The sequence below is a fragment of the Panthera onca genome, chromosome B1 (genome assembly GCF_046562875.1).
Source record: "Panthera onca isolate mPanOnc1 chromosome B1, mPanOnc1 haplotype 2, whole genome shotgun sequence".
In the NCBI taxonomy this organism is placed as follows: Eukaryota; Metazoa; Chordata; class Mammalia; order Carnivora; family Felidae; genus Panthera; species Panthera onca.
Genome location: NC_138342.1, coordinates 159830714 through 159974334, shown reverse-complemented (window position 1 = coordinate 159974334; position 143621 = coordinate 159830714). Strand labels below are relative to the sequence as shown.

The window sequence follows — 143621 nt, the reverse complement described above, 5'->3', positions numbered from 1 at the left end:
GTAGACAATATCACCCACACGGCGACGAAGATGGGGAGCAGGGATCCACAGACGGAGACAGGCTGGAGGTGACCTAGAGTCAAATGGCTGTCCCCAACGCAGGGCTCTAGGAATGTGGGCTACACTGTTCTTTTACAATTTTTAAAAATTTAAAATTGGTTCATTTTAATAGGTGATGCACATCCAAGTGGTTTAAAAGTTAAAAGGTATAAAGAAATATGTGTAGAGAAGGAAAATTACTGCTTTCCCAGGCCCCTAAGCACTCTGTTCTTTGTCCCAGTGATGCCGGTGATAAATAATATAAATAAATAAAATAATTTTAAATTAAAAAAAATAAACAAAACAGTGATGATGATAAAAATAGCTAATCCTCATTTGGGCTCGCCTTGTGCCCAGCCTTGTTGTATTTATATTAGTTCATTTAATTCATATACATATAGATTAACTCCGATTCACATATTCCTATTCATATACATAACATGTTAATTTATTTAATCCTCAAAACAATGGCTTCTAGAGTAAGTACATTATTATCACTACTTCTCAGAACATGTGACATATGATGAAACACTTTTACTCTTTATTTTCCATTTGAAACGTTTATTTACATCTTCCCAACGTTTAAGGAAAGGCGCCTAAGACGACAATGATAATCAGGGAGAGTAGGGGGTCACAGTGATTTGGGGAGACCTCACTAAGAGGGCCGGGAAGGATGGGGAAGGGTGATGAAGAATATAGCTTGTACTGTCCAGCATCTACAGAATACTTCACAAAAGAGTGCCCCCCCCCCACCACAACCAAGCAGCATGAGGTAGGGATTATTACCTTAATTTTTATTATTTTTTAAAAATTTTATTCATTTTATTTATTTTTTTTGAGAGAGATGCAAGTAGGCGAGGGGCAGAGAGAGAGAGACAGAGGGAGAGAGGGAAAAGTGGGGCTCACCCGATACGGGACTCGAGCTCACCTGATGAGGGGCTCAAACTCACGAACTGTGAGATCATGATCTGAGCTGAAGTCGGATGCTTAACCAACTGAGCCACCCAGGCGCCCCATTACCTTCATTTTTTATAGAGGAGGATAGCAGAACTATTAAGAGCTAAGTGAGATTCGCCCCAAATCTCACAACAAGTCCCAAGCTGGCTCTTAACCCCGTCAAGGGCTGCTGACCCTTAGCCTAGCACTTTTGCCGTTGCAAAATGATGGGATAGGGGACAAGCACGAGCAAATGTGAATGATGGAGGCAGTGTGGAGACCACAGTGCTGATCAGAAATTCAGGGGAAGGGAGAGTGGGAGAGAGACAGGTGGGGCAGGTGGGCCCCGTGGGGCTTTTCTTTAGCTTTAACTTTCTAGAAAGAGAAGGTCAGAGTAGAGATGCTCTGGTCTCTTGTCCTTGGGGAGTAGGGATTCTCCAAATCACAGCCCAAGAGGGACCCTAGCAGAAGTACAAGTAGAACTTCTATATACTCTTCTCAGATGGGCCTTGAAAGACTTTGGACTCCTTTTGCAGGGACAGAGAAATGGTTTTCCTTTGTAAAGGATACAGTTGCAGGGACATACTGGGTTAGCACTGGATAGCAGCGTGGTTAGATCTAATGACCCAATCCCAGGGACAAATGGGGTGGCCCAAGATGCATGCACAGTGATTTCACATCAAAGTCTTCATTTCTGTAGATGGTTATTAAAATCTGTGACCTGTCCTTCTCTTCTTTGGGAAAAAAAAAAGCCAACAACAACATTTCCTGAGACTTGCTCAGTAATTGTCTCTTGAATGGATTAATGAGATGTGGCTGGAAAGGCAGGGGGCAACTTGTGCAAGGTCTCAAAGGCCATGGTAAAGTTTTAGCTTTTGTCTGAAGGGTGATAAGGGAAGCCAATCTATACCCCTGTACCGTAGGTGACGCCACTGCAGCCATGGTGGGGCCGGACACTTGGGTTCTCTGGCTTGGGGTTTGGCCGGATGTATATGATACAAGGACATTGGATAAAGCCAAGACATGCCAGCTAAGCATGTTGGCAAGAGAGGGTGAAGTGATAGCCATGGGATCTGGGCTAGAAAGAGAAGAAAGTGAAGACAGAAGAAGGCTAATGGGAGAAAGTAGAGTGGATGTGGATTATGATGATGACCTTTGTGGGGTCAAAAAGCCAGAGGCTTTGGGAGGGATCGGGGAGAGGGTGGTCAGGAGGATGGTCTGTGAATTAATGACTCCAGGGATGTTGAGCTGGGAAGGAGTGGCTACAGAGGAGTGGGTGTAAAGGTCACTGCAGTGGAGTCAGGGAACAGAGGGGCAGATTGGGGAATGGGTCATCCAACCAGAGATGGAAGTCACTATGGATGGGTGGAGAGACACTGGAATTGGGGCCCGAGATTTCATGGGAGGGAGCATAGGATGTGAAGGACTGCAGGACAGTGGTTGACAAGGACAAAGAGGCAAGGAGATACAGGTGCTGGCTCTGGTGGGAGGCACAGAGATGCATCAGGTCCAGTTCTTATGCCCAGGGGGAATGCCGCCTAGTCAGGGGTCACCTGTCTGCCTCATCGGGGGTCACCTGGATAGTCACGGCAGGTTCCAGCCAGACAAGCCGTTTGCAGGTTAAAGAGCACTGCTACATCCATTATGGCAGCAACAGCCACCAGTCAGTGAAGGCTTGCTCTGTGCCAGATGCTTTAAATGTCTGTCTGTAATCCATGCAACAGTCTTGCTGTGTAAATGAAGGTAAGGGGCAGGGGTCTGGGAGTCCTACCGAGCTGGGTTTGAAGTCTCCATGTTGCCGCTCACAGGCTGTGTGACCTTGGGCAAGTCTCTTCACCCCTCATCCGTAAAATGGGGCCAACACCCTCATCAGAGTTGGGATGAGGATTGAGTGGGCTTATTTATGCAAAGCCCTGGGCCCAGATCTGCGTGACTAGGTGCTAGCTGTCATGAATACTGTATAACTGAGGCAACTGAAGCTCAGAGAGGGTAAGTGATTTGCCCAATGTCACACATCTAAGAAGTGGCAGCATTGAATCAAACCCAAACTCCAAAAAATACTTTGAGGGTGAAAGCACCCTGTCGTCAACTTCTCAGAAAGATGTACCACATTTACCCAGAGCAAGACTCTGGGTTTGAACCCTGGGGGTCTGCTTCCCTCCTCACCACCCAGCTCCCGCAGGAGGTCTTTAGTTTGACACTAAGACTCTTGGCCCAGAAACACACTGCCTGTCACACGATCCCTGGTGAAACCGAAGCTCAGAGGAGGTCACTGACTTGTCCTGGGTCACCTGCTAGTAAGTGGTGGCATTGGAGCCTAGGTCTGAGCGATGTTCGCTCCACTGTCATATCTTTCCTGGCTTCTAAGGGAAAAGGGTGGGGTGTGGACCCTGAAATGGTTCCAAGGTGCCTTTGCAAACAAGTGCAGGGGACTCACTTATTCAAAGCTTTGGACTGATTATTAGTTTTAACTTCACAGGTCCAGAGAGTTCAGAGCAGGGCCCCTTAGAGGAGTGGGAAGGGCACCTGGGCCCCGGCAGCCATGGGCTCCGGCACCAGCTCTGCTCCCTATGAGTTGTGTGGTCCTGTACCAGTCACATCTCTTGATTTCCAAATCTGTAAAATGGGAATGATAATCGCCTCGAGTATCTCATAGGATCATAGTGAGGCTCAAATTAGATGACGTAAGGAAAAGCGCTTTGAAGATGAAAGCACCCTGTCATCAAGTTCTCAGGAAGATGTACCACATCTACATGGAGCGAGACTCCGGGTTCGATCCCAGGGGTCTGTCCGCCTCCCTCCTCATCACGCCGCGCGCCCGGCTCAGGCGGGCAGTGGTGGCGGCTGAGCCCCCTTTCCTCGCTGTCCAGCTGGGCACCACCTCCCCCTCCAGCCCCTTGGTCCCCAGCTATGAGGTTGTTTGTCAGGGGCTCAGCCAGGTGGGGGCACAGAAGCTCTGACTCACTGGGCCAGTGGTGAGTGATAGAGCTTTGTCAGACTCTGCCCGGAGACCAGAGCCTTCTCGCTGGAGCTGGTGGAGCAAAGGGAAGTGCTTGCTGGGTCCTTGGGGGCAGGAACACCTGTACTTTCCTGTCCCCTTCACAAGAGTCTGGCCCCGGTTCTCGGGGAGTTGACAGGCATCTCATCTTGCTTCCATTGAGGTGTGTCTTTTCTGGTATACACTGTTCCCCCTGCTCTTTCCTCTGTCTTCTGTTGAGGAGCTGGACACCGACGACAGCCATGGAAATGGAAGGGGGCAGGTGGAGGAAGGAAGCTGAACTCCTTTGAGCACCTACTATGTGCCAGTTCCAGACAAAATTTCACCAGTTCCAGCAAAATCGTGAGGGGGAATCATTGTCTTGGAATCTGAAAACATTCAAGGGAATGGAAAGAGAGGGGAAACCAGAAACCATCTAGTCTATTCTCCTCTTACTGATAAGGAAGGACTTGCCCAAGGTCCCCAAGCTTTGTAACGTTTCTTCTTTCTAGGAAGGCAGCGGTCCTATAACGATCCTCCTTTGTAGATGAAAGTGTTTGATGATACACCTGCCTCACTTGGGATGACTGTGTCCTTCCTCACTGGGAAGGTTGGGGAACCTTCCAGCGAAGGGGGGACTTTGCCTGGTCTTACAGGATAAATTGTGTCCCCCACAGATTCATATGTGGAAATCCTAACCCTTGGCACCTCAGCATGTGACTGTATTTGGAGATAGGGTCTTTAATGAGGTCATTGAAATGAGGTCATTAGGGCGGGCCCCAATCCAATATGATGGGTGTCCTTTTTTTTTTTTAATTTAAATTTTATTTTTAAAATTTACATCCAGATTAGTGAGCATATAGTGCAACAATGATTTCAGGAGTAGATTCCTTACTGCCCTGTACCCATTTAGCCCTTCCCCCCTCCCACAACTCCTCCAGTAACCCTCTGTTTGTTCTCCATATTGAAGAGTCTCATGTTTTGTCCCCCTCCCTGTTTTTATATTATTTTTGCTTCCCTTCCCTTGTGTTCATCTGTTATGTGTCTTAAAGTCCTCATGTGAGTGATGTCATGTGATTTTTGTCTTTCTCTGACTGACTAATTTCACTTAGCATAATACCCTCCAGTTCCATCCATGTAGTTGCAAATGGCAAGATTTCATTCTTTTTGATTGCCGAGTAATACTCCATTGTATATATATACCACATCTTCTTTGTCCATTCACCCATAGATGGACATTTGGGTTCTTTCCATACTTTGGCTATTGTTGATAGTGCTGCTATAAACATGGGGGTGCATGTGTCCCTTCAAAACAGAACACCTGTATCCCGTGGATAAATACCTAGTAGTGCAAATACTGGGTCATAGGGTAGTTCTATTTTTAATTTTTTGAGGAACCTCCAGACTGTTTTCCAGAGTGGCTGCACCAGTTTGCATTTGATGCGTGTCCTTCTAAGAAGAGGAAATTTGGTCACAGATGGGCACACAGGGACCATGTGAAGACACAGAGAGAAGACACCATCTACGAGCCGAGGATAGAGGCCTTGCAAGAAACAACTGTGCCAACACTTTGGTCCTGAACTTGTAGCCTCCAGACCTCTGAGACAACACCTTCTCATTGTGAGAGCCCCCCAGACTATGGTGCATTGTTATGGCCGCCCTGGCCAACAGATATCCCCGGGCTCTTCTACAGTCAGTGGGCTCAGGAGTGGCTCCAGTCAGGAAGACCTACCTGAGGTCAGGTAGGGGGTGAAAAACTCCCAGGCAGGCCCCGAGGGAGCAGTTTTCAGGTAACAGAAGGGCCAGCATGGCTTCTCAACTCCCTGCCATAAGAGCCATCCATGGGCCATCCAATGTGTCAATGGGACCTGGAATGAGTGAGACAGACTTAGTACCAAGAAACCTGGGCTCTATAGATGCCCAGTCCTTCCCGTTGTGGGATCTTATGTGAATTCCTTCACTTCTCTGAGTCTTAGTTTCTTCATCTGTGGCATGGAGAGAATAATTACTTCACAGGCTGTGGTGCTGATCACACGAGAAAACGTGTAGCGTTTTGCCCGAGTTAGTGATGCTGATGAAGGTGATGTTGCTTTCTCTCCCCTCGGGGGGTGTTGGTGCTTCTCAGTGAGGAGAAATCTCCAGCCCAGTCGCGTCTCAGGTGGACAGAAAAGCACCTGTGCATCTGTGTCCATTTCTCCGAGTCTTAATCTTTCTAAATGATAAATGCAATAATGCATTTTGTAGAAAAATTAGAAAGTGCTTTTGTTTTCTACCATTTCCACCATTGTCAACGCTGAATGTGTATACCCTCCCAGCTTCCTTGTGTGTTTGCTTTTTTTCACAAAAATGAAATCCTAGGCACCTGGGTGGCTCAGTCGGTGAAGCATCCGGCTTTAGCTCAGGTCATGATCTCACTGATTGTGGGTTCGAGCTCCGCGTTGTGCTCTGTGCTGATAGCCTGCTTCGGATTCTGTGTCTCCCTCTCTTTCTGCCCCTCCTCTGCTTGTGCTCTCCCTCTTTCTCTCTCTCTCTCAAAAATAAATAAACATTAAAAAAATTTAAAAAAAATGAAGTCCTGTTGTACATAATGTCTTATAACCTATTTTGAAAATAACATTTCACAAGCATCTTTCCGTATTGACTCGGATTCATCTCCGTCATCATGTTTTAGTCAGGACTGCTATCCAACAGGCAGCTCTCAAACCCCTAAATGTGTAGAAGGGGAGCTGTTCCGTGGGAAATAACTTCTCTCTGCCCAGGGTATGTTTTCAGGTGTGTGGACCCCTGGGTCTCCACGGAGGCAGGTGAGGTTTGGAGAGCACAGACATTGGAGTCCATAGGGCAGGAGATCAGCCGCAGCTCTGCCCTGTGCAAGCTGTAAACAGGGAAGGAAAGGGCCCTGGGCCAGCTGCTCCCCATTTCCGGCCTCCATAAAGGATTAATGGCATGGTGTAAATGAAAGAGCTTTGTAAACTGGCAGCGATTATTAATACAAACTCACGGATGAACAAAGGCTATTTTGTTGCTTTTGCAGGAGAAAATCCAATGTCTCGAGAGTCATAAAACACCATGAAAGAATGAGTCTGGCCTGTAGGAAGGAAGAGAGCTTGAGAAGGAAAGATCATCTTTTAGTTTTGAGAAATGATTTGGACTTTGAGAACAGACTTCTTGGTAAATGAAGAGGTGGGGAAGCTCGATTTGGAAGTAGAGAAAAAAATGATCCATTTGAAGGAAGTCAGAAACAAGGGTTCCCAACAAACAGTTAATAGTGATGGTGATGAGGATGATGAGGGCTGACACACAGAGCATATATTGTGTGTCAGACACTGCTGAGATCCTCTGAACACCCCAAGGAAATAAATACTACCATCATTCCCATTTTATAGATGAGGACACAGAGGCACAGAAAGATTAAGTTACTCGCCCGAGGTCACACAGCTGGTGAAGGGGGGCGGAGCCAGCATCTGAGCCCAAGGCCAAGGCCAAAGAAACATAGAGTGTTTCTTTAGACTGAACCCACCTGGGACCAGGTAGGCAGGGCTGCAGAGTGAGAACACTCTAGACAGATGGAATTGAAGACGTGAACGTTTCATCTATTTGTCGTTGTCTATTTGGAAGACAACTTGCTGTGAGTCGTTTCGTGAGTGTTCGAGGAGACCAGCTGGAAGGCATTTGGGTCTGTGACAGCCTGGGAAGTGGAGGGTAAGGAAATAAGGGAGGTGCCTGTCTTCATTATTTCTTCAAGGGCCCCAGGGAGGTGACCAGTGGGAGGGAGTTGTCCGCTGGGTTGCTGAGCCATGACATTCTTGACCACCGGCCTCCACCATGAGGAACTAGGATTGGTGAGAACTTCCCTGTGGTTTAAGATGGCTCCTAGGTCGGGGACCTCCTGTGGGTGTACCTTTGGTTGGTGTCTCTAGGGTGCCCTAGGATTTATAGACTTTTCTTTCTCCTGCTCTCCTGCCTATGCTGTTTCCCTCTCAAGCATGAGCTGGTGAGGCAGCCCAGAAGATGTGGGTGGAAGGGATTTAGAGTCACCTCTCCATGGGGATGATGGAGGACCCCCAGGAGTTGCCCTGAGACCCTGGAGAAGTTTGGAGAAAATCCTGCATTCCTTCCTTTGCAGTATCAACAGGGAACGGAGCAGCCATTGTTGGGGGGCTGGTCATTCTGTTTCTGCTGCTGTCGGAAGCCACCCTCAGAGGCTGACAAGTGAAGGGTGCACTCCTGCTGGTAGTGGTCAGGCAAGACTGGCCAGAGTGTGCATGCTTATCCGAATCAGCTGGGTAGGCTAGGCAAAAGCAGGGTCCTGAAGCCCTCCCTGCAGCCTCTGATCACCTTTATAACGCTCCTATAATGGCGCTGCTGCCCTGGGGTCACCGTGCCTCGCCTAGGAGGTCAGCAGCAGGATAGAATGTGCTGGAAGCTGGGGGGAGGCCCCAGCATTGGGAAACCAGCAGAGTGCCTGAGTGGTTGTGAGGAGTGAATTTGTAGACTTAGTCCATAATGTGCCATGTGATGTGACGGGTGCCAGGGGCCGAGTTCACCACCCCACGCTCCATGCTGGCACTCAGAGCGCTCAACGTGCCGTTCAGGAGTTGGCGAGGAAGTGGATAGGTTACCATCCCGAGTGCTAAGTGACTGCTGGAGACCAAGGAGGGTGCTGGGTGCATCCTCACAGACAGTGAATCCCTGTGCAGAAAGCTCTACCCCTTTCCACTGGGATCTCCTTTCAGGGAACTGTCCCTTCCCTGTGTGTTTGACAACCTAGTTTTTAAACCAACAAGTGTATCACGAACATCTGTCGCCATTTTTTTTAGTTAAGACTCCATCGTGACGGGCAGTTCTCAAGATCCCTAAATGTGTGAGAAAGGAAGGGTTCACTAGGGAATGATTTCTTGTCTCTCTGTGCTCCTGTGTGTGTGCACATGCGGGCACGCCCACGCGTGCACACACACACTTCTAAAACTTACGTACTCTATGGCTCCACGTATATTGTTTAAAAGGATTTAGTTTGGAAAATTTCAAACATACACACAATTAGAGAGGAAAGCAGAGTGAATCCCTCTGCCGTACTCATCCCCCAGCATCTACAACTAACAACATTTTGCCAAATTTTGTTTCCTCCTTCTCCCCCAGGTGTTGTCAAAAACCTGTCACGATTCCCTGCGTGTCGTCAGTGCTTTAGAGAGCATCATCTCGCCCCGTCCTTACAAAGCAGTCCTGCTGAGTTAAGCAGAATGGTTATCAGTATCTTCATTTCAGGGAGAGAAGAGCAAGGCTCAGAGAAGTTAAAGAAGTTTTCCAAGGTCCCACGGCTCGTGAGTGGCTAGACAGCCAGACAACCCAGGCCTCCTGATGCTTGTTCCCTCTTACCCAATCATTCCAAGTGCATTTGAGGATGCAGACAGGGAAGGGTGGGGTAGCTCAGTTGCGGGGGGGATCCCTGGGACTCTTAGCCTACAAGGTTGCCTGTCTAAGGCCTCCTTTTTAACCTTGTTGCTGTCTCACTCTGCTGGTTTGAGGGGCTGGGGCGGGAGGGGGGCAAATTAAGCTCTCTCAGGTTTTTCATCGGTGTCTTCCTTGGATCATGGCTGCAGGATGTTTATAAAACTCTGAATCAATTTGAGGCGCAGAGATTTTCAATCAGGGAGGCAGATTGTGCTGATAGGGTCAAAAGGCCTGTCGCCAGCGAGGATCATAGCATCTGACGTATTAATTTGAGCTGTCAGAACCAATATGTGTGACAGAGGCTTGGAGGCCCAGGTCCTATTTCTGAAAAAAGAGTGGGAAAAGGGAAAAAAAAAACGGGGGAGAAATACCGCACCCCCCCACGTCCAACTAACATTTCACAGGTTCCTGTCAAATCAGCCCCACCAGCACGTGACCAGTGTGCCCTCCATTCCTGGGGGGGCAGAGAAAGCGGGAGGACCGGAGCCTTCTCTGCAGGGGATGCCAGATGCATCCCAGCGACTAGGGCCCTGTTGCCCCGTGGGTAAACTTTACACAAACACCCACTCTCTGCCTCTTGCTTTGCCCCTCCATACCATTTGAGTCCCAAAGCTCCCTTGCTGGCAGAGGAGGCCTCCCTGGGCCTTGGCAGGAAGTATGTTTGTTACTGAGAACCTTTGATATCTGGCATGGGAACCGTCTAGGGCTGGAGCTGGGCTTCTGGCAGGAAATCACCATGGATCCTGCCTGTCCCGAGGGTCACACACAGCACACCTCATGCCCGGTACCCTTCCCACCTCTTTCCAGTTCTCCACATCCCCCTCAAACCTCACGCTCCCGACCCTCAATTCCTTTCAGACTGCTTTGGACAACCCCACCGTTCCCTCAAGACCCTATACCTTCCCTTACTGGGATCTGGTTGCTGATGCTCTTAAGTCAACCTGCATGAACGCATGGTCTGTGAGGGTCATGGGCACGGTGGGTACACACCGTGTTCCCAGGGACTCCATCTTGTCAGCTTCCACGTGTCAGGCAGGGGGGACCCGGAAAAGCCCAGTACTGTCCACGCTTCTTACACCAAGTAATCATGAAGATATGGGAACATATAATATTGCACCCCAGACATAGAAGCTTCGTTTCTAGGAGCCCCTGGGTGCTGCTGGTTTGTGACTGGGTTGGTGATCTATGTGACGGAAAGGAAGAGCTATTTTTCATCCAACGGAAACAATTCATACTTATAAAATTAGGCACAGCAGAGATCCAGCACTCTCGAGAGGTGGACAATATCCTTATAGTAACACATGAGCAAACGTGCACAGGGGTCGGAGTAACTTGCAGGTTGCTGAAGTCCCCCTGGGGCCCTGGGAAGAGGCAAGAGGGAGATTCAGATTTTTGCTTGTGCGATTCCAAGGCTCATGCTTCCCTGGGGCCCGTCTCTGTACTGCGGGCTAGGGGATAGAGGGTGATGGAAGGTGAAAAGAAGGGATGGAAGAAGAAGGGGATTTTCTGGGCAGTGGTGGATGGCTTCCTCTGGGACACAGAAGCTGACCCTATCGCTCCTTCATAGCCTGGCTGCCCCTCTCATAGTCCACTTGTTGGATGGCCATGTCTTTCCTCCAGCCACTCTCTGCCCCATCCCCAAACCAGTGGAGAACCTGGTTTAACAAAAATCTTTTAGATATTTATTTATTTTTGAGAGAGAGACACTGGGTGCGAGCAGGGGAGGGTCAGAGAGAGAGGGACACAGAGAATCTGAAGCAGGCTCCAGGCTCTGAGCTGTCAGCACAGAGCCCGACACGGGGCTCAAACTCACTGCGAGATCATGACCTGAGCTGAAGTCGGACGCTCAACCGACTGAGCCACCCAGGTGCCCCGAGAACCTGGTTTTAAATACTCAAGGTTTTGGGATGCCTGGGTGGCTCAGCTGGTTAAGCGTCTGGTCCTTGGTTTTAGCTCAGGTCATGATTTCACAGTTCCTGCGATCGAGCCCCTCATCGGGCTCTGGGCTGACAGTGTGGAACTTCGTTGGGATACTCTCTCTCCCTCTCTCTCTCTCTCTCTGCCCCTCCCTTGCTTGCCCTGTCTCCATTTATCTCAAAATAAATAAACACACATTTTTAATAAAAAAAAAAATACAACATTTTCTTCCTCACAACATTTTGTGCTGTGCAAAGGATACAGAACTTTGAGGAAAAAAAGCCCCTAAGAAGTCTTGCTTGAGTTGTGTGCAAGAACTATGGAAGGCCTTGCTCTGATGGGGGCTGAAGGTTTGAAGGGAAGGAGAGTGGGGAGCAGGGCTTGGCAGCCCCCCACTCCTCCCCATCCCCTCCCCGAGGCAAGGTCTGTCTGCTTGGCTGGAAGGTCTAGCAGAGATGGGGCATAGTTTCTTTGTCTTCTTATCTTCTCTGGATCAGGATTTTTCTCCACCCACAATGTTCAAATCAAAACAAATCATGGAAGGGGGGGGTGAGGGGAGGGGGGAGGCAGGGAGGCTTCGGAGTTTTAGCCAACGGAAACGAGGTTACTCATTGAGATGATAAAAATCGTCTAAAATAGACCATTGGGTGGTCGTACATATCTGTGAAGATTTGCTAAAAACCATCGAATTTTATATTGTAGGTGGGTGAAATGTATGGCACATGAATTACACCTCAATACAGATGTTAAAATGAGGGGAAAAACAGAATACTCTCTTCATACCGGGGCCTGGCCTTGGAGGGGCCAAGGAAACTCTCCTGGGGTCCAACAGTCCCGAAGCCCTTCGGTTAGCTTCATGACCGCTCTCTTACTGAGCATGTACTGCAGGGCTGGCTCTGGGCTAAAGTGAGTATTTGACACTGAGGAGCTCACTTGATCTCCAGAACAATCCAATAAAATATTAACCATTCACACTCACACAATAGCTGACACTTTAAGTGAGAACTAACTATGTGCCGGCCATGTTCTAAGGACATTACATCTACCCACCAACTTAGTCCTCATGCCCGTTCCAGTATCCTTAGATAGATACTAGATACTAGATACTAGAACCCTAGATCAGGCATCACCTACTCCATTTCTCTGAGCCCCATAATAAGAAAACTAAAAGAAAGATGTAAAATTTAAAGAACAATAAAACATTTCCCCCTGACTGTTAAATTCCTTTCCCTCTCCCTCCCTCCAAACAAACAATCCTCCCAAGCCCAAGGCGGGCACCTCCTGGTCCAGGAAGGAGGGGAAGAGGCCAGAACATCACACAAGAGGTGCAGGTGACACTTCTGGTGGGAGGGTGCGGTAGGCAGAATTCCAAAATGGCCCCTATGACCTTTGCGTCCTGGTGCTACTGTCTTGACTTTGTTACCGGTCACGGCAACGGAGATTTTGCGGATGTGGTTGAGGTTCCTAATCAGATGACCTTAAAATTGGGAGATTCTCCGGTGTTGGGCTTTAACGGTAGAGAATTTTCTCCAAGTGGTGGTAAAAGAAGACGTCAAAGGGATTGAGGCGTGAGAGGAAGCTGAGGCCAGAGGGGACCTCTGTTGATGATTTTTTTAATCTTGTTATTCATTCTGCATTTTTGCTTGTCATTCTTCTAGAAAGGAGTGCTTTCCCTCAACACTATTCGGTTAGCTTCACGTAGAGTTTATACAGGAAAGGCGGTGCAAATGTTTGATTCTTTCCCCTTATTTATCAAGTTTCAAGGAAATTTTATACACCATGGTACCAATCAAAGTGCCGAAGTCCCGGGAATGGATAGATCACGGAAGGCTAGAGCCAAACTTTGAACCCTAACTTCTGATGGTCTGGCTGGTGGGCTTAACTACGGCATCTGATCGCCTCCCAGAAAAGAAGGACAATGGTCTTGGGATAATGTTAAGTTAATCAGGCAAAACATAGGGGCTCCTGTGTGGCTCAGTTGGTTAGGCGTCTGACTTCGGCTCAGGTCATGATCTCACAGTTCATGAGGTTGAGCCCCACATTGGGCTCTCTGCTGTCAGCACGGATTCTGCTTCAGATCTTCTGTCCACCCCTCTCTCTGCCCCTCCCCTCTCTTAAGAATAAACAAACGTTAAAAAAAATCAGGCACAATATAAAAACATATCTCTATGAATCCATTTGTAAAGGCATAGAGAAAGGTGGAGGAAAACATACCACGATTTTTATAGCAGTTGCCCCTGAGAAGATTAAAAACAAGAAACATCCAGAATACCTGGATTCTTCTGTTTCTGGTCCTTCCTTACAGGCTGCTAAGAACCTATAGGAGATACTGCATTTCTCTTGTGTGACCAAGCAGCACACGTTTCCTGTTTGTAGAAGTCCTTGCTGTCTTTGTCCCTGAATGCTGGCAAGGGTCATGTGGGGGAGCTTGGAAGCATCTTTCTCTAAGGAGTGAGGGGACGTAGCACCATCCCTCCCTTCAAGGTTTCCTTTACACTGTCTGTGGCGAATCCTACGATGTGGTTTGGGGGAAGGGTGCCTGCTGTGGAGTCAGATTATTTAGGCTCATGTCTGTGCTTAGTCACTTCCTAGCTGTGTGATCGTGGACAAGTTGCTTAACCTCTTTGTGCCTCAGTGTGTTCCCCTCTGAAGCGGGCAGAGTCGCAGTACTGACCTCACAGGGTTTCAGAGGATTAAATGAGCTAATGCAAGGAGGACGCTGGGCTTTATAAATACTCACCACATTCTCATTATTCTTGTGCAGGCGGGCTGGAAGAATCACTGGCTCTGGATGGTTGTGCAGTTACGAGAATGTAAGGGGGGGACCTCTTCCCCAGGTGCTTGTGGAGATTATAGCCAAGCCCAGGCACTGCCTCCTTGACACACATTTTTTCCTTCATCCAATTTACCTTGGCACAAAAGGATAATTCATCGGTATGTCCACATCCTGGTCCTCGGCATAAATCTTCCCTACTTGCACATGTGGTGACAGCTCCCCAGGTCTCCTGGACTTTCTTCCCTGAGTTTCCCATTAATGCCGTCTACACGAAGAAAGGCCTGGTGTGCCTGCCTTTCCCCGAAGCCATCCTTCTTTGCACAAGAGCGCGTGAGGGTGAGGGGTGGGGGCCTGAAGAAGAGGGAGGTGGGAGAAAGACCATCGTGGACAGGACGTGACCTTGGGGTCCAGGGTTGGGGGCTTTAACAGCAGCCTGGCCTAGAAACGCCCAGGCCGGCCATCTCCCAGCAAGGCTCGCTCTGGACCGGCACTGCTCTGCCAGGCAATCAAGGGAAGGCAGGTGGAACAGGAAACCGGTTTGGGCTCTGGTGGGTGGGAGGGGTTGGGGAGGAGGGGAATGGTTATTTGTGAGGCCAGGTCTTGGTTTGATTTTCTCCTCAAGTACCACGTTTTCTTTCCCTTCTGCCAAACAAGCGCATGCCGCTTGGTGATCGCCAGCCATTCCGGGCTCTAGTGATGCATCTGATGGCCTTGCGTAAACAACTCGCTCCTTTGGGTCCTGCTGAAGCCCAGATCCTTAGCGGGGATCCCCAGGAGTGAGGACAACCATTCTATTTCTTTCCCAAATGTGTGGACTTTGGGTCAGAAGCCTCTGTAGAAAGGACAAGAAGAGAACAGAGTTCTTCATTTTGGGGCACTGCTCAAGGTGTATCAGGAATGTAAATGAAGTTTTCTTGTTCACTCCATTCGTTCATTGGAAGCATATTTATTGATTCTTTTATATAGTGCTTTTGAACCCTTTTTTTTTTTAAACGGCAGAACCCCTGCCTCTTTAATAAAATCTTTGTGAAACCCAATATATAAGGGTCTGAACTGCAATTCAGAGAGATTCCGTGATTTGCCTGAGGGATCTGAGCTAGTTAATGGGGAGGCTGGGTGGTATCCAGACATTCTCATTTCTAACCCCTGGGTCAAATATGCCCTGGTTATTTGGGGCATTTATGGAGAAGTACAGGCAGTCTTGAACTTACAAATGAGTTCTGTTCCGAAAGTTCATCTGCAAGTCAGTTGTCTGGTACTTGGAATGTATTTTCCTATAGAAACAGAGGTACGGGTGGTGGCTAGGTTCCCAGACCAGCCCACAAAAGCCCATTTAATCCACAGTGTGTTGGAATTCTAGAACTAATGGTTCTCTATCAGGAGCTTTGTGCTCCTAACAGTACTCCTTGAGTACTTACTGCCGACGGGACAGCGAGACCTCACCTATGGGGAATGTGGCTGTCTATCGGTCCCACCCGTGGCGAACGCAGTGCAGAACTAGCAAGGGGACAAAAATGGCCTGTGCATATTTAGAATAGACACAGTCAATTTTCCTTGCCCCAAGAGAACATGCTCTGGTTTATTTTGTTTTCTACCATCTCCCCAGCCATATAGTGGCCCCTAGTAATTGCTGGAGAAATCCTGTTAAATGAATAAATGCACTAAAGTTTCATAGGTTTCTCAAAAAACAGACCCTTAGTCCCTCGCTTGGAATCTAGTCAGCATTATTTAACACACAGTTCCAGCAAGCCTGGTTATGTTGTTTCCCAGGCCACTGTATTCAGAAATAGCAAGGTAAAGACTGATCTAGAAGCATCTCACCAACAGCAGTAGGAGGTGACCACCACCAAGGGTGGAGGAGAAAAGCTATCAAAAGCTGATACATGAACTCCAAAAGCATAACAATCTGGGTCATTTAGCTCAGGAACCCTGGGAGTCATTACTGTATGATAAGCCTTAATGAATGCTCTATAATTTATCATCCCTATTTAAGGATGTAGGATAGTGTGTGTGCAAACTATAGAAAGCTGAATAGAAAAGGTATGTTTCTTAAAGCAATAGACTCCTCTGTTATCTGGAAAACCATTCTAGATTATAGAGTGAGGATCCTTTCAGTTCTGAGTGCTTGCACGTTCTAGTTTATAAGATTAGAAAATGTTGGATATTATGCTTCAGTTACTGTAGTGGCTATTTGGGGCTTTAGCGGCTCTCTTGATCTTTTCTTACTGCACATATAAGCGTATAACAAATGAGGAAATTTTGCCTTCAAAGCAAAAAAAGAAACTACAAGTGACACGTTAGCCACTGTGGACAGCAGCACATCACACGTGGCCCAGTGGGGCCTTTTGGGAGCCAGACAGGGAAGAAAATGCAGGCAGTGATGGTTACCTCCACAGAGTGGACACCTTTGGGGGGGTTTGGCATGAAGACAGAGCGTGGGCTTCAGAGTAAGACAGACCTGCCCTCAACCGTGGGCTGCTCACTCACCAGCAGTGTTAGCTTGGACAGGTCATTAACCACTCTGAGCCCTAGTTTTCTCTGCCTCCGAAAGGTAAGGCCTTCTTTACAGAGTTGTGAGGTTCAACTTAAAGCGTATTTAAAGCCCCTAGTGTGGTGTTGTTATATAAAAGATACTCAACAGGGGCGCCTGGGTGGCTCAGTTGGTTAAGCATCTGACTTTGGCTCAGGTCACGATCCCACTGTTCGTGAGTTCGAGCCCCACGTTGGGCTCTGGGCTGACAGCTCAGAGCCTGGAGCTGCTTTGGATTCTGTGTCTCCCTCTCTCTCTGCCCCTCTCTTCTGTCCCTCCCTGCTTGCACTCTGTCTCTCTGTCTCTCTCTCTCAAAAATAAATTAAAAAAAATTAAAAAAAAAAGATATTCAACAAATATAATTGCCTTTCTATTTCCAGGGGATGCCCTCTTCTCCCTTCTGTTGTTGGGTTTGAGTGTTGAATGGTGTGTGTGTGTGTGTGTGTGTGAATGTATGTGAGTGTGTGTAAATGGGTGAATGTGTGTGCGTAAAAAGTGTGTGTGAATGTGTGTGTGTGTGCGTCTATGTGTCTATGAGTGTGCCTTGCTCACTCAACGACTCTTCTGTCCACCATTTTTTCTCATTTCCTGCCCTGCCCCATGTCTGGGTGGACCACTGGGCAGATGGGTTTCATCTAAGAGTGCTTTGCAAATTTTTGGTAAATATTTGGTCACTTGGTTTAGGTTGTAATTTGAGGCTGAGGACCAGTAATATATAGCATCATTTCCAAGGAGAAACGTGCTTAGCAGGGAAAGATGAAAGAGAAACATGCCCTCTGTTTTCTCCACCCTCTTTCCAGTGACCATTGTATCCATGTGGACAATGGCTGCAGGAGTGGAGATGGTCGGTGACCAGACCTCTCCTTGCCCAGCTGTCATACACTGTTGCTTTGGGGGTACAGGGCAAACTTTTTTTTTTTTTTTTTTTGAGAAAGAGAGAGAGAGAGAGGGAGGGGGAGAGAGAGAATCTTTTTTTTTTTTTTTTTTTTTTTTTTTTTAGTTTATTTGTTTTGAGAGAGAGAGAGAGAGAGAGAGAGGAAGAGAGAGAGAGAATCCCAAGCAGGCTCTGCACTGTCAGCGCAAAGCCTGACATGGGGCTTGAACCCACGAACCATGAGATCATGATCTGAGCTGAAATCGAGAGCCGGATGCTTAACTGACTGAACCCCAGGCCAAATTGTTATATAGCGTTTTCATAAATGCTCATAGTCATGCTAGCATGGTAGCTATGGTGAAATGTTACTGTGAAGTGCCCAGATCCCCCCCGGGGACAAAAGCATTGATTTCCCCAGCTGCTGGAAGGGTTGCTGCTGACGGTACTTGGGTTTGTCCCTCTCCACTCACTGCCCTGCAATGAAGGGAGTGGCCTCCTCCTGAGGCTGTGTCCCCTCTGCATGGTCAGCCCACACCCGATGACTGGGCCATGTGGTAGATAATGATCTGGTTCTCTTGTCTCAAGGTGGGACGTCTCTGAAGGCCATCCCAGCTCCAGAGCTCTTTGCGGGATGGGCTAAGGCCTCTGATGCCGTATTGCAACTGAACTTCAATGTCTGTGCCATCTTGCTTCCTTCACACCCTCTCAAGGACACTTCAGTAAATCACCTGCAGGCAAATCTCTACCTCAAAGTCTGGTTCCGGAGGAGACAGACCTACAGACTCACGATGCTTGGTATGGGCAGAGGTGCAGGGAGGCACATGTTAAAATGGGATCTGGAAGTTGGATCATCCGCCGGCCGGCTGGCAACAAGGACCCCCTCTCTGGTAGTAGGGGATGTGCTGAGTGAACTGGCACATGTGAACTGGCACATCGTAGTGGTTCGATTGTTAAGCCTGTCACTGGTGGTGAGATGAGATGGGATACTGATGGAAAGGAAGGTTCTGGCAGGTATAGTATCTCAGGTCTTTGAGAGGTTTGGGGGTAGCAGTGATTATAAGGACTAGGGAAATAGTTCCTGGGCGCTGTTGATGCGTTGGAGAAAGACAATGAAGGCTGAGGATAATTAATCACCGACTTAACACCACCGACCTCCTTGGAAGCATAAGAAGAGATTCTAGAGGGGAGAAAAGGTGGATTAGGGCTAGGACTCTATGATAAGGACAGCAGAGCTCCAGAGAAGGCTGGATTCTCACACCCAGCAAGTCTGTCATGGCCAAACCAGGATCCTGAGATTTGGGATGGGAACATCGGAGTTGACGCACTAAAAAAATATTGAATCCTCAGATTCACCCTGACCCCTCCGGGCCTGCGGGAGCAGCCCACTCTTTCCTGTTCAAGGCTAACACTTCTCCCCAGCTTGAAGACAGTGCAGAGGCCTTGGCCTTGCGACACCTCACGTGCCCCTCAGGATTCAGCCATCCCTCCCTTCCTGGCCACCAGCCTAACAACCCAGGGTAAGTCGCAACATCATCTGGTCAGAAAAGCGCTGGGCCTGCGAAGGGAGGAAACAGCCTAGACGCCAAAGGAGCTAACCTAACCAGTGGGTACTTTCAGGGGTTGGGCGAGTGTGTCTGGAGCCGCCTTCTCAGGTGTTGGACCAAGAGTGGCATGAGGGAATGAAAGAGTTTTGCTGGTGTTTGATGTTTGTTTTTGTTTTTTGCTATGGGGCACACTCCTCTTGTTCAGGATTTTACCATATGACAAGGACCTTGGAAGACAGTGCCAGCATGCTGCTAGGAAGACCCCTGGAAGCTTGGAGAAAGTGAAGGCTCACACTCAGCGAAGCAGAAATTCCAGAACAGCCATGGTAGACAGTGGACAGATGGATGGAAAGCCCTAAAGAAGTGAGCCTGCTGGAGTAGATTTACTGTGTGAGGCTAGAAAACCCACCACTGACTGTTCTCTAAGAAGGTCAGAGGACTCTCCCCAAGCCAACCCTCATTTATGAAGGTGATATGGACTATATCCTCATCATCAGTGTTGTTGAGAAACGCAGGGGTGGCTGTCCTCTGTAGGCTAGGGGTGACAATGGGAGATCCTGTTACAGAATTTCACTCCCTTGTAGCAAAGGGGATGGTAGGATTCCCAACTAAGAAAGCCAACTGGCATCACTTAATCATCAGAAGCAAGGTAGGCACAATTATTATAAGTAGTGAGGACAGAGTGGTAGCCAGAAGGGCCTGGTCTGCAGAGAATGATGAACATAGTTAATGGAACATAGTCTCCAGGGGCAACATAGATGGGCAGCTAACATGGATATTGCTGGATCCATACAACCAAAAGAAATTAAGGATGAAAGCTCAGGAAGCTGAGGGCAGTTGCCCCTAATGAAAAGTATTCCTTGCCTAGTTTCTGGACCTGAGTCAGTATGTAGACCGGGGACCCATCAACTGAAGGGGAGGTCAGGTCTCCAGAAGAAAGGGCCCTGTATTGTCACAGCAAATACATAATGGCAATAACTTCTTCAGTCTTTCCCCAAAGGTACATATGACCATTTACCTGGGTACTCATTCACAGGGGAGAAGGGAATATCCAGGCTTATCAAGGACTTTTGGACACAGGATCTGTGTTAAAATTGACACCCAGGAAGCTGAAGCATCAGTATGGTCCCTTTGGCTATGGGTAGTTCACAGTGGGTCCACTGGGGCCTCAGATTCACCCAATGGTCATTTCCTTGATTCCTGAAGGTGTCACTGGAATAGACTCAATAGTTAGCAGAACCACTACACTGGTTCCTTAACATGTGGGGTAAGAGATACTGGAATAGGAATGACCAAGTGGCCCCTGAATCTTCCCTCACCTCCTGGCCAAATAGTAAATAAAAACCAATAATGCATCCTGAAAGGAAGAAATGTCATAAATTAGTGTCATTCTTAAAGACCTAGAGACTGCACGGGTGGTTGTCTCCATCATATCCTCATTTAACCCACCAGTTTGGCCTCTACAAAACCCAGGTGGGTCCTAGTGGGTGATAGTGAACTCTTGCAAACCCAAGCAAGACAGAGTTCCAATTGCAATTATTTTGCCAGAAGTGGTATTTGTGCAAGACAGATTAGAATGGCCTCGGGTACAGGGTATGTAGTCATTGATTCGATGAATGCATTTTTTCCATACCTATCAGGGAAGAAGAAAGCAGTTTACATTCACACAAGATGGACAATAGTATACGTTTATGTCTTGGCTCAGGGCTACGTGAACTCTTCTGCCCTCTGTCATAATAAAGTCTAAAGGGACTTGTGCCATCTGAACATTCCCTAGTTATATTAACACTCACTATTTTGATAATCTTACTGGGGATTAACAAGAAGTGGCAAATATATTGGGAGCATTGGTAAGACACATACATTATAGCCAGTGGGAGATAAATCCTGCAAATATTTAAGAGCCCACCATATGTGAGAAACTCCTTGGGGTCTAGTGGTCTGGCGCATGCTAGGATGTTCTCTTTAAAATAACGGATGGATTAGGGGCACCTGGGTGGCTCAGTCAGTTAAGCGTCCGACTTCAGCTCAGGTCATATCTCACAGTTTGTGAGTTCAAGCCCCGCATCAGGCTCTGTGCTGACAGCTCGGAGCCTGGGGCCTGCTTCGGATTCTGTGTCTCCCTGTCTCTCTGCCTCTCCCCAACTCACACTCTGTCTCTCTGTCTCTCAAGAATAAATAAAACATTAAAAAATAAAATAAAATAAAATAAAATAAAATAAAATAAAATAAAATAAAATAATGGGTTATTGCATATCTCATTCCCTACCCTTGAGACCTAGTAAGCCTCTCTGGGTTTTGGAGGCAGTATGTTTCCTACTTGGGAATATAGCTCTGATCCATTTACCTAATGACCTAGAAGCTTTCAGCTTTCAGTAGAGCCCAGACATGAGATGACTCTGCATAAGGTCCAAGGTGCAAAGATCCCTGTTTTCTGGGCTGTATGACCTGGTAGACTTGATGATGTTAGAGGTATTTATGAAGGGAACAGTTGTCATTCTCTTCATAGGAGGGTCACAATACAGACCTCCAGGGTTCTAGGTCAAGACCATGCCATCTTTACCATTAAAAAAACAGCTTTTGGCATGCTACTGGTAGAGACAGAGCCTGGCCATCAGGAGTCGGGTTCTGGCAGACCCTCCAAGGCAAAGGTCGGAGAGGCCAACAGCAATCCAAAATGACATGGCAGTAGGACGTCAGCACGTGGGCATGGGCAGTGCTGAAGGACACAAACAAGCTGCTTGAGCAGGTGGCTCAAACTCTCATGTCTGCTATCATTGTACTGGTGACCTTCCCTCTGCTCGCACTTGTGGCCACAAGGAAGCAGAGGGTTCCCTTATGACCAATTGACAGGGGAGGAAAAAACTGAGCTTGGCTCATGGATGGGTTAACCTGGTAGGTGTGTGGAAGCCAAACCTGGATGGCAACTGAATTACAGTGCCACTCAGGACAAGACCTGAAAGACGGCAGCCAAGAGCAACCCTCCCAGTGAGCCGGCCTCTGGGCAGACCACCTGGTGACTCACTCTGTGTGGAAAGAGGAGTGGCCTGACGCAAGAATAGGTAATGACTCTTGGGACGTGGTGAATGGCTTGGCTAGTTGGTCACGCACCTGGAAGGAGACATATTAGAGACGAGGGACAAGCAGGTCTGGGGGAGACCTGTGGGGGCAGACCTACGGAAGCAGGCATGAAGTGTGATCTTTGTATCACCTATTAAAGCCCGTTAGCGAGTGTCCATCTTGGTTAACCGCTTAACCAGGTTGACAGAATCACTCAGCCTGTTGGTCTTTTCTTAGCTCCCTCTCTTGACCTCATTTTCCATGCTAGCATGACGGGGGCATAAACCGAGTAGCCAGAGTGGCAGAGACGGAGGCCATGTGTGGCCCAACAGCATGGATTGCCACTCGCTAAGGCTGAACCTCCTACTTCTGCTGCTGAATGTCTACACTGACAGCAAAGGAGTCCCTGTCCCTCCCCTTGGTGGCAAGTTGATTATATTGGATTTCTTCTACCTGAAAGGGGCAGTGATTCAACCTAACAGGCATTGACATATATTCTGGGCATGAGTTTGGTCTTTTTGCCCATGTGATGTCACCTAATATGAGTATCTGAGGCCTTGCAGAGTCTGGTTCGCTAATATGGTATCCTGTGCAATATGGCATTGGGCCTAGGGACCCGCTTACAGTAAGAGAGGGGTGGCAGTGGCCGTGTGACCATGATACCAACTGGTCCTCTTATATGTCCTACAATCCAGAAATTGTTGGTCTGATAAAGAAATGGAAAAAACCTTCTGAGGGCATAGCTGAGGTGCCAATGGAGACGATACCTTATGGAGACAAGGTACATTCTCTAGGATGCAGTATGTACCCTAAATTAATGAGATTATGTGGTGCATGTCTCCTACAGGTAGAATATATTGGGCCAGAAACTGAGGTGACACAGAAGGCACCCTGTTTTGGGGAATCTTACTGACCCGTTTGGGGAACCTGCTTCCCATCCTCACAACTTCAGGCTATGTGGGGCTCAAGGTGGTGCTCTTTGGAGAAGGCTTCAACCAAGAAACAAAGCAAAAGTCTCACTGAGCCCCACTGATGGCTACTGCCTGGTCACTTCCTACTCCTTGTATCAAGAGGCAAGAAGGCCAGGATGGAAGTCGCCACCCTGTCAGGTGCAGGGGACCCTGATCACCAGCAGGGGCAAGGTTGCTGATACATCAGGAGGGCAGGGCAGGACACGACTGTCACTTCGTACATCTCATGGTCTTTTCCTATCCAGTTTTGATGGTAAATGGACAAGTATAGCAGTCATGTCCTGAGAAGGGCATGCTGGCTAGGGGCTTAGATTTCTCCTTCAAAGATGAAGGTTGGGTCGCCCTGATAAATAAGTTCCTAAACCATGAGAGTACCAGTGGGGGTGGGGGGGGGGTGTGAGTGATTCTGTGAATGGGTTGCAGCAGAGGGAGATGATGAATATCAGTTGCAGCCGAAGACCGCATGGAGTGGTAGGAGCTCCAGTTTGGTCTCCCTGGGAAAGGAGACCAATCAGAACCCTGGAGACGTGAACTTGTACCAAGAAAGTGAAACCTGGTGGCACAATGAGCGGACTGTGGTGGATGCTATGGTATGCCTTCTGGCTGAGGAATGCTCTCCCTTCACTGCCGATGGCTCACAACTGTTGTCTCAGTCTCCAGAGATTGCCGTGTGCGGCAGCTTTCGCCCAAGGTCACACCTTTTCCTCAACGGTAGCTTGCATCCAATCAATGACTGCTTGAGGCAGGGTTACAAAGTGTGGACTTCTGACTTTAAGGCAGGACATCGCCAAGGGCCATCCCAGCTTCGGAGCTCCTGTGGCTTTGGCTCAGGCCTCTGCTGTGACTGCATTATAGTTCAAGTCTTCCCTCTGCCCCCATCCTGCCTCCCTCGCTCCATGATCGGTGTCCGTCTCGAGAGCACTCTTCAGTAAACCTTGCACACGGTTCTCAGTCTCAGACATTTCCTGGAGAACCCAGTCTATGGCAGGGATGTCTATAAACTGATTTTTCACTGGGAATGGGTCTAGCTGTGTTAAGACCAACAGCAGACCAACTGCTGTAGCAAACAATGTCAGAATCTTGGTGGCTCACCACAAATGAAAATCCTGATGAGTGTCTTTGTCACTAGTGACAATTCTGATGAGACTGCTTCTGGTTATTTGGCTCACCTGAGTCCCTGAAATGGTTGGCAACAGCTTCACTGCCTGGCGTCTGTCTACTGTCTCTGTGGAGGGGTCTCTGCCCAAGGAGCACGTGGGAGCCTTAACCACACGGGACACACTGGACACGATGCAGCCCCTTTGCTCACGTTCCGTTGGTGAGTCCCATGAACTGACCTGGGAGGGAGTAGGTGCGGGAATTGAAAACTGGAAGGAAGGCCCCTCCCCAGAAACAATGCCACACGGTGTCAGAGGGGGCACGAACATTCAGTCGTTGTCTCCACCACACCTCCTAAGCAAAGTTGTGACACACGGGAGGTCTGTCTTGACTTCACTCAGCCTCCCAGTTCTGTGACCCTCCCCTTCTAGACACTGGCCTCTGACTGCTCTTTGAAGACTTGCTCTCTGAGAGCAGTGAAATTGACTACCTAAATCATTAGCTGATAAGCAGATAATCGGCTTACTACCCAGCCCTTCCCTGGAGTTTCAATTCTCTCCCTTCCAACTTCAGCAGGCTCTTCCACAACCCTACCCTTTTGCCCATGCAGTGACTCCTGCCTGGAGCACCATCACCCCCTGCCTGGAGCATTGCCATCCCTAGCTGTGAATGGGTGGGTCCTCTCTTTCTTTAAGAGCCAGAGTAGAAGTCACCTTCTCAGTGTTCCGGACCCCTTGGGCATATCTGGATTACCATTCATCACACTGTAAAGTGCTGTTTGCCTATGAGTCTTCTTCTCTGGGGCCAACGTGGTGTTTATTCGTGAGCGTGTAAATGCTGCGAGAATAGCCTTCCCATGGGGTCAGGGATTCTTCTCCACTGCTCTGTCCCCTCCCGGGGCCTAGGACAGTGCCCACACCACGGTCAGCATTTGGTGAATGAAGGATCCTTTATAACCTTTCTGCCCTGCCACATCGCCCGACATGTAGCAGGCACTCTGTTGTTGGAGGACAGTGCTTATGAGGTCAGAAGCACCGGCAACCTTAAGCAATCCTTGCTCGCCGTGCAGTTTCAGGCAGTGTATTGGAGGGATAGTTGTGAATCTGAGAAGTCCTTCTAGGTCTTGCTCAAATTATTCTACCTGGACATGCACAAGCATGTGCGCATGCACTCCTTTATTCCCGGCCCTCCCTCCGAATCCTTTTGGAGGATGGTGGCCCAAGAAAACTAGTTCTTGTAAAACTGGTTCTTGTCAAACCATTTCCTTATTTTTCTACCCAAAGAGGATAAAACCCTGGGGAGTGGAGCGGTAGGAATCCCTGCCTCCACCTTGCCCACCCCCCACCCCAGCCGCGGGCGGTGGGTTGGGGGGGCACCTCCAGGGCTGGCTCATCATCAGACGCAATTGTTCCCACAAAGGCACAGAACTTGAGACTTAAATTGGATTTGCCTGTGGCTTTGTGCTCTTCGAGTCCTCCCTCCTTTGTTTTTGATTTATCGTTTTAATCAGTGGTAGTCAATCATTCCCTCTCCGTCTTGCTCACCATAAACACAACCCCTTGCCAAAAAAATTATGAGTGTATTAAATGATTTTATTACAGTAAACTGCAGATTGTACAGTGTAAACACAGGTGCTGCTCAAACTCTACACCCTCCAGTTCTGTCCAGACCAGCATGGGTGCCACGGAAAGACGAAGCTCCCTAAGAGTCAGAGGACAGGAGGTCATTTGGTTCAACCTTTCACCACTGAGATAAAGAAATGCGGGTCTGGGAGGGGAAGCCTTGGTCTCAGGTCATACTGATGGCCCACTGGCGGAGCTGGGATCAGACCTGGAGTCCTCTGATGTCTAAAATCCCTTCCACGACACCTCAGCTCTCTCCTCTCTTCTCCCACGTTCATTGTAGGCACACGTCAAGAGGGTACAAATGCTGGTGGAGGGAATGGAGAATTTGAATGTTGTCATTTGTCCCGGGCTGTGTATACACCAGGGATCTTTCTCTCCTGTGGTAGGTTGGGGTAAATGTGGGACACGGGACAAAAGGCAGGTAGGTCTCCCTGCATCCCATCTTGGCATGGGAGTGGTGGGGACTTCCCATTCTCTAAGGCTGGCTGCCTCGGGCATTGTTCTGGGGACAGGAAGCAGACACAACAAAAGGAGGCTTTTCCTGGGACGAGGCCTTGGGAGGGCTGCCCCGCCCAGCGGCTGCTGCTTGGTGAGGAGGACAACGTTTTCCTGTAATGGCCTGACCACCTTGGAAGGTTTCCAAAGTGCCTCACCCAAGAACCTACGGAGCCTTGGAGTGGAGTTTCTTTCGGTTCAGGCTTAGAGTAAGAAGAATAAGAAACGCTTTGGGGCTAATTTCACCAAGGGAGTTACCCCAAATATCTTTCATCACTGACCATGAAACAGGCATTGTCCAAACAGGTGATTTATCAGGTGGATGGGACACTCTTAGGGGAGTAGATCCTGAAGATAGACTACTTGGAACAATCCGTTAACAATGACACTTCCCACGGGGACATTTCTGAGCCTTTGAGAATCACCACGGATATACCCACACGCACACATATGCAATGTACGTATGACACGTATTCATATACAGTTTAGTCTGCACATTGGCCGTTTTCCCGCCTTCCTGTTTGTTTGCTGGTTTTGGCACATCTGGGCCTCTGTAGTAAACAGACCCAATATTTACCAAGCAGCTCCAAAGGTTACGTTTGCTTCTAAAAGTTTTTATTCCTGGTTCATTTGGGTAAGTTTCAGCTCGCAAGAGAAGCTGTTTTCACTGAGCCTGGGCTGCTGGAGAGAGGCAGGAACACAGGCCCATCTGTTGGAGATTGGAACAGAAATAGCCCCCTTTAAAAATAAATCTCCGCTTTTAACTCCGTAGATAAAAATATCTGAATAAAGGACAATTCTTAATCTCCACCTTCTCCCCTGCTTGACTCAAGTGTTTCTAAGTGGAGTTTTTTTTTTTTTTTTTTTTTTTCCCTCTCCTTCTCCTTTTACAGGTTTCATTTTGGCTTTGATTCTAGCGAGTTTACTGACAGATTACTTCATTTTAACTATATGGCTTTTCTGTCTAGTGGGAGGCATATTTCTAAGTATCATATTTATCAAAAGAGCTCTGCAAAACAAGGGCCAGAATTACTCTTTTGATGGTTCCCCCTCTAACTACAACCACAATAAATTTTGTGAGAAAGAATGCTCAACTGGGGACCTTTTATGTTAAAGCCGAGAACCGGGGTTCAGACATTGTCACTTTCAAACCTCCACCAGTTGGGCCGATTCCCCGCCCCCCCTTCCTCCGCCCTCCCCGGGCAAAAAATCTCACATCTGGTCTCACTTGCAAGGCTGGTCCTGGGCTCCCAGGGGTTCCATATTTTCCCCCCTATAACTTTAAATCAGAGGAGCATTTCAGTAAATCACAGGGAACACTTATTTATTGGACATAGTTTTGGGTCTCTTAAAGCATGGAAAATAAATTTAATGGAGCGTTCGGAGCATTTCTCCAATCTTTTGAGGGATTACTTGGGGAATTTGTCAACTGCGCCAAGCCCAGCAGCCTGATCCAGAGAGATGGGGAGGAAATGATGGGAGAATCTTCTCAGAGGGCCCAGGTGGATCCTCAATCAGCCCCAGAAAGATTAATCTAAGGGGCCCGGTTACCAGCAAGGTTGATTGGCAGCACTGCCGTTTATTTAATAAACTATCATTTCAGCTGGAGGGTGACTTTAATCTGAATTACATTTTGTTTTTGTCATCCACTCTTGCCAAGTAATTTATGGAATACCATAGCGTGCTTCCTTGCCTCAAATGGCAGAGCAGGTCTGGGAGACCTGTGGCAACCGTGAGGGGCACAGAGAACAGTCCAGAGTGGGAAGGTGGAGAGAGGTAAGGACCCCCAGCTCGCCTGCCGCGTGCCCTGGGGTGTGGTGGGTGTCATTTGGGGCTGTGGGGATCATGTTTGGAGACGGCCTGGCCTGAGGAAAACGTAAAGGTGTTGATTGCTCATAATCAAGGGATGTGGAATTTGAATTTCCTAGGACAGATCAGAGCTGATGGGTGGGTCTCCACGGGCAATGAGGTCCGTCTGCCGGGCTGGGTGGGCAAGTTTTGTTCCTGGTGCCCTTGAGTAGGAAATGAGGGTAGTTGGGGCTGGCCCTTCTTCTCTGAGGGAAGCCTGTCAGGAAAAGGTTTCTTAGGCTTTAGAAACCTGGGGCACTGATGTTCAGAGTAGTGTCAGGGATTCTTTAGGACAGGAAGATGGAAGGCTGGTTGCTGATGTAACCTTCAGGAAGATGTGCTTCCCCTTCAGATGGAAGCTGCTGGAAGAACAAAGGTCTGTTCATGAGGGCAGACAGGCTTTGTGTTCGGAGGCAGAGTAACAATGACGTTATTGTGGTCATTATTAGTATTACTGCAACAGCACCCACGCCCTCCCCCGGAAGTGTTTTGGTTCTTACCTTCTGACTTGTCTTTGTCTCAGGCTCCGTTAAGAAGGAAGCGGGCTGATTTTCTTGTTTTTTTTAGGCGAACACGGGTAAACTGAGGTACAGGCTTGGAATGCAAAAAGGAACAAAGGTTGGTGGAGATGCTCCGGCAACAGGGGTGCAGCAGGGCGACAGGGACACAGGAGAAGTCCCTTTCCAGCTTTCACGATGCCCCCAGGATCCCCAGGGGCTGCAGAAAATTCTGCGCCAGTTGTCGATTTTCTAGGAGTTTCTCTGATATCCTGGAGAGGGTTTTGCTCTAATTTCCCATCATCAGATATGAGCTGTTAGTATTCTGAGATAGTCTGCCTCTTCTTTGCTTCTTTATTCTTTGCTTTTTTAGCCTATGCCCAGGACCTCCTGAATAGCCATGGGCCAGGCGCCGGGAGCTGGGGAGCTCCCAGGGACCACGGAGGTGGTGGCTTTAGGAATGAAGAGGGTCGCTGGGGAGGCAGGATGACCTGCCTCCCACCCATGGCAGAGTAGGGTGGGTCCCTACTCTCTCCAGACTCAAAGTATAGCACAAATTGGGATCTCTGTCCGTTGGGTTAATTCAGCTGGGTTGTTAGGTGTGGGTATGAAGGTTAGAAAATTACATGAGTAGGGCTTCGCTGCTCAGCAAGAGCCCTTAGGCTTACCCTGACCTTCATGAGACCTCTCACCAGTGTCATGTGCACGGTCTTCCTGACTGCCTAAGGTCTCTCACCGGCTGGTGTCAGCCAGGTTTGCAGGCTTGATTCCTACCTATCCTTCTCCCCCACCCCTTTCCTCCAGCTCCATCTCTAAACTCTGGCCCCCGTATGGTCCCAGGAACACACGGGACTCAGATTCCCCTTCTCCCTTTTGCTTTGGTGGCCCTTCTCTCCCTGTCCATCCGTTCAGTTCTATGTACGCTCTGGGGACGAGATCAAGTTTTGTTTTCTCCTAGAACATGTCCCTGGCCACTTTGCTTCCTCTGACTGGCTTCCCCCACTGCTCTCTATAGCATCAACTTAAATACTGTTCGGAATTGTCCTTATTGACTCGCTGTTTCTCTGGACTGTCCCATCTCCTCGCTGGTAAACGAGGGACTTGGATGGGTGACCGCTAAGGTCCTTTTGTGGTTCTGACATCCTGGGATACTATGTGTGTCTCATCTCATCATCTGGACTGTAAACTTCTCAGAAGCAGGGATAATATCTTTTCTTCGCATTGACCAGTCCACTGCTGGGCTCTGAGTGGGTATTCCATAAGAACTTTTGTTGACCTGACCTTTTTGTGAACTTTCTCTGACAGGAAATGGAAGGTACGAGGAGGGGCTTAGGTGCCCTGGAAACCTGGTCTTGCAGTCTGGCCTGAAGTTAGATTGTTCTGCAGTCTGTGGATGTGGTGAAAATTGCCATGGACATCTCAACTCTCAATGTACTCTGTGACAGGGAGTTGACATAGGGGAGCTTTGCCCATTTTTTTTTAATGTTTACTTTTTATTTTTGAGAGAGAGAGAGAGATACAGTGCGAGTAGGGGAGGGGCAGAGAGAGAGAGAGAGAGGGAGACACAAAATCCCAAGCAGGCTCCAGGCTCTGAGCTGTCAGCACAGAGCCCGACGCGGGGCTCGAACCCACAAACTGTGAGATCATGACCTCAACGTATACGGTTTGTGGTAAAGTAGAAAATAGTGCTCAGCTCGGCTCACACTTTGGTTTGGCCACTTCACTACCCTCGGGACTCTGGCAAGTCACGTGGCCTCTGTCACTTGTGTTGGTTTACCTCAGAAATGACAATTGTGATACCTGCCCTGTCTCTCGGAGGGTTTTTATGGGAATAAGAAGATGAGTCATGTGAAGATGAACTGTCAAACATGAGGCTAATAGAGGGAGGTGTGAAGTGTGGTTACGTAACATTTCCACATCAAAAGTCACAAAAAGTGAAACATGAAAAGAGAGTATCAAAAGGCTCTCTCTTTCCCTCGTTTGCTGTTGGACAAAGAACCACTTCTCTTCTCTGGATAATCCTCTGTAGAGACCCCCCCCCCCCCCACCTTGCCAAATAAAATAAAATGAAATAAAATAAGATAAAAAGGAATAGGGTACAAGAAAAGAAAGTCCAGGAGTAAGAGGGAACATCCTGGTATATTTTGAAAGTTGACTCTGGGAAGAGAGGAAAACATGAGCAAACAAAGCTGTCACTCACTGGCAAGCTGCTTCCTCTGGGGAATAATCTCAGTGAAGAAACACTGAAGATCTGAATGTTGCCTGGGAGCAGGAGCAGAGACCGTGGCTGTGGCTGGTAAACCAGGAGCCTCCGGGATAGAGCCCTTCCTGTCCATTCTTGGGGTATCCGCAGCTCTGAGGGGGTCATGCTGTTGGGTAAGAGTCTGCCTGACCATTTCCTCAGTGTCCCAGAAGCCCTTGTGAACGGGCACGGTTGAGTGTGCATGGTGGTGCGGGGTCTCGCGTGGCAGACATTGACTCGAATATACCCACCCGCCCTTGGGCTCTCTCTCACACTCAAGGCTCACTTCCCACTTCCCCTTTTTCCTGTCCCAGCTTCCCTTCTTTTGACATCCATCTGCCTTGCCTGTCAATTGTCACCCCATGAATCAAAGTCAGAGGACTTCCCAAAGCTGGCCACTGGGCCTCTAGCCTTCTAGAAAACTGTTTGTGTGCGAGCAGACAAAGGACCACCCGCCCCCCCCGCCTCCCCAACGCACCATCACGACTCTCCAAGACGATGATTGAGTTTTTCCCCTGTTCTGCTTGATACTTCTGCCAAAGCAAGAAAAATCCTCATTGAAGTCTAGCAGGAAATCCAATAAAAATTCTTCAAAAGATGGGCTTGACATTGAAAAACAGCAAAATTATAAAATAGGCCTTAGAAAAGAGAGAGGAGAGTTATTATATCTGGCACCAAGCAAAAGCCCCGAGACCCCGTCCAAATGAGCCATCACAGATTGAAAGTGTTTAGCTTCCCGTTGATTAAATATGGAGAAGGACCCAGGGCCTGCCAAGCCTCGGGGATCCAAAGTTTGTTTTCAGTCAGAATGTGTTTTCAGTCAATGGAAAAAATGGTCGGCCTGAGCTGGGCTATGTAACCGAGAAGCCCCAGGTTTGGGGTGAGTAATGGCTGTGAAGCAGAAAACCATGAGGGTTGTTAATCATCCCTCCCAGGCCCCTGTAATTTAACTCAGCGACTCATTCGACTTGGAAGGCTCCCCCCACTCCCTTTCTTCCTTCTCCCTCAGTTGATTTTGCTCAAGGGGGAATAGATGAGTCCTTCTGATGCTTGTCTCTGCATTTCAGTTGTTAAAACTCCTCACCCGCAAGACCTCCCTCTCCCCAGACGGGCCCCCATCTCCCGCTGCTCTGAACACCCCGGGAACAGGGACGCAGGAACCGAGAGAGGAGCTGCAGTCACATCCGTGGGGTTCTTTCAGGGAAATCTCTTTGTCCCACGAGCTTCCTGGAATGGAGGCCTGGAAAAATCTCTTCCTTCGCCATTGCCTTTCCAAGGGAGGCTGTTTCTCAGAGGTGTTTACTGACATTCTTTAAACAGGGTTATCTTGTTCCAGACTTGCAGGCGGGCTCTCCTCTGGCCCACTGCATTCCCATACAATTAAGGGTGTAGGGAGTCTGTTTTCAAATATCATTCAAGGCCCTAAGTGTGGGGCTCTGGGAGAGAATGAAAGGGAGAGAGACAGGGAGAGAGAGAGCGCGGGCCGTAGAGCCCTATAGCGTGTAGAGCTAGAACTCTGAGGTAAAGTCAAACCTTTCCTGTCAAATGCAAACGCCTATTCTATGTTTCCACTTGAAGTGTTACACCCTGTGAGTAGCCTCTGCAGTGAGGGGATGCTGGCACATTTCGGATTCTCTTTCCTCTGCTCCCCCCCTCTCACAGGAGCCAGGGCTTTCACTGGCACCAGGGGTTCATCCTCTTCACCTCTCCAGACGCCTGTGATTCATGGGTCCCACGGCGCTGAAATCTGGTTACAGTTGCAGGGGGTAGGCCCTGCCCAGCATTCTTGTGGTCTGTGCTTGTTTCAAAATGGCGGTCGGCCCCAGCCACAGCCTCATCAAAGTACAGGCGTCTTGATACCTTTCGGCTGGGCACCCACATTTGGTTACAGGAAGTCACACTGACCAAATATTTTTGTGGACTGGGCAAATAAACTAAAGAAGATGAGTAAACAAGAGGCTTTCTAATGACGACATGTGAAACGCTCAGGGGTTTAGTGGAAACGGATTCTTTTGTAAGGAGAGCAGGTCTCAGGCAGTTTGGCTGCAGAGGACATGTGTACGGGCTGCAGATGCCCCGAAAGATGAGTGAGGAAGGGACAAGGAGGAGATGGCTCCATGGGGCTAGGTTGTCCCAAATAGCAGCTAGAGGCGTTCTGGGCAGGGAAAAGAATGAAATGCTGTGGGCAGGATGTAGGGTGCGTGTGCACGCGTACCTGTGGGCTCGCATGTGCGTGCGTATCTGTGTGCTTCCTCCTTTCAAGAGGAAGGAGAAGAACTGAGTCAAAGTTAGTACTCATGGACAGCCCTCTGCTGTCATTATTATAATCCTCCTCCTCCTCCCCCTCCTTACCATGACGGTTATTTATTGAGTCATGACAACGTGCCAGCATGGTGCTGGCAGCTTCGTGTGTCATCTGAGGCAGTCCTTCCAACGACTCCTTGGGACATGCCTCATTTTCCTTCTTCACGATAGGAACCTGAGATTCAGAGTCCAGAAGAACACAAAGATTAAAAGTGGCAGAGTTGGGATTTGAACCCAGGTCTGTCTAGCTTCAGCCCTGTACCCGCAAAGGCAGTCTGGTGAGCAGGCTATGGCAGGCAGTGATTCCAGGGCCCAGACGTTTGGAGAGAGCCCAGGAGGGTCCAGATCAAACATGCCACTTCACAGGGGGAAGAAAACCAGAAGCCTCATCTGGTGGGGAGTCTGCATTTCAAAAGTTGTGGAGGCTGCTGGGGGCCTCGTGGACAAGAGCAAGCGCAGATTGGAGGTCACTGTCACCATCAATCACCACCAGCCTTTGTTGGTAGGGTTGAACGGGAAGGGGCTGGTTTAGGCACCAAGCAGAGAGGGTGAACCAACAGCATTGAGGGGACTCTGCTGGTGGCAGGAGATGGGAAAGAGCATTTACAATTTTAAGATGAATCTCCATGGTTTGGGGAATACTCTGATAAAAGACAAGGTGCTGTTTCTAGGTCCCAGAGGTGTGACGATGAACAGCATTCCCATAATGAGCTAGCTCATCCCGATGTTGAGTCACCCCTTAAAAAGACTAGATATTTTAGGGTGCCAGGGTGGCTCAGTCAGTTAAGCGCCAGACTTCGGACTTTGGCTAAGGTCACGATCTCATGGTTTGTGGGTTCGAGCCCCACATTGGGCTCTGTGCGGACAGCTCGGAGCCTGGAGCCTGCTTCAGATTCTGTGTCTCCCTCTCTCTCTCTGCCCCTTCCCCATTCACTCTTTTTCTCAAAAATAAACATTAAGAAAAAAAAAGAGACTAGATGTTTTATGTATCTATCAGTCCAGTTTTGAACGCTTCCTTGATCCACATCACCCACAGATCTGGAAGTTATCAAGAAATACATTATTATGTTTGCATTCAGAGATACTTTACAGTTGAGAAAAATATATACATGAAACATAAAGTATAATAGTAGCCAATATATACATTATCTATCTATCTATCTATCTATCTATCTATCTATCTCTCATCTATTTATCTATCATCTATCTAATGTGTCAGACACTGTTTTAAGTACGTGCGTGTGTTAGTCATGTCTAATGATGACTGGCTTAGGTGAGCGCTCCCGTGACCCCCACTTTTCATGTGAAGAAACTGAGGCACAAGGAGGCAAAGTAACTTGCCCATATGGCTAGTGAGCAGTAGAACCAGCATTCAACTCCAGGCTGTGTGGAGAAGGCAGAGAGGTGGTGATACCTTCAAGAATGGGGTGACGGGGCCCCTGGGTGGCTCAGTCGGTTCAGTGTCCAACTTTGGCTCAGGTCATGATCTTACAGTTTGTGATTCTGAGCCCTGCCTTGGGCTTGCTGCTCTCAGAGCATAGCCCGCTTTGGATCTTCTGTCTCCCCCTCTCTCTGTCCCTTCCCCGCTCATGCTCTCTCTCAAAATTAAACTTAAAAAAATTAAAAAAAAAATGGGGTGAGTCATGGCTGAGACCTGTGGCCTGTGGGAGGTCGGGGAGGGAGGGCAGGGCCGGGTGAGCCCCCAGCTCTGGGAGGGAGTGGGGGAAGTTGAACTTGGCCAAGTTGTAGGATGGGGGTCTTCATTAGCCAAGGCTGGGGCGAGACTGTTTCTGGACTCTGCTGGGGAGAGAGAGGGAGCCTGACTACAGAGTGGGGGGTTGTCAGGGACCAGTGAGTGTACAGGCTGTTGGGCAGGCAGGTTCAGAATGCCAGGCAAAGAACTTGGTCCATTCCCTCTGAGGAGGGAGGGGGGATTCCCTGGGGGATTTGGAGCCTTGAGCTGGCATAGCATAAAGAACAAAGCACCAGGACACCTGAATTCCGGGCCCGGTGCTGTCTTTAGGTGTCTTGTCCAAGGTCATTCAGCTAATTCATCTCTCTGGATTCCAGCTATCTCACTTTTTTAAATAAAAGGACTAGGCTAGATGAACCCTTCTGGCTACAAATTTTGCGGCAAAACCAAAAGACTCTAACAGGGTTTTTGAGGCGGATTTTGGGGGTGGGGCGGTAGAAGAAATTGGAGGCAGTGAAAACTTGGATTCAGAGAATGTGGAATGAGAAGGGATCTAAGAGCCCCACCTGCCCCATGTTTTACAAGTGGGGAAACAGAGGCACAGAAAGGGGAGGTGGTTTTCCTCAGCCACACAGCTCATTATTGTAGAGCTGAGGTGACAATCCAGCCTCTGATACTTAGTCTACTAACCTGCCTGTGCCTGTTCCACCTCGGGTAGGAGCTGAGGGAAGCGTGCCTCCGGTCAGGGGTGGAAAAGAGTAGCAGGGAGGCTGAGCCGGAGAGTGCTAGCCACTTGCATTTCCTGCTTGTTTTCTCAGCACTGGCTGAGTGCCTGTCCCCAAAGCTCAAGAGAGCTACTGATCTCTGGTTCCAGTCCCAGCTCTGCCATGGCAAGGCCCTGACTCTTTGGGGGTACTCTTGCACACTCCTCTGTGAAATGGCCAGGGCTGGCCCTGCTCTGGACTGTGTGCTGAGGCCATACTGTCATGAGAGCCACCGGTAGGGGAAATTGGGGTCTGAGGTGGGACCAGTGTGGAGGCAGATTCTCAGGGCCTGGGCTCCTTTTCGGCTTCTCTGGGCCCAGGGCCCTGTTCTTCAAATGTCCTGTGGTGTGGCAAAGGGGCAGGTGCTCCAGCCTGGAGCTACAGGGCCAGGTGCAGGTGGTGAGGCTGGGGAGGGCTGTGCTGAGCCGCTGACACTTGAGTGAACCTCCCTCCCAGGTTCTTATTAGCACTGCTCCATGTCAAAGGAGTCTGGTAAAAGTTAACAGGCCTCCCTGACTCCAGGAGATCAGAGGGACAACTGGGAGCTTACTGGGGTCAGGGAGAGGTCACTGAAACCTGCTTGATCGAGTAGTTGCTGGGGCTGACCCTGGGCTACAGGCCTGTCCTGTCCCTTCCCTTAATCCAGAACCCAGGGCTCCTTCCAGGGTGGCTGACCTGAGCTCCCCTTTGTCTGAAGGCCCCTCGGAAGGTGTCCTGGGCCTTCCTTGTAGGGCCCCCTCTCTGTTGGCCTGCACCTTCCCTAGGCCGGGGCTCAGTGTGTGGGGGAGAGAAAGTGATGCAGTGGAGAGAGGGTAGGACAGATCTGAGGACGAGATGCTGGGCTGAACAGGGCCTGGGCTAGGCCTAACCAGGTGTGACCCAGGTCCCTGACCCCTGGTGGCCCAGAGTGGGAGGAGGTGAGGGTTGGGGGCTGGAAGGAGGCTGCTGGCTAACATTTACCAGGACCTTTGAAGATGTAAATGCTGCCCCAGCCCCTGTTGGGATTGATGGGGTCAGAGTTCACAGGCATGGTCGTCTGCTTCTCCAAGCGGGCTGGAAATCTTGCAGACAGATGGGTTAGGGTCCCTTGTAATAGGACTTTCCCAGGGAGGGAGGGCTCATGGAAACTGCTATTTCTGGGGCTCTCCTGGATGAGGCCCACTGGCCTGAACCCTGGGGAGAGGCTGACAGAAGCTGTTTTTTTCAACTGCTCACATTTGGGTATGTTTTCCAGGGTATATTTAGTCGCACTAAGGTCCATCATTGGGAGGGAAGCTACCGTCTCCTGCCTTTCCCTGATTTGTACTTTTTATTTTGTAAATACTAGATTGCTTGAAGTTACCTGTTCACACTAGGTTCTTTTTCCTGTGCTCGTTTCTCTGCGAGCATGTCCTTCCCCACCTTCTCAGCCTGGCTAACTTCTATTTACCCTTCGGCATCACCTCCTCCAGGAAGCCTTCTGGGAACGGAATCTGCCCCACTCCTCTGTTACATAGCATTCAATGGTTCATTCTATCAATTACTATTTATGTGGTATGTACCAGGCCATGTCCTATTGGTAATGTATCAGTGCATGGAACAGACCAGGAATCATCCCTCAGGGAACTTCTATTCTGATGGTAATGATAGTGAACCATTGTATAACCTTATTTTAAATGCTTTATGTGTATTAAGAAATTTAATCCTCAGAACCTCCCTATGATTAGGTCAATTATTATCTACATTTTACATTTGAGGTTACCTAGCTGACAAGTAGCTAACTTAATTTGATTTAATCCTTACAGCAGCCCCAATGAGATAGATGTTGTTTTCCTCATTTTACAGGTGAGGAAACCAAGACAGAAAGTTAGGTAATTGGTCCAAGGTCATCTAGCCAGGAAACAGGTACCAAACAGGATGGCTCGAAGCCTGTGAAGGACCACATTGCCTCCCTGTAATAAGAGTACTCTGTGCCGGGCTGTGCATTGGTCCTTGCTAAGCACTGATCTCTTCTAGTCCTTATAACAGTCATGTGAATGAGCTGTCCCTGCTCTGAGGCTGGCGGCCAGCATGTGCTAGAGATGGGACCCTTTCCTCTGTGCCACAGGAAGATGACCAAGGGAAAGGCGACCACCCTGAAGGCACCGAGTCCCAGTCTTCTGCTCCTTGCTGGCTAGGAGGCCTTAGGGCCTTGAAGAGCGGTGGGCCTGTGGTACCTGGGGCTCCCTCCATCACAGGGAAGGCATCTGGTAACGTTGAGCCTTTGGTTCCAAGATTATTCCTCCCTGTTGAGATGTTTGAAGGGGTTAAAGGAGGTGATTGGACACAGTGAAGGTGTTCGGTGAATTTTTACCAGTTGTTGAGGAATCATTCTCTGTTCCAGAAAAACAACCAGATGCAGACGAAACTGCAGAGACTGCAAGCGTTTTGCTGTGGAAGGGGGAGGATTATAGCAGAGTGGACTTCTGTCTTCAGGCCTGGAGCAGGCGTGGGAGGTTCCTGCTCGACGTACGTTTGATTCCTTTGTTTTGATATCTGTTTTGTTTTGTTTTTTAAAGTTTATCTCTTTATTGAGAGAGAGAGAGAGAGCGAGCTGGGGAGGGGAAGAGAGAGAGGGAGAGAGTGAGAATCCCAAGCAGGCTCCACACGGTGCTGTGCCCTATGCGGGGCTCAATCCCACGACCCTGAGATCATGACCTGAGCTGAAATCAAGGGTCAGACGCTTAACCGACTGAGCCAGTCAGGTGCCCCTTGTTTTGTTTTAGTTTCTTTTTCCAATTAGGAAGAGACCATGGTCAAATCTTCTGACTCACCTGCCCATACTGTAGGGCCTAGTAGGCTGGCCAACTGGGTATATGTATGGGAAGAGGGGGAGCAAGAAATGGGCAGCTGAACAGGGACCTGGAGCCCACACCCAGGTCTCCTGGCTTCTCACTCGTGCCATCAACCTTGTTCCCTTCCAGAGCCCTGTCTCCTGCAGCAGATAGCTGCCTCAGACCCCCCCGCCCCCTCCTCCAATTTATGAATCCCTTATTTTGCTTGAGTAGAGTCAAAATGCAGGACTGCACCTAAAAGAACTAAGCTTACTTAAACCACTGGCAGGTAATTTGATAGACGAGTTGGCCAGCGCCCGCTTTGGGAATTAAGCAAAGCCTGAGCCGTGGAGACAGTGGGAAACAAGCTTGAGGGACTGGTGAGCGGGTGGCCTCATTTCACCCAGGGACAGCCCCAGCCCCAGCCCCACAGCTCAAATTGGAAGGCTTGAGTGTGCCAGGTCGACAGTTCCCATTTTTCTCTCAGCCTCTCCCTCCAAAATGCAGGACCGGCGGACCTTGCCGATGAGTCTCACCTGGGGTGGGGGTATCTGACCAAGTGTCGGGGAGGGCGTGAGGGCCAGTCTGTCCCCACCAGCCTACGTCTCATCTCCCAGAACCCACAGGGTAAGAACGCCAGCAAGGGATCTCTCGTTGGGTGAGCTCGCTTGTTTGTTGGGCAAACTCAGAGGGAAGAAGGGCCTTCCAGCAGATGGGCGTGTGGTATGCAAATAGGCGTCTCATGGGCCATGTGCAGAAAGTGACCGCCTGTGGCAAGCTGCGCCACTCTGCCGAGGGGGCCCGTTGCAAAGGGGGAAACTTGTAGATCCTCTCATCTCGATGGGGACTACTCATAGCTCTGACTTCAGATAAGCAGAACAAACAAGCCTCAGCCCAAGTGGGAACTGGTTCTGCCCCCTCTCTTTGCTTTTCTAAAGTCATCAAAGCCAAGTTCCTAAAGCCTGACTGTGTCACGGTGCTTTCTGATGGTTTCATTGTTTTGTTTATTGTGCTTATGACAGTGCTAACAGACCGCTTTCAAAGTGTGTTGATATTTCGGTTGTTTTTGAATGGCCCTTCTGTTTTTCTGCATCTGGACAGCATTACAGTCTGGCCCCAGGGACCCACTGGGTTCCTATAAAAGTGTACCAGGTCCCCTTTTGCAGAAAATATTGGCCATGGCAAGATCAGACACCCCATCTGGGCAGGAACCAACAGCAAAAACTAGAGCAGAATCATGAGACAGTATTCAGCAGCCAGGGAAGACGGGCCTGTGCTGGGTAGGGGCCAACGAGCACTGCCAGCTGTCCCGTGGGTGTTCTTTCTGTCCACGTTCACAGTGTCATCTTCCCGCTGGAGGACTTTGCCTAGCAGAGGGCACAGGGCGATGCCACTAAATGCCGGTGGTCATCGGTGGGTTCCCACTCTCTTTGTCTTCTCCCAGGTTGTCTGGTCAGTCATCAGCATTAGTGTCCAAATAGGGGGCTCCTGGGGACCAGACGGAAAACAAGAGCTGGAAGAAGGGGACCAGCATGGAGTCCAGGGGAAAACCAGAAGGAGCAGGGTTACTGGAGGGCAGGGCAAACATAGCTTACGCTGCTTCTCTTCATAGCTCTTGGGGGATCTTTCGCTACATTGTCCACAAGGGCTGAAGTGGGGAAAAGGTGGAAGAGTCCTCCTAAGCCTCGTCCTCAGCGTTTAGGCCTTTCCCTTTCGACTTCTCTGCCTGCCGCACGCCCTCCCTGCCACTTCTACAACCAGCTTCCTCCGGTGGGAGGGAGGCTTGGGGTACCGACCCGTGCAGAGGAAGTGAGTCACACAGGCGATCTCACTATGTAAGTTGAGTACAGGCTCTAATTCATTTCTTCAGGGTCTTCTCTGCTTTCTTCTTCCAGGATGGCTGAGATTTTCTTTAGCCCACGTACCCGACCAGCTTGTAAATGGTTCCCTCTCGTTTGGCTTCAGGAGTGGCAGGGCCCCTTTCTGCCTGACCTCCAGGTAATTCCGTGGCTCAGTGTGTGGCTCAGATTTAGCAAGCCCCTGAACTCGCTCTCTGAGTCAAATGGGACGAAGATGGAGAGGGCCGACTGTGACCTCTGGTGCCTCGGTGGTGCAGTTCCAGGGGCCCGGCAGGTCCAGAGGAGGGGAGGAGTTAGCTCTGTCAGTTACATCTCAAACCGAACCACAGGAGGCTTGTAGACTACAGTTAGTGTGTTCATGCACATCAGCTTGTTGGGGGAGGGGTCAGGGGCTGCAAAGTCTGATGGACCAGTGACGACTGGTCTCTACCCACTAAGCCTCAAAGTTCTTGACTTCTTTATGGCAATGCTCCCCAGTAGTTCCTTCTAGGTATATGCTACCATGTGAAAAATTCTTGTTTCAGCTCCCTGGCCTAATCTGGATCTTTCCCTTGAACTTTTAGCATCCGTAGAATCGCATGTGTTTACTGCATTTACTTTAGCCCAGCTGGGACACTTGATCAAACCCTCACTGGCACCATTTTATTTCTCAGGAGTTGCCTTGGCCCTTGATTCCAGCAAGGAGACAAAAGAGAGACACTGTGTCAAGGGCTGGGCACATCCCAACAGGCCGGGCTGACTGGCCTCTGAGAAGCCTTCACAAAGGCATGAGTATTCTATAAGAAGGCCACTTCCTGGTTTCCAGTGTGATTCTCTGGATAGGTGAGAAAGAACTGTGGCCTCCATCTGCCACACAGTGTGTGTGTGTGTGTGTGTGTGTGTGTGTGTGTGTGCGCGTGCGTATGTGTGAATATGCGTGTGTGAACGCTTGTCATTTTGAAAAATTTCAAACTTTATGTAGCAGTTTCTTTCTCACCAGGGTCTCTGCTTGTGTGAAACTTTAATTTTATAGCTTTGGCTGTTAATTCATCATGGGCACCACCATTAATAAATATTTATGGAGCTTTCACTGAGCACAGCATGTTGAAATAAGAACTATATATTTGACTCAGAGGAGTCGATAGCAGATGGGGGTAGATTTGGGGAGGGGTTGGAGAAATAATCACTGAGGGTTCTTCCAACCTTGGGATCTTACGACTTAATAACTAAAGCGAGAGGGTCCGCTTGACACGCGCTGGGCAGTCAGTCTGCTCAGACAAGAGAATGGGGCTACAAGAAGGTAGTCACCTTCAGAAAACCCACCCAATGCTGGTGGCACATATGTCTGGCAAGGGATTCAGGGCTGCAAAGGGATGGGATGAATCTTCTCGGCCTTTCCCATGGTGCCCTCTAAAAGTAAATATTTGCTGATTGAGTGATGGTTTGCCATTTGATTTTGGAATTTAAAAGAAACGTAGACTTTGGGGGGGAAATTTGGAGCCCATGGATTCTCTGGCAGGAAAGGACCAATTTGCTCCTGTTTTGTGGGGTGTCGGTGGCAGCTTGGTGCAAGTCTCCATTGGTGAGAACCCTGGAGTTGTGTGGGCAGAGAGCAAGTCTGGAGGGAGGGCTGCGTGCCTCTCACGGAGTTCAGTTAATCAGACCAGGAGCAGTCCGCCTGCCACAGCAGTGACTCAGGCCTCCTGGGGGGTTTTCTTCAACATTATGAAGATGAACAGGGCTCGGTGAATTCCCTTTGGACCTGGGCTTTGTGCTAATTGCCTCCATATTTATGGGAAGATGGGCCGACCACGGTGGCAGGCACTAGAGTGGAGTCCGTGGGTGCGCTCAGGAGAGTGGCCTGGGTTCTCGTGGAGTTGTGGAAAGGCGGATCTGAGCCCTGAGGGGTCAAGACACTCCTGCTGTCAGGTGGGCAAGCTATTATTATCACTATTCCCTTTGCGCAAAAGAGAAACAGAGACAGAAACCAGGAACGGTTACGTGCCTAAGGTAACACTGTCAGAACAGGGTCCACAGAGTCAAGGGCAACAGGAAATGGAGAGTCCCGATGGGCTGCCACTCAGTTCACAGATTTTCCACTGCCGTGTGGGTACGGGGAAGGCTGTCAAGCAGAGCTGAGTCTCTCTTTCTCACACAGGATGATGTTCAGTGTCTCACCAGCTGCTTTTCTCCTGTGTTAAACTGATGGGATTAGGGCTGAAGAGGGCTGATAGAGAAGCAGGGAACTAGGGAGTATTGCCTGCTTCCACATCTACTGCTACTTTAACTGTGTAGCTGCTTTACCGTTCCAGGCCTCTGTTCCCCTATCTGGAGAGTGAAGATAACAGTGATAACTAACCATCTCATAGGGTTGTTGGGGGTGTTAAATGAAATACTACATACAAGGAGATTTGCATCATGCGTGGAATACGAGTGGGTGCTTAATAACTATCAGGGGCCACTATAGGGAGGTTGTCTAGTGGTTTAAGGCACAGAATCAGAGCCTGACGATCTGAGCACCGAGAGGTTAAGTGACTTGCCAGGCCACACAGCTGCGAGGAGCACAGTTGTGGTGAGTTCCATGGTCAGTATAGGCATTCCTTGAGATCTTCCGGGTTGGGTTCCAGAGCACAACAATGAAGCAAGTATCAGGATAAAGCAAGTCAGCTGACTTCTTTGGTCTCCCAGGGCATGTAATAGTTATGTTTACCCTACAGTGTAGCCTATCAAGTGTGCAATAGCATTAGGTCTAAAAAAAAGTACATAACTTAAAAAAATTTTTTTTTCTAATGTTTATTTTTTTGGGAGAGAGACAGAGCATGAGCAGGGGAGGGGCAGAGGTGGGGGCAGGGGGAACACAGAATCTTGCCTGTCACAGATTCTGAGCTGTCAGCACAGAGTCTGACGTGGGGCTTGAGCTCACGAACCACGAGATCATGACCTGAGCCGACGTCGGCCGCTTAACCGCCTGAGCCACCCAGGCGCCCCATAAGTACGTATCTTAATTTAAAAATACTTTATTGCTAAAAAATGCTGACCATCACCCAAGCTTGCAGTGAAGGTGTCATCAGTGAACACAGATCACCATAACAACTATAACAATAACAACAGTGACAAAATTTGAAATATCGTGCGAATTACCAAAATGTGACACAAAACACAAAGTGAGCCGCAAATGCTGTTTGGGAAAACGGCGCTGAAAGATTTGTTTGAAGCAGGGTTGCCACAACCCTTCACTTTGTGAAAAATGCAGTGTCTGAGAAGTGCAGTGAAATGAGGTATGTACTCTTTCCAGACTTCTCTGTGCTAGATCCTTTGATCTGGGGGACTGGGATGGGGCTCTTCGAGCAGCAGTGCTGGTCACAGGAGCTGTGATCAGAAAATCACAGGGTTGGGGTGATCTGACTCCCTGGCTCCCCTGGACAGGGGCTACCTGGTGAAGTGCAAAGCACTGCAGGGGCTCTGGGGGACTGCTCCTCGTCGCCCTCCTGGGCCGGCTCTGGGCTAAGCCAGAGCAGCTGCCCTTGCCTACCCACAATCCAGTGGGGCCAGCTGCCTCCAGGCAGAGTGGAAGCCACGCGGTCCGGGCAGGATGGGGGTGCCCCGGCGCCCTGGGGATCTCGGTGCGGCTGTCAAGCCTCTGTTGGTGCCTGGTTCCCCCATAAAGCCATTATGTACTGGGAGAATTAATCATGCCGTTAGGTAAGCATTATGGCACTTTTATGGCAGCTTTGAAGCTAATCTGTCATTAATGCCTGCTGGATTATCATGATTTCTTGCAGTTGTGATTCATTAACTCGAGGCCTAATGGTAATTCTATTAAACATCTTCCATGACCGTTTGCCCCAACATGTCCCCACTCCATTCCATTGTGCCGCCACGGTGGCGTGACTGGCAACCTGTGTGGTCTTGGAAGAGATGGACAGGTCCCCCTGCCAGCTAGAAAGTGCCCAACCGTGCACCCACCCCCTGTCCCACCTCCGAGCACGCCTCCTCCCCATTCTAGCCGGACTTTTTAGCCCATCCTCGCCGTTCTCCCAGGGGTGGCCACGATGCCTTTCCGGAAACACCCATGGCTGCTTTCCAGAGCCCAGGCTGGGCAGACACCTGATGGCTCCACAGGTGACTGTTAGTCCCGCGGGCCCTACCTGTGGCCGACGTGGGTTTGGGGCCGAGAGAGAAACAGGGGCGCTGCTAAAGAAATCCGGCCACACGTGCCCCTTCCCCTTCTTGCTCAGAGCCAATGACACCCCCAGGGGAGGAGGCAGGCGGCCGGGACGGGAAGCAGGGGTGGCAAGCTGTTGACTGTGGGCCTGCCAGCATTAATAAAATCCCTTGGTGAGCTTTTTCAGAAAGAAATGGTTCTTTTAGGCTGGCTGTTCTCTGCAAAAGGTCAGCTTCGGGGCACGGCTTGACTGATGGGCTGTGAGTAGGCAAGAAAAAGAAAGCTGGGAGAAAGGGCTGCTGGGGGTGGGCCGACAGGAAGCCGGTGGAGGACTGGAGCACAGGCTCGTCCCAGGTGCCAGCATCTTGCCCCTCTTTCTGCACCATCAATCAAGCCCGGCTCCGATAGCTTCACAATTTGTAATGCCCCCGCCCCCTCCAACCTGCCCAAGTGCGCACCAGTGCTGACCCTTCTCGCCCCCATTCAGGCCTGTGCTGCCGCCCGGGTGATGGATGGCTTCTCCCCCCCCCCCCCCCCCCCCCCCCAGGCTCGCCTCGCCACAGCTGGGGAAACACGGGCAGGTAACAGAGGTCAAACCCGGGGCAGCCGTAGTGACCCAGTCACCCAGGCCAAGGGACTCTGTGTTCCCAGAGGCAGCAGGTGATGCCAGGGATAAAGAAATAGAACTGAGAGAGGAAGCAAGAGAAGATTCCAACTATATAAGGAAAGGGTGGGGGGGGGGGAGAGAAAAAAAACCCCAAACCAAAAAACCTCTCTGCATCCTGAGGTCTTCCAAGTCTTCTAAAAATCTCTAACATGGTGTGATGTCTTCTGTGCACAGCTACAACATTGCCTGCTCCACTCCATCTGTGTTTTCTCACGCCTGTGTGCTTTAAGAACCACTGAAATGGAAAACAAGTTAAAAAATACATAGATGTATATATAGTGAGACGGGAAAGAGAGAGGGCAGTACTCTGCAGCCCGTACTCACTTTTTTTTTTTGCACCAGTGTTTGTTGTAGGAAAAAGTGTATAAAAACAAACCCCAGACAACTGGAGTAAATATTCTCAACACATCAGCCGAGGAGAAGTCAGGATCCAAGGTTTCCATCCTTCCTCATTCTGGGCAGAGCTGGTAGGAAAAGAAAGGATCTCTGCCCGTTTTCCAGCTTCTAGGTGGTGTCCCCCGTTTCTCGTGCATGGATGAAATGGTTCTCCCGCTGGAGGCCGGCAAACTGTGCTGAAGTGTGGGCTGACCAGTTGGCCCAGTGGGGGCTGCCTTGGGAAGCTCCCTCCGAGGGCTTAGGGGCTTTCCGAACGCGGGGAGTGAAGGGTAGCCCAGACGTGGTGGGTGTATGTGCCTGTGTGCTTGTATGTGTGTGTGTATGTGTGTGTGCACACATGTGTGTGGTGCGGGAGAGGTCTGCGTCTGCTGCAAAGAGCAGCAGGTGAATTCAGTTCAGTGCGGGTGGCCTTGGGACCATCCTTGGCCGTGAGGACCAGGGACCCTGCTCTCGGACACCCCTGGAGCCCGGCCCAGACTTCCTCTTGGAACATCAGAGGCTGAGTAGGGGGTCCAGGCAAGGGAGTCTGGGGACCATGGATTTCCAAGTGACTTGAGCAGAGACAGCAGAGAGGGGTGGCTGGCAGGCCATGGAGGGGTCGGGGTTGGGGAAGCAAGGAAATGGAGGAAAGCAAAAACTGATAGGCGGTGGAAGGAGAGAGGAAGGGACAGGAAGAGCGCTGAGAGAAAGATCCAAGAGATAGATGGATCACGGGACAGGAGTCAGCAGGGAAAGAGAGAGGGAGAGGAAATTTAATGAGGGCAACTTGAAGGCCAGCTTTAACCAACAGCTGGCGGGGGGCCGGGTTTGATCTCCTTGTGAGTCAGGCGGCTTGATTAATTGTGGCCTGTGGAGGAGGACGGACACCTGGCCCTGCTGCTGAGCTCTTTGATCTCCGGGTTTCTCAGGGCCTGTGGGAGGGGAGTTGTTCGCCTGGCTGGGGGCTCCCTGAGAAGGAAGAGGGCGGCCCTGGAGAGGCTGGGAGAGTCAGGGCGGTGGGGGTGGGGGGGGGCGACGGGAAGGCGAGGGGGCAACACAAAGGCCAGGCGGGTCTGGAGCCGTGAACAAAGCCTCCGGGAGGAAGGTCAGCTGTGGGAATGGGGACCAGAGGCAGCCTTTGAAGGGGAAGTTTCACCCATAATCTCTGGGTGATTCTTTGGTGAGGGTTCCTTCACCCTCTTTCTTACACCTTTGTGTAGAGACAGCTGAACTGTCAGGGGGAACCAGGAAGAGCAGACAGCCATTTGCACAAAATTGTGTTATGTTGCTTGTGGCTATGGGGCTAGCTGGTTTAATGAAGGAGTGAGCTCTTCTAGGGGCATGAGGAGAAGGGAGGTGTAGGACTCCCTGGAACTGGCTCCATTTTATGCATGTTGGATGGAAACAGATTTGAGAAAAGAAAGCGACATATTGCCAAAAAAAAAAAAAAAAAAAAAAAACCCACCCAACCCTCCAGAAGAAGGAAAAAAGGAACTAAAACCCTAATGCCCTTAAAAAAGAAAACCAAAAAAAAAAAAAAAAAGTCATATATTATGTCTTTGGACTAAAGCCAATGGTGTTCTGCCAATTTCAAATAATAGTGTAACTTGATTAAGAAACTTTACAGGATTTAAAGTTGTTGGCTTTTCTGACTCCTCTCTGAGACTTCTCCGTAAGTCACTGTCTACACCAGGCTAATTTGTTCCCAGATTCCTTAATCTTTTGCAAGTTGGTGATGACGTTTATGACTTGGTAGCCATATTGGAAGTGTTCATGATTTCTTTTGCTCATGACTTGCTAGCAGAATTTTTGGGCGGCTTAAAACATCACCCTGAAAATGTCCTGCTCTCGAAATACTCTGTGTGTGTGTGTGTGTGTGTGTGTGTGTGTGTGTGTGCGCGCGCGCGCGTTGTGTAAGCTCTTCAAGCTTTACCTGCCCTTGCCCTCCTTTGGGGTGGGCAAACTCCTGCTCATAGCTGCCTTAAGTCTCAGACACAAGAATGGGAACAAGAATGTCTCCCTAGAGTTCAGCCTGCACATGGCACATAGGACGCCAAAGGCTCTGAAGACCAGCTGCAAAGGGAATTCTAGAAGGAAGGAGAGGGGCACCTGGGTGGCTCAGGTGGTTAAGTGTCTGACTCTTGGTTTCGGCTCAGATCACGATCTCATGGTGTGTTGAGCTCTGTGCTGACATCTCGAAGCTTGCTTGGGATTCTCTCTCTCCTTCTCTTTCTGCCCCTCTCCCACTTGTGCATACACACACACACACACACACACACACGCACTCTCTCTCAAAAAAAAAAAAAAAAAAAAAAAAGAAGTGAAGGAGGACAGTTTTTCTGGTGGGATCAGAGTTTTGACTGAATGACCTGAGTGTGGTTTGGAAGGCACTGGCCTTGCCTGTGAATGAATGTCCAGCTCTGTATTCAGTCACTAGCTCTGGACTTTGGGCCTGCCGCTTCATAGCCCTGGAACTTCAGTTTCCTCATCTATCAAATGGGATAAGAAAAAATACTTGCCTCACAGGCTTGTTGTGAGGATTAAACACATTAGTATATGTGAAAGCACCCTGTAAATGATGAAGCCTTCAATTAACAGCAGGCATTAGAATTACTGCTTACATTACAGAAGCCCGGGTCCCTTTAAACACTCGTGTTGACAGCAAGGATGTTTTAATTTCAAACAGGGTTTGCTCATGGAGGGCATTAGAAAATGAGATCCCATGTTACCTACTCTCCCTGGGGCACTATTTACTAATAAGTACGTTTTGTTCATAAATGTCCCATAAAATCTAGCTGAAATCCTTTCTCCTGCTGGCTTGGCTTTTGTGGATATGACTAGGCAGGAGCCATTGGAAACACCCTCCGGTAGTAGGGTTCTTGGTCTGTGAGCTGGGGTACCTGGCCTTTCCAGGGAGGGCATGGCCGGTTTGACCTGTCGGTCTCCGCTGTACGGTGGGTCTCTTAAATCTTGCTCTTCCCACTTTGGCCTGATTTGCTTGTTTGTGAGAAAAACACTGTATTCTTTGAGCCTGGGCTTCCTGGAGCTTCCTGGATGTTTCTCCATTGGTCGGTGGTAGTCAGGTGTAGGGATATTGCTACCATCCACGGGCTAGATGCGTGGTGCCTGGAGCTCAGGCTCTGGTTCGAACGGCGGCTCTGATGTGAGGGCCATGGGCCGTGGGACAAGCCATTACTAAAATGGGAAGGGCAGTGTTTACCCGTCGATGGTTGCAGTGAGGACAAAGAGGGCCTATATAAAACTCCTAATCAACATCTGGCACATAGCTGATGCTCACTAAATGATTATTCTTGTAGACCCGCGGTCTCAACCCTGGCTGTCCGTTGAAATGACGAAGGTTAGTTAAAATTCCAAAGCCTGGGCCCCACCTCCAGAAATTCTGATTTAATTAGTGTAGACTTAAAACCCAGGTGGTTCTAATGTGTAACCAGGGTTCAGAAATAGTGCTTTTCAAATTTAATGTTCATATAAAATACCTGGGGAATCTTAACAAAATGAAGATTCTGCATCAGTACACGTGGGGCAGCAGAACCTGTGCATTGCTGATAGGCCTGCTAATGCCTGGGTAGGGACCACACTTTGGGTGGCAAGGCTCCATCCTTTCCTGATCCTCATAGCTCAGTGCACCTGGCCATGGCCATGGATGGAGACCTGGGAAGCAGGTAGAAGTGAACACAGGAAGTGAACACCTGAGAGGCAGCTGAAGGGTGCCTTCAGAGGCTTGCTGAAGGGTGTTCCTGCCAGGTACCATTCTGGAATCTGCAGTCCTCCTCAACACACACACACACACGTGCACACACACACACACACATGTGTGCATGCACATGCCTCCTTCTGAACCCAGTCTTCAATACCCATATAAACAGCAGCCAGATGATGTTTTCCAGTGTTTTAATATCTTTTCATGTTTTCTACTTTATTCTGTGAAGACGACCAAATGAATGGAAACATTAGCCATGGAATATTAAGGGCCCAGGTCATGAGTTTTAAGTATCCATTTGTAATACCCAACTGGAAAAAGTAATCTCTAACCTGGACCTGTAAATAATAAGCTTAAGACCCTTACATGGCCGAATGAAATTCCCACAGGGGAGTATATTCCTGGGGCAGATCCCAGTGAGGCTGAGGAGGCTGAGGGTAAACGGCTACTGATGCTGGCCCAGGAAAGACGGGATGCATCGATGAGAGAGAGAACTGACCAGAACAAAGGGCTTCTGAGTAATGGGAAAGGGTCTTCCAGATAGCACTCAGTCTGGAAGATTTTTTTTCCCCCATAATGACGGGCACATATATAAACTATTGCCTTCTCCCAACAGGTGCAGATGACTGGGGTGTTTGGGGGCAGGCCCTTTTGCCAAGGACCCTGACAGAATGGGTTTTCCATGCGGTGGTATGCTAACACCATAGTTCATGAGTTTATAGAATAATAAATGGAGAAAGGAAGAACCAGAGTCGATCTATGGTTGATGAAGACCCTTCATGAAAGAATGAACTTTGTTGAACAATTGAGAGCCCTCTCCAGTTAGACTATCAGCTCAGATCCAAGAAGTGGGGAGTCTGACATGCATGTAGTGACGTGGGTCTGGGACCACCCTGCGTGGCATGCATGATCTGATCAAGAAGGGATGAATGGTTAGGACAGCTATGGAAGAAGGAAGCCTAACCTGGCCCATGTTGGAGGCTTTCACTAGTCGCCAAGGAAAAGAATTTTGCCATATGGCTGAGGTATGGTAGCTGACGCCAGAACCACATGGTAGCCACGCCTATATTTTTGGTTGGATCATTCAATTGGGCTAAGTTAACTATTCAGCAAACAGCACAGAGTGTTTCTGTGGTTCAGGTCAGGACCTTCTGTCTCAGGCCCTTTCATTGTCTTTCTAAAGCCGGGCGTTGGAGACATGTGTCAGGGCAGGAGGAACCCAGCTGCCAATCACTGTTGAGATCCTGGTGTATCGGGCAGTTAGGTGGGCAGCCCCTTTTAGTGGAAGATTCCTGCACACAGGTTGCTCTTGCCTTGAGGTGCCGCTCATTCCCAGAAATCCAGGGGATAAGCCCCAGGCAAGCTTCAGCGGGCTTGCCCAAGCACATCTACCTCCAAGAAGTCTGGGGCCTGCTTGCACGCAGAAATCGACAAGTACCGTTCTGGAAATCTTATCTTACTGCTCCTTTCCCCTCCACCAGTCCCCCTCCTCTGTCACCTCCTCTTTCCCTCCTCTGGAATCCTAGTCCCAGATGTGACTTCTCTGTTTCCTTTGGCTGGGAATTTGCCGTTTTCCCATAACCCAGTCATGGGTTGCCTGTTAGAGAAACCAAAAAACTCCAACTTTCTGGGAAGACATCTAATTAAATTCCCAAAGAGGGAAGAGGAAAGCCCCCCTCTGAAACAGACAGATAGAACCTCCGGAGACATAATCATCCCAGCAGAGAAAGTGCCCGGGCTAAGCCTGGTGAACCGGTAACGTGGTGTTCTGTTTCTTAATGTCCTCTGCGAAGAAGCTGGCCCTGGGTTTAAAATAGCCCTCTGGTAAAAGCAACTATTTAAAGAGTATTGGGGTCTGAGAAATGCAAAACAAAGTGTTGTTGATTAAAAACACATGGTTTGTTCTCGAGACGCGAGTAGCCAGCAAAATCAAATGTGACAGTGTTTTGGCTTTTTCTATCCCACAAGACATGATGGTGATTTATTAGAGTGATGTCAGCTGTGGTTAAAAAGAGTTTGCTGTGTTGTCTTAATAAAAAGAGGCTTTACCTTGGAGCTGTCAAACTCCCTCTTTCCTCTGGCTCGAGGCAGTGGCTGCTGGGCCCTTGGCCCTCATGCAGGGGCTTCACCCCAAGGGGCAAAGCTCTGCCTTCGGGAAGTTCGTGAGGTCACAGGGCACTGAGTGCTTCTTGATGGAGATGCAGGATGGCCTTGCGGGGGCTGCAGTCTGCTCTGGGTTTGTTCAGTCCGTGCAGAGTGCAGGTGTCATAGCCAACTTGGAGCTGGAGCTTGGCCTGACTTGGAGGGGAGTTGGAGGGAATCCTATGGAAGGGAAGAGACCCTTGCCCATGGCCTTCTCCAGGTACCCTGGGCAGAAGCTTAATGGTCAGCAGGGTATGTAATCTGCTGAAAACAATGAGAAATTGGGCTATTAGCTCAACACGAGGAGAATCTCCTAGCTGAAACTCTTTGGCTCTAAGGAGAGAAACACCTCAAACAAATTCAAGTATCCAGGGTATACTGAAAGGACACAATAGGTCATCTCACAGACGTCTAAGAAGGGACAGGCTATCCTGGGGGACGAGGTGGGTGGCCAGGTCTGGAGCATCTGTCTTCTTCGTGGCCTTGGCTTGCAACAGCTGTGCCCAACACCACATGACCGCATTTTTGTTCATAGACCACCGTCTTTCTCCACTTAGTCTCATTGTGTCAATTCCAGATTCCAGAGAGAGCGAATCCAGGTGGTATAACTGGAGTCAGATATCTATCTCTGGTCCAGTCGGCAGCAGCTGGGAGCCAGGGCCTGGGTGGTGGGGTTCCAGGTAGCCAGTGGAGAAGCTGGGCCAGGAGGCAATGTTAGGGGGTAGACCCAGAAAGGAGCCGTGTGTGTTACCAGGGCAGGTGAAGAAAGGAATTATAGGTAGAGAGAATTTGATAATTGTGGGAGAATTTGGGAGAATTTGATAATTGTGATTTGTGAATGCCTCTTGCTCTTTTTTTCTTTAGTTTTTATTAAAAAAAATTTTTTTTTAGGGTTTATTTATCTTTAAGAGACAGAGAGTGAGTGGGGGAGGGACAGAGAGACAGGGAGACACAGAATCCAAAGCAGACTCCAGGCTGTCAGCGCAGAACCCAATGGGGGGCTCGAACCCACGAACTGTGAGATCATGACCTGAGCCAAAGCCAGATGCTTAACCAACTGAATCACCCAGGAGCCCTCCTTGCTCTTTATTCTGTAGGAAGGATAACCACCCCAACAGGAGAATGGAATCCCAGCAGACACCTTGAACATCTTTCCCGGAGACGCACCCAGGAAGTGAGATGACATTATCATTTCCTAAATTAATATATGGATTTTTTTTCTAGCTGTAAAGAAACACATACATGACTGTAGAAGCCTTGGAAAACAGGAACACACAGGGATGGATATAAACAGCACCTGTAATCTAAGATAACGGCTGTTAACATATTGGTATATTTCCTCCTATCCTTTTTTTTTCTTTAAGTAGTAACCTGGGGCTATGTGAACGATCTGGGCTTAAGATCTATCTTTTGACTGTAATTATGTGTCGTCAGACTCTAAGACTTGAGGGTTGCTTGAAATTTATTCCCATAATTTTCCTGGAGCGCCCAGTGTTGTTTTTCCCCTGCTCCTTTACCTTTCCCTGTAGGGGGCAGCTCAAATAGAATCGATACTCTGTACTACCTACCCCCATCCCCCCCCCCCCCCCCCCCCCCCCAGCCCGTGGCTTTTGTGCAAGGCAGCCCGCGCCCCAGCCATCCCATAGCTTTTCAACTGTTTCCACTCGTGAGTCCCTTCCACCCCCCCCTTCCTCAGGGGGGTGACTTTTCTTTGAAGCCACAAATCCCATCTCCTCAGTTCTTGCTGAACACCCTTTACTGGTCCTCCTTTGCATTTAGGGTAAGATAGACAAAACTTTCCCCATGGCCCTCTGGCTTGCTTGCTCACTGTTCCCAGCTATGCGCACCTTCCCTCAGCCCTTGGACTGTCTTAGTCGTGTTCTTGCCTCAGGCCTTCACAAACGCTGCTCCTGCTTTCTGCTCTTCAGCCGGTTTTCCTGGACTCAGCTTCCAGGCTGAGGTCAACGTCGCTTTTCCAGAGAAGCCTCTTCTGACTGTGGCACCCTTAGAGTCCCTCAACATCTCCTTTACCTTTCCTTCATGGCAGACCACGGTTTGCAATTATGCGTTTATTTGTTTGGTTATTGCCTCACATCTGTCTCCTGGACAGATAGGAATGCTCCCTGAGGCAGGGCGGATCTGTTTTAGTGCATGCTATACCCTACACTTGCTGTCATCCCGAATTTGGCCACCCCGCCCCCTTGGCAGCACGTGTCATAGATTAGGTGCTAAATCAATGCTCGTTGAGCGAGTGAGTGAATCCAGCGCTTATCTGGTACCGATACATAAGCGAAGAGTGCCATGTTGTAGTATTGGATTTGGAGGTCTAGGGAGAGAAGATGGTTTTCCACAAAGCCTTGGCACGAGCGGTCTTCACATTGCCAGTCTTTTGTGAGTGCCTCGGAGCTGCCTGGCACACGGTGACTTGCTATGTGGTGAGGCCTGCGTTTGACACGTATGTGCTAAGGGGCTGGGGCGTGCGGCAGGTGCGTGAGCTGGTGAGTGAGGCGGCTGTCCGGTGAGGCAGCTACAGCTTGATGTGGCTTTGCCACGCTTACCACCCACATTCAGGTGCGTGAGCTGGTGAGTGAGGCGGCTGTCCAGTGAGGCAGCTACAGCTTGATGTGGCTTTGCCACGCTTACCACCCACATTCTGTAGGGAGAGATCATTCTAGAGCGCTTCTGACATCTGGCAGGCCTCCTGGGGTTGAACACCTCCACGGGGCAGAGCTCTCTGCCTCTGAATCAGTCTCGTAGGCTGCTCTGGCTGTTCGATAGGTCTTGCCTCAGTTAAAGATGGATGTAGCTTCCCCAGAACCTTTAACTATGGATTGCCTTCTGAGATGTTTCTCCAGAGGAGAATTCAATGGACGTTTATTGAACACCGGGATGTTGTACCAGGTAGGGATCCGGGCGCTGGCTGTAGACAGCTGAATAAGACACATGGAAAGCCAGGCTGGGGAATACCAATGCGTGCACAGCGTGCTGTCACAGCATTATCTCAGTTCATCACAACGGTCTTACGACGTGCATGTTGAAGAAATAGAGGCTTTGAGTGCGCACGACTTACCCGAAATCCCACAGTTTGGGCACAAGGGAGAGCTACGGCCCAATCTCGTCTTTTGACTCCAATCCAGCGTTCGCTTTTCCTATCCGAGGCTGAAGATATGAATGTACTTCTGCTTTGTGCCCCTAGTACGTTCGAGGGTAGCTAATGTGCTCCCCGAGTTCTCTTTCTTCCTGAGTGAACTTGATACCCGCCCCCCAAATTGGTCTTCCTGGACTCGATCACGTGGGCACATCCTTGCAGTTTGCAGAGGGTCACGGCTACAGTCGGGCCTGGTTCGTACTTGGGTGGGAGAAGGTCATTCTGCAGACCTCTTCCATATGCAGATAGGAGGGTCTCAACCTTGAAAGCTAGAGTCTGAAGAGGAATTCGGGATGGGTATCCTCCCCAGGCAACGAAACCAACTTGCTCAGCCTGGCACCTTTTTTTTTTCTAGGACATTTCGGGAGGTGCTCTCCCAGCCAGAACTATCTAGTGAAAGATGATGGATGTACAGGTTTCCGGGGCAATGTCTGACACTCGGGGCATCTTCTTAATGACATCCCTGTTGGGGCACCGTCTGACTTCAATAGTTCACGTGACAGAACGCTCATGACCACCTGAGAAATTTCATTACACCTACTGACAGATCCATTAGATTTTTGGCTCAACACAGAAGGAAAATTTCTGTCTCTTTGTAGCTTCCAGTATCGGTCTCCTTGTGGCTGGGAAGCATAAGGGCAGTGCCTCTCCCCCGTGGCAGGCTGGCGTACATGAAGTGCATGGGGAGTCCCAGCCTGAGCCCAGGCCTGGTCAGGCATGTCTGAGCAGGCCTGGTGAACTGCCAGGGTGGGCCTGTGCAAAGGGAGCCTCCTGGGAAGGAGCTCATCGCGGAGGAAGAAGGAACTAGCACAAACAGCTGGCCTGGTAACCGAGCTTTGATTGCAGCAGGGCGGGCATAATTCTGAGCATGGTCTGGTGAATGGCTCACAACTGGGTTTGGTTCGCATCTCAGGCCCCATCGGGCTTCTTCACAAAACCTGTGGAGAGCAAAGGGGCTATATGTACATATGGAAACCACGGTGTGAACTGACACGTGGTAGTCACTGGGAAACCAGCTTTGGGATTCGCCTTTAGAGTCAAACACACAATGGGGGGGAGGTGGTGCAGAGGCTCTCTCCTTTACCACGTCACGGAACCCCACCGTTCTTTGGCCTCGGGGGGCCTCTAGCCCCTGTGGGACAGCAAGACCTAACAAGAGGTGACCAGTGTCCTGGTAGAGGGTCTAGAGCAGGCCAAAGGGAACAAAATGGTCTATGGCCGGAAAATTGTGTGTGTGTCTTGTGCATACATGAGGCAACCCCTAGACATATTGGGGGTTAATTATGGAGGGGCTGATACCCTGAGTGAGCCAGTAAAAGTTAAGTCATTGTTACTAATACAAATAGGCTGTAGGCAGGGAAAGCGGGGGGGCCTGGGTCCCACCTGCCAGCTTCTCTTTTCCTGGTTGAACACCCCAATGTCCTCTGTTACTTTTCAGACCCATGGTTCTGAGTCCCCCACTGTTCTCATTACTCTCTTTTGGAACCACTCCAGGCTGTGAGAGCCAAAACTGTTTGCTATGAGAATTTAAAGAAATCCTAGAATTAAGATGGCCCAACTTTCCTTTTTTGACTAGATGAAATGAAGGCTCATATAGACTTGAAGGGACCTGCCCCAGCTCTGTGTTCCCAGCCAGTAGAAGAGCGAGGACCGCCCCCAGGTCACATAACCATACTTTCCTCTCCATTTCAACAAAATGGAGTTCAAATCTGAGTCAGGGACTTGGAACATTTGCACAAACGCATGTTCTCTTGGCCAGGCACGGCACAACTTTGTCCTGCGGTTGTGAGACGCATTTGGTTTTAAGGGAAACAGATCTAGTTTTTCACTGTGCAAACCAGTTTGGTGGGGCAGTCCCAGGGGGCAATGCCAGCACATTTCTGTGAGGAGGATATTGTGGAAAGAACATTTTCTTCCCTGTGAGGAATAAGGGCTTTGCGGGTCGCTCTCGGCAGATCTGGAAAGAGACTGAAGAGGATGGGCCGGTGACCCTAAAACAAGGGGGTCACTTGGGACAGTTGAGTCCTCAGACAGAAAATCCCCCAGAAGACCTGACCGGGAAAATGTCCTGCCATCAGCTGAGGTCCCAGAGGGAGAGCAGAGAGGGATCCACGTAGCCAGCGGACTCGCTTGGGTGTTGGAAACGGGAAGGAAGAGTTGCAGTCGGGGAGTGTCCGTCTTTTGTTGGGACCAAAACTCTGGGATGGCCTGCAGATATCAGTACTTCAGAAACCATCTTGCCCTTCCTCTAGAGTTTACATCTGTAGTCAGGGCTAGCAAGTAGACTTTGCTTCTAGCTCAAGTCCAGTTGGTTGACGCCCAATGCCAGAAGAATGGTTAAGAAGGGTTCCCGGGCGCCTGGGTGGCTCAGTCAGTTAAGCGGCCGACTTCAGCTCAGGTCACGATCTCGCGGTCTGTGAGTTCAAGCCCCGTGTCAGGCTCTGTGCTGACAGCTCAGAGCCTGGAGCCTGTTTCAGATTCTGTGTCTCCCTCTCTCTCTGACCCTCCCCCGTTCATGCTTTGTCTCTCTCTGTCTCAAAAATAAATAAATGTTTAAAAAAAAAAAAAAAAAGAAGGGTTCTGAGGCAGGAGTGAGTGTTGCGATTAGCTGACAGTGCCTTCTGTCACCCTGGCAGGGAGGAGAGTGATGATGAGGTTTGGGTGTTGTGGATAATGGACCCCTCACGATTAGGTCCCCATGCTCATCTCTGCAGCTTGTGTACAGGTTATGTTACATGGCCAAGGGGAGTGAAGGCTGCAGATGGGCTGACCTTATCTGGGTGGGTCCAAAGGAGTCCCAAGGGTCCCTATAAGTGAAAGAAGGAGATGGGGACTCAGAGTCAGTGATGTGATGTGGAAAAGACTAGCGGACATTGCTGGCTTTGAAGATGGAGGAGACCACAAGCCCATAAATGCAGGCAGCCTCTAAGAACTGGAAAAGGCACGGAAACAGATTTTCCCCTGGAGGTTCCAGAAAGGAACACAGTTCTGCTGATGCCTTGACTTTAGCCCTGTAAGAACCATTTTGGACTTGTGGCCTCCAGATGTATAAGAGAATAATACATTTGTGTTATTTTGAACCACAAAACCTGTGGTATTTTGTCATAGCAGCAAAAGGGAACCCATACAATCTCCATTATTTTCCACCCGTGACTCATCAGGGCAACTTCCCTTATGTTTGACCTAACGTTCTCATTCCATTGCTCCAGCCCTTTCTTGGGACACCTGGAACAGGGTCTGGTCTCTAAGGTTGTTGAGACGCCAGGGCAATTTTCCTTATGAGAGACACCACCACTGGGAAACCCTCAAAAGTGGATCACACAGGTTTTGTGATTTTCCTACACACTTAAAGTGAGTAGGGGGGTCTGGAGAGCATCCCTGACAGGCAGGTTCAGAGCTGGGCACCAGGCTCCTGGTTATCACTGCCACACCACGCAGCACTGGGCTGGGGACAAGGTGCTAGCCTGGGACCCCCGGCCTGGCCCTCAGTTTTCTTGCCCATGAGGTAAGCTCTACATGACCTCAGGGGATGTCTGATAGTCTGTAGCTTTAAGTACTGGAAATGATGGTGGAAAAACTAACAAAATGAGCCCCATTTTACGGATGAGAACATAGAGGTTCAGAGCGATCAAGTCCTTTTCTAAGTCATCCAGCTCGTAGGCTGAGGCATCATGATTCAAATCCTGATGTCAGGAGCCCATGCTTTTTCCAGGATATCATGAATCCTCACGATAAAGATCCCTTCCTCCCCCTTCTTCCCCCTCCCTTCCTCTCTCTCCCCCTTTTTTTCTTCCCCCTCCCTCCCCCTCCCTCCCTCCCTCTCCTTCCTCCTTTCCCCTCCACTGCACTCTCTCCCTCCCCCTTCCTCCTTCTTCCCCTCCCTCCCTTCTTCCCTCCCTTCCTTCAAGGGCTCTGGCCCTGGGTTATGCTGAGGACTCGATCCGGGTGGCCACAACCAGAGGCTGAGCCCAGGAATGATGCTTTTGGGGTGAAGCTCTTGGGGTATGCCAGGAGCCCAGTGGTGGAACAAGAATAATTCTTCTATCTGGGATTTCATTTCTTTTCCTGGCTCTCCTGGGAACCAGTTGTGTGGTTGTGGGTAAGTCACTTTATTTTTCCTGGCCTCAGTGTCCTGGCCTGTGAAATGGGAAGGATGAACGGGAATCAGTGTTATCTTTCTTTCTTTTTTTTAAGTTTATTTTTATTAATTTTTGAGAGAGAGAGAGAGAATGAGAGAGAGAGAGAGAGAGAGAGAGAGGCACGTGAGCTGGGGAGGGGCAGAAAGAGAGAGAGAGAGAGAGAGAGAGAGAGAGAGAGAGAGAGAGGAATCCTAAGCAGGCTCTGATGTAATCTAAGGCTCTTAGTAATGTAAGCAGGCCAGACATGGGGCCATGGGGCTCGAACTCAATGACAGTGTGAGATCATGACCTGAGCCGAGATCAAGAGTCAGACGCTAAATGGACTGAGCCACCCAGGAGCCCCTGGAATCAGTGTTTTCTAACCATTTCTTTTTAAAAATCATGCCACCTCAGCTAGGGAAATTTTATTGAGCACTGCTTGCTGCCATTTATATTACAAAAGCAATTTATTAGTCTTTTTTACATTTTGGGGTAAACCATACATAAATCATGCTTTTCAAATCATACATTCCCCTGTTCCCCTACCCCATTTCTGGGCAAAGCACTCCTCCGTCCATCCTGCCATCTTGCCCATGGTTGAGAATCCCTTCATTTCATGGTTTGAAATTTTGTTCCAGGTATAAGATTATTGGAGTTGGAGGATATATACATATACATATACATATACATATACATATACATATACATATATATATATATATCCTCCAACTCCAATAATATACATATAATATACTATATGTTATACATATATTATATATATATATATTATATATATTCTGGAAGAAAGGAGATGAGACAGCCTTTCTGTGTTGCACATCTCTCTTCCTGGACCACCCCATTTTTCTCTGCACATCTCTCTTCCTCCCACCCCATTTTTCTCTGCCTGGACCAGTTCTCACTCTGTGCCCCCCATGCACGCCCCTTGGGGGGCTCCGAAGCAGCAGGCAGGCGGCCCTCCTGAGTGAGCCGACCATCTCTCAGCGAGACTGCCAGCGTGGTTATCTTCTATTTCTGCCATGTGCTGTAACACAAGAGTGAGCTCAACTTCAGAGATTATCACCTCTCATCTTTTATTCTCCCTTTTCTCCTCTCCTTTTTCTTCCTGCAAGATGATAAAATTGCCAGACAAGCCCTCCTTTCCTCTCGGCCTAGTGAGAGCTCGGAGATATTTACTTCTCGGGTACACACAGCTGTAATCTCCCTAACCAGATTTTATCACAGTTAAGCGAGTTAAATTCTCCTGGTTTAATCCCCCATGTGCTGTGGTTTTTTGAGTATAAAGCTTTCGACCTCTTTTGATACAATATGGCAACTCTGGTCCACTGGATATAATTAGACATCGGGCAAAGAGGTTTCAATTTGACTGAGCTGGAAAAGAAGGGGCCCCCTGCGAAAGAGCTTTGGGTGGAAGAAGGTACGTGGAAAAGCGCATTTGCTCACGAGAGGAAAGGAGGAGGGTGTGCAGGTGTTTTGCAGGGCCTGGGGACTCTCTCTAGTCATGTGAGCCCTTGGTGGCCGGTCAGTAATGTGAGGTTGAAATCGAGTTAGCCCCCTGTGTCCTTATCTGTCCGTGTTGTCCCTAAACCCCGTGCGGGCCACAGTGGCCGGAAGACAGGACAAGCAAATGGCTCCGTGCCTCAGCTTGGAGAATATGCTGTTTCTAGTGGGAGATACAAGATGTATACTGGCACCTCTAGAACACATAACGAGGGCAGATAAAGACCAAAGGCTAAATCAGATGTGGCCCAAACTATCCAACATTCCAGGGTGTGGGGAATGGTGAGGGAGCAGGAGATCAGCGTTTCACAGAAAGGTGAAACCTTCTGAACTCAGGTGGACACGGGAGTGGGCTTGGGAGACTGGACGGGCCCCGAGTGCAGGCGGTGGCCTGGGGATGGGGGCACAGGTCGGAGAGCAACGTGCCGAGAACGGGCATCAGCAGCAACCAGGGCTCGGGAGGAGGGAGGAGCCTGCTGCGTGTCACGTCCCACGAGGAGACCACGGGCCAGCTCTTTATGCCCAGAGGTCACTGTGGCCGCCTTGCAAGTGCCAGAGCCACGCTCAGAAGTGCTTCTCGTTTCTATGTATATACGTTGTGCTGCGCGTTGGCTTTTCTTCCTTGTCGACCTTCCAGTCACTCCTAAATTCGGTTCCCGTTCTCTGCCTCTCCCTGCCTGCCAGTGCCACCCATGCTCTCAGCCAAGCGGTGACATTTTCCCCAAGCACAGCCTGTGCATGTTTAAAGCCTGAGATGCGCATTGGGGTTTGACTCCTCCTGCCGCCAGCCCTCCCTTTGAGTGTGTGCGCGTGTGTGTGTGTGTGTGTGTGTGTGCGTGCGTGTATGTGAAAGAGCGTGTATTTTTGGCCTTGAATCCCCATTAAAAAGAAAAAGAAAAAAAAAGAAAGAAAGGAAAGTCCTGGGCCAAAGACTGAGAGGCAATTCACAAAGCCTAAACACTGCCCTGTTGTCCCCACTGCAGGAGACACTTTGATGGAGGCAGGCCCACCAGTGAGGTGGTTTTCTTGCTGAGAAGTGAGGGGGCCTTGGGGCACTTCTCCCACCCACATTCCCCTGCTTGGTGAAAGACAGGGCCCCAGGCTGCCCCTCCCTTCCCCCTGGGCCGCCTCTCCCTGGAGAGCCATGGGAAATGTGTCCTAAGCACCATCCCGGCTCAGTCTTTGTCTTCCTGCACCTTCCCCTCTCCCAGCAGCCAGGCCCTCTGGGGGCTCTGGGGGCCAGCGGACGGCTACCTGGCCCAGTCTGAGTCTAGTGCTTGCTCCCAAGGGTCAGAAGTGGCTGCACCTGCTGCAGGCAGGGCTGCAGGTGCCCCTGGGCACGCGTCCTGGGCGTGATCCTTGTGGCTCCCCACTGCCTGCCTGGGCTCCTCCCTTCTGGAGGCCTCCACCTTGGCTTTTAAAATTTTTTTTTTTCAACGTTTTTTATTTATTTTTGGGACAGAGAGAGACAGAGCATGAACGGGGAGGGGCAGAGAGAGAGGGAGACACAGAATCGGAAACAGGCTCCAGGCTCCGAGCCATCAGCCCAGAGCCTGACGCGGGGCTCGAACTCACGGACCGCGAGATCGTGACCTGGCTGAAGTTGGACGCTTAACCGACTGCGCCACCCAGGCGCCCCCACCTTGGCTTTTAAATCTCTGTGTCCACGTCTATCCTGTGCAAGGGTTGCTTGTTGAGATTTGTCAGGGTATGTGAGTGTGTGAATGAATGAATGAATGAATGAACGCAAAACAAGGGTAGGGTGTTTGCTTACGACATCTGCCACTGAAATGCCAGTGGCCCCTCAGATTCATCTAGTCGCCTCTTTTCTGCATTGGTCATTTTTGGGGGGAGAGTTAAGGCTGTGCCCTCTTTTGCTCTCATAGGCAAAGTTCTTATAGTCTGTCAGGCATTCGCTGGAGAGAGCAGAGTTTGATGGCGTTCTTGGGGGACGAGAGAGGAAGACTCGGGCAGTCTTCTTGGGGAGGCGCTCTGAGCGGCCACGGGGGCCCTGACACTGGCCTTCTAGGTGGCAAGAAGGAAAGCAGGGAGGACATAGTGGGGCCGAGAAGGAGGAGTCCCTCCTCTCATGGAGTGGTCTTGGGCTGAGGCTATGGGGGGCTCAGAGGGCAGTGTTTGGGGCAGGGTCCTGGTTCTGCCCGGACCAGCCCAGCTGTCAGCTGGGCCGAGTCCCGCATCCCCTGGGTGGGAGGAGAAGGGGAGGCTTACATGCCTTAGTCTCTGCTGTGGTTGTCTGGAACCGGTTGGGAGATGCTCCATCAAAAGCATGTCACGACAGGATCCCTCATCCCATGCATTTGTCTAAAATGTGGCGAAATACGTGTAATGATCTTAAGACTGTAAGGAGTGAACACTGACATGTTGTACGTAGCTGTTGAAATGGTGGAGAAATTAAGCGGAAGAATATTCACAGAGCACCTACTATATCTAATACTTTGGATATAATGTTGCGCGTCGTGAGATTATTAAGGAAAACACCAGTAATAATATTGATAGATATCATTCACTGAGTGTCTTTTATGCGCCAGGCGTTCTGTCACATAATCCAGACAGTAACCCTTTTATCTCCAACTGACAGCTAGGGAAACAGACTTAAAGGGGTTGAGTAACTTGCCCAGGGCGACTCAACTAGTTCAGAAGCAAGGCTGGGACTCAGGCTCAGCTCCACCGCCAAGCCCCCCAAACCGGGAAATAGGTGAACATAGGAACCGACTAAGGCAACAGAAAAAGGTGTGAGATTAGATGCTCAGGGCTTTGGTTCTGACAAGACATCTTATAGGAGGTGGTAAAGAGAGAAGGTCGTGGAAGCTGAGGTGGTGACAAGTGTCTGTAAGGAGGTGAGGGAGGCTTGATCCGGATTTGGGTAAGTAAAGCACTACAGAAGGCATTTCAGGATGGATTGTAGTGCGTGTGAGGTGTGTGAGGGTCAGTGTCTTACTAGACAGGAGGGAGGTTTGGTTTAGGGAAGAAGAGGCAGCAGATTCCCGTGGTTAAATGTTAAAGTCCCCACCCCTTCAGTGTGGATTTGGCTAAACTAATAAACCTTTCTGGGTCCCAGCTTCTCATCAGCACAACAAGGATAATGACAGCACCCTCTCTCCCGTTTTGTGGTGACGATGGTGAGGTAGTTCACGGGAGGCACTTAGCACAGTGCCTGGCACATGTTAACTCCTACATGCATGCCATCTGTGTGGAGAATGTTCTTTCCTCACTTGATAAACTCCTGGGTTTCTGTGTTCTCTTAACTGCTCCCCCTCCCCGTCCCCCCGCCTTTTCAAGGTCCTCCAGCCACTGAATCATCAAGTCCAATTGATTTGATCTTTGTAATATTTGTTCTTTTTTTTTTTTTTTTTAATCCTCGCTCACTGCCACCACACTGTTCTAGAGCCCTGTCATGACATGCCTAAATTATTGCAACAGACTCCGACTGGTCTCCTGCCTACACTCTTTCTCCACACCAGTCTACCTCGTACATTATCACTAGATTGTTCCCCTGAACACTGCTCTCTCCATCACACTTCCTTGCTCAAAACCTTCCGGTGACTCACTCTTGCCCTTTGATATTAAATCCAGATTTTAAGCTGAATCTCCTACACCCTACTTTCTTATCTGCGTCTGTTTCTCAACATGGCTGCTCTTACTGCCCTACAAGCATGCCATGTTCTTTGCCATAAATCAGCCTTCATCCCTATTTCCTCCTCCAGGAACCCTCTCTTCCTTTCCACCTAGCCCAACACTAATCTCCCATGCTGGCCCATCTGAAACAGTCCTCCTCTGTGGAGTTGTTCTGACTGGTCCAACTCATGAGATCTCTCTCCTCAGTGGACAGCTCTTATGCTCTCTCTGTGCCTTGCTCGTTTGGCCAAGGGCTGTCTTCTAAAGATCTACTGTCACGAACAACGAAAAGCTCCCCCTGTCCCCCCGGCGATGGGCTGCAAATTCTCAAGGGAAAGTCAGTCCCCTGTGGTTCCCGGCACAGGGCAGAGGTGAACACGTAAGAGGCACTCCATACATTCTTTTTCAGTTAAGTTTGTTGAGTAAAGGTGGATGTGAGCATGATAATAAAGAATGGAAAGTGGAACGGAAGAGCCTCTTCTCTGGTAAAGCAAGGGAAATCCCTGTGGTGCAGCAGAAGCTCATAGCTCAGGATGGGCAGCCATTCACATCTCTGGACACCAGCAGCCTCTCTCTCTGTGCTTTCCTCTGGGTCGTCCCCACATTCTCCAGCCTTGCTTTCTGCCCTTTGAAGCTGCTCCTTACCCACCTCTCTTCTCTGGGGCTTCCTGGTAGAGCTCCCAGCCCTCGCAGAAGACAGGCGAGGCTGGGGTTGGTGCTTAGATGTTAAGTCTTGTATCTGACACCCCACCCATGGCCCGGCTGGTAGCTCACCATTGGTTGGGAGCGTTCGTTCAAGGTCTCAACAGATGAGTCAAGGGTGTATGAATGGAGACTAGCACGCTGCGGAGTACGATGCAAAGCCTTTCACCGTAATATGTGGCCATTTGTTGTATCCTTAACGACAATAACAGCAATAATGGTGATAATCTGATGGGAAGAGCGCAGCAGGATGAGTGATGGGTGGGACAGAGGAGAACCTTAGTCTCATCCTGGGGACGTGGGGTTTCAAGCCAGGCTTTCTGTTTTTCGGGGGGTTTGTGCTCCATGCCCAGCTGGCAGGATGCCTCCCTCGGATTCAAAGGGGGAAGAAGAATCCCTCACCCGGGGATCTTGGGGACGTCAAACCGCTCCTTACGCAACAGCCTCCTAATGAGTTAAGTGTAAATGAATCAGAAGCAGATGGATTGGATTGTTCTGGAAATACACCCGAGGTTTGAAAATTAAGGGAAAAAGCATTTGGCAAAAGGCATTTTGGGGTTTGCCAAGACCCAGAACATTTGAAAAACAGTTCAGGATTTTTTTTTTCTTTCTTTTTCTTTTCTCTTTGGTTGTAAAACCCCAAATGCTGCCTGGAGGTAGTAGATGAGACGGGCCTCGTTCTCCTCTCAAAGTGAAGTTCCTCCTGCCGTGTGGGTAATGGACCCCAGACCGGAGGCAATGGGGTAGGGAGCTGCACCAGGGACTGGCTGTGTCCGGGGGGCAAAGCGTCCTGCCTCCCTTTGCAAGGGGAAGGCGGCCCCTTGACAGAGTGTGGGTGTCCGTCCTGTGCGCCTGCTCGGGGCCGCTACCTCTGCCCTGCCGTGTGCCTCCCGCCTTTCATAAGACTTGACTCACCTCGTCCAAACATGAGGAAGGTCATTATGGAAGGGAAATGGTCTCCAATTTGCTAGGCGAGAAACTTTGGACGTTAGCAAACGCTAATCCAATAAAATAGAAAGTGAAGTGTTTATTCTAGAGAAAAACCCTTTAAACAATTTTTTTTTTTTTTTATTAGTCACATTTGGCATAGTTGAACCTTTCCCTGGAGGGACCATCTTGCTGAGGGAAAAGAGAGAGAAAGCAACTGTCTCAGCAGAAAACCCAGCCCAGCAGTTCCTAACTCTGTGGCTTGGCTTGCTGGGTGCGTCAGCCTCGCCTGCTTCTGATGGGACCGATCTGGCCCCCGGAGTCGCGGCGGACGGAGGCTGGGAAACGTGGTTCAGGCTGTGGGTGCCTTAGGCCCAGGGGGAGCGGGACACGGCTGAATTCCATCCTGTCCTCAGAGACACAGCCGGTGTCTCCATTCGCGTGTTCATTTACTCCTTCCTTGGCTGTGTTCAGGCCGGCTCATAACCTGATCCTTTGGTGAAGGCTCTCCACTGTTTACCAAGAGCTTTCACATATATGATCTTGCAACGCCTCTTCTCAAAAACCCAGGGAAAACCCAGGGGCCTTCGTGTCATCTTGTCATCCTTATTTTAGAGAGGGGGAAGCTCTTACCCCAGTCCCACAGCCAGTGAGTGGCAGGGCTGGGTCTGGCACCTTCGCCGGCCATGCTTTCTTTTCATACTTGAAATCACTCTGTTCTTGATCAGGATCTATGTGGTTATGTCATCTTGTTACATCACCCCATATGGACTGCAAACGCCTTTGGGGCAAGGATCATGTTTTGCACTCCTCTGTAACTCACGTGGTGCAGAACAGAGCATCTTGTACATGGGATCTGCTTAGCAAGTATCTGATGGATAGGGAAAAAGACTTGGGTAGAACTAGGGGCCGCCCCAGTTCAGGGCAGACAGATTGGCGTTGCTGCTTTGGGTCTGTGGCATCATCCCTGATTGCCACCTGACCCGTCCCCCTCACCCCCCCCCCCCCCCCCCCCCGAGTCTTGACCCAGCCTCACACTCCTCAGCTGTAGCATCATTATCCTGATTATCACCAGCTCCACACGCCGAGTTCCTAGAGCGGGCCAAGAAATATGAAAGAAGGTGTTAGCTTCTAGATGTTGTCCCAGCCAAATAAATACCAAACAGAAGCTCTGGAATTGGAGGGAGGAGGCAGCCCACGTGCAGAGGAAGTAGAAGGACCATGTGGTCTCCTAGCGGGGGCCTGGCCCCACCCTCAAGTGCGGGGTTCCATCCTGCAAAGCTGGGTGACCTCAGCCCACTGCCCCTGGCTGAACTTGAGAACAAAGATCCTTTCTGTCCCGCCTACTTGCTTCTTAACCATATGAGTGAGAGGGCAAAAGAGATCCTGTTTTGAACTCCCAGGAGAAAAGACAGCAGTCATAGTAACAATTATCTGGAGGTGACGGCTGCCATCAAATAGAAAACAGCTCACCCCTAAGGGCTACTGGAGGCCACTTCTAGGAGCTAGAGCCATGTAGCCTTCTCTCTGACTCCGGGGGTGAAGGAGGCGAGGGAAGGACAGAGAACACGAGGGATTCTGCTTCGGATGCATTCATGTTCTCTGATTCTCTAGGCATGAAGGGCCTCCCCACCCGCCCCTGGTTTCTCCATCCCCCCCCACCCCCACCCCGATCTATGAATTCTGGCTCCTCCATCTGTGACATGATGATTCAGGGCAAAAGTGGACTTGTCAGAAACAGGAAGGGAAGATAAGATAAAAATAAAACAAAATAAAGTAAAAAGTTAGCCAGACATAACTTTCTCCGCGCAGCAACATTCACATCCTTAAAACAAAAATCCCACAGCAGAGCCCAGAATGGGGGCCAGACTTCGGGCTCCAGGTCAAGACTGGAGAGCAGCGGGGGAAGGGATTCAGCGCCCTGCACCCGCCCAGATGCGGGAACAGAGAGCCAGGCGGCCCGGCCAGGACCCAGGGCTGTGGGCAGTGGGGCTGCCTCAGCTCTGCACGCTGTGCTCAGCCCCCCTTCACCCCAAGAGCCAGCGAGCTGGGGAGCTGCAGCGTGATTGATGGGCCCCGGCTTGAATGGAAAGTCCAGATTCCAGGGAGACAGCTTCAGAGGTGGGAGGGGAGACATTTCTCACATCTGCAACAAAATTAAAAATTAAATAAATAAAATTTGTTAGTTTACAAATAGAACTGTTACTTGTTACTCATGGTATTAATCTCCTATTTCAATTAAAACATTTTTATTAGAAAAAAATTTTTTTTTTCGGTAACGCCCGTGAAAGACGTTTGTTTCAGTTGCCAACATTTCTGCAGAACTAATGTGGGTGGATTGTGACAGATATAATTTCTCCATCCTACAGTTTCATCAACTTGAGTTCTGTTAAACTATACCCGCTGGGCTTAGCTCCTTTTAAAGTTTCCGCTTTGACAGGTAGATTTATTAGTCTTGAAATTTGTACAAATCAGATGTCACTCGTGGCAACTTGTCAAAATGTCAGTCTGGCGAGGCGGCATGAAAGGCTTTCTGGAGAGAGAGACAGACGCGAGGCAGGCTTTAAAGAACTCCAGCGCGAGCCGTAGGAAGGAATGGGAGGGATTGCAGCCTCTTGATCCTGAGGGCTTTACTTTATTAAATATCTCAGGCTGTACAGGGGGAAGGGCCCTCGGATCCCGGGTCTCTGAGACATCACGTCTGACAGCTCCCAAACGATGGCTCCTGTCGGTTACAGTGTCAAGTTTCTTTGCTTGTTATGTGTGCTTAGTGGGAGAGGGTGCAGGGGTGCTCACATGGGGGAGGGGGGGCAAAGCCAGGTCTTTTAGTTCCAAAAAAAGCTTGGGTGGGTCTGTGCAGTTGGAGGGGCGTTCCAGGGTGGGCTCCCTTGGCCAGAAGTATGGGGCGCCTCTGGCTCACTGATGCAAATTCTATTTCCACTGGGGAGAGGAGGGAGCAGGAGGGAGAGGGAGGCTCTCAGGTGCAGACCGATGGAGACACGTCTGCTCTCTCCTCGCAGGGCTGCTGCGGGAGGCAGCGGGTGCCACACCAGTCCCAGGAGCCTGGCCCTCGCTTTCCCAGTCTGCGGGGTTCCTGAACTTCCCAGACTTCCCTGTCCCGGGTCTGTTAATCAGGGATCCTGCGATTTGGTAAGCTCCATAATTATCTTAGTTTGACATGGCAGGAAATGTTATTCATAGTCAGAAAATTATCTGAAATTTTTTTCCCCTGGGGAAAGGGGGCAGTGCTGTAGAAAGAACCCAGCCGAGGTCCCTGATGCAGCTTTCCCCAAAGACTGACTACGTGGGGGTGGGGTTGGCTTGGGGTCGGGGGTAGGGTGGGGGGGGAGATGTGGTGGGTTAGGCATTCAGAGCTCTGGGAAGGTGCCCCAGGGGCGGGGCTGCTGCTACTGCACTGGTGTGTGTGTGTGTGTGTGTGTGTGTGTTGGTGCGCATGCATGTGTGTTCTCCTGTTCTGTCCCTCTCTCTCACTGGATTATTGCACTGCTAGCTCATCTGTTTGTCTGTCTGTCCTGCAAAGTTGGGCGATACCAAATAAAGCTGTAGTTCTCTGTATTCCTACTGCCTCTCTCTCCCACTTCCTAAGGAGTTGTAGTGGGCTTAATACTGTTGTCCTCAGAGAGGAGGGGAAAGGCGCTGGGGGATGGGGACTTGCTTCCATGGGTAAGTGTGAGACTCACTGCCCTATAATGGGGTCTTCCCTCCTGCTGCCTCAGGTCAGGGTTGGGGGACTAGCAGGCTGGCCCCCTCAGTGTCACTTTCCCAAGAACCACCCCCCCCCCCCCCCCCAGCTCTGGTCCATCTGTCTGCCTCCCAGATGTCTCATGGGCATCAGGAGCAGGCGTGATTTGCTTTGGGAAGTGTGAAGCATGCTCTCTCTGCCCTGTCTGTTCCCCCTCCTTTTCATGTCTTTCCATGTTGACTGATGGAAGGCCCTTTGCTTCATAAGTTCCTAGAAACTCCTGCTAAAATGCAAACACCTCCTCTGAAGGGTGACACTCCCTCTCACTAGGGATTGGATGGCTCTGCTGAAAGCAATGAAGTATTCTGTGGAAAGGGAGTGGGGCTGGGATCAGGGGGAGGAGAGGCACGGGCATCCAAGGGGACCTGCTCCACCTTGTTATGTTTTTGAGGATCCAACCTGCTCCATGCATCTTTGTCCTGTCCCCAGAGTGGGGAGCTAGGCTTTTCACAGAGATCCAGGAGGGCTGGGGGAGGGAGGGGCAGCAGCCACTGTCCCCAGTCCTCCCACCTGCCTTGCTCTCTGGGGGAGGGAAGGGGACTGACACTTGGCCCTTCTGTCCCCTTACAGCACACGTGCTGACGTTTGTTGGTGGCTGAGTCCTTTTCCACCAGCAGCATGGAGTCTGAGGCATCAGGTGGGACGACTTCCTTTCTCCGGGCCCAGGAAGGTGTTCTGTGGGCATTCTTCCTGAGAAGGAAAAGAACCAAGCTCGCCATTTATCCTTGCGTTTGGAGCCTGGCATCGTCAGGAACTGCACTGACCTTGCAAGTGAGTGAGATTATCCCAGGTGAAAAATCTCAGACATTAAGAGGCATGATAATGATACTGGTCATGATGATATAATAATAGTGGTAATTATCCTAATAATCCCCTAGGCTGTGTGCATGTCTTTCCAAGTGCTCAGAGCACTTTCCCATTTGTGATCTCACATAACCTCAACCTACTTCTGGTCGAGAGACCAGGTGGAGTGGGCCATCATGGCCACACAGGGAAACTGAGGCACCCGGCTCCTGCCTTCCACTCTGGTCTTTTTCCCCTCACTACGCAAATCCTGGAGAAATTAATTGTCATTTTTGTTGTCACCCATCCTGTCCCTGAGAGTGAAATACATAGGCGCAGGCACTCACGTGCACACGTGCACACACGCACACACACGCGCACACACACACACACACACACACACACACACACACACATACCTGCAGCTTCCAACCCCCAAATGTGCCATTACTGAAAAGCACTGTAGCTTAGGGAGTTGAGAGACTTAATCGCCAGCCTCCACCCCTGCTCATTCCTCCTGTGCTGTGCGCAGGTTTGCTCATCAAAAAGGAGCAGGGAGGAGGCAGATCTGAGGAGCCCTTCACAGGGGAAGACTCTTTAGAAGAAATCACTCGGTGTCATAGTGTAGGGTGACTTACTTTCATGTGGCAAATACATTCTGGCAGCTCCCTGCTCCACATGGGATAGATCATTAAAGAAGGGGTGGGCCCAGGGAATTTTCCCAGCCCCTCCTCTAGGACAGCTCTGCCAGTCACAGGGAGGCATCCTGGGGTCACTTTCAAAGCAAGAGCATGGGGTCTTGAAAGGCTAACCAGTAGAAAGCAGAGAAAAAACAGTGGGTGCTCACTGTTAGCTGGAGTCCTGTGATTCCATTTACTAAATGTGTCTCTGCTTAGTAATTTCAGGGCCAGCAGGGAGAGAACATGCAGGGTTGGGAGGGCGGGGGGAAGGAAGAGGAAGAGGAAGAGGAAGAGGAAGAGGAAGAGGAAGAGGAAGAGGAAGAGGAAGAAGAAGAAGAAGAAGAAGAAGAAGAAGAAGAAGAAGAAGAAGAAAAAAAACCCACTAGCCCGTCTGGCATCAGTTCAGAAAGCTCTCCAACTCACACATCTGGTTCTTATATTTCAAAGTTAATTAGTCATATTGAGGCTGTCTGAAGATAAATTTATCATCCAGAAAAAACACAAACAGTCTGAAAAATGAAAGGAAGTGAGGTGACACGGCTTGACGTTTAAATAAATCATTTGAACATGATTAAAAAACTTGTCCTGTCTGACACCTAGCACTCGGGTACTTTGTAAAGACTTTTTGACAAAGACAAGTCCCTGTTTGGTATACAAAAACCCTTGCCATTTAATTACTCAGAATAATCTTGGGCCAATTACTTTTCTGAGTAACGACCAGGGAGTAAGGCCCGCAGATGAGCCCCCCTCTGGGGTGGCAGTGGGGGGCTTGGTGTGGTCCGTGATTATCCCAGTGACAAACAAAACACCTCAGACGTGAAAGGTTTGGGTCACTGGCGGGTTTTTCTGGGAGAGCAGCGAACATAAGCAAGCTCTTAATCTGGCTCTCTCTGCATATGACTTGAGTTTGAGCAGGAAATCCTTCCCTAGCCCAAAGAGGAAAGATCCTCTTGACATGCCTGGGCAAATCCTTCCAAGAACCAGATGTGTCCTGTTCCTTACACCTCCCAGGGCTTAGATGACAGTTTGAACTCTGACTAATGGAATGAAGAGTTGGGGCTCTCTCTGCCCCAGCTGTAGTGGGCAGTGGCCAGCTGGGGGTGGTAAAAATGTAAATAATCGTGAGCTCAGATATGCTGGTTTGTTCCTGGGGCAGATGGAAGTGAGTTGGCATCCAATACTCCACACGCTCGGACCTACCACCTCCACTTGTCCCCTCCCAGCCACCCTGGCTCTGCCAGTGTCCCCCGTGTGCTTTGTAAAGGTCACTGGTTCTTGTTCTTTGTAATGACAGATAGCTCTTCCCAGCCCGGCTCAGCGATGGGGACAGACGTCTGGAGCCGTGGTAGTAGAGATACTTGGTGGCATCTGTGGGTGTTTCTAGATGTAAAGGAAGAGGGGGGCATTCTAGGGCTTTCTCCACCCCTGTCGAAGGTAAAATGGCTCTTGGGGAGATTTCAGCGTGCCTTCCAGTTTGCCCTTTACTGCATTCCCCATGCAAGACAAGAGTGATATAATCCAACATGAAAGTTTTCTCCTATTAGCAATTTGGTCTCATCAGTTTTGTTAATGGGATAACAAGAGGTGCTGGTTATGGTGCAAAAGTCTCATCATGTTGGTAATTTTCACTGTAACATGTTAGCAATCTGTCACTATTTGTTTCCAGCAATACTGGCAAGAGTCTGCTTACATCAGGGGCTCTAATTTTCTCTCCACACCACCAGGCTGTTCCTCCTTTCTCTGGCTGGGTAGCTTCCCCTGCATTGATCTGTCTCTGTCCATCTTGCTGGGCCTTTGTTTCTACTTTCCCGTGTGTGTGTCTCTCTCTCTGTCACCTCTCACCCTCTGATAACTTAGTGCAATGTTTGTGTTGGAGGGAAACACCATCCCGGGGCAGCCTGCAACGATAGAGTTCCAGATCTGGAAGCCTCAGATTATCATTGCCCACACCCTCTCCTTTGTCAGGTGGAGAACCTGAGGCCCGGGCAGGAAAAGTGACGTGCCCAACATAGCAGTCCGTTTATTGTAGTCAGTGCAAGGTCAGGCCTCAGACTCTGGTTTTGTGACCTCAAATCCACGGGACCTTTTACTACTCGAGGAACAGTGTCATGTGAAAAAAATCAGCCAGTCCCTGAAACCAACTTTCCTGAACATGGGAAAACTCATCCAGGTCAAGTCAATAAGGTCACAGAGAGGAGTGCGTCTCCTTCACCAACGGAATGGGGCCTTTCCCAGCTTAATCAGGATGAGCCCTCAAACCAGGTGGTTGGCCCAGGTGAGTCATCCGACCAGCTGTGATGTCTCAGTCTCAGGGTCCCTGCTCTGGAATCAAGAAAGGGAGTGCTCTCCTCAGTGAATCCTGGCCAGCAGTGGGGTGGATATAGCTACTGGCCCTGGCCGTGGTCACCACCTGTCCAGGACAGAAGCCCTGGCCATAAATAGTCTTTCCTTTGCCAGGTGAGATGCTCCTGCCTGCTTCCAGGCCCCATTCCTCTGTTGCAGCTCTGAGAGACCTTCACCTTGTCCTTGTGCATCTGTGGGGGTGGCCAAGATTCACTCCTGCTGGAAGTGTTCACTTCCACAGCTGGTGCCTTGAGGTGCCGAGGCTGAGAAAAGCCAGAAGCACCACGCTGTTGTGCAAAGATACCAGATTTCCGTTCAGACGGACTGGAGTTTGACCCTTAGGTCTGCCACTTAGTGGCTGTGTGACGTCCTAGATACAGAAACTGTTAGCCTCAGTTTCCTTACTCGCCGAATGGGGATTCCTAACAGTTTGCTCATAGGTTTGTAGTGGGGAGTAGAGAAAATGTGTGCAAAGACCCAGAAGGCTCCAAGGCACATGGTAAGTCTGCCTCTTGCTCACCGTGTGGGCCAGGTGACGCAGGTACCTACCTCAGCCATCTTTCGAATTCATTCCCGGCCGTTGCCGAGCTCACAGTTCAGGGTGGTGACCCAGCATGTATCTCTGGAGGTGTCCATTAAAGGGTGCTGGCCTGCCGGAAGAAGTGTTCTATTTCTAGGGTCAAGGAGAATTTCCAAGGTGGAGGGATTTGGAGCAGGAATAAAACATCTGTTGAGTGGAGGGAGAAAACAACTGACCCCTGAGTCACCAGAGGTGTTGACGTTTAGGGGAAAGAATGAACATTCAAGTTTCTGTGCTGGGGTGGGGGTGCAGGGGGAGGAAAGGAGTAAGAAGACTTTGATTCGGGTGCTGGAAGAGTGACTAGGATTCTATGCAACCTCTCGTCAAAACCTTCCTATGAATTGTCCAAAGCTTCCTTGATTGCTTGTAATGAAACCACCAGCTGACTCTGAAATCCCCGAACAGTCTCATCACGCCTGATGAATAACAAACACTGTTCACAGGGCGGCCACTTGGCCACAGGAGGGGGGCGGTGTGCTCCTCTGAGAGGCGCCTGGCAGGTCTGCAAGAGAGCAGAGCCCAGGCTGGGTCCTGTGCGCGCTCTGGCTGGGTGTTCTCGCTGCCTGTCTGTCTATCTGCTGCTTCCTTTGTAGGTAGCAGATTGTGTGTGTGTGTGTGTGTGTGTGTATGTGTGTGCGCGCGCGTGCATTTGCCTTTCCTATAACTCAGGTCTCCACTTGGGAAACCGGAGGGGGAGCAGATTCATAGGGGGAAACAGTTGAAAAAAAGAGGTGGTCTGGGCAGATAGGATCCGGAGACCTGCCTTCCTCTGGCTGCGGGAGATAGGGCCAGTCTTGTAGCCTCTTTGAGTCTTGATTTCTAGCTGTAGAGACCAACTCATGCTCACTCAGAATGTCATGTCATGCCCGTTTCCTCGGTGGGGAGGTTTCCCCCAGCATGGGGCCTAAAGTGTCTCTGTCATTACTCTGCTTTTTGTTTTCTCTTCGCATCTATCAGAAGGGTTGCCTGTCTTGTTAGTCATGTCCTCTCCAGAGAGTGTAAGCGGTGTGACCACAGGGCCTTGGCCATCCCGTTCCCCTCTGTCTTCTAGTGCTGGAACACGGCACTACGGAGGCCACAGGCACTCAGGCATACCTGTTGACTGAATGAGGGAATCTGCAAAGAGCTGCCATTAATGACTTCCTCTACCTCCTAGGGTTCTTGTGTGGGTCAGATGACAGTAGCTTGGAGAATAATTTGAAAACACGAAAAGAAATGTGCCAAGTGTAAGCCATTGACATTACTCTCCTGTGGGAGGCAGAAGATACTCCTTTGCCAAAATCTCTCAGTAGCCTTGAGGTGAGGCTGGCAGAAACTGGACATCTTCCAAGTGCCTCCCTGCCACCTACACAGGTGTCCTTAAAGCAAGACCTCAGACTGTACGACAATGGAACTCAGATTTACTCACATTTGTGGGGCGTCTGCTGCTTTGCTGCTTTGGGTGCTAGGAGCAGGGGTCCTGAAGTGCGTAATTCAGTCTCCATCCTCAGAAAACACCCCATCGAGGGGGCTGGGCCCAACTTACCGACGAGTAAATTTCCACACAGCGACACGCGCAACAAGCGGAAGAGGCAAGTTTAGGCACTCGTGTCGCTGGAAGGAGTGATTGGCCCTCAGAAGACAGGGATGACGGCAGGGCCACTTGCAGGATGAGGACCTGTTTTCAAAGAGCTTAAACCTTGGTGGAGAAGTTTGTTGGTTTTTAAAAAATATTTTTAGAGGTTATTTATTTATTTTGAGAGAGGGAGAGAGCGCGTGTGAGCAGAGAGAGAGGGAGAGGGAGAGAATCCCAAGCAGACTCCATGCTGTCAGCACAGAGCTCGATGCGGGGCTCGATCCCGTGAACGTGGGAACCTGAGCCGAGATCAAGAGTCAGACACTTTGCTGACTGCCCCACCTTGGTGGAGGGGTTTCTTTTGCCACTGGGTTTCTCAGCTTTCCTTGATCTTGCATGACCACTCCCCACTGCCCTGACATTTTCGACAGTGTTTCCCGATCACCCCCAACATGAAGTTTTAGTACCGCAGATACACAATATATCTGTTTATGTACTGTGGCTCTTTGGAGAGCCACAGACCATCGCATTCTCTTAGAGTTTTGCCCCCCCCCAAGAATCAGTTTCTGCCTCCTTGGGGCGATACTATCCCTGCTGTGAAGGCATGTGATAACACGCCTTTTTGCCCTCCCAGCCAATTCTGCCGACCTCACACAACTCCTACATGCCCTGATGGCTCTGTGTTCTTCCCTTCTATCGACTGTCACCACATATGCAGCCCCAGGATAGGCACAGGCCTCACCTCAGTCTCAGGGGGCCTTCCCGGACCCGGTGGCTGTCTCTAGGTGTTAAGGGTGCTCCTGGCTCCCTCACCTCCTTTTCTGCTAGGGAATTTGGGGAACTTCCCCTATCGTCACCTTTGCTCCCAGGACCCACCTGTGTGGGCCTGACAGCACACTCTCGATTTCAGGAAACCATTGTGGCTCTCCCCTCCACACCCCTGCCTGGTACGTCGCATACAGTCGGGACACCATCATCCTTCCTTGGCCACCCTTCCAGTCACCATCACTCATCTTTCCATTTCAGCAGCACCGATAGCCCCTGACGCCGCCCGCATGGGCGCCGATGGGACCCAGACGGTGGGGCTAGGCCACGTGCTTCCCACGTGGGGCTTTGGCCTCTAGACTGTCCACCTCCTGAGGGCAGGGGCTGCCTCCAGTTCTTCCTTTCAGTTCCTCCCTCTGCCTAAGGCTGTGTTCAAGAAATTCTTCTTGGGGGATAGGCATAATTTTTTCCTTCTCGTCACGATGAGAGAAAGCAGGAATTGTCCTTTTTATAAATCTTCCCGTGGACTTCAGGGCACAGAGTAGGGGCGCAAGAAAATGTTCATTGAGTGAAGTAGGCTGGAGAGTGTTTGCCCCGTGCAGACAACGTAAGGCTCTCAGGTCCCGGCAGCCTGGAATTTCGCTTTCAGAGTCAGATGGCTCCCAAGGCTTGAACCCCAGTTTCTCAGGAGCTGAGAAAGACACCTGCCCGGGGTCACCTCTGGTCACAAGGTTAGTGTACTCCTGGAGGGAGAGCCGTCGGCATTTTAGCTCCGTCGTGAAACCAATCACAGTTGCGAAGCAGTGCTTTCTATGTTCTGTCCTGGGCATCTCAACAACGCTTCTTTTGGGGGCCTTTTTTTAGAGCAGCCTCTGGTTGGGTTGGATTAGCAGAGACATTTAGACATTCTGCTTTGCAAATTACCGGAGAAATTATATCCCTGTCATATTTGAACACTCTGAAATAGGAAAGAATTACTTTATTGGGTGTTCCCCCTCCCTCCTCCTAAATGTTCGAAGCTAACGAAATGTTTTCAAGCAATTTCTTGCCACTAGGTTTGGTGGAACTTACTTCAAGTGTCTTTCCAGAACCTTTCATAGAAAAGTAATTGTGTAATTAGCTATAAATTAGTAAAAATTATGCTAATTACTTCCAGGTGTGACATATTTTGTGCTTAAAAACAAGTAAGAGAAATAAAGGGGCTGTCACTGTGGTTCCCAAGTGAAGGTTGGCCCAGGCAGGCTTGACAGGCTGATGGGCACATTTACCTAATATTATTTTTTTTAATTATGTAATTTCAGAATAAGTACAAACAGACCCGAGAACACAAGTACAACAGACAAAACCCAGGGGTGGTTCTTTTTTTGTGTGTGTGCTTAATTAAAAGGAGCCTAAGCAGGAGCTTTTCCAGTACTTTCCATTTCACAGTAGTAAGGGGGGAGCTGGAGGTGGAGGCGGAGGGGGGGGTGACGAGTATCGGTGTCGGGGGATGTCTCTGGGATTTACAGGGTCCTTAAGCCAGAAGAGGTCCAATGGTTCTCTGGAGGTTTGCCCTCTCTTCACACCCCCTTTACCCTTTCACTTGTTGATATTAAGGTAATGTGGACCATGGCTCAGAAATGTCAGCCATCGTGTGCTAACGGATTGCCTTCATTAGCATGCATCACTTTATGTGGCACAATGCTTTATCGTACTGGTCTTTCTCACATCTTTCTCCCCACAATCCTGTCAAATATGTAGGACAGGTACTGTGGCCTTCATAGTGTCCCTGAAAGTCGGAAGGACCACTTTCTCTTGGCATGGGGTGAAGGGAGAAACAAGGAGAAGGTGGAGTGTCCTTCCTCTTTTTGTTCCTTTCTCCTCCTCCCCCTCCTCCTCCTGTTGAATGAATTTTGAAGTTCATTCAACAATGCTCGGTACTTCTCTGCATTCACTGGCAATGGCGGTAAGGTACAAACCAACCAATCAGTGGAACGTATTGGGCCCTGTGGTAGGTGCTGGGTATCCTGAAAGCCGGTATCACAGGAGAGCTCACTTGTGGAGAAGGTAGACGTGAGGAACTGATTCGATGGGATATGAGGAGTACTGTCACCACAGTGATGCTAGGTCTTGGGTTTCCTAAGGATGGCGCCATGTTCAAGCATTCTGTCTTCCCCTAAAAACATTTGTGTGAGTGAAACATTGTGTTCCCAACTCTGGTTTGGAGGACGTGGTTCCCCAAGCTGTAATAGAGTGACATAGCAAGGGCTGAAGCTGGATGAGGGTCCTTCTCACAGACGACAGGCATATCAGCTGGATATTCCAGGGTAAATAGAAATTTTGCAGGCAGAGGAGGGGAAGAGAATCCTTCCAGTCCATGGAGGTGATGGCTGGGAAGGACTCTGAGGGATGACTGAGGACGGTCTTTCTGATTATAATGCTTGTGTTATTTGACCTTCCCCATGGAGACCTGGTTCATAGCCTCAGGAAGAGAAATGTTAGGTCTGATAGGTCAGCTGGGCTTGGAGGCAGAAGACAACCCCCACCCCCCTCACAGGAAAGCAGAGAACCCCTGCTGCTCAGGAGGAGACTTCCTCCGTGGGATTTCTGACAGAGTGGCTTCCCAGGCTCTGCTGGTCACCATGTGGTCTCCGCTCACCTCTCAAGGTGGCTCACATGTCAAGGCTTCACGGCCACAAAGGTAAGGCAATGGATTGTTTGGCTTTTTAAAATCTTTACCTATTTATTTTGAGACAGAGTGCAAGTGGGGAAGGGCAGAGAGAGAGAGAGGGAGAGAGAATCCCAAGCAGGCTCCGTGCTGTCAATGCAGAGCCTGACGTGGGGCTCAGTCTCACGAACCATGAGATCATGACCTGAGCCGAAACCAAGACTTGGATGCTTAACCGACTGAGCCACCCAGGTGCTCCTAAGCCAATAGGTTGTTAAGGGGCGGCTGATCTGGGGGTAGCCCCACTGAACAAGGGCACCAGCTTAAGGAGGAAAGGGAATGAGAGAATGGGAAGCACACATGTGTTCCTTGCCACCCTTGACATTCTCCACAACCTTCTTATAAGTTTCGTCTCTCCAGATTGAAAAAAAAAAAAAAAAAAAGAGACCCCATTGAAATATCTTTTTGAAACTGGAAAGTAGAGAAATATTAGCAAAGCATAGGAAGACTAAAAACAAACCCCAATGACAGTAACAAACTCAAACAAAAAGGCGCGGCGGACCAGGAGGCGGGGTGCCGGTTCGGGTCCTGACGGCTCCTAGTTGTTCACCTCGCTTGACCTGAGTCACTTTTCCTGTCCAGCCTTCTGATTATGCATTTTTAAAACAAGAGGGTAGAGCCTGTTTATCTCAAAGTCTTTCCAGCTCTGATCTGTCACCTTTGCATTTCAATTTTGATTTTTGGTAGCGGCATGAGAATAAAAACCTTTATTCTTCCCTTGATCCTCAGCTCAGAGAAGACGCAGGTAAGTGGGCTGAGTATCACTTAGTCTGGAGAGGGGCCACGGACGGGTCTCCGTCTCACAGTTAGGCTCGGGGACATTTGGAAGTGTCCTACAGTCAAAAAATCCTTTCTTTCCTACAGTTTCCATTTTCCCTGGGGTCAAGGTGCTTCCTTGACAAAGAACCCTGTGGTGTGTGATCAGAAGCCCAAGTTGCTTTGCTTCCTATAAAACACAGCTTGTTTGCTTCCACTGGTCCTACCATAACGTAACCATAGTAACAACACTAATAACGACGAGGACGCTGAAGGTGAGGGGGCTAGTATCTACTGAGCGTGTGCCTCTGTGTGTCAGACGTTATTCTAAGAGCTTTGTGTTTATTAACCTATTTAATCCTGTGTGGTAGGTATCATTCTTTTTCCCATTTTACGGATGAGGACACAGGCACACAGGGAAGTTAAATGACCAGGACCCTTTGTGCTGGGCTTGAGGAAGTTGCATGCATTTGGAAGCAGATGCTTGCCGCTTCAAGCCCTGGACTCCCCAGCCAGCCACCCGAGGCTCTTGAGGATTAAAGGAGACAATCTTTGTGACAAGTACTTTGCAAACTGTAATGTGCCATACACATGTGGACAGAACCCAGTGAGGAGGTGGGGCAGATGGGACTCATCTGGCCAGCGGTAACTGAGCCTCCCATGCAGGGACAGCTGGAATCTCAGAGAAAGGCAGAAAAGCTGAAGCCCAGGGTGAGGGAGAGAATTCCCTGCAGGCAGATCGGTGGTGTCTCTGCCCCGAGGCCCCATCCCCTTTTGGGATGTGTCTACGTCCAGGCAGCAGGTGCGAACCAGGCACAGCACACACACTGGGGCAGGCGGCCTTCCTCCTGGGAGCCCAGCCTTTAGCAGTTTGATTCTCCCTGGTTCTCTCCCCAGGTAGAACCAGGCAGGGGTTGATCTGCTTTGTCATCATCTGTAAGATCAAGTCCATCCACGGTGGCTGACATACGAGCCCTCCCCAGCAGGTCCTGCCCTATGATCTGGTTATATTTCCTGCTGGCCTCCACTAAGCACCTCTCTCTGCTCCCGTGGCCACTCTCCTTGACATTCCCTGCAGATAGCGTGCCGAGGTCACTCTGGAGCCTTTGTGGATGCTGCTCCCTTTCCTGAAATACTGGCTTCCCCCACTCACCCCCAGTGACAGCTGAGTTCTACTTCCAATTTCAAGGCCTTTCCTGCAGGCCTTTTTTCCTTCTGTGAGCTTTCAGGACTTCTATCTCTAAGAGATGGTATTACTTGGCTATCTGGGTATAGCTTTTCTGGAGGGCAAGGGATTGGCCCATGACTCAGTACCTCCCCCCACTTTTAATTTATTTTGAGAGAGAGGGAGACAGTGAGCAGGGGAGAGGCAGAGAAAGAAGAAGAGAGAGAAAAATTATATCTGTATCGCCAGTGCAGAGCCTGATGCAGGGATTGAACCCACAAACCATGAGATCATGACCTGAGCTGAAACCAAGAGTCAGACGCTTAACTGACTGAGCCAACCAGGTACTCCTCCCCCCCCCCCCCATTTTAATACCCTCAAGTTTTACCTTTTAGACTTTGCTCATAGTGGGTGTGTAGATGCTATTTATAGGAGGAGAGAGGAATGATTTAGACTCCCTTAGCTTTTCCGTGTAGACTCTTTTTGTGAGCAGTTTGGTTAGTGTTCATCTCCAAGGCTGGTTTTACCCTGGGTCTAGGAAAGCACTGTGAGTGACTAGAAAGAGCCCCACTGCCCACAAAGGACATTTGTGGCACATCAAAGCCTTGCTAACTCCCACCCGTCAGCAACTCCCACGTCGGGGAGGTCAGCTGCCTGATGTGGAGTCTTGCCCTTGGCCAGATGAGAGATCTTCATACACATGCTTTCCTGGCCAACATCACCTGTGGTAACTTCTGGAAGGGAGAATTTTAAAAGTCAAATGCATTCCGTAAAGGCACTTGTTAGTGGGTCTTTGTAGATGTGGTCATGACCTAGCGCATAATTTGCAGGGCTAAGTGTGAATCGAAAACGTGGGCCCCCTTGTTCAAAAATTATTAAGAGTTTCAAGGTAGTGACAAGCAGAGTGTTATTCTAAACACGGGACTTTCTGGGTGCCGGGGTGGATGGAGGGGGACATGGTGGAGGTCTGTGTGGCTAGACCGGTGGCCGCAGGCTCAGGAAGCTGGCTCTGCTATGCTGTGAGTGTGATGGCTCTTGCTGCTACCGTCCTGGCATAGATGGTTATGGTATTGGTGTATTCTTTTTACTGGGCCCAGTTTCCAAGTTGGGTAATAATTTTAAGTATCTTACATGTGTCCAGCACTATTTACAACACCGTGGGTGTGTGTGTGTGTTTAATTCGTGTTTTTACAGGCTCAGTAGAAGATAGAGGTTCTCCTCTGAGAGATATTTACAAAATTATAAAAGAGACGAGAGGTGCATACATTCAATTCCCATATATCACTGTCAGATGAAGAAGAGGGGGCTCAGAGAGGCTAAATGATTTGCCCAGTGTCACATAGCTGCTCCAGGACTTGGGTACTTTGTGTGTGGCCTTGCTCACAAAACACTTCAAGAATGGTGTGCTTGGTATGGGGTGCTAGGAGCCGCAGGAGGTCAGAGAAGCAGGGGTCACTGGTCAGGGCCATGGACTAGTCATGGCTGACTTGGAGAGCAGGAAGGGTTCTGGCTGGGGGTGGAGGGAGGGGAGGGAGACTGGGAGGGAGCACTCTGCAGTCAGGGAGGTGGGTCTGGCTCCATGAGAGATGGGGATCTCTCCCAGACCCTCTCTCCTCAGTGCTCACCTTTGTTTACTCCTTTCCTTCTCAATAAGATAACTGTTCCCGACAGCCATCTCTCTCCTGATTCTAGTTCCGTTTGAATGTGTTTTCCAAACTCTCTGGTCACAATCTATAGCAAAAACTATTTTCCGGTGTGGGCCAGTATACACATATGTGTGTGTGTGTGTGTGTGTGTGTGTGTGTGTGTGTGTGTGCTTGTAAGTTTTGTGTTTATTTACCTTTATGACATCTGATGCAGTCTGATGTTTTCTGTTATACTCTATTATGTAATTAAAAAATTCAGATAATGACACGCCAAATTGAGGCATGCCCTGAATATGAAATACTGCTTTAACTCCACTCTGCCGTGGCTCCTAGACAGGAAGAATTCTTCTTCACTCTAGCGGTATGTCTTCAGCTTTCTGAGCCTGTGGAACTTTCTCCTTCTGGTTGCCTAAAGCTCATCTTGCTGGCACTCACCCTGGGATCCCCACTCCTCCTAAGTTGGATCTCATTATATTTTTATGCATTTGCATCTTCTCTGCCCAATACAAGGGAGTATGACTTCCTTGCAGAGAAAACACATGCCTACGATACGCAATTAAACGTGGAAGGAAGTGAGAACTCACACAGCCCATTTTCCTAGCCCGTCTGAGGCCCAGCCCTGTCCTTTGCCAGAGCAGGCGTTCAGTAGGACTTTCTAGATCGAACACTCAGTTGAGAATCTCAGAAGGGACTTGGGAATTTTCTGAAGGGTTGACTATAACCTCAGCACTGCTGGTTTAAAAGGCCTCTCGGTGGGGCTTGCTTCTGTGTGTTCCCGCAGCGAGCTCTTGGAACTCCCTTTCTTGGCTATTCCTTGCCTTGTCACATTTCTCTGCCGACAGCCTTGCAGCCTCAGCAGCACGTCTGGGGCTTATATCCTATAGCTTTTTCCTGAGCGATGCTAACTGGGATGGTGGAGGGTCGGACAAGACACGCTTGGCCTGGCCGGCCCCCTGAGCCAGACAATAGAAACCCTCCAACACAAGCTCCCTACGCCCGCCCCATGATGTGGGGAGAGCACTGGGCTCAGTGTCTGAACACCACACTTCAGGAGTCCCCTTCCCCAGACGAATGACTTTGGGGAAATGGCCTGGCCTCTTGGAACCTCATTTCTCTTCATTTGACACCTCCTGGGCTTATTGAATTGACCACGTTAACGAGCACGTGGAAACTTTAACTGTATGGCTGTTTAACGATACCTGCATTTGTAACTTATATTTGCACAGCAGCGCCTTCCCCTGCCTGTCTTTTAACGACTGCGTGAGCTGTTTTACAACCAACCTCAATTTACCGAGGAACTGAGGTTTGGTTGGCCAAGATGACTCGGCTAATAAGGGGTGGAGATAGAATCCAACTCAGTTTTCTTTTTCCAAAGTCTGTATTCTTGTTGTTATCATCATTGTTTCATGTAATTATATCAGCCTATTAAGTTAATTATTATTTCCTCCAGCCCAGGGGTGCTCTTAAGGGAGTGCATTTCTGTTGATGCAGGGAGGGTTGGCTCATGGCGGGTCTGGGGAGGCAGTGGTAGGAAAATGAGAGGAAAAGAAGGGAGAGGGTATGAGCAAAGGGCTAAGTTTAGGAATCACGTGAGGCTGGTTGTGGAGGGATTCCTGGGTCGTTTCATTGCTGTTTCAGCGCCTTGGGTCTCTGGGCAGCCATCAGACACGCCATCCGTGATTTTAATCAACAAACCAATGAACCAATATTTACTTGGGGATTTAGAGGCTGACGCAGAAGACTCATCGTTGGAGGGCACTTTGCACTGGGGTCATTTTCCATGGCCACACAGTCCCAGACCGCTAGCTCCTGAGTTTGGAATTGAAGGGGGTGATGTTCTTGGGAGAGTTTGTGAGCCCTTGGTGGTTTTCTTTCCTGTGTCCTGTCAATGCAGAGGGGAGAGGGTGGTGTCAGTGTTGGGGTGGGACCGTCTTCTTTGATGACTCAGCCTCCCCAGTGAGAGGCACCAGTCAAGGGTGACTTCACTTCCTTTTGTCAGTTTCCAACCTGGTCTTTAAAAAGTGCTTTGACATTCTTTTCTCCAACGAACCCTCCCAGGGATCCCATGTGGTGGATTCTAGCACCAACCCATTTTATAGGTGAGGAAACTTGGGTCCCAAGAGAACCCATGACCCACCCAACATCATGAAGCCAGGTTTGGATCTAGGTCTTTTGATGATAGAGCCCACCATGGTCATTCTACTTTTCTTCCGGTGCCTCAGCTCTTGTATAAAGGGCCAGGTAAGAGTGAATGCGAGTTACCCAAGCAGTCATGAATTGCCATGGGCTCCTACAGAGGATCTTCAATCCCGTGACTCTCGCCTCCTGTGTTGAAGATTTTGGTGTTCTGTTCTCAGTTACTTCCTCTGGAGGATTGCTTTCCAACAGGTGTTAACACAGTGATCTGCATAACTATTAATAAAACCTTTGATACGGGGTCTGTAAAAGCAAACCAAATAATTCAGAAGGTCCCATTTCTCACCCCCTCTTAGTGGTAGCTATTGTTAGTAGTTCCATATGTGGCTTCCAGACATTTTAAGCATGGATATGCTGTATATGTATGTGTGTGTTATATATAAAATGCTTTTAAGCATAAGCAGGATCCTACTATGCATATAATACAGCCGCTTGCTTTTTCACTGAAAAAGAATTTATGGACATGCATTCATGTTAGTACCCATGGCCCTACCTCATCCTTTTTAATTCATGCATAGTATTAATATTTCATTTTATGGATGAACCCGTTTATTTAACCTATTATCTACTGATGGGCACTTAGGTTGATTCCAGCTTTTTTCTATTACAAACAGTGCTTCAGTAAGCATCCTCATACAGTTGGATGAATTCAAATAAATGAATTTTCTGGCATGTAGGATTTGTGCATTTAAGATTTTGATCGATACTGCCACATTGCTCTCCAAAGAGGTTGTCCCCATTTACGACATCAATCTAAACATTGTTTTTTTGCATGTGTTCAGTAAATGCTGGGGAAATTGGTCCTGGCAGTTTATTCAATTATTGTTGTGATTCAACTATCCACTCTGCTCAGGGGTGATTCCATCACATTCTGGGTGTGTGATTTAAATCCTATCTCTGCCCTCACTGGCTGGAGGATTGTGGGAAGTCGGCTTGACTTTTCCGAGCCATGATTTCCTCATGGAGATAACAGTACCTCAGTTGAAGAATAGAGTTAGGGACGTTGGGAATATTGGTCAGGCTTCTTGCCCAGTGCCTGACACACAGGAGGTGCTCAATCAGTGCATCCTATCTTTATCCCCACAAGGGCGGTCAGCTTCTGCCATTGGGCCCTAAGGAGAGAGGATTGCAGTTTGCCAAAGGACTCAGAGGCACTATTGTTAGTGGTCTCTCTAAATTTCTAGTGGCAGAGTAAACACTCTTAACTTCGTAGGTGGCAAGTCTCTTTAAGGCAGTGACTTCGTTTTCTACTTTGTGATGTTAGAGCACTGAGCCTGGGCCTGGGATGTGGCAGGTGCATTTGGGGTGACAGGTGAGCCAGGGTCTTGACCGGGGACTGTGCGTATCAGGAGACCCCATGGAGGCAGAGTGTCACTTTTAGATTCTACATCCACTAGGAGACATAAGTTATGCTTCTCACTTTTTCCATTTGGAGAATTTCAGAAAGAAGCCTCAGTGGAAGTTGGGGGAAGGCAAAGAACCAAAAGCTGGTCTAGGCCCAGAAATCTCCTTGGAGAAACTGCCTTTGGGACTTGGTGGTGAAGTGGGAGGCAGGGCCTGATGCTGTCTGGGAAGCCCTGTGGGTAACTTGCACGGGGGGTGGAGTGAGGGGCTCGTGGACCCCGAGTGGCACCCTGGCCTCTCTGGCTGCGGTATTTTGAGCCCCCTCTTTTCCACTGGGCTGGTGCTATGAGGGCTGCTGCCTTATTGTCCCGGGGACTTTCCACCTACTCTTCTGGTCTTTTCTCGCTCTATTTTTAGAAAGGGCCTTGTCCTTCTTTCCCCCATCAGCCACCCTCCCCACACTGCCTGCCTGCTCCAAAGGCATCTGGTGTCAAGAACTTTATCTGGAAGGCTCGATCCCTGAGGTCTAGGGCTGTCAGTCACAGCTCAGCGCGTTGGCCTGTGTACACATGGGGGGCAGGGAGGAAGCAGGGCCGTGCCCTGGGGCGTGGGAGTAGATTCAGGACAGTGGCCAGGTGACTGGAGTTAGGATCTGGGTTTGCCCACCAACATCTCACTGTATCACATCTCTCTGTGCCCCCAGACTTCCCTTCTGTTAAATGCAGTTACACCTGCCCTTGTCTCATCATGAGGGAGCTCCAAGGACAGTCTGATACCAAAGCAAGAGAAATCACAGAGGAAATTCCTCTGTCAGTAATTCAAGAAGGTGGTGTTGCATTTGTGTCTCTCATGAGTCCTTCGGGATTGAAATGGGCCAAACTAATCATATCCATGCAGAGGTTGGAACCTCCTGCCTGCCTGTGCTTAGTTTATTCACAGAGGGCTAAGTCTAAGTTCCTTCCCTGTCCTTACTAGCTGTATGATCTTGAACAAGTTACTTAACCTCTCTGGGTCGGGGCTTCCTCATATATAAAATGGACATTAGCAACTCATTAGGTTGTGACAGGATTCGATGTTATTATTGTCTTTGGCTGCACATGAAAATCCCATTTCAAGGCAGATAGGTAATACTTGGCCTTCAGTCAAGCAGCCTATAGACCAGTATGCTACAGACAATGCTATAGCATGCTGTTAACTCTATTCAATCCCCCACTGCTTCCAGTGGGGAAGCTTAAAGAAAGGCAAAGCCTCTTTGGTGGCAGTAGCGTTTTTCAAAACTATATTCCATCTATTCCACTCGATTGCATTCCATTCTATGGCACCAATACCATTCAATATGCTTTCCCTGAGACATAGTTGGCTGAGTCAGGAAATCTGACTTTCGTTGGCTCAGCCTGAATCCTAGAGTAAGAAACAGGGACAGAAAAGGCAAATCGGAATCAAGGCTCTGCTGAAGAGCTTCTGAAGAAAAGAGTAATGACCTCTGAGCTCTGGCTTCTAACTTAGCCCCTGTCTGGGCATGGACCAAAGGCATGGGTCCAGAGTTGAAAGAGAAGCCTGGTCTCTAAGCAACCTGTTCATGTTGGTTTGGCTTTGCGATGAAAGTGAGGAGTGATTTCCACTCCTGGGCAGCTGGGCTCTGGACATTTGAGAGAGATGAGGTTAATTGTTCCCATCTTCAACTTGGCCTGGGTCCTTTTTATTCCCACAGCAATTCCATTAAAAAAAAAAAAAAGACACAAGCTTGTATATTTGTTACACATACACACACACACACACACACACACACAGAAGAATCCAGAGAAAAACAGATGAGCAAGCTTACTACCCAGGTCCTATCTGTAGGCCAATTGGGAAGGAGTGAAGACCCCTGTGGCTTGAATGTTGGTATCAGCACTATCAAGTGTTGATTGAGTTTTTGGTCCCAGTAGGAAAAAGCATGTGTGAAATTCAAATACAGAGTTTCAAACCCTTGAGCACTTCCTGAGAGTCTCAATGGCTTTAATGAAGGAAGGGCATCTCTTTGATGGCAAATGATTATCCCTCACCGTGCAAGCACAAATGGGATCATAATTAAGGATTTTGATATATGTTCCTCCTTGCCATGGATGGGAGCTGGCATGTAGGTTCTGTTTATCTCCGTCTCCATAACTTTATATTCCCCTCTACCAGAGGGATGTTGCCACATGCAAATGAAAGGTTATATATTTGTAAGTATTTCTGTAGTTTAGCGATCAGTTTGGAGCTGTTCATTTCTCCCTCTCTCTCCTCTTCCTTCCTCCTTCCCCCCTTCTAGTACCATTTTGCAAATTCTGAACCAGACGCTGGCTTCCTAGAGCTGCTTACATTGCTTGAAATGCCGGAGATCCTCATACAGGGTGGAGAACATGGTGCTTGGCCTGGTCCAAGTGCGCTCCTACCATTCTCTCCTTCCAGTGTCTTTCTTGTCTCCTTCTTTCCTTATGGGGCTGTCCACAGGGGTGGTGGCAGTTGAACTGGTGCCGAATTGTGAATGTATATTAAATCTTCCCAGGGCCGAAGGAGCCAGGAATGCCACCAGATAACTTGACTCCTGTCGCTCCTTCATTCATCAAATGTATGTTGATTGGGTGTTCACCAAGGCGGGGCACTACCCTTGACTAGGAATAGGAAGGCCAATGAGATGCGTTCCCTGCCCTTTGGGAGTTTTCGCACCTGGCCTCTCTTACTCTTTATCCTTACCTCATCCTTTACCAGTGTGGACCACTTTCTCTTCTTTCCACCTCACCCTGACTTTGAGGCATCCCAGATGATTTACTCATTTCCAGGATGGGCACACGTGCTCCTACCCTGCCTTCTTCAAATATAGCCAAAGCCATGAATCTGTGCCAGGGAGAGTAGATTTCTTTCCAGACAGATGGCTATGGTCTGAATGTTTGTGTTCCCTCAGAATTCACACGTTGAAATACCAAGATGATGGCATTAGGAGGCAAGGCCTTTGCGAGGTGAATGGGACATGAGAGCAGAGCCCTCAAGACTGAGAGTAGTGCCATTACAAAAGGGGCCCTTTCCACCGTGTAAGGACACGGCGAGAAGACCGCCGTCTGTGCACAAACCAGGAAGCAAGCCCTTACCATACCCTAAATCTGCCAGCACCTTGATTTTGGACGTTGCAGCCTCCAGAATTGTGAGAAATGTTTCTGTTGTTTAAAACTACCCAGTGTGTGCTATTCTGAAAGGATCTACCCAGTGTGTGCTGAACTACCCACTGAAACTACCCAGTGTGTGCTATTCTGTTAGAGCAGCCTGAAAGGACCAAAACACAAATATAAGGACAAGATAAAGGGCGGATATAGTTCCTGAAGGTGCCGAGCCAACAGTGGCTGCCCATGAAGGTTGATTTCTAGTCCAGGTGGCATGGAAGAGTCAGGGCTCCCATAACCCTGGGGTCCAGGAGCCAGTTCTTATTTGTGTAGAAGGCACCCTCGGTTTAGGGAGAGCACAGATGGGTGGGTTTTCTGCACCCACGGCAGGGTCTCAGAGCCAGCCCCACTCGGCTATCCAGGCCTGCAAGGCGCGCAAGCTTCAGAGGGGTTGGGCCCTCCCCAGGAAAACCGGCGAGAATGAGGACTTCTAACTCAGATCACTGAATAGGTGGTAGTTATGAAGATCCACCCAGTGACCGGGGGCTTGGGCTTCCGCAGGTGCTCTGGCCGTGGGAGCTTGGTGCCTGTGTCTGGAGGGAGGCCGAGACCGCAGGAGGAGGTCAAGGGCTTTCATCTGTGGGACGTGGAGCCAGCCATCTCATTACATGGGATCACCGGGCCAGGAAATTGTGAGGTGCTACCAGATCGCAGCCTAGTGCCCTTTGGAAAGAGGCGAGCCAGAGGACATCGGGGCTGTGTAGTTAGCTGGGCCAGGGGATTTCACGGTGATTTGATTCGGGCTGCTCAAATTTCTCCCTCTGAGCAGGCCTCTGCCTTCCATTTCCTAGGATTCCCCAAGGACCCACCAGCCCTTTGGGAGGTCCTTCTGCTACCCGTCCCTCTTGGGAGTTGCTGTTCACTCAGGGCCGGGATGAGGAATGAGGGTGGCGGGTCCCCTCCAGCCCCAGACCTCTTCCAGGGCGGGCTGGAGCCAAGCCCTCTGTCCTTGGGCTCTCCTTGGGTTGGGAGGGGCGCAGGCACTTCTCGCCCTCGCGTGGGGCGTGACAGGCCGGGGACCAGGCCGCCAGCGGGGGTGGGATGGCGGGGCCTGTCAGGCAGCTGTGACAGACCGGCTACCTGCCCGCCTGCCCGGCAGCTGCTAATTGGGGAGGCGCGGAGGGCAGCGGCGGGGGAGCTGGGCCCTGCTGCGGGCGCGCCACTGCTCGTCCCCTCCGTCACCGCCTGCCCTGCCGCCTGTCACCCGCCTCCGACTGTGGGGCCCATCTGGGGCTTCCTGGTTGCACTTCTTATTTTCAATTTTTTTCCCCCCAGGAAAGGCAAGGCTGGAGAAAGCAGGCTGTAATTGGGCTTTGGAAGGTTCTCGCTTGTCAGAGGAGGTGTAAGCCTTGAGAAGCAGCCACCATTAGCATAAGTGTGCTCCCCCGGGGGAGAGAGGGGGCTTCAGCACCTCCCCAGGGCCCTTCCTGGCCGGGGAGACAGCTCCCAGGATGGAATGTGTGGGTGCAGCCCTGCCCGGCTGCCTCCTCCCGCGGGGTGGTGCCACTCAGCACCTCCCCACCCCACCCCCCCGCCTGCCCAGATGGAAGATTCTAGAAGATTTCAGGAGAAGACAAGCCGTGTACTGAGGCTGGGTTAGATGTGTCTTCACCACTCACCCCGACCCCAACCTCCCATACTCAGGACTTCCAGAATCAGCATGGCAGGGCCCAGGGGGACTCCGGCTCATCTATCACCCCTTTCTTCTGGGCAGCTGGGCCAGAGAAAGGCAGGGACTTGCCGAGGGTCACACCTGTCGTTAGAGGCAGGGTTAACTGGACCTCAAATCTCCATCTTGGGCTTGGAATGATGACGGGGATTCCCAGGGTGCCTTTTTACTTTCTCTCCCAGCCAATGCCGGTTCAGCCCACGGGTGTCACTGAAATCACATACTTAGGGACTTATGCATTTGGATTCCAGCTAAGCTCACAATTATACAGCAGATTCTCTTGGGAGGGCTAATACATTAAGCTCTGTCAGTAATTTGTCCCTTAGGAAAAATGATAAGGGAGATAAGGGTACTGGCTACCTGGGGGCTAGTGTGTGTGCGCTTGGGGGCTGTTTGGAGGAGGGAGAGTCTGGCAAGGGGGAAGATGGGCCTGGGACTCTTCACCTGGGGGCCAGGAGAGCTGAAGTGGGAGTCTGAGGCCCCTCCAATGAATTTCATCTACTGCAGATTTTAGCTCCATCTAGGCTTACCCTTCTGTGCTGCCCCCCCTCCCGCCCCGTGGGCAGGTAAGGAGTCCACTGCCCGCCACGTCCCTCCTCGCAGCTGCCATTCTCCTGGAGTCTGTGTGACAGAATGGGACCTGTGGGGAAAGCCGCCACGTCAGCACCCAGCCCCGTTTTGCACTCCGGCAGCTAATTAAAGCCAGGAAGGTAATTTATTGCTGAGGGAGAATGTGCGGGAGGTTTGGCTTCCTTGAAATGGCCCCCAAAGAGTTATGGAAAGCTAAAGTGGGTTTTCAGAAGCAAAAGTTAATTACTCTTCACTTAGCATTTCAGTGTCATGTGGCTCGGAGTTACACACATGCTGAGTGGAAGCCTTTACCCAGACATGGGGACGGAGGGGAGCATGCTGGAGCCAGGGATTCCAGGTGGCTGGCCATCCTCTGGCAGTGGATCAAAAGTGCCACCCATCTCCCCACAAGGGATAAGGCTCTGTCTGCTCCAGGAAGCTCAGCTCCAGGTGGGGGTGAGACTGGAAGGCATTCATTTCTGTGGAAGAGAGTTCCCACGTGGGAGAAAGAACGCTGCTCTGCAAACAGGAGACTGGGGGTGGCGGCTCCCAGCTCTGCCCTGACAGCTCTGTGGCTTGGCTGAGCTCTTTCCCCTCGCTGGGTCTCACTGTTCCCTTCTATTTAAGGATCACTGAGGCACATCTTCACTTTTGGTGGTCTGATCATTTCCTTGACACTATCGTCCCTGGGTCTCTTTATGGATGCCATTCATGCCGCGCGGCCCATTTGCTCGAGGGGAAGACTGAGGTATAGGCTATCCCACCAGAAGATAATGGAGGATGTGGGAGTGACTTCGCTGTCAGCTGAAAACTGATGCATTTGCCGCCTAGAAATAGGAGCTTCTTGGGGCTGAACGTGTTTGTTAGATTTATGGATGGATAATGGCATTTGGGAAGGCAAATGGCATGATGGCATGAATCTGGGCCACTTTGGGAAGAAAGGGTAAAAGATTCTGTCAATGAACTCTCTCATTGGGGCCAAACAGAAATGGTGCAAAAGCTGCCTTGCACACTTATCTGTATCTAAAGGCGGTAATTATCCTGACTGTAGATATGCTTACTATTAGGTGCTAAATATTTAAAATGATTGCTACTCAGGAGTGCTGATGCATAGGGACACTTGTACCCCAATGTTTACAGCAGCACTTTCAACAATAGCCAAATTATGGAAAGAGCCTAAATGTCCATCAACTGACGAATGGATAAAGAAGTTGTGGTTTATAAACACAATGGAATACTACTTGGCAATGAGAAAGAATGAAATATGGCAACTGTAGCAACGTGGATGGAACTGGAGAGTGTGATGCTAAGTGAAATAAGTCAGGGAGAGAAAGACAGATACCCTATGTTTTCACTCCTATGTGGATCCTGAGAACTTAACAGAAGATCATGGGGGAGGGGAAGGAGGAAAAAAAAAAAAAGGTTAGAGAGGGAGGGAGCCAAACCATAAGAGACTCTGAAAAACTGAGAACAATCTGAGGGTTGACGGGGGGTGGGGGATGGGCATTGAGGAGGGCACCTGTTGGGATGAGCACTGGGTGTTGCCTGGAAACCAATTTGACAATAAGTTTCATATTTAAAAAAATTCTTGCTGCAGTTTATGTTTAAGGGGCTGACTCGAGAGGCTCCCACTTGATCTTCCTAGCCACATTTTGTGGGGGGGGGGCGGGGAGGGCGTTGAGCAAAGGTGAGGATGTGGAGGTGCTGTGCTTAGGTTTTCAGTTCGAGGTGGTTTACGAAGAGTAATGAGTTCCAGAGAGAGAGGACGCCCATCTTAGGTGGGTGTTGCATGCTAAAGTCGGTGGGGATGGTGGGTCCAGGAAAGGCAAAATTATTTCTGAAAGTCCTTATATCGTAGGGATTTCTCCTGGAAACTCAAAAGTGAAAAACTTCTTTCTTCTTCTTCTCCTTCTCCTCCTCTTTCCTTCTCCTTCTTTTCCTTCTCCCCCCTCTTCCTCTTTCTCCTCTTCCTCCTCTTCCGTCTTCTTCTTTGGCATTCCTACTGGTCATCTTTTTCCTGGACCTAGGTAGAGGGTCTAGTCTGAAGGGAGATGGTGAGTGTGATGGAGTAAAGAGAGTCTACCCTGTTGACATTTTGTACATTAAATGTGTGTGTTTCACCGCTTACTCTGTTGTCCCAATAAATCCAGGCAGAAAAGCCTTAGACCAAAGTATCTGCAGATAATATGAGCTCATTGAGAATTTTTTTAAGCAATGAGTGAATAAAAGTCTTTAAAAATTCTTGTCTCATGCTGTCACTCCAATATCATGGGTGATGGAATTATATAGATACATGATTTGTGGATGTGGTTGAATAGGGTGGTGTGGTTAAAGAACTATAGTGAAAGTAATTAAGTTCCCTGGAGACAAGATGTGACACCCAACAGGAATGCTTTAGCACCTCACACATATAATATTAGGTCTCCAGAAGCAATCACAGCACTGTGAATCTGAGAGTGTTGGAAATGAGATTGGATTCCCTTTGCACAAGCCATCTACCCAGCAATTTGTAGTGAATTCAAACATTATTGAACATTCTTTCGGAACCTTCCCTCTCTTATTAAAAAATGTTTCTGTGTCTAGGATTGTTGGGTCAAACAGTCCCCACTTACCTTGAAGATGGGCTGGACGGCTCAGAATGAGGTCAGAATCCCAGCGAAGCCCGGAATGGGCTGAACGTCAGCCAAGGATGTACTTAGGTCATGTTCTTAACTGCAAACCCTGACTGTCTGTTGTTTAGCTAAGGGCCAAATTACCACTTTGGTATAGGCCTCAATAAATGGCGATGAAGTGGCCTTGGATTTTGTTGACATGTTTTTAGACCAGAGACTGCATCTAGGACAGGGCATCACCTGCCATCATGCTGAATTATTACAAGCATGAGCAGCATTTACAAAACGCAGGCATCTTTCACTCTGCCTAGTTGGAGGGTAGAAGCGATCTCTGTGATGATTAGGTCCAAGAGTTATACTTCTAGTTGAAACTAGAAGCTGGCATGGCCTATGATTCCCTGTCTCTCCTGCTCCATGATAGACCCAGATACACTGGAATTACCACTAAGTGGAAGCAGGGTATAAAATAAGGTGGTAGCCGTCCCCATTAGCAGGAAGAGGGGTGGTAGTGTCTGTATTGTGGATGCTTTTGCAAAGAGTTTGTTTCTGTGATGATGAAGCTGGAGAGGCAATGGCCTTATTTTCTTTGGGACACAGCTCCTTATATCTTGTTGGGATGAGGCAAGAGTGGAAGTTAGAAGCGTTATTTGGGTGCAGGGAACAGTAAAGAGGGAAGGGAAAGGAACTACTGATCATTGTGCACTGTTAGGTAGAGAAAGTCTGGCATTGGGCCAGGGAGGCATTATAAATTAGCAACAGCCTTTTGGAAGTCATGGATTTTATTCTCCTGCAACATGGAGATTCTGGTCCAATCATCCTAAATGATGCAAGCCTCTTCTGTCCTTGAGACTTCTGGGGAAAAAAGTTCTAGAGCCACATGTCTATAGACTATGTCCAGACTTGTCATTTTGCAGGTGGCCGACTGAATTCCTTAGCTAGAGAGTGGGCTGACCAGGAGGAGACCCAGCTCAGAACGGAGTTCCTTCAACCTTTTCACCCAAGTAAAGATGGAGGAGGATGGACAAGTCCTCCAGGCATGTCATGGCCCAAAACCTCTCTTAGTAAGTGTTACATGTGTGATTTTTAGTGTTTAATGTTAAAAAGTCATCCACGTTTTGCATGTTTGGTCACAACACACTTGTGTTTTAATATAAAAACAATGTTTTAAATTACCATCAGGAAAAACACAAAGGAACAAGCATGTTTCTTACTTCTTTCAATTAGAGGCAGAAACACTTTTGAGTCCAGTGTTTGGAACTCTGGGTTAGAAGGGCAGGAGGTAGCTTATCACTGCCAGTGGACAGATCCTTTTTGCTTTCTGACAGCTGCGAAAAATGGTCCAGTTTTTCACTAATTTTCAAGGTGGATCAGGGTGGTTAGCTCAGTTGAGATGTCCTGAAACCTCTTCCTCACTGAGAATGCCTGCAGATGGCACATTCAGGGTATATACCCGTGCCTGGATGGGAATCATCAGGTTTGCATGTCGCAGTTTGGCCTCCTCTGTGCACAGGAAACTGTGTTGTGTTCACCCAGGACCAGGCAGGGTGACTAGTCCATGGCCACCTAAGTCCAAGAGCAAAGGCGCTCCATACACAAAGCCCGGCATTACTCCATATGGCCTCCTTGTCCAGCCTTTTCCATTGGCAAATACCATCTCTTAAGGAGAATCATGGAGATGAATTTCATTCCACAGTCGGTCTCAGTCCTTGACTGCCCTTGTGGTCCACTTCTTCATGCTGTGTTTGGAGATGTTTCCCAGAACTCAGAATTAAGATGCCTTAGCAAGTTCTAAAATGCTGTTGGCAATTGTCTTTTTATCTCCTGATCATGCACTTGGTTAGCGGGCTTTCAACATTCCATCTTTAAAATGGCATTGGGGTAGCCACTTCTCCACTCCCATTTTCTTGACACAGTTGAAGTATGAGATGATGGGGATCCACTTGCTGCTTGGATCTGAGTTAGGATTTTGCCCAGTTCTTCATTGCCCCATTCTCCTTGGGGTTTGGTTTCTACTTCATGTGTTTCTTCCTAGCCCTGCTGTTTCTACTAGTCTGAGGCTTTAATCTCCCCACCTAGACTGCCTTAAACAGAGTAATCTGAACAAATAGGGATCAGCCCCATATGACATGGGAGCATTCCGTTAGCTGCTGCAGTGGGTACTCCATGTACGTTCCATGTTGGGTTCTTACACTTGGGTAGATTTATCTTTAGAATGTGACCTTACCAAGTCCAAGAAGACAGCACCCGTTCATTACTGTTCCACTATTATTGACTCTAAATAAAAACTGTACAGCAGCTGCTGATGGGGGTGGGGGGATGAGAGGAGGAAGAAAATCAGACAGATCCTTCGCCAGTGTCAGTCCCCTCAGTCAATGGAAGTAGCTGGCATTGTACAGGCCATTTGTATCTCCAAAACCAAGGGCTTCTGTGCACAGCAGGGATGGCATCTTCCCCTCCTCTTCTTCTTCCTTCTCCTCCTCTTCCTTCCCCTCCTCCCCTTCCTTTCTCATCCTCCTCATTCTCCTCCCTCTTCTTCTCCTCCCCTTCCTCTCCTCCCCCTTCCTCTCCTCCCCCTTCCTCTCTTCCCCGTCCCTCTCCCCCTCCCCTTCCCCTCCTCCTCCTCCCCCCTTCTTCTTCTTCTTCTTCTTCTTCTTCTTCTTCTTCTTCTTCTTCTTTTTCTTCTCTTTATAGAAAACTTGTTGCACTGAGTGGCAAAGAGCCCACAAATAACTGAGCTGTACATTGGAAATGGATCTGATGAGACTTTTAATAGAAGAAAATCATCATTATTTCCCAAGAGTTCACAGTCCCATAATATTTTTATTAGCAGCCTCTCTTCTAAATAAAGTTCAGTGGATTGATTTTGGTTGGGTTTTCTCATTCTAAATATCTCCTTAAATTATGACCATGGATATCGTCCCATCATCACCATTGTTATTATTGTTATCAGCATCAGCAGCTCCATTGCTATATTTATGTCGCACTTAGAAAGCTCTCAGACACTTCAGGTATATTGCTTCATTTGTCCTCATAGCATATTTGTAAGGAAGGGAGGGGACCTATTAGAACTAAACACTGAGTACAGACTTCTCCTCTCTGCACTTCTGTGAGGAAACCCCCCTTTAGGGTGTGGCCAGGAGAGCCCCCCTTTGGCCAGGAGAGACTTTTACCCCAACCTCAAGCAGAGGGGGATTGCTCTAGTCTAATTTACAGCCACCCAGAGGCTGGATACCTTTGAGGACTTGGCTCAGGGTAGAACAGAGGGTACTTACCTTGAGTGGCTGTGCAATGGGGGAAAACCCCTTGGGAGTCACAATGACCATCTAGCCCTGACTTGCCCCCTTGCCTTGCCTTGGCCCTCATTGGGTATGTGGGGCAACATCAATCATAGGGTCCCCAAAGCCCCCAATCCCAAGAGTGCAGCACCATGGAACAGTGGAAAGACACTGGCATAGGAGCCAGGAGATCTGAGTTTAAATCCTGATTCAGCCATCGATTAGCTTTGTTTCTTGAGCCAACCCCTTAGTGTTTTTGAGGCTTCATTTCCTCATTTATAAAAGGAGGGATATTAATACTTCCTTTCTGGATTTTGTGAGTACTTAATATGGTAACCTATATAGAAATGCCTAGCATGATGGATGAAACATAAACGTGCAATAAATGTTAGTTCCATTCTCCCTTTAATCTTCTCTCTTGGCGAAACCTAAACTGTCTGTCCAGTACGATTTTGAGAGCTAAAAGTGAACATAGAAAACAACATTTGGATACATTAGTCATTTTAATCAGTGCCTTGTCAAAAAGCATGTATTTTCTTACCTATGTTGAATAAAAGCTAGTAATCGGTAATCAGTGGATTTTGAAGCTTGTGTTAGAAACAATGCTGGGGGTGCATCTGGGTGGCTCAGTTGGTTAAGCCTCAAACTCTTGATTTCAGCTCAGGTCCTGATCTCAGGGTTGTGAGATTGAGCCCAGCATTGGGCTCTGTGCTGAGATTACTTGGGATTCTCTCCCTCTTTCTGCCCCTCCCAGCCCCTTAAAAAAAAGAATACTGGACTAGAGAGCAGACAGCCTGGGCTTCATGCCCCTCCCCATCACTAGCCAGATGGAGGTCCTTGAGGAAATCACTTGGCATGTCTGGGTCTCAGTTTCCTGATCTGTAAAATGAAGAGCTTAAAATAGTTACCCGTGAGCTTCGCAGTCCTATAATTTTATAAGAACTGATTTTTAGGGAAGAGGCTAAATGATGTGTGTGACCTTTTGTTCCTCCCATTTCCTGGGTTCCTTGTGCCCTAGGAAACCCCAATGGTTGGTCTCCGGATCAGTAGCAAGGAAGCCCAGCTAATTTGGTGGTGGTACCCATGCTGTGGGCACATTGCCCGGGAGGAAATGAACAACCTCTGGAAGGCCAGGCAGCAACCCAGACTCCACAGTGGCAGCTGATGTCTCAGACTCTGCTTCTATTTATTGGTCAACCCCAGCTTCCCTCTTTCTGCCTGCCTCCCTCACCTGCTCCGAGAGTCCTGGGTCTAGACTGATGGCAGCACAGGTGGCTGTGCCCAGAAGCCCAGCTGCTTGGATCTCTCGGGGCTGGGGAAGGCTGCTGGGGGGCTGGGTGCCGGACCCCTGTCTGCTGCGTTGACCACATCTCCAGTCAAGTGCTGTCTTTGGAAGGTCTGGTGTTAGTTGCTGTGCTAATCCCTGCTGGTTATGCTTCTCAGCATAGCCTGTGTGTTCTGCAGGGTGGGAAGAGTCTTCCCAGAAGCCAAACCTCCTTGAGCATGCCTCAGTTAGGTCCCCCCCCCCAACCCCGGACTCTTGTGCTCTTTCTGCATCATCCAAAGAAGCAGGGCGAGTCTTGGAGGATGAGTGGTTGGGACATTTTCTCACACAGGATTCCCTGCACACAAATGCACCAGGAAGAGCATAAAACACAGAGAAGACTTCCCTTTGCAGGATTTGCCCCATATGTTATTTTCTCTCTTTCACAGAGTAAAGCCCAGCTGCATTTCCAGTTTAATTTGATTACTTACAAGGGCAGCTCTGTATGCTTGGTGTTGCGAGGCTCTAATGGTGAATATGATTCTGTCTCTACTCTCCAAGGGCTGACAACTAGGGGGAGAGGTAGACAAACACACAATTAACTAGGATAACAAGGCAGACAGTCAGGAGTGCTTTTATAAAGTCACTAAATATTGTGGGAGAATAGTTCCAACTGGGAATGTCAAGTCTTTCGTCAAGTCTTCTGTTAGGAAGTAGTTCTCGATACGGACCTTAAATAATCAGTGGGGTCGCAATAAAAACAGAGTGGAGAGTGGGGAAGGGCATCTAGGATAGAGGGAATATTTCCAGGGAAGGCAGACTGGATGGGAAAGGGAATGCCAAGAGCGATTCCTTTATACAACTCGCAGCCTGTCCTGATGGTGCACGTACAGGGAGAAACCACAAAAACAACCTTCTTGCATCCCAGCGGGGGAGAAAGCAAGTGCTGCTTGGTGTGTACTCTTCCACAGGGTCCGGAAACACACAGATTCTTGACTGCACCTTCGATTTAGCTAGGGAAATAACAATGGCGGAGAGCAGGCTGTCAACGGCAGTATGAATGAAACCCTTACATGTAAATATCACTTTTTCTTTTCTTTTTTTTTTTTTAAATTTTTTTTTTTTTTTTTTTTTTTTTTTAACGTTTACTTATTTTTGAGGCAGAGAGAGACAGAGCATGAATGGGGGAGGGTCAGAGAGAGGGAGACACAGAATCTGAAACAGGCTCCAGGCTCTGAGCTGTCAGCACAGAGCCCGACGCGGGGCTCGAACTCACGGATCGTGAGATCATGACCTGAGCCGAAGTCGGCTACTTAACCGACTGAGCCACCCAGGCGCCCCTAAATATCACTTTTTCAATCGTTTTGAAGACTCTTTATCCTTTGGAAGTAATATACGTGAAGGTGAAGCTGGAAAAAATTGGCATCTTTCTGACTCTTTTCTAGACTGTACCCATGCCAGGCATCACTAATCGAATCAGCACACCCTTTTCCTGAGCTGAGCTTGTCCTCAGAATGCCCAGGTGTTCCAGGTGGCCCCTGCTAATTGACTGGTTGTATTACGCCAGATGAATCCTGTTTGCCATTTTTTGTTCAAAATTTTTTTAATGTTTATTTATTTTTGAGTGAGAGAGACACGGAGTGTGAGCAGGGGAGGGGCAGAGAGAGAGGGAGACACAGAATCCAAAGCAGGCTCTGGGCTCTGAGCAGTCAGCACAGAGCCTGATGCGGGGCTTGAACTCACGAATGGTGACATCAGACCTGAGCAAAAGTTGGATGCTTAACCAGCTGAGTCACCCAGGTGCCCCTGCCATTTTTTGTTTTAAAGTATTAATGACTCACTGCTATGTTAAATACTAGGTGCATTTTTGTGAAACCCAAAGACTGTCGGAAAGCAGGGAGAAATTTTTATAACATCTAGCGCAGTGAGAGTCTCAAAATATAAATGGAGTGGCTCATGAGACCACGAGACAAGGATAAAAGTATTCTCAGTCCTTTCTCCCAACATCCCTGTGGCCAAATGGTGTAAATATGAAGTTCAAAGAGACAGAACATATGTGAGAAAGTATAATAAGGTATACATAAAAAATAACCATTGGCTTAGATCACTGGTTCTCAACCTGGATATACATCTGAATCTCTGGTTTATGGATAATGAGGATTCCTGGGCTTCGTTTTAGATGAATCAGACTTTTCTGGTCTTGGAGCTTAGAAATGATCATGTCTACAAAACACTCAGTAATTCTTCTGCAGTATACCAGAGACCAGTTCACAAACCTATGTTTTGAAGTTGAAGATTCCAACAATAGGAATGTTCTCACCCTTGTTTGTGTCATTGGATAGTTGGCAGAAAATACCATACTCATTTGCCATGGCGGAGATACCTTATATTCCATGTTTATTCCAGGTACTGAAAGACTGTAGTCACTTGGTAAATGGAAATGAAGTCTCAATTTCCAAAGGGATTGGTCATTTGAATGAATGTGGGTCATGCTTTTTGGAGACCCATCTTCAGGGTGTATCTGAATGGTCATGCATCTACAGTATTTGGTTTAAGAGGAATTGAGAGAGAAGAGTTGAGAGAAATTGGCTCATGTTGACCAAGAGGAGACTGTCCTGAAATTTCCGGTCAATGGTTGAGCCCCCTTGAGTTTCTGAACTCAAATACTATATATTGTTCATCTATTTGTACTGGGCATTTCACTAGGATCATACATACATTGTCTGATGCAGTCCTTCAAATAATCCTATGAAGGAGTTGTTATTGTCCCCAGAAGAGGAAACCGAGGCTCAGAAAAGTTAAATAACTTGCCTTGGGTGATGATGCAGGATGTGGATGTGAGTCTTGAATCTAAGGCTGTCTAACTCCACATCTTCTATTCTTATTTAGAACACTCCACCTGCCATTTCCAAGAAATATTCTGTTCTCTGAGATTGCTGGAGCCCAAACCATCATCAATGATGCAAACCTGAAGTCAGAGCTGAGAAGGGCCTCTGATACACACACCAGTAGTGGTCTGTAAGACTCTGATGTTCTCACCGGCTTGATCAAAACCCACTGCTTATTACTGGCTCTTTTATTTGTCTACGTTTGTATGAATACTGTTTGTAAACTGTACTAAGATTGTTCTTATACCCGAACTTTGTATTTTTGAAAAGATACAAGGCTACAGACTATTATTTTCCTAAAAACAAAAACAGCAATGTGATTCTTACATATGTGGAACATACGTAACTCAGATCCCCTACATTTGAGACTTACAGAAAGGAAGTATAGGGATTGGGGCCTCACTTGTTGACCTGGTGGGAGGGGGGTGGGCTAGGATAGGGCCACCCCCAATGTCTCCATCCAGGTGAGAGCACAAGACACCGGGGGGGGGGGGCGGCAAGTTGCTTTAGGGCCCCCCCAGGGAAGCCAGCCTCTGAGCCTAGAACTCAAATCCCCTATGTTTCATGGAACAACCTGGATGTTCCTCCCATAAGTGCATGTGGAGAGGACTGGCCCAGCACCCACTGCACTGACTGACCACCCAGCACGAAACAGTGGTCACAAGGCTTGGTTTCCAGGTAGCTCTTTTATCTTGGGCAAGTCATTTTACTCCTCTGGTCCTCAGTTTCCATGCAAATCTGTGCATAAAGGTCTCTCCTGGATCTAAAAGGTCAGGATTCTGTAAAAAACATCAGCCATGGAGCTGGCAAAGAGATTGATGGGGACTTGTCAGGGGCATCATTGTCGCTGTCCTCACTAGTTGAGGGTGGGCAGAGGCTGGACGACCCTGTAGACCAGTGACCCGAGGTTTCTCCTGTCCCCCTGACCTCATTGGTCTGCCTCCTTCTTGGGCCCAAAGTTGTCAGACTCTTCTCTCCTTGGGAGACAGTCATAGTGGGTTCTAGCTCTATGTTCTTTGATGTTTCCTGTCAGAGTGACTTGAAATCCCAGATCTTCAAGTAGCCCCTTCACGCATAGATAGCTTTTCTTTTCTTGGAAATGCTGATCCTCCATTGACACCCCACCCCTGCAGTGGAGTAGAGCTGCCTGGGCCACCTCCATGACAGAAGGTCTACACGAGTCACAGGGATTTGAAGCTGAAGGGACTTTCTCGAGCGTTGACTCCAACTCTTTTATTTCCTAGATGAGAATAAAAGGCCCCAAGAGGGAAGTGACTCTGCAACTCAAAGCCTCCCTGTTAGTGAAGGAATTGACGCCATGTTTTCAAATTTAGACCCCGAGTATAGTAATAAAACTGACCCCGTGGAACTGCTGTGAAGGTATTTGCACAAGATAATGCCTACGAAGGGCTCAAGTGTAGTTCTTGGCATGGAGAACCATTGGACACAGCTGTTCCCTCCCTTCCTAGAACTCAAATCCCCTGCTCCTCACCGTGCTCACGTTCTCATAGAAGTCCTGTAAGTTAGGACGGGCAGATTTTATTATTCCTTTACTCCCCAGCACACCAAGGCATGCAGAAGCAAACCGAGCTGCCCACGTTTGATTACTGCCTTAGGGGTGCCATCTGACTTGAGTCATGTTCTGTACTCAAAGAATGTTTGGGGTTGCTGCCCACTAGAACCCATCCCTCCTGACTCTTAATCCAGTGCTCTTTCCCTTATACCGAGTGGATGGACGCGTGGGTGGGGACAAGCTACTTTGAAATGCTGGGAATACCAGCATGGTGACAGATGTATAAGAACACATGGGGCCACAATCCCTGTATATCTTAAGTCTGCCAGTGTGATTTTATTATCAAGCATTTATCAAGAGCTCCTATGTGCCAGGAGCTCTGCTTACTGCTGAGATGAATATAAAAATGAAGAAGATACAGACCCTGCCCTCAAGGAGCACTTAATTTGATAAGAGAGACAGACTGAGACATACATAATTCAAATGTGAGGCAGATGGTAATCACTGACTACTTTAGACTTAGGGAAAGGAAGTATAGGGGTTGGGGCCTCACTTGTTGACCTGGTGGGAAGGGGGTGGGCTAGGATAGGGCCACCCCCAAATGTCTCCATCCAGGTGAGAGCACAAGACACCTTGGGGGGGTGGGGCGGAGGAAAAGTGCTTTAGGGCCTCCCAGGGAAGCCAGCCTCTGAGCTCTTTGGCCCCGATGCCCGGTGACCCGTGCTGGGCCACTGTCTGGTTCCAAGACTGTTTCTTTTGCAGTTTTGCAAAATGGGAGAACATCCCCTTTCTTGCTCTGAGCCCTGTGGGGACTGGAGTGTTCACTTGTCTAGACGTCTGTTTTTGAAAAAGACTGCCTTCAAGCCGCAGAGGGCTCAGAAGCAGCACCCCACACGGAGACCAAGAAAACGCCATCCTTTTTCTCTCTTGTCCCTGTTTCCAAGACTGGAGGGGGAGGGTGAGAGGCTGGGCGGGGACAGTGGGGGCGGGGAGTGATGGCGAGGGGACTTGTAGGTCAGCGCTTGACAAGGGGAGCGGGGTCACTCCGGGAAAATACGGCCTTGCTCTCCCCTGACAGATTCCCAGAGAAGCTCTAACTGTTCCCCACCTGTCCCGAGCTCCCCCGCCCCTCAGCGCTGCTGTCCCCTGCTTGCACGGAGCAGGGAGGCGATGATGAATTTCCCCCGAACGGCATTACAGACAGTCATAAATAATGCTTTGCTCTTTGGTGACGGCACTTTCCATTAGAGCTGCCTGTGCTGGGCCGTTGCTACCCCCAGTCTTCTGCCGGGGACTTGCAGTAAAATTTATCAGCGAGCTTTCTGCACCTAATAAATCATCCCCTCCGGGAGCCATCTGGCAGATAAGGCCGCGAGAACCCACATGCTCTGCAGAGGCGGAGTCGGAGTGAGAGCCGCCCTCGCTGGGGCCCCCGGGCCCTGTTGAGGGGGGACTTTCTCCCCATCAGTCCGGGCCTGTCACACTCCCTCTGGCTTTTCTCATCAGACTCAGGATGGGGGCCCTGGCTTTGGCGGCTGTTCCCGACTCACAGAACGGGTTCGTCCCACCCTGGGGACAGGCCTGAAAACCATATCCTTTTCCTGTTCTCTCCCCACCTCTCCCCGCACCAGGTGTACGGAAGGTCCTGGGGTCTGACAGCGGGCAAGAGCAGGGGTGTCCCAGGGCAAGACAGATGCTGTGATGGGCATGACTGTTGCTTAATTGAATCCTCCCCGGCGTCCTCCAGCCACTTGGGTATTGGCCAACATGGAAATTATCTCGTAGTGATAAGAAACTTCCTGCCTGGATGAAAGACATCTAGGAGCACCGCCTTGAAATTCAGGGTGAAGCCTCACACGGCCATCCCCACTTTCTCCTAGCAGCAACTACCATGCTTTTAGAGTTTTCTTTCCAATGTGGATTACTTTCCATTAATATACATTAGGGGACATACTCCAGTGCACTGGACATAGAGAAAGCAGCGCACAGATTAATGACCGTGGCCCTTTCCCTAACGCACTTACAGTTTGGTTGGCGAGACTGTTTTAAAGCCAGTCTCAGGCACAGCTGGGGCAGTGTCCACGTAGGGAGTCGTAGCACCCGCATGACGCGATCGTGGTGGCGAGGAAGGAGAGAGTGCCCAGCTCTCTGATTTTGCAGCCCCTGTGCCCGGTGTGGTGCCCGGGTCACTGCAAGCCCGTGGTCCCTGGGTGTCTAACATGCTGAATGGGATGTGGCAGTGGGCACCGTACCTGACACAGCCAACAAGACAAAGTAGAATATGAGAATGAGATGATAAATAGGAGAATGGAAACAGCTTTATCATCCCCGGCTTCCCGCAGAGCGTGAACCCTGTTCCTTAGGGTTCCCTAGACCATCTCGGAGCCAAATCCTGTCCTAAGCATGATAGAACCTGTGTTCATGGCTCAGCTCTGCCGCTGGCCGCCTCGGCTTGATCAAGGGGCTCCCCGGGCTTTGGTGTTCTCCTTTGTAAAGTAATATGAAAAGCCGGGGTCATTTTGGGGGCACAATTTTTAATATTGTTGCTGGTAGAAGATTTTCTAATTTTGCCTTTGCTGATGCCTGCTTTTTTTTTTTTTTTTTTTTTGAAAGACGGAAGGTTGAATGGGTAAATGTAGTGAGAACTCCTGTCTTTTCCCGCCCTCTTTTCCCACTTTCTGGCTGAGATAGTCTCAGTGTGGGGACCCCAGGTGGCTAGAGCCTGAGTTCCCTGAATTCTTCCTGGAGCCTCGTTCTGCAGGAAGACACCTATCACGCCCTCCTCTGATCGATGTGGACGTATCCCGGGCAAACATTACATGGAGTGTCCCAAAGATGCTTAGCTTAGCTATGCATTTAATTTGGTGGTAATTGAAATTTGCCAACAAAGATTTGCATGTAATCTGTGATTTCATTTTTCAATTAAAATTGCTTTCTTCCTGTGGATGGGAAGTGTTTGGCTCTTTTCTCTTTCACAGCACTTTGCAAACATGAATCTCCCACTCCCTCGGGGGCTAGAGAGAGGGGAACGGTGTGGGACAAGGAGGGGTAAGCTGAGGCCAAGAGGCATGCTCCCACAGGATGGCAGGGCCACTCAGGAGAGGTGCTGGAGGCTGGGCTGATGACAGGCAAGGTGCGGGCATGGCTCCTTTGTTTCTGCTGAGTTTGGCAAAGAAGCTCCAGCCAGAACTTTCTGGAAGCTCAGTTTTTGGAGGGCAGGCAGGGTTTGGGAAGCAGAAGATTTAGAGAGGTGGGAAGAGCCAACCAGTTCTCCCTGGCCGAGGCAAGCAAGCAGCAAGAAGTCGGAGGAAGACACTAGGCCCAGGTACTGGGAGGCAGGAGGGTGGCCGATCTGAAGATCTTCTCTACGGGAGGAGCATGGCCTTCGATAAAGGCAAAAAGCGACCCAGCTCACTGGAGAAGAGAAGTGAGAGGGTAGTGTGTTCTAAGGGTGGTGGGAGAAGTGAGACAAACACAAGAAGCAGAGCCTTGGAGAGCCCCTAAGCCAGTGAGGAGCCTGCATGATGTGGATTCTGATGAACCAGCTCCCAGGTATGGATTTTTCCTTTGCTGGGTCTGCGGCCTTGGACCAGTACTTACTTTCTGGGGGTTCTGTTTTCCTCAACTATTTCCTGCGTATAAAAGTAATACCTACCTGAATAGGGGCTGGGAGAAGCAGGCTGTTGATCTGTGAGGGTTGTCCCAAGGTCAGGGGCTCCGTCTTCATACCCTTCATATGCCCAGAGCCTAGCACGGTGCCTGGCACATAGCAAGAGTTTAGTAAAACCCGTCAAAATGGACAAATTGGTCAAATGAGATGATGTGAGTGGAAGAGCATTTTGTAGATTCTAATAGCCCATTTTTGGTACTCGTTTGGCCTTATTAGTTGTGAAAATGAGATCAGGTATTTGACTCAACGCTGGGCTGACTCTGGGCTGAGCCCCGGATGGAGAAGGTTCAGGACAGAGGTCCTGGTTTGTGACTCAGGGAAGCTTCTGTGGGAGCCCGGACCGCTGGCAGCGATTTGTTTTTCCAGACCCAGGCCCCTGCCGTGGGACCCAGCCGGGGGGTGACTTCTAGCTCCATGGTCAGTATGCGTCAGATTGGCAATTGCACCATGGTGGGACAGGCATTGAGAGTTTGGCACAAAAGGGGCTGGGGACAATATCTATGAGAGGGACGGTCTGGTTCCCGCAGCCAGGCTGGAGATGGGATTAAGAACCATTTTCGGAATTAGTAGTAATTCTGGCTTCAGCAGAAGGTACACAGCTTTGGGCAGAGCAGGGGTCCTCCTCTCGGCCCGGGCAAGTCATTTTTGGTCTGGTTTCTCTCAAGTAGAGATAATCCCTTCTACCTGGCCAGACAGCTGAACCATTTTCTTTCCTTTTCTTCCTTCCTTCCTTCCTTCCTTCCTTCCTTCCTTTCTTTTTCTTTCTTTCTTTCTTTCTTTCTTTCTTTCTTTCTTTCTTTCTTTCTTTCTTTCTTTCTTTCTTTCTTTTCAGTAATAAATCTGCCAACCCGCAGGGCTCAAGCCAAGGGCTTTGCTTGCTGCATCTACACCAAGGTCTCGTAAAAATAGTGTGAAATGAAAGAGAAAAATGTATATTTCACACTTTGTCTGCCCTGGGTTATGGTGATTCTCAACTCATCCTTGTTACAAACAGCCGACCTTCCCACAGAGTTCAAGTACCTTCTGCTGGCCTGAAGAACCGTATCCCCGTCTCCCTCCCCCGCTGTCCCTCCCCGCTGCCTCGAACACACACAGCTTGCCTAAGTGGAAGCAGGGCTGTGTGCAAGCATACTGTGCTGGTTCAGTGCTTTCCAGGAGGGAGGGGGGCGGACACAGCCCCCAGTGTGCAGTTAATGCATGTATACGCACAGGCACACTGCAGACAAATGCATCCGCCCTCTTCCACACCCCGCCTTGTGTCGATTCTGACATTTACTCACTTTCCCTAGGTGTATTATGTAAAATATATGAATATAGGTTTTCCTTCTAGTGAAGGCTGCTCTGTGCTCCTTACAGGTAAGTTTTAACCATGACCTGGTCTCTAACGTTAGCTTGCTTGGTGTTCAGTAGAAACGAACTTTTACCTGCCTCCGTTCTCCTGTAGAGAAATGTCCTACAGAGGCCCATTGGCACATCCATCCAAATGGTCACTTTAGACTTCCCAAACACGCGATGTGTGTTCCTACCTCCTGGCCTTTACCCCAATTCCCCTGCATCAATTCTGCTTCTCTCTCTATTCTGCCTGGCTGAGTCCTATCTACCTTCAAAGCTCACCTCCTCCTTGAAGCCTTCCTGGCTCATCCAGCCTATAGCGCTCTCTCTTTGCCTGAGACATGGTCAGCACTTACAGCCTATATCACTGTCTCTGTTGGTCATCAATTACGCACTGCTGTTTAGACTTTTTCTGAAAAGCCATTGTCATTTTCTTATTTAACCATGGTTTTCTCATGTAACGTTTCTTATTCCCCTGTTAGACAATAGTGTCTTTTTTAAAAATTAAAATGATTTTTTAATGTTTATGTATTTTTGAGAGAGAGAGACACACACACAGAGTGCGAGGAGAGGAGGAAAGAGAGAGAGGGAAACACAGAATACGAAATAGGCTCCAGACTCTGAGCTGTCAGGACAGAGCCTGACATGGGGCTTGAACCCGTGGAATGTGAGATCATTACCTGAGCCAAAGTTGGATGCTTAACCAACTGAGCCACCCAGGTGCCCCTATTTCTTTTTTTTTTTTTTAAGTTTATTTATTTATTTTGAGAGAGTGAGAGAGACAGCACGAGTGGGGGAGGGGCAGAGAGCAAAGGAGTGAGAGAGATTCCCAAGCAGCTCCATGCTGCCAGCGCAGAGCCGGATGCGGGGCTCAAACCCATGAAGCCGTGAGACCATGACCTGAGCTGCAACCAAGAGTCAGACCTTTACCTGACTGAGCCACCCAGGCGCCCCTACATATATTTCTATCCTCTTCAGTGCCAAAAATATAACAGGTGCTTAGTAAATGCTTGTCTGAACAGTGAATGACTGAATGGAAATTCCCATGTGGGGTGTGCATTTGGCTCTGGTGTTGTGGTTTTGCCTTTCTTGATTGGAGGAGTCAGTCAAGACAGTTCACGCCTCCAAGGGAGAGAGAGTCTTGACTTGTGTGGACGCTGCCCGTTCAATGTTTCCTGTTGTTGGGCTGGTGCTGGATATCAGGGAGATGCTCCTGTGCTCTCTGCATAGACCCTGAGACCCCCTGGTCTATGATCATATAGACTGTTGGGATTTTTATGTTAGTGAGAACAACGAGTGTCTCTCACCGTGGCCCCTGTCCCTCCATACCTTCCTTGTGCCTTTTGATGTCCCTGTGTGCTCTCCACACATAGTCCGTATTTAATTTAGAGCAGGGAACTACTAATTCAATTTTCTTTCCTGTATGTTGAGCGCCTGCCACCGCCCGCCATCTTGCTATGTCTTTGCTTTGTGCTTCCCACCTCAAGGCCACTTTACAAATTTGTTTGATTTGTGGCTGTGGTTTGTAGCTGTCACTGATTTCTTTGTTGTCGCTGCTGCTGCTGCTACTGTTTCCTTGCAGCTCGATTTTCAGCTGAGTGTTTGAGTAGTAAATATGGTTTACACCAACTCTGTTGGAAATAATGGCATTTATGTGCTGAAGTTATTTCCAAAACCTAGGATATGTGTATACAAATAGATCCACGGCAGGGCCCCTAGACTGGGGAGAACAGACTCAATAAAGCCTTTGCGATAGAGTATAAACAGGTGTCTGAGACTAGGGCTAGGCCAGGCGGTTCAGAACAAAACTACCTCCCTCCCCTGCTGTGGGCTCTAAATTGAAGCCGTACCATAAATACCTTGCTTAGCGTTGGGGGATGTAGGAGATATTTTTGTGATCATATTTATCTGCTAAATGTTTGCTTACATTCTTTTGTGCATCTCACATGAAACCCCTCACTTTTCTATTCACTCACCCTCAGTGGCTTTAAACCTGAATTACCCTGGATCCTGGTATGGCAAAAAAAAAAAAAAAAAAAAAAATGCCAAGAAATAACTATGGGGTTGGTCTATCAAATTGACTGCCCTCTCTGCCTCCAAATGGCTGCCAGTTTGAGGGGATCTTCGGCATATTGGGTAACTCTAAGTAACCATTCTGAGCAAAGCCTCTTCAGCCCCGTCTTGTAGCTCCACGAATCCCAACCGTGGGCAGGACATAGAGGCTGGAACTCTCAGAGGGGAAAACCAGGCTGCTCTTCACAGGTGTGGCTCTGGCCTCCGAACTGGGATGGTGTGACGGCCAGATTCTCGACCTCCCTCTCTGCCCTCGTCTCTGGGAACGACCCCGGTCCCCACATCTGATACATATCCGCGAGTGGAGGCTGCACCTGGACCCTAGGGGAAGGTCACGTCCACCTCCAGGTCAGGAGCGATTTCAGAGGCTTCTTGGCTCCCTGTGCCGGAGGCCTTGTGACAAAGGCATAGGAAGGGTGTTTCGATTGTTCTCCAACTTGTAAATGCCAAGCAGAAATCTTGTTGCAGTTCCTAAATGCCACATTTCGGCGTGTTTATTGTTCCCCCCCCTAACGGGGAAAGATGGTGAATGGACTAATAATTCAGGAGCCGAGAACATGTTTATTTGATTTTTAGAGCTTTAGCAAATACAGTGTGTACAAAACCCGGTGCCAACAGCATGCATAATTCCTCCAGGAATGGGGCTGATAGAAACACAAAGCTTGCATGCTTCAAAACTGTAACCAATATTTACACATCTGAGTGACTAATTCTCTACTCCGAGCAGGAGAACAATAGGCATAATCGTCAGGTACATTAATGCGGAGCGTGCTCTTCGGCTGGCTTGGATATTTGACACATAAACAAAGTTGGGGGGGGTTGCCGTGGGGGGGAGAAGTGGAGGCTTTTTATCTACCTGTGCAACCATACACCAAACAGCAGGTTACAAACGCACTTGGAAAATGCTGACCCAAAGCCGTTCTTGTACCTCACATGCAGGATTGGCACCTGATTTGCAACGCTGCGGGAGTTCTGGAGCTGACCTCATTAGCGGCGCGTTTCCTGGCTTGTTAGCATCATATTTGTATAATTTACAGCACCTTCGTTTTTATGGAATGTGTTTCTTGTAGAGTGTAATGGCAGCAATATATTTAACCTATCGTATTTAGGAATGCTTTTGCTGGAGGCAGCCTGCAGATATAAAGGGGACATTTTCTCCTTTCCTGCGTGGGCCTTTTTTTTTCTTCCCCATTTTGGCTCATGCGGTGGCCACATGTCTGTGTGTGTGTTTGCATGTGTGTGCATGCGGATGCATGTATAAATATCTGTGTGCAAATGCCTGGAAGACATAAAAGGGTCCTGGAGGTGCGGCTCTTCCTGCTGAGGATTGTCTTTGCTCCCTGGCCATCTCTAAGGCATGGCTGTGGACTGGGTGGCCTTTGGAGGCCGAATGCCTCGCTTTGGGAGGACGGATTTACAAAATGGAGTAGGGAGCCCAGGTAGATTAGATACTGGGGAATGATAGTTTTAGGAGGGGGCGCGGTGCAAGGGCTATGAAGATGCTCAGAAGGAAGGCGGCATGCCAAGGGGAGTATTTGAGTCTCTGTGACCTCTTAGGTGTTTTTGCATAAAACAATAGGCTGTAAAATGGAAAACATATGCCACCCAGTAACAGATCTTGCCCCAGATGATTTCTTAGGAAAAAAATAGAGCATATGGACAGAGATGCCTATATCCTTCTCTTTCCTGACCGGTGTAAAAAAAGATAGACATGGTTGGGAGTCAATGTTTGCAAAGGGGAGAAGGTCTTAATCTGGGGGTCTCTCAGGGAAATCTGGGGCCAGGAGCCAGGAGATCGGAACCCCAGTCCCGGCCTGCCGCTCCCCGTGGCTGCATGACCTTGGGCCAATTGCTTCCCTGTCTCGGGCAATCCTTCTCACCCACAAATGGAGGGGTGGCCCTGGCTCGTCTCTCTCTGGAAGTGCCGTTTCTAGTGCCCCCAGTCCCTTCTCTGTTCTGTTCCCGAAGGCAGATAAAGACGGAAGGCGGGGGGTTCCCATCAACCAAAACGTCCGAGCTGAGCTGTGTTCTTGAGGGCGACCTGCAGTGACCCGGAAGAGACGAACACAGCTCTCCAGGAACTGTCAGTGTGTCTTAGTTACATCTTCTGACAGGGGGCAAAGAGGGCGAGTAGACTAATAATTCAGAAACCAAGGACATGGTAGGGTGAGTTTTAGAGCTCCGGTAAAAACTGGCGCCGGAGAGCTGCGTATTTCCTTCCTGTAATCACTTCTCGGCCTCAAGGAGACACTCACCTCAGGGGCGAGATAAAGAGGTAGGCCCTGGACTTTGTCAACCCATGGTAGAATGATAAGATATTAAGTAAATCAATTAAAAAGACCCGAGGCACAAAGACAAAGTGTATCCAGCTGGCTAGTCAGGTGAGGGCCCTTTGTATTTCCCTCTCCCCACTCACGACCTCTCCGCTTTTGAAATTTCAGAAATTTTTCTGCTGCTGCTCTCTTCTCCAATGGCTCTCTATACCCTCTTTTCCCCGACTTCAGAGGGTTTGGGTTCTCGATTTTACTTCATAGATATGTCCCTGAACTACTGGGGTGGCTAGATTCTGTGGTAATAATTCAGAATGCCAGCGGCATTTATAGCCAAAATTCGAATGTGAGTTTTCGTTCAAAGGTTAAATGCAACACGGCTACTGGCTAATTTGAAAGTACCTAGTGGCAAATTCTTTGCTAAAGAAGTATGATTGTTTTGTGAAACCCCGTTTTAACCGAATCCTTGAAATATTTACTGAGCATCCATTAAGTGCTGGGGACTCAAACCAAAAATGGTATAAAATTCCTGCCTTCAAGAAGCTCTTATTCTAACTTTCTAATTGGGATTTGCCTGTATTTTGTACGCACATATTAACACACATAATAAAATGTAGACGGCTTCGGCATCCGGTGTCCACTAATTAGGTTGGCTTCAAAACTCTGCAAAAACTAGACCATTATTATAAATGTTTACTCCAAAACTCTTTATTAGTCCCACTTGACTGATTTGGTAATTGGTTGTCTAATGTGATGACAGAAAGGCGGTTGTGAACCTGGACCCAGTTTAGCAGAGCAGATGTGTGGTTGCAAAATGCTTCCCTTCTTGTAAAATAGGGCCCATGTCTTTTCCTTCTCTCTGTGGCCAATTCCACCACATTGCCCTAAATCATCCCATTATTTCTCACCTTCTTGTGACGTAGTACTGTGACTTCTACTCCTGAGAGACTAAGAGCGTGAGCAGGGGAGGGGCAGAGAGAGACAGAGACACCAAATCCGAAGCAGGCTCCAGGCTCCAAGCTGTCAGTACAGAGCCCGACGTGGGGCTCGAACTCATGAGCTGTGAGATCGTGACCTGAGCCGAAGTCGGACGCCCGACCAACTGAGCCACCCAGGCGCCCCCAAATCTCTTCCACTTTAAAAAATGCTGCCCCTGCCATAATCTCTGGATTAGCTATCTCGTCCCTGCCCTTTTCAGCCCCACTTCCTGAACAACTATGCTATACGCATCGCTTCTGTTCCCTCTCAGTTTACTTGGGCATGGCTTCTGCTCTCTTCCATGCCCTCAGAGCTTCTCCCTAAGTCACCAGTGAGCTCCAAGCCATGAACTCAAATAGACGCTAATCTGTGTGCTCCCTCCCAGCACTGACCACTCTCTTCCGGAGCACCCCATTCTCCTGGAGTCCGTTCACCTTTCTGGTCACTTCTCAGGTTGCTTCGTCAGCTGGGGTTTTAGCACCTGCCTCTTCCATTGGAGTCCTTAGGGTTTTGCCCACGTCTCTGCTTTCTCACCTGATTGCCTTTCTTGCCAAGACTATTTATCTCTTCGCCACAGCTTCGATAGCCTCTTATGTTCTGAAGACTTTCTGGCTCTCCTGAGACCCTCTATCCACCTTTTTTACCAAGCAGTTCCACTTGGCTACTTTGCTGTAACAAAGAGAATACAAAATACGGTGGCTCAAATAAGACTGCAGTTTATTTGTGCTTCACACCAGAGTCCAGAGTTTCTGGGTATTCCGGGGAGGGCAAGTAGGTCTGTTTCATGAAGTTGCCCAGGGATTTAGTTTTTTTTTTTTCTATCTTGTTACTCCACCATCTGGGGCACCGTCCTCTTCCACAGGGTGACAGATATCTCCAAAGCACCATGTTCTAGCACATGCACAAAGGGGGAAGAGGAAGCTGAGAGCAACCAGCTCCGTTTTCAGAAAGTGAGCCCGTAGTCATACATGGCACTTACACGCCCAACCCACAGGACCACACCTCGTCACAGGCTAAGCTGGGGAGCGTGGGACCACCTGAGCCTCGCATCAGGCGAGACCCAGGACCCTCTGTTGTGAAAGTGAAAAATGGAAGATCCTGGACTTCCATCACCCCCCATAGAATGATGAGAAATCAAGCACATTTATTAAAATGACCTAAGGCACAAGGACAAGTTTTACCCAACTGTCAGATTGAGGTTCTTGGCGCTTTCCTTTCGCCGCCCCCCCCCCCCCCCCCACCGCCCCAGCTTCCCCAGAATGAAGTCTGGGAGGACGATTGGCTGACACAGGCCCCTCACAGTTCATATTTCCTAAAACGCAGCTCACTATCTTTCCTCTCCATCCTGCTCCTCCTACAGTTACTTTCTGGGCGAGTGTCATTGTCATACCCGGTCGCTCCAACCAGAAACCTGGGATCATTCTCGAGTTCTGTCTTTCTCTCACTGCTACACATCAGTATTTCTCGAACTCTCGCTATTTATACCTCTTACATATTTTAGATATAGACACTTCTCTATCCCACCGCCACCAGCTGAGTACAAGGTACCATGATCTCTTTCTTGGATCACTGCAATAGGTCCTTCCCTGGTCTTCCTACACTTACTCCTGCCCCTTCAGATCAATGTCCCGTTCCACTGTCAAAGTTACTTCGTAAAAAGGAAAATATGATAAGATCATTCCTGCTTAAAATCCTTCCATGGCTTTTCGTGAACCCAAATTTGTAATGTGCCCTAGAAGACAGTGCATGATGTGACCTCTGCCTGAGTCACCAGGCTGATCTCATGCCTCTCTGAGCTTGGTTCTCTTCGGTCCTGGCACAGCGGGTTTTTTTCGACACCTAAATCCGGCTTTGCTATCCCTCGGTTCCGGTCTTTCAAACATACCTCTCTCATTGTTGGAGCACTCCTTCTGTTTCCCTCCCTGCTCGGTTAACTACTGCATATCCTACAGAGCTCAACTTTGGGATTATTTTCTCAGGGGGGCCCTCCTCCTTTCTGCTAGGGCCCTCCCCTTGTTCTATGCTCCTATGGCCCCTGTTAATTCTTCTTTACCAACACTAATCAAACCAATAATTAAATCGTCAGTATCTGTACTTGTGACTATATTGTAAGCTCCAAGAGGCTGGGTTGTCTTCTTTATTTGATGGAGAAAACAATGGCTAAGATATACTATCTTCGAAAAATTCCTTTACCCCTCACCCTCGGTTGCTCTATGCAAAGCTTTTGTATAATGTGTAGTGCTTGCCTATTATAATAATAGCAATAGCTCTGCTCATGAAAATTATTAGGAACATATAGTGAAGAAAACATATAGCAATAAATATAAATGACATGTGATATTTAATTAGAATGATAGCTTATACTTATATACTGTTGTACAACGTTGATGCATTTGTTTATATGATTTTGTTGGAACCTCGCAAGACCTCGTTAGTCAGAGATGTCGAGCAAATTATTCCCTCTTTAAAGGTGTGTGGAAATTGAGATTCCATGAAGTTAAATGACTTAGCTGAGGTCTTTCATTTGGTGAAGAAAGGAGACAGAGCTTGAGTCCGGATCTCTGGCTTCAGAGCCAGGACACTGTCTACTGTATCAGGCTGTGACAGAGATCGTAAAACACAACTGTGCACATCTCTAGTTTCTGTGTCCAACACAGGCAGGCATTGGAGAATTATTTGTTGAACAGATAAGTACATGAATAGATATACCAGTAGGCCTGACAATGTGACTGACATTCAACACCAACCTGTAAGTCAATGATGTGGGATACTGAACAGAAATGATAAAACGTGTCGTGCTATATAGGAGAGAAGTGGAATCTGGCCAACCCACTAGCTAATTGCTTTTAAGTGAATTCAGTGATCGCTTTAAATAACTATGTGGGTGCGGAAGGTCTGTGTGTACACTCGTCAAGAATCTTGAACCCACTAATGACGGCTTGACAAAGGCAATTTTCTTGTAGCTCTGAATTTGATTGAAATGCAAGATATGAAATGAGTCAATAATAGCCAGCTTGACTCTCTGATGCACAGAAAGGAGCAGAGGGCTGTTGACTGTGTCAGTGGCTTGAGGGGGCCTGAAATATTCCTCTGTCCAAACTTCATTCTTTCCCCACCCCTCTGAGCCATTTAAATGTATTCTCAAATGAAAGGGTTCCCGGGTGGCCATTTGTAGGACCTCTGCTTCTCCAGGAGAACAGCCATTTTATCTTTCTCTTACCATTTGGGGTAGACAGCAACTCCATCAAGGGAAGGTGCTTCCCCCAAGGGAAGACCTTAACTCTGGGTTAGTGAGAAATATCTTAAAGACCATGATATCATGAAGAAATATCATCATAATTTTCATGATTCCATAAGGGGAAAAATTACCTGATCCGAGGGTCTTATTTTTTCTTATCTTTTGGTTAGTTTCAGGGCTGTCTCTACATATGGTAAGCACCTAGTATAGTTCTTGGACACAATAGGTACTCCATAATTGATGGCGATATTATTATGGAGATAATGCAGCTTATAGCTATAAAGGAAATACACAGACATGAGGTTGAAACCCAGTTATGGCATTTTCTAGATGGCAAGACAACTTCCTATTTGTGAGCCAGTTATGTAAACTATGTAATCTTAAGTATTCTTGTCTATAAAAAGAATGGTAGCTCGATGAGCCAGGTTCTGTATTAGTTGTTCTATTCTCGTTATTTCTCATCATTATGACAACTTTGAGTGTTTATAGGTAAGTTAACTGAAGCTTGCAGATGTCCAGCAATTGGCCTTAGGCTGTGGTTATCTAGTTAGTGTCAAAAGTTAAGATCAAAACCTAGGCTTATCTAACTTTGACACCTGATCATTTTCCACCCCACAGCACTGCTCATGTAAAATAAAGATGACAAAATTGCAGGGTTCTTGTGATGGTTAGAGCCAGTGCATGGCACACATTTGACACTTAGAATAGTGACCATTGTTCATTATGCCTCACGTGGTACAGGACAACCTATATATTCACATTAATCAGGGTTGGAGGAGCTTTGATGTACCCTATCCGTTAAGAGCTCTGGTTGAAAATTCCCTGTTTGGCATATAGCAGACGCCCAGGAAATGCTTGTTGATGTGTTAAAGACACGTGTAATGATGCACGTTAAAGATCCAGTTATGTCTGAATTTTTAGTTGGATTCTGTTCCTTCCACACTCCTGCCACAACACCTCTTTCACCTTTGAAAGTTAGGTGAAAGTTTTATGAAATGCAGTATGACCAGGAACTATGAAGGGTGGTCTTGTTAGAACATCTGGCTTCCTCCCACCCCCAAATACATTGGGATGGCTCTACTTCCGGCATGGCCAAGTTAAGCGCCGATTGGATGAATCCCCTCCAAACAGACAGTAACTGTAAACTCTGGACAAAACCCAAGAAACAGCCACCTGAAGGCACCACTGACACCTGGGAGAAAGGAATAGTGTGTGGTAAGCCTTCCATTTATTATGGCCCGTAGCTGCAGTCTATCCCATGTGGGGGCAGCTAAAACTCCTCTAGGAAACCTGCAATTTTCCTGGCCTAAGGGAGCAGATGACAAAGTTTTGGGCAACTATGGCTGCTAAATATAAACTGCACCCAAATCTCAGGTTCCAGCATGCATGGGGTAGAATCCAAGCAGCTCAGCTAAAAATAGAAGAATTGGACTGAGATTTGAGCTGCCATCCACAAGACAGAACTGACAATTTCAACCCAACCAATCTAGTTGCCTTAATTATTGTTATAACAACAACAACTGCGACACTAACAACTTAACACTCTTCAGCAGAATGTAACAGAATTCAGAGTACCCACAACACAACATTCACAATGTCCAGAATATAACCCAAAACTACTTAGTACAGAAAGAGCTAGAAAAATGTGACTTGTTTTCAAGAGAAAACACAGTCAGTGAAGACAGATTCCATCTTTTTTTTTTTTGAATTAAGGTTTATTTATTTTTGAGAGAGAGAGACAGATTGTGAGCAGGGGAGGGGCAGAGAGAGAGGGAGACACAGAATCCGAAGGTGGCTCCAGGCTCTGAGCTGTCAGCACAGAGCCTGACACGGGGCTCGAACTCATGAATTGCAAGATCATGACCTGAGCCGAAGTTGGATGCTTAACTGACTGAGCCACCCAGGCATCCTAAGACTGATCCTTTCTTGACCCAAATGTTGGAATTAGCAGAAAAAGGACTTTAAATTAGTTATTATTACTATACTCATTAACACATGAGAAAATATGTCTGAAACAAATGAAAAAATATATAAGCTTGGTGGAGAAATAGAAACTGTTAAAAGGACCCAGCAGAAGTTGAAAATAAAATATTTGAAGTAAAAATTCACTGGGTGGACTTAAAAGCAGAACAGAGATGATGGAGAAAGAGTCTGTGAACTTGAAGGTAGGTCAATATAAATCTTTCTTTCTTTCTTTCTTTCTTTCTTTCTTTCTTTCTTTCTTTCTAGAGAAAGAATGCAGGTGGGGAGAGGGGCAGAGGGACAGAGAGAGAGAATCTTAAGCAGGCTCCATGCTCAGTGCAGAACCCGACACAGGGTTTGATCCCACGACCCTGCGATCAAGACCTGAGCCAAAATCAAGAGTTGGAGACTCAACCAACTGAACCACCTGGGTGCTGCATGAATTGTCCATTCTTAAGAAAGAATGGAAAGGAAAACAACAACAACAAACAAAAAGAATAGAAAGAAATAATGTGAAGAAATAATGAAAAAAGTATTTCCCAAATATGATGAAAGACAAATTTACACATTCAAAAATCTCAGCAAACCCCAAATGGGACAAATGTGGATAAGACCTTGGCACATCATAGGCAAATTATGAAAAACCAGAGGAGAAAGCAAAACTCTTGAGAGCAGTCAGAGCAAAAGGGCACATTATATCTAGGAAGGCAATGATTTGATGAAGGTAAGAAAATACTGGAAGACCGTCTTTAAAGTGATAAAAAAAAAAAGAAAGAAACAAAAACTCTGTCCACCCAAAATTTATATCCAGTCAAAAGATCTTGTAAGAACGAAGGCAAAATAAAGACATTTTTAGCTAAAAAAAGCCAAGTGAGTTCATTGCCAGTGGGTCCGCACTACAACAAATGCTAGAGAAGGTCTTTAGATTGCAATGAAATGATACCAAATGGAAAAGCAGATCTTCATGAAGGAGTGAAGAACATCAAAAAATGGTAAATGTCTGGAGCAAATAAAAAATGTGATTTTTCATTTCTTAATTTCTCTAAAATACACATGACATTTAAAGCGTATGTTCTAACATTGTCTTGTGGGTTTCGTCACACATAAAGATGGAAAAGATATGGCATAAAAGATGGGGAGAGATGGTAGACTGACCTATCCAGTTGCAAAGTTTTTGCATTTTGCATGAAAAGAAGCAGCAATTGTGGAAAGTTGAGATTCTGGTGCATTATAATTGCTAGAGAAAACACAAAAATGTTAATACGATAAGTCATGGCTCAAATACCAACAGAGAAATAGAATAGACCTAGTTTTCTTTTTCCCCTTTCTGCCTGAAACTCATCTTTTTTACTAGTTCTTGCTGGGAAGATGGGGAATGCATTCATTTCCTCGCTCACACAGGCATCCATCTACTAGACGTTTATTGCACACCCCTTGGAAGTGATGCAGGCTGCTTTCAGGCCTGGCCCATTAGGACCCTCCCATGGACACACCGCCATGTTTTTTCCCTTTCAGACTTGATGCAGCATACACAGCGAGCTTGGGAGCCCCCTGTTGAAGACGAAAGCCACAAGATGGACCCATGCAGGGCCTCCACTCACTGCTTGGAGGAGCACCACCCGTCTTGTTAGGGATGCTATTTTAGACTAGGCTAAGTGGGAAATAAACTTCTATTGTGTTGGAGAGCTCATACATCTTGGAGTTTATTTTTACAGCCTTACCTTAATTAATTTAGACAGCGTGAGCTACATAAAGCGTTATCTGTCACGCGGTAGGGTTAAAGAAATACAAGCGCCCTTCTGCTTGACAACAATATTTTCATCAGATTGGATGGAGAGTCAACACCATTCTTGCTTATGTTGTATTTTTGTCATCTGTGCATGTGACTCTCATTTTCCAAATAAACCCAACAGGAATAGCGGCCTCCCTCCTGGAGTCGCTGAGGGGTAGGTAAGTTCTAAGCAGGAATGGGCAGACATCTGGCCGAGAGCAGCTCAGAAGTATCGGATGGCAGTGAGGCGGGCAGGAAAGACGAAATGAAACTCAGAGCAAACGCTTTCTTTCAAGCAGCAAATGCTCTCGGGTCACTATCAGACAAAGAGGCTCAGGACATGTGTGGGGAAGCTGTTTCCCCTCAGAAGGCTGTCAATTAAGTGTCCTCCTCATTGCTTATCTCTGAGAAATGTATGTCCAGTCACTTGCCAAGGATGGCCTTTGACCATGATGTTGGCACAGGCTTGGAACTGGAGGGGTGGAAGACTGTATGGTGTGGTCCCCAAGACCCAAACCCGCTGATTGAATTGGTAGGGGGGCTCCCCTGGGGCCCACCCAGGCCAAGGCAGGTGAATGTGGTGTTTCCATACTCACCGCTGTCTACCCAGACTCTGGCACTACCCTGGTCAGCCCCCCACAGGGCCTTCCTCTCGCCTAAGCTCCTGACACACTCCAGAGTGGGTTCCAGGGTCCCTGGGCCTGGGGACTTGTCCCAGGACAAGTTAGGTTATTGGTTGGTTACTGCCCTTGGGGCTGGGCCTGTTTCTATCCCAGCACCTAAAGTGAGCCTCCAAAAACTTGGAATTTGATTCCACAGATGCCAAATGCAGGCAGGAAGGCAGCATTCCACTGCCAGGCCCTGTGGTAGAATCTCCTTGGAGGGGCTGTGAAGGGGCCTGGAGAAGTGGGGGTGTCCCTGGTGCAAGAAGACAGGGTGCTGGATGGGAGCGAGAGAAGGGGAAGGAGGAGCTGACTGTTGAGGATGGTGAAGCGGCCGGATCTGACTGGGTGGTGATGAGCAGTGTTGGGTTGTGGTGGCCAAGGCGAGTGGCCCCAGGTCCCAGAGGATCCTGACAGCCAGGCAGAGAAGGCAAAGTTCAGGAGGCTCACCACGCTGGCACAGGAACAACGCTTTTGAGGCAGGCTTCGTTCCCAGCGGAGCAAACTTCCACCTGCCACAGGATACGGAGCATGGAGCCCCACTGGACGCTCACTGGGCCTGGGGCCTGCCCCCTCCATTGGGCGAGCTGGTCAGTTCACTCTGCCTTGCCTTCCTGGGTGGCCAGTGTGGGGCCGGGCCCTGCTTCCGATCAGCGATCAGCGCATTTCTCTCCTGCTCTGCTCAGCACATCGCAGGGCCCTCCCCCAGCCCAGGCCAGCGCAAACCATTTCTCCAGGCGGAGAGGAGGATGGGGTTCGGGTTGCCTTCTCTCGGTGCTGCTTCCAACAGAGCCCTGCCTCTCTTGCTTGCAGCCCTCCAGACAGAGCGTTTCACTCCCTCCCCGTCTCTGCCACGGAGTGGGCCCGCCCATCTCACACTCAGGAGCCTCCTCTTCCAGGGGTTTAGTTCAGCCCCGATCAAGAGGACTCTGGGCTTCCTCCACGCCTCCTTGTTCTAGCTCGCTTCTGCTTGACTACCTTGCTTTTGTTACCCCAAGTCTCTCTCTCGCCCCTGCTCTCTCTCTCTCTCTCTCTCTCTCTCTCGCCCCTTACAAATGGCTTTGCAGCATCCCAGGGAGTGCACGGCAGCACCAATAATGTCTCCATGGTTCCTTGTTAGCTGCACTCTAAGCAGGAAAGTGACTGGGCCTGACAATATAATTTACATCGCTGTATAAAACTATCTGTGGAAGCCAAGCTAATTTGTGCCAGATTAGGCTATTTGTCTCAGCCACTGTGTAGCAGCACAATCTATCAGAGGGCTGTTTTCAAATATCGCTTTTCAAGCGTGCCCTTGAGAGGCAGAAATTGATTGGGATCTTAGAGAGCAAAATTACAGCAATAACTTAAAAGAAACAATAATTACTGAATCATACCAGTGTCAGCACTCTGCAAAACACGAAATAGCCATCAAACCCCAATCCAATATATTCTGAAGCGAATTTATTGAATGGAAAAAGCAGTTGAGTGAGGGTTTTTCTCCCCCTCCGCCCTTTCCGCTGTACATATGGTTATCTCAAAACCGCAAGTGAATGAGTCGATAATTCTTGTCATTGACTGCTCCATTTTCACGGAGTCAGAGGAGATCCATTAACTGCCTCTTGCTGCACGGCTCCGGCTCCCCTCTCTCTCCTCCATAGCCTCTATTCATTTGCTAGTCTCTGCTCTTCAAGCAAACAAACATGTATAACTAATCATCTGTTAAAATGCAGAGGGCCCCTAATAAATCTCCGCAGCTGAAATACTTTAATGGGTAATTAATTGATCCTGTTCCAGAGGAGTAATAAGATAATAAATTAGACAATATTTCACTCAGTCGTGTCAGGCTCCTAGCTAATGGCGCTGTAGGGCTAAGCTGAAGGATAATAAATTAGCCAGAAATTAACTGCTAAGAGCTTTCTGCAGAGAAATCGGCTGACAAGTGAGTCACGCGTGATTCAGGACCCGATCGGGGGTTGTGGCAGTCTCCGCGAATATGCACCTGTGCTTTGGGTGGGGGGCCCCGGGGGGTGGGGCCCGTTAGGTCCCCGGGGCAGGACGATGCCTGCGGCGAGCTTGCCCCGCTGACCCAGGCACACCGGGCGGGCCCTAGCAGCTGTAAACACGCGCATGCGCGCTCTTGAAACTAGTTTTCTCCCACGGCGTCAGACTCGTCGAGTTTTTATGGGTGTCGCTCACTGTGACCAGTATGGGCTCGAAACACCTGTAGCCCCTTACCCCCCCGCCCTTGTCTGCTCTGTCTGCTGCTCCCTAAGCAAATACGGAATGAGCCTTTGTGGAAAAGAGACTCATGGTCTGTCCAGAATTTCACAAAAACTTAAGCAGAAAAGGGAGTAGGGAGAGATGGCAGAAATATTTGTTATGCGGCAGGGTGGAGAAAACGCCTTGGCTTTGTTAAAGGAGTCAGGTAGGGTGATGCCCATTAATAGGCAAGACAAGAAAGAACGTGACCTGGAAAGTCAGCTGGGCCTTTGCTTGAGAAAATGGTAGGTGGTCTGCCCCCGTGGGCGTGGGGGCAGAAGTGGCAGGTTGGAGGGGAAGTCAGTGTATAGTAAAGCACTGGGGCCAGGAGGTCTTTTGAATTCTCCCCTGCTCTGCACAAGCTGCGTGACCTTGCGGGGGTTATTCAAGGACCCTGAGCTTTGGTTTGCTCACCAGTGAAACATGGATACGTGAAATACACACGAGAAGCTTCTAGTTCTGTATCTCCCCTACAGGAAGTGCTGTGTTAATGTCAGTCATTATACGTGGGCAGTGGGGAAGGTTAGGGAGCACCGAAGGAGATGAGGAGACTCACTAGTGAGAGACAGGGCACTACTCCTCCCAGAATGAGGACCAGTTGCCCCTCCCCGCACCTGCATCCTGAAGGGTGTCTAACCGAAGCGTGCTCACCTTCTGCTGGACATTCCTGATTGCTGTGGCACACAGTGGGGGAGTAATCTACGAGTCACAGTGAATTCGGCAGTGTGGGTGGAAGGCATAAACAGGGCTTGATTATTTAAACGAGAAAATGTATGCTGAACGCATGATCAGAGCTCATCATCATCATCAATACCAACGGTACCGGTGTTCCTTGCCTTGCATCTCTCTGCTTCTCATGCTTCTGGGTGGTGATGAGCCTGGGGATGTGTCTGGAAGACAAGGCCTTGTGCGTCCAGATGGACTCAGGGTAGCTGGAGCCACCTCGGGCAGCCCCAGTGCTGTTCTCCTTCTAAGGAGACGCTGGGCCTCCCTGAGGACAGAGTGTCTGGAGGACCACCTGGGGCACAGGTTCAGCTAAAACGCTCGCTCTGCCTATGTAATAGCAGCAGGGCCTTCGAAGGAAAAATGGCAGGGACATTAGCTCACGGGGCAGGGATCCATCAACTGACAGTTGTTTTAAAAATAAACATGCGCTCTTTCCTTCTTTGTTGGTTTTTTTCCTGGCTCCCCCTACTTCCCTATCAAAGCCTAGTTCTTTGTCCCTCAGACGTCAGAGCTGGAAGACGGGTTGAGATCAACCCATTTCATGCGTTTGAATCATTAGAAAATTCTTTCTCTCAAAGTTCCTAGCTGGGCCCTCTGAAGCAGCTCTTTAGATGATCGATAACCATTATATGACCCCTGAACCCTCTCTTTTTTTCTTATTTCCTATAACCTTATTTCCATTAACCATTTAACCATTATGTGTGCCATTTCCCTTTGTTTTTGTCGTGAAATATAACATGCATGAAGAAAAGCATTTCCAACATGTATGTATAGCATGATGAATAATTATGAAGTGAACACCCGTGGATGATGAAACTTTAGAGGCTTTCCCTAGTGTGCTATTCTAATCAGAGCACCCCCCCCTTCCCTGCCTCTGGCATAACCACTAGCCTGACTTCTGTGAAACTCATTTCTCTACTTTACTCCGTAGATCTACAATTTATATATTCATTTCCAAGCCGTAGGGTTTAGTTTTGCCAAATTGGAATCTTTGTATGGAGGAAAGCATACTGTATGTATTCTTTCATGACTTCTTTTTTGCTCAGCATTATGTTAGTGAGATTCATCCAGGTGAACCTTATTGTTATAGCTTGTTCATTGTTGTTGATAGACAACATTTTATACATATATATATATATATATATTTTTAATTTTTTAAAATGTTTCCTTATTTTTGACAGAGAGAGAGACAGAGACAGAGCATGAGCATGGGAGGGGCAGAGACAGGGAGACACAGAATCCGAAGCAGGCTCCAGGATCTGAGCTGTCAGCATAGAGCCCGACGCGGGGCTCGAACTCACAGACCGCGAGATCATGACCTGAGCCGAAGACGGACGCCGAACCGACTGAGCCACCCAGGTGCCCCTATACATATATGTTAATATAAAATAATTTATTGATGACTTCACTACATGAATATACTGTAATTTACAAAATGACTTTTTGAGTTGTTTCCAGTTTGGGCCCATGGCAAAGAGTGCTGTGATGAGCCCTTATCTCCGTACGCACGGTAATGCATTTCGCAAAGATATATACCAAGGACAGAATGCTAGATCATAGGGCATGCATAGCTTCAGCTTTACCAAACTGGTGTCCAGAATGGTTGTTTAAGTCACAACACCATCAATAGAGTGCTCTTGTTCCTGTGGTATACCTGAAGATGGGCTGCGTGGACTCTCCTTTCAGGGAGACGTGCTGCCCAGCTCCACGGCAGACCCGCCTTTGCGCTGGGACACGCCCTTCCCAGGACAGCTTGGGACAGCCGTGGGTGGGAGGATGCCTGTGGGTGGGACCACTCTGCTGAGCACCGCTCACTCCAGAGCGCCCCATCGGGGCTCTGTCAGGCCTGTGGCTTAGCAACTTTTCTTTTTCTGCTTCTTCCCCTGTCCCTTTATTAGAGGCTGACCCCTCATGAACTTCTCTGATACCAGGCTCCATCTCAGAGCCTGCTTCCTGAGAACCCAGGCTGCAACTTCCTGCCATCCTCGCCAGGGTATCAGCCGAGTTAATATTTTGCCAACCTGGTTGGTATTTAAGGCGATCTCGTCGTGTGTTTTTCTTTTTAGTTAAAATGTCAAAAATCAGATTTATTGAGGTATAAGTTATGTGCAAGAGAATTCACCCTTTTGAAGTCTACAGTTGGATGACTTTTGACAACTGTATACTGTCATGTGGTCACCACCGCCTCAAGACATAGAGCATGTTCCCCCCAAAAGTTCTCTGTTGCCCCTTTGCAGTCAGTTCCCTCTCCCATCACTGATCTCTTCCCGATATTTGATCAATGGAACCATCTAGAAAATACTCTTTTGTGCCTGGTTTCTTTTCCTTAGCAGAATGCTTTTGCGTTTCACCTGTGTTGTTGGATCTATCAGCGGTCTGTTCCTTTTTACTGCCGAGTAGTATTCCGTTGTATGAACAGATCTCAGTCTCTCCATTCTTCCATTGATGGGCATTTGGAATGTTTCCAGTTTTTGGCAATAATTAGCAAAGCTTCCAAGGCATATGATAAATTATGTAGGAGTGGCATTGCTGGGTCATACAGTAGGTATAATTTTGACTTTGTAAGTCAAACCATCAACCAGCTTTATACACAAAAACCACACAGGAGCCACAGGAACAATTCAGGATGGATTAAAGAAACCACTCAACAGCTTTCCAAAGTGGTTTTACCATTTTAAATTGTTCGTGCCGGCAGCCTGTGAGAGTTCTGGTTACTTCGTGTCCTTGCCAACACTTGGTAGGGTATGTCTTTTTAATATTAACTGTTCTAGTGTCTATTGTGATACCTTGTTTTTTAACTTATATTTCCCTGGTGGCTAATGATGTTGAGCATATTTTCACATACTTATTGGTCATTTGTTGGCAGATTTCTTCATTTCTCATTGATCTGCAATGACATCTCTCTCCTATTCTTAAATGTCCGTACATGGAAGTCTGTCCCCACGTTGGTATTGTACAACCTTCCTTACTATAGATTTATGATGTCTTACTCTCTGGTGGTAAATGTCTTCCTATCTTTTCTTCCTCTTCTAGAGTGTTTTGCTTAATCTTGTGTTTTTGCATTTGTCTATAAATTTTAGAATCAGCTTGTTAATAAAAAAAATCTTTGTTGAAAGTTTGATTTAAATGTTACCAAATCGGGGCACCCGAGTGGCTCAGTCGGTTAAGTAACTGACTCTTGATTTTGACTCAGGTCATGATCTCATGGTTTGTGAGTTCAAGCCCCGCATCAGCCTCTGTGTGGTAGCATGGAGCCTGCTTGGGATTCTCTCTCCCTCTCTCTCTGCCCCTCCCCTGCTCTCTCCCTCTCTCAAAATAAATAAATAAACATCAAATAAATAAATATTACCAAATCTACAAATAATTTGGGGAGTATTTAAACCTTTATAATATTGACTCTTAGAGTTAATGAATGCAGTATAACTCTCTGTTTAGATCTTCTTTGAAGTCTATCAACAAGGTTTTCTAATTCTCCCCATAAGGCTTAGATACTTGGCTGAAAATGGTATCTTTTAAAATATTTCCTTTCCAGGGCTCCTGGGTGACTCAGTCGGTTGAATGTCTGACTCTTGATTTCCAAGTGGGTTGTGATCCCGGGGTCATGGGATCAAGCCCCAGGTCGGGTTTGGCGCTGAGTATGGAGCCTGCTTAAGATCTTTCTTTCTCCCTCTGCCCCTCTCCCCAACTTGTGCTTGTGTGCTCACGCACTCTCTCTCTCTCTCTCAAAATAAAACAAAATGTTTCATTTCCTCTTGCTGGTATATAGGGATACTTTGAAAAAATTTTGTTACAATTTAAAAATTACAGACAAGGGGCGCCTGGGTGGCTCAGTCGGTTAAGCGTCGGACTTCAGCTCAGGTCACGATCTCGCAGTCCGTGGGTTCGAGCCCCGCATCGGGCTCTGGGCTGATGGCTCAGAACCTGGAGCCTGCTTCCGATTCTGTGTCTCCCTCTCTCTCTGCCCCTCCCCCGTTCATGCGCTGTCTCTCTCTCTGTCTCAAAAATAAACAAAAAACGTTAAAAAAATTAAAAAAAAATTAAAAATTACAGACAGGTTGTGTGCTCCCTTCGGTAGCACATATACTAAAACTGGAACGATACAGGGAAGATTAGCGTGGCCCCTGTGCAAGGATTGACATGCAAATTCATGAAGCGTTCCAAAAAAAAAAAAAATTTACAGACAAGTTGTAAGGATGGCACAAGGAACTCCCATACATCTTTATATCAGGTTCATCAATTGTTTACATTTTGTCCCATTTGCTTTAACACACAAAAATATACACATATTTGTAAATATGAATGTATGTGTGTGTATATATATGTGTATAGAGTCCAAAGTTATTATACTGCAGTATAATCCAGTGATGATGTATTCATACTCCTGTGGTAGACCTGAAGGTATGCTGCACAAATTCCCCTTCGAGTTTTTGAAATATACTGACCCTTGATTTTTGGTTGATCTTTGTGAATGTTCCATGTGGCCTTGGAAAAGCGTATATGTTCCGTCATGGGAGGAGTGTTCTAGAAATGATAATGAGGGGAAGGTGGTTGATAGTGTTGTTTAGATCTCCTATATTTTTATTATTTTGTTTAGTTGCTCTGTGGTTACTTAGACAATGGTGTTAGCCTTCAATTTTCATGGATATATCTATTACTTCCTTTATGTTGTCAGTTTTTGCTTCATGTATCTTGAAATTCTGTTATTAAGTTCATAGGGATTTATGATTGTCATGTCTTCCTGATTAATTGATCTTTTAATCATTATGAAATGTCACTTTTTATTTCTGGTAATATTTCTCATGAAATCCATTCTGCCTGTTATTAATATAGACTCTCTAGCTTTCTTATGATTAGTGTCTACATGGTATATCTTTTTCTGTCATCCTACTTTCAACCTATCTGTGTCTTTTGATTTAAAGCACATCTCTTATGCACAGGAGATAGTTTAAACTTACTTTTAAAATCCAGCCTGTCAATCTCTGCCTTTTAATTTTTTTAATTTTATTTTACAGAGAGTGTGAGAGGGTGAGGGGGCAGAAGGAGAGAGAGAGAATCTCAAGCAGGCTCTATGCTCAGCATGGAGCTCCACAGGAGGCTTGATCCCACAACTTTGGGATCACAACCCTAGCCGAAGTCAAGAGTTGGACACTCAACCAACTGAGCCACCCAGACATGCCAATCTCTGCCTTTTAATTGGAGTGTTTAGGCAATTAAGATTTAATGTAATTATTGGCATGGTTTAATTTAGCTCCACCATTTGCCATTTGTTTTCTATTTATCCTGCTTTTGCATGGTTTCTCCTTTCCTGCCTCCTTTTGGGAAAATCAAAGTCAAGTCTCCCTTCCTTTCTTTGTTCCTAAGTTCTTCCTTCCTTTTTTCCATCCTTTGCGTTGGCCTTCCTCTCTTCCTTCTTTCCTCCTCCTTCTCCCTTCCCTTTTCCTTGCCTCCCTTTCTCGCCTTTCTTCATTTTGTATTCTTAAAGATTTCTGTAGGGATTAAAATATGCATCCTCAACTTAACAGAGTATTTTTAGAATTAATATTTTATCTCTTCACCTAAAATTTGAGTCTTACAAGAGTATAGTCTGTTAATTCTCTCCGGAGTTCTTTGTGTTGTTGATGCTTTATATATTACATCTACATATGTTAAGAATCCCACAATACAGTGTCATCATTTTTTAAAAACAGTTATGTACTTTTAAAAGGATGTTAGAAAAAAGAAACAAAAAATATTCTGTTATGTTCACCCACTATTAGCCATTTTTGGTGCTTTTATTCTTCCCAGTAAGTTCTAGTTTCCATCTGGCATCATTTCCCTCCAACCTGAAGAAACTTGTTTTGCATTTCTTATAGTTCAGGTTCATGGCCAGTTAATTCTTTCAGTTTTCTTTGTCCTAAAAATTTCAGCATCACTTTGTAAAAGTATTTTCATTTGATATAGAATTCTGGGATGATAGATTTTTTTTTTTTTCTTTTTGACCATTTAAAGATGTCTTTACGTGGTCTTCTGGCTTTCATTGTTTTTTTTTTTTTTTTTTTTTTTTTTTTTTTAATGAGAAACTCAGCCATAAATCCTACTGTTTGTTCTCTGTATGCAATACATCATTTCCCTTTGCTTTCAAGATTATCAATTTATCATTACTTTTCAACGTTTTTACTATAATTCACCTACATGTGGTTTTCATAAGATTTATCCTCTACAGGATTTGCTGACCTCCTTAGATGTATAGATTATGTTTTTCACATAAATTTGGAAAGTTTTCCCCATATTTCTTTAAATATTTATTCTTCTCTAGTTTTTCTCTCCTCTCCTTCTGGGACTCTCATTGCATTGCATGAATGTTAGGTTCCTTAATATTTTCCTGCTGGTCATTGAGATTTTGTTCCTTTCTCAAAAACATTTTGCCCTTTCTTTCTTCTGATTTGATACTTTCTAATGATTTATCAATAAAATCACTGAACTTATCTTCTGTTATCTCCAATATGCTGTTAATATACAGTGCCTTCTCATTTTAGATACCATAATTATGATGTAAATTTTCATTTAGTCCTTTTCTGTAATTTCCATTTTTCTGCTGAGATCCCTATCTGTTTGTTCATTATGATATTAGCTTCTTAAAGTCTTTGAACATATTTATAATAGTTTCTTTTTAAATTTTTTTTTATTTGAGAGAGAGACAGTACAAGCAGGGGAAAGGGGCAGAGGGAGAGAAAGAATTAAGCAGGCTCCATGCTCAGGACAGATCTCTATGCAAGGCTTGATCCCATGACCCCGAGACCATGACCTGAGTCAAAATCAAGAGTCAGATGCTCAATTGACTGAGCCACCTAGGTGCCTCTATAATAGTTTCTTTAAATTCTTTTCTGTTAATGCTAACATCTGGGATCTAGAGTTTGGTTTTTATAGACAACATTTTTTTCCTTGACTCTAGGTCACATTTTTCTGTTTATTCCCCCACCCCCAAATGTCTAGTAACTAAAACAATTTTTCTATTAAGTTTATTTAGTTTGAGCACATGAGTGGGGAGGGGCAGAGAGAGAGGGAGGGATAAAGAATCCCAAGCAGTCTCCATGCGATCAGCACAGAGCCTGATGCAGGGCTGGAACTTATGAGCCAGACACTTAACTGACTGAGTCTGCCCCTGTCTGATAATTTTTATTGTACCTAGACTTTGTCAATGATAAATTATAGAGACTATATTCCTTATCTTTCTTTGAAGAATGTTTATTTTTGTTCTAGCAAGTCATTAACTTGGCTGCGCTGAAACTCCGAACTATTTCTTCTGCAGTAGGCAATAGTTGAAATCCTTGCTCTGGTTCAGTTCTTTCGGCCATGCTGCTGTTGGTTCCCATTGGTCTCCTGAGAACCTCTCCTGTATAAAGTTCAGGGGTTGGACAATGATTTAGGTGGAATTATGTGTAGATTTGGAGGCTCTCCTCATGTCTCACTTTTTTACAGAAATTTGATTTTACTATTCAGCTGCTATGGAAGCCCATTTCCTGACTCTTTAAGCCAGTAAGTGAGTAAGCCAGTCAAACTTTCTGTTTCACATCTAGATGTCTCATGTTATGTAGACCATAGAGTATACTTGGGCAAAAATAGACCAGTTTCTGGCTGCTTTTGGTTGCCCTCTGTACCCATAAATAGTAGGTTTTTAAGTATTTTGTATGTGTTATCTGTGAGAATGTTAGTCCAATAGAAACTACTGTCTTATCTCAGAATGGTTTGTACCATGGGTTTTTGTACATTGACGATTATATATGTGTGTGTGTGTGTGTGTGTGTGTGTGTGTGTGTGTATATGCAAACCCTGAAATTTTCTTACTAATTCAAAGAATTAATTTGTGAATTCTTCTAGATTTTTAATGTACACAATCATATTATCTGTGTTTAATGACAGTATTTTTAAAGTTTATTTTATTTTTGAGAGAGAGAGAGACAGAATGTGAGCCAGGGAGGGGCAGAGACAGAGGGAGACACAGAATCTGAAGCAGGCTCCAGTCTCTGAGCTGTCAGCACAGAGCTGAACACAGGGCTCAAACTCACAAATCTTGAGATCATGACCTGAGCCAAAGTCGGATGCTAAACTGACTGAGTCACCCAGGCACCCCATGACAGTATTGTTTTTGTCTCACTGCATGGGCTGGCACATCTAATAAAGTGTTGAAAAGAAATGGTGGTAGAAAACTCTTTCATTTGGCCCACATCTCAAAGGGGAAACTTTCCTAGTTTAACACTTTGGTAGTATATTATTGATAATTTTTTAAATAGATAAACTTTGTCATACCAGACAAATGATTTCTATTCCTAAGCCTCAAAGTATTTAAAAAAATTATGAATGGACATTGAATTTTATCAAGCACTTTTATTATCCATCTATTGAGATGTTTGGATTATATTTTCTTTAACATGTTACTGTATTGGGTGACACTAATTGATATTCTAACATTTAATCAACTTTGCATTTTTTGAATAAATCCAATTTGGTAAGATACATTATCCATTTTTATATGTTGCTGAATTCATCTTACTAGTCTTTTGTGTAGGATTTTTTTTTTATGAATGAAATAGAAATATAATTTTCTCTGTACTATCCTTGTTGAGTTTGATAAAAAAAGTTATTCTAGCTTCATATAATGAGTTAGGAAAAGGTTGTGTATAATTGGAATTATTTTTTCCTTGACTAATTGGTAGCACCTGCCAGTGAAGCCATCTGGGCTTGTAGGTTGCTTTATAGGAAGACTTTTGACTTCTTAAATCATTTACTGGTCAGAACATAAAGGTTTTCTATTTTTCTTGTGTCAGTTTTAGTAAGATATATTTGTACTAGTAATTAAGCTGCTGCCTTTGATTTCTAAGTACACCCTTGTAGTTTCTGCTCTGTAACGCCAGTGTTCGGACTCTGCTAACAACCTTCTTCTTTGTCATCTGTGTTCTTGTTAGGTTCTGCAGTAGGAAATTCTAGAAGGAAATTGGAAGGTAATTCTGCTTTCCAACTTACTTCTGGACCTATCAGCAATGCTCAGCAAGAACATTTCACTCTGAAGGCAGCAATTAGTTCTGTCCTCCAGCTCCTTTCAGTGCCTTTCAGCCTTAGAGTGACTCCTCAGAGATACCACCAGTAGCTGTGAGGGCAGAAGCAGCAAACCTCTTCTGAGGTCTGAGTCTCAGCTCTCTGGGTTCTTGTTATGAATTCCTGAGGGACCAGCTGCATTCAATTATGTCTACTCCTCAGTGGTATAAGCCCTTGAGGGTTCAGCTTCTTGAGGGTCCTCCCTCAAGCTTCTGATCTGATAACCTCAGCCTCTTCCTCTTGTCCCCCAAACCCTAGCTTGGTAGCTGCTTCCTCTAGTTATTAGCAACGTAATAGCTCAATGTTTTCTTTTTGCTTTTTCAGGCCACCAGTACTTGTGTAATTAATTAAATTATTTTCCTGTTGATATACTTACTGTGGTCTGTTTTTCTGATTGGACACTGGCTGATAAAATGCTGGTAATGGAAGTGTTTAGAAGAAAAAGACCCTCAAAAATGTCTGGGCCTGGTTTGGTTTTTTTGCTGGCTCTGAACACAATGTTGAACTCCTTGCCAATGGCAAATCCATACTGTGCAACGATAATATGATAAAATTGTCGGCTACGATTGATTGTGATAAAGTGCTTATTGTCCTAAGTGTCTTGGGGACCAAGTAGCTACTGGATTTGACTTACATGGCAGTAATAATAATTATAAGAACTGTAACCTGGAATAGATGCTTCTAACTGCACTGCAGAAGTCACACATAGATAATGATAAGTTTAAATTTGCAACTCAGGTGTTCATACAACCAGTGTGCTTTTATAGAGAGCCCAAAAGAATCTCTTCCCATGTACAAGGCAAGTCGTGATGAATATTACACTTGAAATTTAGCTGTGTTGTACAGTCATAATGTAAGCTGAAGTCATAAACACACCAAGTTTCTGCTTGGGTTGACTTGTTTGAAACTGAGATTTGAACTCCCCAGTCTCCTTGCCTGTAAGAGGAAGCAACCTGCTCTTCTGGAGCTGACAAAATCAGCTCTTTCTTTGTTAAAGACCCAGTAGTAATCTCACCTAGAACGGGTGCCTTGTGAAGGTGCCTATTCTCCTCAAGCCTCCCAGCCCCCATTTCTGTTTATACTCCGATACAAATGCAAAATGTTGCTAATTTATAGCAGCATGAATGTGCATGGAACATGTATGGGAATGAATTCTAAGGGTGTCAAAACGAGGAGGACAGGATATAAAACTGGATCAAACCAAATTCATTATATTGGTGCGTGTAGCAGAGAGGATAGATCTAATGTTAGAAGTATCTCTGAAAATTAATTTACCTGATTGGTTGGCTGAAATTTTGACTCAAAAATGGTCTATGTTGAGTGATGTTGAAACATAATGTAGATTGACTCCAAATGTTTGATGAAATAGGAATATGGGAGTGAATTTCTCATATGCAAACTGCATGCCCTTCCTCCACACTCTTACTATAGCCTCCCAAAGGCCCTAGACAATTCTCTTTATTTCTTCCTTTTGTTAAGAGGAGAAATTGGGTAACATATTAATGATGAGAACACTAGCATCTTTGAAAAGCATTATGGCGTCCTCACTACACATGAGGAGATGTAGTTAGTAGATATGCTCCCTGATTTCCATGGGGATGCTGGAAAATTTGTGGCCAAGGACTAGCTCTTAACTGCTAGGGACAAGGTAGACATGATCACTATAATGGGAAGGAGGGATAAAGAGGTAAACCAAATAACCTGCTGGGCTCTTTGACCATGACTAATTGATTATTGTGTCCCTAGGAGTGAAATAGATGGGCAGGCTACTAAAATATTACTTCCTCTATATAAAAGAAACACTCTAGATCTCACATCCAGGAACTCAATTTGACTGGGCACAATAGAGCCTTAGCTTCTTACTCTTCAGGTATAAGCCAGATCACAGAACCTGAGCCACTTGAATGAAGGGGAGGCTGGTCTCCCTTGAGAATGAACATGCAACCCTGCTACAACCATATTCTGTAAATATTCCTCCAAGCCTTCTCCAAAGGGGCCTTTGGCCATTTACTAGACTTCACGTGCACTAGATAAAAGGAAATTCTCAGACCTTTCAGGGATTTACTGCACAGTGAATTGGCTCTGAATTGGCACTGGTCACCAGGTTGTCAAATGCCACTGTGATCCACCAGTCAAAGTGGGAACTTTTTGTGATCAGATAGATGATAAATGAAGTTTTGGCATAAATCCATCTCACATGGGTGCATCTGTCGGAGAACGTATGGACCCTCGCCATAGTTTTCCTACCTGTTACTGAATATATAAAAAGATTAGATATATTCGGCAACTTAGCAGAAACACACATTGGCTCCCCAGCCTTTGGAATGAGGGTTATTATTTGCTGATGGCTCTTTAGGGGGTTAGTCTTGTCTCCCACGTAAACTGTAAGGTCCTGAATACAGTAAATCTCACTTAGCTGACTCTGTATCCCGCCATGCCACCCCATTCCCTGCCAGTGCTTGAGAGAGTAATATTAGCTACTCAATACGAATTTATTGATAGCAGTTTAGTGAAATCATGTCAGTATCTTGAAGTATTCGTGAGGAGTAAACTAACTTCCCTAGCTTTAGGAAAGGAGTATAAGAGTCTTTGCCCTGGCATTTTCTCTTCCAGGGTCTGAAATCAGGTTCAAAAGTACATTTATAGATACCTACTCTAATATAAGCTATTTATTTATATTTATGGTGTAACATCCCATTCAATATTTATGACATCACTCTGAAGTGGATTTTATAATCCCTCTTTTATAGGGAGATAACTGATTCTCAGGAAGGTTAAGTAGATGGTTCCGAGTCACTCAGTAAGTGGCTGGACAGAGGTCTAAACCCAGGTTTTCTGATCAAAATATTAGGGGTTTTCCATTGTACCCTAATAAGTTTTTTAGCAGGAAATTTTGTCTGATTTTTCTTATGCTATAGATTATCACCTTTCTTAAGAAAAGTAAATACTTCTGGTCTCCTCAGCAATTACAATTTCAGCTACTTCCTTGACCTCAGGGTTGGGAAGGAGGAAAAAGAAACTATTTCTGCTTTCATCCGTGGGTCATGTATTGAGCTGAGACCTCTATACTATAGAGCCCACAAAGATAAGTAAGGAGCTTATAAACACGACTTTACAAAAGGATTGAGTATAATAAATAAAAGGGAGTTAAACCTAGAAATTGATATGAAATCTGAATCTACCTTGTAAGAAGTCGTTTGTCCTTCATTGCTTCAGGCAGTGCTATCAGAGACTTTCTCTTCCATGCTTTTTGGCCTTTCTTCATGGGACATTTGCAGCTAGCCCTCATCACCTAGGGAACTCATCTACACACCTACCACCCCTGTCTCCACCCCTGCTATAGGCCATTTCTAAGACGTGACACCAAGACACAAGTAAGGACCTTCTGATCCAGGAGGACTTATGGAAGGAAGGCCTGTGTCCCAATAACTTCTTCCTGACTGAAGTTTTCCCGGTTCCTTGGTAATCTGTCTCAACCATGGGGGTATGGTCTTGAAGGCCCAACTGGGAGAAGCTACTCAAAGTGACACAAGGACACCCACAACTCATGTGAAATCTACATGCACTCTGCAAAGGATGCAGCATTTTTTTGTACTTTCCCCCCTCTTTGTCACAATATTTTATAAAGGAAACTCTGTCATTTCTCAAGATCAAGGACATTGAAATGGCATAATTTGGACCAGATTCTCCTAGAGCATAAATTCTTTCTTAAGAGTAAGTTAAGACAGATTGGGAGCTGTATTGACTTTTTAGGCCCATTAGTGACCAATTTCTGGCTTCCAAGCTTTGATATAATGGATTCAGGATCAGGATACTCTTTGACCTTATAGACCATCAGTGGAACTCAATGATGACCTACCTTCAATGCTCCTGGCAGGCCCAAGAAACAGGCAAGGGAATGAGACAAAGAAAAATATGGAAAGAAAAATGGGCAGCAAGAAAGAGAAAGCAGGGAAAAGGAGAGAAATAATGGGAATAAATAAATTGACTGGCACTTAGTATAGCACACGGATGTATTCTTATTCTGGTTATTACTCTGGCAAGATCAGTTAACACAGAATTACAAGGAATGTGAAAAGCACTGCAATAGGCAAAACCAGAGCTTGAAGGGTGGGGAACAGGGCAGTGGGTAAGGAAGATTTTCTGGAGGTACCATAGCAGGGCTGTCTCAAAGAAAGACTAGAGTTAGCTTAAAAGGGCAGATAAGCCTCCAGGCTGGTGATGAGCCTGAGTAAAGGTGCAAAAGCATGAGGGTTTGAGGTCCTCATTTAATGTGGGATCCATGTGTGTGGGAGGCCTCCCATCTCCATGTGCCTTAATGGTGACTTCCAGCACTTTGGCAGGGACCACTGGTGGCCCAATCAAACTTCTATTCTTCTCTTCCTCCTTAATTATAGGTCTTCACTTTTAACAGGACATGTTGCTGCCTTTCCTGCAGTGATGTGTGGCCATGTAACAGAGTGTTAGCCAGTGAGATATAAGTGGCACTTTTGGGAGGGCATCTTGAAGGGTAATGACTCAGCCTGGAGGAGCCCCTATTTGTCCTTCTGCCTTTCCTCCTTCAGACACAGACATGAGGCCTAGAACTCCACAGTCATCTCAAACCCTAAGGTGGCCTTGAGGATGGAAATCATTAGCTGGGATAGTGAAGCAGAGAGACTGAAACTTCTGTTTTGCTGAACATGGTATGCTAGCTGAGCCAGAGCTGAATTTCTTGGGATGACAGGGTTTTAAAAGGCTGTATGAGACAAAGAAATAGAAAGCTCCTAGGAAGCAGTTTGGGACAGTCCATTGTTACTCCAGAATGCCCCTAGAAGGACTCATAAAGTGGCTTACTGAGTAATGTAGTCAAGGAAACCAGATCTGTCCTTGGAAATAAACAGCAGGTAGGAGAAATTGTGCAATGCTGAAAAAAACAAAAACAAAACAAAACAACCAAAACCAAAACAAAACAGTTAAGAAAATTAAGCATAAAAACAAGTTTCTGTCAAACACAGAGCTGGGATTTGAACCCAGGTCTGACTCCAAAACCCATGTTTTCCATAGAAAATACAGGAGGAGGCCCATGTTGATTCAAAGGATGGATGAAAGGTGGGATATCACAGTTACATCAGTGTCTTGGACCTTCCTAGATGATATCAGAGGGGCCCGGCAGAGTTCTAGAAACAGATTAATCTCTGGCAATTGCTAGATAATTTGATAGAATAATTATTTTACATGTCTTTTTTGATTGTTTGTTTTAGTGGTAGGATTTCATACTATGCGTGTTCAAATAACTCTTCCCCCAACCTCCCAACCAAGTTCCTTGGCCTTGATAGATTTCTCCCCATAAGTAACCTGGTGAAATCATAGAAGTCCTAAGAGTTTGCCTCAAAGCTTCCAAAAACAGTGAGGGAGTGTCTTGTCAGATATTTTGTTAGGAACTGATATGTGTGCATGGCTGTATGTGTGTGCATGCACACCTGTGTATATGTGTATTATGCATGTGTGTGTATAGTGTGTGATATCTATGTGAGAGAGAAAGAAGCCAAGAAATTTAAAAGTCTGCTATGAAAGTGGGAAACTCTGGTCCTTAAACCATCTATTTCTGTTGTTTACTTCTTGAGAGGCAAGATTTGCTGGCTTCTACCTCAGCTTACTCATCAGTTCGGCCAGACCTGTGACTTCTTTGCTTTGCAGAACAGCCTTGCCAGCTCTCTGTCCTTGTTATCTTTTTGGGTCCAAGAAAAGACCATAGAATCAGGCCTAGCAGGCTATCCAAGAGCTACTGGCAACTCACTTCTAATTCATTCTTTCTTTATCTCTTCTTTTATTCTTCCCTTATTTCTGCATCCATTCTTAGGATATTCGTGTTCAAATGTTGTCTTCTCAGGGAAACTTTCTTTGTCCACCCTAAGGTATCTATCTTAACCTCCTGACAATGCTAATGCCCTTCCTTCTATATTCTTCTCCATAGCATGCATCAATATTTGACATAAAATATATTTGACCTATTTACTTTATTGTCAAGACTCCCTTACCTAGAATGTCCCTAGCACTTAGGACAATGCCTGCCACAAAAACACTCAATAAATATTTGCTGAATGAATACATGGATAATAAAGGAATATCCCATAGTTCTCAGCTACCTATTGGCAAAGGTATTGGTTAATTGCTATTTTATCAGGACCCTTTTTATGAGGCTCAGAAGAGAAAAGAATCTTATAACTTCTAAAATAACATCCATAAGCACATTGGGAAATGAAAAGCACCCCGGAATGAGTGTCAAGAGACTTAGGTTTGCATTACTACTATGTAAAGAACTAGTTGTGGATCTTGAACACCTAATTTAACTCATTACACCCTTGCCATTCATAGATTTGTTGTTTGTGAACAATCTTGAAGATCAGTGGCTGTGATAATTTTTAATTTTTGTTGAGGCATGAACTTGAGTTGCCCCGAGTCTTAGACAGACATTTCTTAATGAGAACTGTTTGGTCAAAAAGCAACAGAAATAAATTTGAACAGGTTAAAAATAGCTAAGTGGTTTAAGTAGGAAAGGGATGTGTGGCAGGATACAACTGGACCTCAGGAATACCCCAGAATACAACTGGACATAAAGGTGTTCCAGATTCTCAAACAGAACCTGTTCCATGAAAATTAAAAATTAAGAAAGGATCCCATGCTAATCCTTTCTTCAGTGGATGTTGACTGAGTGCATTTTCTGACTCCAGTGCTAGCTAGAGGTAGTGAGATGTAAAAGGAAATATCAGACTCTCTTTGCTCTTCGGGAATTCACTGGCTAGTTGAGAGACAAGATTGTCACCCACACTGAACACCAAGGGTGTGTGGCGGACAGAGTTCACTAGTCCCAGAAGCATTTCATGTTACTGAGAGATCCCTGTGTCTGGGGTAAATTCTGGAAGGCTTCATGTCTTATTATTATTATTATTTTTCTTCTAGGAACTGTAGAGTTTGCATTGTAGATAGAAGAAAAGATGAAGAGGAGCATGAGGAAAGTCTTGGAGATATGAATTAATCTGGTAGTGGAATGAAGAGTTGAAGAATGGCAACAGGGAATTCCCTCTAGAGGAAGGAACCCATACTGGGCAGGAGTCAAAGAAGCTGTACTCAGTTGGGGAAAGGCATAAAATGCTGACGAGTTTAAACTTAATGGAGCAATATGGAGCCACTATAGATCTTTCATAATTAAATTTTTTTTAAATGTTTACTTATCTTTGAGAGAGAGAGAGACAGAACAACAGAGTGTGAGCCAGGGAGGGGCAGAGAGAGAGGGACACACAGAATCTAAAGCAGGATCCAGGCTCTGAGCAGTCAGCACAGAGCCCGACACGGGGCTAGGACCCACCAACCGTGAGATCATGACCTGAGCTGGAGTCGGATGCTCAACTGACCGAGCCACCCAGGCACCCTAATATATAACTTTAAATTACATTATGCTGTATGTTATGTTTTCATTATATATAATGTCATATATAATGTGTTTATATTACATTTTAAAGTATATTTATATTTAATTTTTATACATATTACCATTTGCATTGCTCACAATTCCTTCTTGCATTGCATTCTTTTCGGGCATTATTTTAGTTTTTTTTTTTTTTTTCTTTTTTGAGAGAGAGTGAGGGAGGGGGAGGGGTAGAGGGACAGGGAGAAAGAGAAGCTTAAGGGGCTCCCCACCCAGCACAGAGCCTGATATGGGGCTCAATCCTATGATGGTGAGATCATGACCTGAGTTGGAATCAAGAGTAGGATGTTTAACAGACTGAACCACCTAGGCACCCCAGGATTATTTTATTTCTTTTCTTTTTTTTAAGGTTTATTTATTTTGGGAGGGGGAGAGAATGAGTGGAAGAGGAGCAGAGAGATAGGGAGAGAGACAGAATCCTAAGCATGCTCTGTACTGTCAGTGCAGAGCCTGACACAGGGCTTGAACCCATGAATCCGTGAGATCATGACCTGAGCTGAAATCAGGAGTCGGTTGGTCAACTGACTGGGCCACTCAACTGCCCCATATTTCTTAAATTAAGTCTATTAGTGAGGATATCTTGGCAATAAACTATTTAATTTTTTTAATCTGAAAGGAACTTGAAATACAAGTTTTTTTGGATACACTGTTCAAGATTGACAGTTATTTTTTCCCAGCACATTGAAGATATTTTTCCATTATTTTCTGACTTCCATTGTCACAAGTGAGAAGTCTGTTGCTAGTCTAATTATTAATTTCCTTTTTTTTTCATATTTTTATTTTTGGTAATCAGTCTTTTGGATGTTTGAAAAGATGTTTTAATTGTCTTTGCTGTTCTGCAGTTTCACTACCAAGTGCATAGGTATGCATTTCATTTTATTTACACTGTTTGTATAGTTGTGTGTCCTTTATGTGTAGATCTACATCTCACAAATTCTGGAAAATTCTTAGTCATTATCTCTTAAACATTGCCTCTCTTTCAATTTGTTTCTATAACTTCAATTACACATGTTCTATGCCTTCTAATGCCATCCTTTGTTTCTTGACCTCTCTTTCATTCATATTTTCCATCTCCTAACACTATGCTAGATTCTACATAAATAATCAGCTCTCTTCAATGTCGCTAATTTATTCTTCAGGAGTGTTTAGTCTGATGTTAAACCTTTGCTTTGAGTTTTTAATTTCAATTATTATATTTTGAATTTCAGCTAACATTATTTTCTTAAGTTTTGAAGTTTTCTTGCACTTTGGTCATTTTCCCAATTTTATCTATGTTCTTTAAACACTACATAATTAGTTATATTATATTCACTTTCTGATAACCCAATATTCAGAATTTGAGGGGGCACACGCTTGTTGTTTTTTATTTGCTGATGCCGACGTATGGTAGCTTGTTTCTCCTTGCATTTGATAATTTTTTACTTGAGCTCTTATTTGCTTGAACATCATCTATGGGGTCTGTGTTGAGGACCTTTTTTCCAGAAGGGTTTATATTTGCTTTTGTTTGGAATTGGGGCACTACCAAACTTGGACAACTTTACTTTTGACTTGTATCAGCAAGAGGTTTCTTTTACATGTGCATAGTATGAATCCAAACTCCTGACCCCAGTGAAAACAGAGATCTAGGTTATGAAGTCTTAGGGGATATTATTTTATATATGTAGAAAAAATACATAAAGCCACCACGGAGGCAGTTTTCCTTTGTTAGGAGGCTGTATCTTTTCTTCACTTTGTACTTTCATGGCAGATATAGCTCTATGTGGAGGTCTTGGGTTTTTCTCCTCACCCTTGAATAATGTCAAGGTGTAGCCTCCCAATTCCTATTCACAACAAAGCCACATTAATTAATTAGCTATTTTATTAAGGGTCAGAAGATATTTTTATTTTCTTTTATTTTTATTTTTTTATTTAAGTTAGTTGACACTCAATGTTACGTTAGTTTCAGGTGTACAACAGAGTGATTCAGCATCTCTATACCTCATGCTGTGCTCACCACAAGTATAGCTACCATCTGTCACCATATAAAGCTATTATGATACCACTGACTATATTCCTCATGCTGTACCGTTATTCCTGTGACTTACTCATTCCATAAGTGGAAGCCTGTATCTCCCACTCTCCTTCACCCATTTTGCCTATCCCTCCACCCCCACACACCTGGCAGCCATTGGTTTGTACTGTTTTTATAGGTCAAGTTTTGCTTTTTGTTCGTTTATTTATTCATTTGTTTTGTTTTTTAGATTCCATATCTAAGTGAAATCGTATGGTATTTATCTTTCTCTGTCTGACTTAGTTTATTTAGCATAACACACCCCCAGGCCCAACCATGTTGTCACAAATGGCAAGATCTCCTGCTTTTTTTGTGGCTGAGTAATACAGAAGATATGTTTAGGCTGCTTAGTTTTTCGTATTGTCAGAAGCAAAAGTGCCACTGTAGACACTTATGAAGGGAAATAAAATGAGAAGAAAATGTCCTGGATTAGGAGTCAGAGACATTTGGGGTTAGTCCCAGAAACCAAGATGCTAGGGAGCAACTGAGGGGATGGAGAAAATGTGGCAGCTCTGGGACAAGAGCTGATGAAGAGAAGCTGGTTGACAGGTTACTGCTGTGGGCAGTTGGCTCTCAATAGGACTTTCTGTGGATCCGCATAGAATGCACCTCAGAACTGTCTTCCCAAGGGACAGGAAGGTGTAATATTTATATACCAATTCACATCCCATTGGTGAGGTTGACCTTCAGGGTGTTAAAGGCCCAGTGTCTCTTCTTTGAGCACCAGCTAAGCAAGCTCCCAGAGCACCACAGAACACCCTTGGGCAGTGAAGCAGAGAGATATGGACTCGTGTGGGAAACTACCAGTGTTCCCAGGATCTGTCATCTGAGGCTGCAGGTATTCAGAGGTGGACTAAGGAAATAGGAAACAGGTCATCACCAATGTCTGCTACAGAAGGCTAAAACTGCCATCTTATTTTTGGACCTAATTACGCTGCTTCTGCAAAATACTGCAAAAATGCTGAGAACTATGGTGTTTAAGGAAGATCAGTACAAGAAAGATATAAGACAGGGGTTGGCAAACTGCAGCCTATAGGCCAAATCCAGCGTTCCACTGTTTTGTAAATAAAGTTTTATTAGAACACAGCCACTCCCATTCATTCATATTTGTCTATGGTTGCTCTTTTCAACAGCAGAGTTAAGTGATTGTGACAGAGACTATATGACCCACAAAGCCTAAAATATTTATTATCTTGCCCTTTTTGGAAGAGGTTTGCTGTTTTTGATTTAGAAGGATTGACTAGGAAGAACTCTGCCGTTAGGAAGACAAATTAGGGAACTCCTGTAGATTCTAAACCTTAAATGGGAAGGGCCATGATCGAAGTCTACATCTTGTACCCAGTCTACACCTATACCTAGTACTCCTTGAATTTGCAGAATTGCAATGAAAGAATTTTTAAGAACAACTGCAGGGTCTTGTGTCTGGGAGGCCCTGAGAATGGTGGGACCATTGTTAGACATG

The 143621-nt window shown here is 47.7% G+C and overlaps 1 long non-coding RNA gene and 1 other non-coding gene across 4 annotated transcripts; both read left to right on the top strand.

Moving 5' to 3' along the window:
• The first annotated feature begins 38976 nt into the window (after positions 1–38976).
• Positions 38977–119975, top strand: LOC132691833 (uncharacterized). Of its 3 annotated transcripts, none has more exons than XR_009616017.3 (4): positions 38977–39060; positions 40329–40431; positions 69724–69924; positions 101135–105590. It is a non-coding gene; the product is annotated as an uncharacterized LOC132691833 (long non-coding RNA). The 3 variants fall into 3 exon arrangements; XR_009616016.3 differs by lacking the exons at positions 38977–39060; positions 40329–40431; positions 101135–105590 and adding exons at positions 67202–67511; positions 68411–68540; positions 119685–119975; XR_009616015.3 differs by lacking the exons at positions 38977–39060; positions 40329–40431 and adding exons at positions 67202–67511; positions 68411–68540.
• Positions 119976–127628: 7653 nt separating this feature from the next.
• On the top strand, positions 127629–127736 carry LOC132693421 (U6 spliceosomal RNA). The gene has a single exon (XR_009616806.1). It is a non-coding gene; the product is annotated as a U6 spliceosomal RNA (small nuclear RNA).
• The last annotated feature ends 15885 nt before the right edge of the window (positions 127737–143621 follow it).